This window comes from Furipterus horrens, unplaced genomic scaffold (genome assembly GCF_987537825.1).
Source record: "Furipterus horrens unplaced genomic scaffold, mFurHor1.1.pri manual_scaffold_4, whole genome shotgun sequence".
NCBI classification, from domain to species: Eukaryota; Metazoa; Chordata; class Mammalia; order Chiroptera; family Furipteridae; genus Furipterus; species Furipterus horrens.
Window position 1 is genome coordinate 79,110,417 of NW_028327174.1, and position 144,179 is coordinate 79,254,595.

Here is a 144,179-nt window from a genome sequence, read left to right on the forward strand (position 1 = left end):
CACTGGACACAGTCCCCACAGGCAGGACTGAGCAAGACTCATGAGATTTATCATGCTACTCGGGACAGCATGCACTTTAAAATGTAGTGTTTGTTTTGGGAACTTTCCATTTAAAATATTTTGGATTGTCGTTGACCACGGGTAACTCAAGTCATGGAAAAGCAAAACTGCAGTTAAGGGGGGACTACTGTATACGAAGACTCCCTGTGAACGACTTATACAGTACAGCAGTAGTAAGAGGGCAAGCAATAAATTATCTACGTACTGTGTGAGGACGGAACTCAAGGAAAAACCAAAATCTTTTGTTTAGATTAACTTTAGATTGAAATATGAAGGGATTCTGTAAACCCCTGATGTAACTATCTATATATGCTGCTCGTTTTCCCATAAATATGGCAAATATTACCTACCTTCATCTATCTGTCTATTAAGCAAAACTGCATATACATTGACCACTGTGAAACATTTACTTTTTCAGGGGATGAAGGACAGGACAAATTTGTGATCCAAACTACCAGAGATCTAGGAATCACAATTCTATTGCTCACCTTGAGATCTTGAACAAATAGGGGTATACTTCTCTGATAAGCTTCTTAACTGGCTAAGTAGAATATTACAGGGAATGAGATGTGATCATCTTTATTCTAATAAATACACGATGGTAAGTTTTAATCCTGAGATTTCTTCAAGTATGAATAGATATTGCTTGAGATAATCTCAGTGAAGGGAAGGGCATTATAGGGGTTCATCTGAATCTTAGTAGGTCAATTCCAAGCATTCTACTCATGTCAGTAAAATCTTTAGCTAAATGAGTAGAAGAAATCTGATCTCACAGTGCATCAGGACAGGACAGTACCCGCGAGGGAACTGCTATAATTTGGATTGCCCTGGTGGGGTGCCTTCTGGGAAACATTTGATTTCATAATGCTGTCCAGAGCAAGTTTCAAGTTAGCCGGAGCAAAGACACACAATCAAAATTGGTAAAAGCTGCACAACTAGTAAGAACATATGTGTTTTGGAGACAATCTACCTAATTATTTTATTAGTGCTCCAGGGAACAGCTGGAGATAAAGTGGTAAGATTAAAGGTGAAAAATGTAGCATCTGCACACACTAGAAATTGGAAGACATGCCCTACAAATAGATATAATTCTACTTCATAGGCTCCTTTCTCGGTTTTAGCAGGTAGCCATTTTTTAAGTGCCCAACCTCTTGCAGATGTTACATTTCCTAAAAAAACAAAATATATACCTACCATAGGATGGAATCATTCCATTCCTAAGTACTTACCCAGGAGAATTAAAAGCATATGCACATGCAAAGACCTATACACAAACGTGCATAGTAGCTTTATTTGTAGGAGCCCCAAACTGGAAATAACCTAAATGTCAATAACCAGGTGAATGGAAAACAAGTGATGGTATATCCACATAACAGAATATTTGCAATAAACAGGAGCAAACTACTTAAAAACACAACATAGATGAATCTCAAAATAATTACGCTGAAAGAAACAAGACAAAAAAGTGTACATGGTATATTATTCCAATTATATACAATAGGAACAGAAAGCAGATTGGTGGCTGCCTGAGACCAGCTAGGGGAAGCCGCTAGGAAGATTGATTACGAAGGGTCATGGGGAAACTTTTAGAGATGATGGTGATGGATTTGTGATTGTAATGATGGTCTCATCACTGAAAACAGGTGCTAAAACTCACCAAATTATACATTTTATATATGTTCAAGCTATTATACTTCAAAAAACCCATTTCCAAAACCCAGAGTTACTAGGCCCATGAGGTGTGCATCTTTGATATAGGGCTCTCTATTGGTGCCATGGGTGTTTCAATCAGGTATTCTCAATGGGAACTGTCCAAATGCAGAAAGCTCAATGTCCCAAATTTTAGCATAAATATTTCCCATCAAACTCCTAGGGGAAAAAATTAATTCTATGAGGTCTGTGTAGAAAGTATCCAGCCATGTAACATGAAAAATTTATTGAAGAAGATACAATATTCAAGAAACTTTGTACACAGGACAGTGACGACTTAAGTCTCCTTCAAAGCAGGCACCTTGGACCTCACACAGTTCTCCCAATTGCCATCAGCTGTCCCATTATATTTTCTTGAAATATGGTCTGAAATCTCTTCCCTTTCAAAGGTGATTTTAGTTTTGGGAAAAGCCACAAGTGCCAGGGCACCAAATCTGGGCTGTAGAGGGTCAGAATCACCTGGGTGATTTGATGTTTCACCAAAAAACTCTCCACAAGATGTGACGCATGAATGGGTACATTGTCCTGATGAAGCTGCCAATCACCAGTTGCCCATAGCTGTAGCCTTCTGAATCATCTGAATAGTTTCCACAGAAGAATGTTCAAGCTTAGCATAAAATTTGATGCAGATTCATTGCTCTACACATTTTGAATGTGACGGCCACACAGTACAAATTCTCATGAAGGGCATCTGCTGCCCTCACTGACTAGTACAGTGAAGCCATCATTTTTCATGCATGTGCATTCCAGTCCACTCTCCTTGGCTGCCAGTTTACATCGATGATGCACAAACCATTCTCGTTATATTAACAATGGTTGGACTTTTTTCTGGATAGACCTCGTATATGTTAAATAACTTTTCTAGTTAATATTAAAAGGCCAAAAAAATCGAAACCCAGAATCAAATTCTTTTACCCTTATAAGGTAAAAGTTCAATGAAATTAAAGTCCTTCCCAGTTTATTTTATTCACTGACAGACAGAAATGTTCCTAATGGCCTAGATGGATTTTTACAGCAGCTGCAGCCTGTTTCTTTCTTGGGAATAGATGTGACTCATTCAGCTCCTCAAAGTTAAATTAACTCCACATTAAGTATATGGTGTGTCTCAATTTTTAAAAAGTCCAAAGAATAGAGCATCCAAGATCACCTTAACACCTGCCTAACCTCCAGAAAATTTAGAAAGCACTTATCCTGGAAAAAATTATGTTCCCAGAACCCAGTAGTTGTTATTGACAGACAATACATAGCAGAAACTCATGAATTTGTAGGAAGGATAGCTGTAAATGACCTTCTCCTCAGCAGAATGCCAATCAGTATATGCCAATTGCTCAGGGTCCACGACTTGTACATTGAAACTTAGCTGGAAGAAATCCCTTATCTAGAAGTTCAATTTATCACCATGTGTTTAGTATGGCACATATGTTCTCAGAGTAGCATCTGAGACACCAATGCTATCTTGCGAAGTATAGATTTACAATGGTGCAGTCCCAACCACCATGTCCCTATTACATTCAAAATCTCTTTATAGTCAAAATGGGCTGTTTTAGATTGCATGGTAATGACTGCCATGAACAACTTAAACCTAAATTTTTCTAGAAGTGTGAATTGCATGTGGGTCTTCTGCCTTGAAGTTTTAAAGCAGCAAATACTGATAGTCATTAATGTTTATCATATCTACAGTGTATTTTTTTTCTAACATTAAATCCTTTCCTCAAATGAAGTTGCTTTCCAGTGTCTCTGCAACCTCTGAAGAGGTCCCTAAGGCTTATACATGAATTAAAATGTGGGTCAAAGTCAAGCCAGCACCCTGACACTGCTTGCACATGCCAATGCCTCTGTTAACACCAGCAAAGCCAGGGTAGCGCATGAGTCTCATCTTGGCTGGCACTGGCTGCAGCCATCCAGGAGGCCAGCATATGTGTGACCCCCAGTCACATTCTGTAACTTTTGAAGCCTATGTCTCTACTATTCCCACGCACCACCTGCTTCTTTGTTGAGGCCTGCACACTTCTGCTTAAGGCCCAATATTGTGGGCAACCAATTTGCTGTGGGCAAAGCTACCTTACACTTCATGTCAAAATTCCATGTGCCTTACGGCTCAAAGCCTCCTTCCAAAACCACAGCAATTAAAAGCCTTCTGCAGCTGTAAGTCAAATTAATGGCTCAGAATAAGCTTCTACAAACCGCCAATATCAATACTCCCTGTGTACACATTAAAGCCTGAAACTGGCCACCCAATGCTTCTCCACTCATATCTTGTGTTCGCTCAGATTTCACCGTTTTATTTCTGTGTACTGACTCATATAGCACAAACTGGGAATTTTAATGTTTCGTTCTACAAAACACAAGGTTTTTGCCCTGCTCTGCCTCCATCCTCACCCTTTCCTATCCATCAATATGACCTGTTCTTACAATTTTCAGTATAAGAATAGTAATAAAGAGTACATGCACTGTATAGGCAGGCCAGTTCCTCCTGCCAAACTTATCATTTAAATAAATCACTACCTTCCTGGGCAGAACAGGTAGACAGTGTGCCAGGCTGAGGGTGCACCCTCCACATGGAAACATCAGGAAAGGAGTGTGATTCCCCACAAGTAAAAACATATGTGTAGAAGTAATTTATAACTCTTTATACTTTTAAATACAACACAAGCTTTCTTCCCTTTGTGATTTCCTTCATGCTGTCTTCACCTCCTTTGTCATTCTTTGTTTTTGTCACATGCCATCTCATCCATGAAACTTTCCCTCATGTCTTCAAGCAGATGAAACCTCTCTTTTAAGGCCCTGCTGCAATGTCTTGCCAAGTGTGGTCTGAGGACCAACCAAAACAGAATGTTTTAATCGTTGTTCAAACATGTATTACTGAGCCCATCAACGCTATCCAAATCTTGGGGTAGGGCCCCTGAATGTGGAATGAGAAACTCTCTAGGTGATTCTCTAGTGCACTAAAGTCTGAACCTTTTATTTTGTACCTGGATCATCACTGATGACTCCGTGTCATATGGCTTTATTTGGCATTTATAAGATCCTTGGAGAAAGTAATTTTTTTTTAAAGAATAACTTTTTACCCTGTATCTTGCATATATAGCAACTGCTTGATAATAAAGTTGTTAAAATGAACTTAATTTTTACTCTCCCAAAAGGACATCTCTTATGTTTTGTCCTAACTTGATAAGGTGTCTAGAAGTAAAACACATTATAAAGCAATTGAAAAAATTTACTCTGCTTCATGATATTCTCTTCACCAATGTAGCCAAATGTAGGTTTCCTGAGTTGCTTATTTTAAATGCAGTATTATGTATTGCAAATTTCTAAGCATTGTTTTGCATGGCAATAAAGAATTATTCTTTAGTACGTTGCTTCCTCAGCATCCCCTCTTACACTTTTAAATAGAGTGATCAGCAGAATGCAAAACCTACATGCAATTTCAGGCTGTATCTCTTATTATTTTAAAAACTTTACTATGCAATGTTTTACAAATACCATTGTACATCGATTGTTTAAAATGACAATAGCCAAGCCTTTCTCACTTTGCAGACTGCAAGGAGGCAGGGGCACTAGTTAAGTCCTTTACCTTGCCTCACCATTGTACCAACAGAGAGACACCAATAATGTTCCAGTGACAATGTTCTGACAATGTGACACTGCCAGGTTCCCAATATCTTACACTAACAAACTATGTACATGCACTTTTGGAATGTTTATAAGTATCAGGCTGAGTTTTTACACTAAACTCTAATTCATGAAGACCCTACACTTCAATAGCGCGGGCAGAAGGTAGTTTCAGCATCCAGGTATTGGGCTCTCAGGTTTCAAAAAATCCACCCCCCTGTAATGTGTGCTTAATTTAAAATAAATAAATCAGCAAGTCCAAGGAGAGTCTTTGCCTCCACTATTAAAATGAATTTTAAAACTGTTATCAGTTGATAAGTAAATTGAAAATTTTCATCGAAATGCTTTATTGAATGCTCTGCTCCCTTATTTTCAAGCATTTTATTTCATCTGAATTTTATGTGGTACAAAAGTATTGAACGCTTGAACCTGTCACCAAATAGAAGGGGTTCTTTCAGTTATTCAGGCAACCCTTCCTTCATAGGCAAATAAATAACAAACACATCATAGTATATAGAGCACATATGGAAAATTTTCCTTTATATGAACGAAAATATTTGGAAATTTTATATCTAGCATAGCTTAGCAATCCAGTTTATGTTGACAAATTTAGTGAATTGTTAGAAAGTATACTACATATACAAAAGAACTCAACAGCAGATATTTTAACCCTTGATTGAACAAAATGTCCGATTTAATGGTTTTCTTGTATTTTTTTAAGAAGATACTCCATCTGTAAATTTAAGTTTGGTTGGCCCTTTTTAGTTTTTTTGCTCAGTATTTTAAACACTTCCATTTTCTTCTTTTTGTAGAGTCTTTGAGCTTCTTCTCTCTCTTGCTTTCTCCTCTCAAATTCCTGAAATTATTAAATTAGTAACAAACAAGATATAGTTCAGAAATTGCAGTGAAAAAGGTATTACCAAGAAAGTACTTTAGGTTTGTCTCTATTTTCAAAATATTGTTACCCATTACTAAAAGTAGAGTACTTTTTGCCTTTGCACTATAATACAATACATGCTATAACATCAAGTTATTAAACAATTTTAATTATCTTTATGCAAACAGCACAGAAGACATTTTTATGAAATGATTTTGTCATTTACCTAGACCCAATGAAGAATTAAAAGGGATTTTAGAGTTTCTCTAGTCCATATAAGACTAAAATATTTATTTCCAAAATATTTGGTATTCTTTCTAATTTGTCATATGATAGATTTCATTAAGGAAAAATTTTTGGCTACATACCATATATGTGCAAAACATTATGCTAGGCATAATAATTTTTAACCATTTAAGAATTATCATGCTCATTTCACTTGCTAAGAGATTCAAGTTTGTTTGAGTCTAAGAAAAAAAGTTTCAAGTTATATAGGGTATAGATCCGAGAAGTACTACTTGAAATGCAAGATAATATTTGTACTAAATCAAATATAATGTTAAATAGAAGTTTTTAAATAACATATTATGTGCCCGGTTTTTCAATTTCCTCTGTAACACATATAGCCCCAAAATGACAGCCTTAAATTTGCATGGTGACTTATGATTAACCAAGTACTTTCATATACATCATAGTACATTTCATTCTTTAAAACTTTTATGCTAGGTTTATATCTTCATCTTACAAATAGGTGATGTTCAATGATATGGAAAGTGAATTGCCCAGGATCCCAAATAACTGGTACAGCCACGTCTCATATCCAGATTTTGTGAATTCAAAGTCTGAGCAATTTTCTATCATGCTATGCCATTATACCTTAAGCTTATGTTCTCATATGGTATGCTACCTTATTTATTTTAATAAGCACATAAAAATCTGGAACTTATTTGTGAACTTAGGTATGGAGTGTAGTTTATCTCTATGGAATTTCACTAAACAAAGTTAAAAAAAAAGAAAAAGGATAATAGTCTTACCATCAATTATGGGTCCTTATTTAATTAATGTTCTTAGTTTTGATTTCTCATGTTGGCTATTAACATTTGAAATCTAGAGACTGTCAATTTTCCTAATTACAATGTCCTAGCATTTATCTATGTAAAGGAAATACTTCTCCTGGTATACTATTCCCAAAGGTGGCAGATATCAGATGGTTGGTTAGAAAAAAGCAGAAATAAGCTATGAAACAAAGGTCCACTATTTCAATGGAGAAATGTTTCTCCTTCATCTTAGCCGGCCACCAGTTTAAGAATAATCATAAAAATTTTAGATGTGAAACTTCCAGAAATTTCCAAATTTCTTAATTACACAAATCCTAAAGTTAAAACATTAAAAAAAAAAATTATATGTCAGTGCCATCTTTGAGGAATTTAAAGTGATAGATAATTGCAATTTTGTTAAAGCTGAACATAATTTTGTTCTCCTCATCTGAAAAATCTATTTTAATTTTGGGTTTCTTAATGATTATAGAGTAGTAACTTTTTCCTAAGTTAATTAGTAGGGTTTTTAATTGGCAAGACCAACTCTTTAAAGAAAAATACTTTATTCACCTTTCCTCTGGCTTTTATTTGCTTCAATATAAAATTATGAAAGCCATGTATATTCTCTTTCTGTCAGTGTTTCTCAAGTTTAATTATACATAAGAATTTCTTCAATTTACTGTTAGAAGTGCAAGTTCCTGGAATAAACTCTTAGTAAACATTATCCCAGGAGCTCATGTTATTAACATATGAGCGATATCTTTAAAGTCCTATTCTTGCCCACCTCTCTAGAATAATATAAATAATCAGGGAATCTGAACATGCTGAAATTCTTCAGTTCTGCCCATACCATAGATTTACTCAGCAAACATTCACAGGGGCACACTATGTGCCCCACACTAAGGAACACAGTTTATATACACATTTAGCATGAACAGGAAAAATGAACCTAAGTATTTTTAAAGATCTTACTTGTTTCTTAGCAGCACGCTTAGCCTGTATCTGTTCATATTCTTCTTGTGCTTTTTGATTTGAAGTTTTCTTTTTATTTTTCTTTGGAATGGTAACGAAGCTTTTATAAGACAAAGAAACAAGTCACAATGATTAAAAATAATATAACTAAAATTATGACAAGTTTGTCAACTAAATATTTGTATAGAAAAATCTAACTAACGCAAAAAAATAGAGAAAAGGGGAAAGAAAGACGACATTAATCTTATTAATACAATATACAATTAACATTATTAAAAACGTAGTTATAGCTTTCAGATAAATTACAAGGTGGTACGTGGAGACTCTTGGAGAACTATTTCAACCAGGGAAAATACAGAAAGATTTGAAAGATCCTAGAATGTTAAAAAAAAATTTTTAAACACAAACAGAAAAACAGAAAACCAGCATATGAATGGCAGGAATGGCAGCCTGAAGAAGGCATTAAATTGAAAAATATAATGGAAATTGCGGGTATACAAGAATCTTAATTCAAAAGTTCTTTGACCACTTCATCTCTACTCCACTTCATCTACTTTGTCACAAGTGACCACACCACCAATGAGAACTATTCTATCTTCAAGTACTTCTCATCTCTCTGAAGGCGTCCCACCCTGTCACTGCTAATTCAAACACTCCTTTTCCTCAGGCTATCAGATTCATTAATATAATAATCTTCCTTTTTCCTGCCTCTCTACTTTTAACTATACCAACTTCAAAAACACAGTATATTTCAGCAGCCGCCTTCTTAAAGTAAACAAATGCATAAATCACCCATCACCAAACTCTAGATCCTCTTATACCAATGTCACATTTTCCAGCCTTTCATAGTCAAGTATCTAGAAAGAACAATGAAGAGACTAACACAGTCACTTCACATTCATTTCTTTACTCTGCAATCTGACTTCTGCTCTCACGCTGCAATCAAATAACCCATGCCAAAACAGTAATGACCTTCTAGCCAAACATGATGATCAACTCAATGGGCACTTTCCAGTCTCCTTTAATTAACTACTTTTGAAAATTCCATTCCCCTAGTTTTGGTGACACTCTTTTCTCCTGATCCTAACTGCTTCTCAGCATGCCATTCTAGAGCCTCTTTCTCTTTTAACTCCCGGATTTTCCCCAACTGTTTCTTCCTCTGGTCTCCACATTCTTCGTAGATAGTCATATCCATGACCATGGCTTTGGATGTTACATGTAAGAGTAAAAACTTCATCAGGGTTATCTACTGAAAATCTCTCCAAGGTCACTAATGATTGCTTAGACCACAAATACAAAGACCTGTTCTCAGCCCTGTTTTTCTTGGACTTTATAAAGTATTTGAGAGTTGACTAATGCTCTACCTTGCACAATTTCCCTGTACTGACATAGCCGTCACTGTATTTACCTCTTTTTCTAATTAAGGCAGTTCTAATTTTAATGACAGCTTTTCCCCACTTTCACTTTGAAATAAATCTTTAAAACTATTATTTTTACCTAAGAAGATCAGAATCTGATGTCATGAATAAACTCTCCTCACTCAACACTGGAAATGATTCATTTCTACATTTCTACTGCTAATTTTTTGTCTGAGCTTTACATCCTTTCGTCAAGAATATGATGGACAAACATACTGAAAAACTGAAATTTCACTGTCTCCGTCTTCATCCCCAAATATGCTTTTTCCTGGGGTGCCAGTTTCTATTATGTTTAGCACAAATAGCTCACAATTTTAAAGGACAGCATTTCAGTAAAGTAAAAAGTTATGGTCTCACCCTGGCTTGCTAGCTCAGTTGATTAGTATCATCCTAATACGTGAAGGTTGCAGGTTTGATCTCTGGTCAGGACACACACAAGCAGCAACCAATGAATGCATAAATAAGTGGAACAATGAATCAATGTCCCTCCCTGTGCCTCACTTTCTGCCCCCCCTTCCTCTCTCTAAAATCAATAAAAATAAATAAAAAGAAAAGAAAAAAAGCTATGGTCCCAAGTAACACCTGGCTTTTCTGCAAGTTTAGATTTTAACATGGTTTTGTAACACAGGGTATATGCAGTGAAAGCTTTATAAGGTAGCACTTGTAAAATGAAAGTGTTATGGAGTTATGCCATTTCTTTTTAAATTGACACTAAGTCAACATCCTCTGGAGGAAATAATCTGGACTGATAACAGCAGTAGCAGCAGTGGTAGCTGGCACTCACATAGCACTTTCCACGTACCATATACTTTTTAAAGTACCTTCTAGTCTTCACAATGTCACGATAGGTCAGGGACACCATAGAGTCTGTGAATAATTCATGCTGCTGAGGTACAACATGGCAACTCTGAATTAAATACTTAGTATTATTATCATTTCCATTTTAGAGGAGAGGACAGTAGGCACCAACATGTTAAGTCCAGCTCCTGAGTCCATCCATGCTCTTAACCACCACACTATACATCTCAAAAATTAGTTTTTAAAAAATATATATATTAATAACAGGCATTAACCACAGTTTAAATAAGTTAAATGTACTTGAAAGGCTGAAATCTAAAATCCAGATATTTTAATTCCCATTCCATTGCTTCTTCAATTAAGATAACCTAGCCTAATTCGATCATTTAAGATAAAAACAAAGCCTCCATGGAAAAATTTTTACCTAATTACACTATGACTTCTAAAATGTCTCAAATAATTCTAATTTTTACATAAATTATCCTATAATTTCTTTCATAAAACACTACTTAAATTTACAACAAAGGATTTCAAAAGAAGACAAAACATACTTGACCCTTTCTTCTTTACATTGTTCTTCTGGTTGAGGCTGGTCAATGCCACAATGTTCTTCAGATAAAGCCTGATCAATGTTACATTGTTCTGCTGGGGAAGCCTGATTAAGTTCTTCTGACAAAGGCTGGTTAACTTTTCTCCGTTGCTTCCTGAGTCTTTCCTCTTCAGCTAAATAGAGATGTTTCAGATGATCAGGGTATTGATCTCTGAATTGGGAATCCCGAGACGCTTGAGCCTTCTTTTCCCTCCATAGCAATTTCTTGTAATTTTGCTGAATCTTCAATTTTCTTCGAAATGCAAAGCCTTGTCCTACATTGAAGAATATCAATCATTAATTACCTTTTCAGAAAAAAAAGTTGCATGAAAAATGTAGCTGTTAATTTTCAATGAAAATTTTTTCATCATCATTCAGATATAATTATTTTGCTTTGCTTTGAAAGGTTATTGCAAGAAAACAAGTTTAAACTAATGGAGTGAATAGTAAGTTGGTTCTCTGCAAAAAGACCAGGAAACAAACAGTCGTGCAGACACTTCAAGTAAGAATCTCAAGTAAGGCGATATAACTAGGGTGTTGCCCAACTCCAGTTTATCGAATACACAAATGCAAACAAGTTCATTAATTCACATACAAGACTTAATCTAGGTCTTTCATCAATACTTCAGAAAAAAACACACCTCACAACTATTATTCTACCTTAGAGAAACTAATATAGGACTTATTTTTAAAAGTAATTCAACACGAAAGAGAGAAGACGATGTATGACTTTCTAAGGAGCTAGCTGAATTTAATGTTTATATATTCCAACCGAGATCTTAGGGAACTTACAGACAACACAAAATGACAAACACAAACTAAGACGAAGGAAAGAATAATCGGTGAAAGACTGGAGTGCTCTGGGTTGTCATCAGCAAGGGTATGGGGCAGATTTCTGGTCCTACCCTTCTATCCTTTTCCGTAATACACGCACAAATGGACCCGTAGATGCTCTCTGCTGACGGTTTCGTGGCCAAACGTAGAGGGAGAGTTCTGATCAAGAGGGAATAAGGCGGGGAAGATTTTTAAAGGCACAGCGTTAACCTCTTGCTCCCATGTAGAGCTGAGAGGCACACGGACACAGCTGGCTTAGGAATGACTTCCTCTGCTCCGAGTAGCGACGGACCTAGTTCCTAAATCCTGCTTCCCTGCGTCGGAAGGTCGTGCGTTTTAACTTTACAGGCCTGAGGACTTGTAAAGGCTGCCTTCTTTCATACCCTCGCGAATGCTCCCCACGAAGGCCCGAAGATGGTTAGGTCGCCACGTCCTCTGTTTCATGTTCTTATTCTTGAATCCGACCGGAGAAAGTCCTTCGTCCTGCGTCCCAAAACTTCCCTTCCGCCACCTTGCTGCAGACCTCACTGGCGCCATGGCACACCAACCGCGTCGCGAGAAAACCACCACCGACGCTGTCAAAATACGTCATCAGGCCAAAGCAATCAATCGCTCAACTCCGGTGTGGATCAGAGCTCTACTTATCCGACCTGTGCTACTTGTCAGCAGAGCCCTCGCCTCACCACCACGTTTGCGCCACCTACTGCTCGGGAGGGTGAGCGTCATGGCGGCTTCTTGCTCGCTCCCGGTAACCCAGGACTTGTCCACGTTGCGTGCCAAGTTGCAGGGGCTGCTGCGGTTCCTGAAGGAAGCCCTGTCCATTTCCAATGCACATACAGTGGACTTCTACACGGAGTCCGTATGGGAGCAACTGGTCGACTTGCCTCCGGAAACGGTGCTGGAGGTGCTGAAGAGGTCGACAGCGGACGCCGAGGACTGGCGCCCCCTGGTGGAAGCCGAGAGAGGATCAGGTGAATGGCGGGTGGGAGGGGCGGACTGGGGGGATGGAGAGATAGGTGGTCCCTCGCCCGCCGAGCTTACCCTCTAGCGGAAAACGAGTGCAATCGGGTGAGCCTCGGGGCGTGGCCCGCGAGGCTATCTTTGGGGAAAGCCGAAATGGGGATCCGGTTAGAGGAGGGGTGGTGCGGGTCCACTGTCCCGGGATCTCACTTTCGTCGCCGGTGCGTGTGTGTTTCCACAATTTGAAGAGAATTAGAAACAAGCAGGGCCGTTCATTCATTTAGTAATTCAGCAATGATTTTTGACTGGGAGAAAACAACGGGAACAGTGTACTCACAATGCTATATTATAGAGTCGTGGAAACACGACAGAAGGTAAATCAACACGTAAGACATCAAGATAATTTCAAGTTATGATAATGGGCCAGGAAGAAAATAAAAACAGGCAAATATAGTAGCAGCTGTGCGAGGAGGCTGCTTTAACTTAGGTGGTCGGGAGCACGAGGAGGCGCACGCGTACCGTGAGCCACAGCAGAGGCCCTCGGGCTGGCAAGGGCGGGGCTGACCGTCTCTGGCGGAGGCTGGAACCAGGTGCGGAGCGGCTGCAGGTGCAGCGGCCCGGGAGGTCGGCAGGGACCGGGTGCGCAGGGTTTTCCAGCCTTGGGAGGATATTGGATCTTAAGTGTAAAGAGAACCTTTGCAGTCATTTAGTTAGTGTAAGTGACCTAACGTTTGAAAAGATAACTCTGATAGTTATTTGAAGAACTGACCAGTGGGGCAAAAGCTGAGAGGCCAGTTAGAAGAGCTTTTTAATCTATTGAATACAAGAAAGAGATGGTTATATCCGGGACTGAGATGGTAGCAGTGAGGATCTGGAATACTTACTAGTTCATTTGAAAAAGTATCTAGTATGTGCCTTAAATGTTTGTAGGCTGTGGATTTTCTTATCCTCAAAAAACTCAGATTCATCCTAGACTAGTATATTTTGGAAGTAGAATGTTGAGAGGACACTAACGGGCTCCTGGGTACCTAGTAAAAGAACTGGCATGCATTAACTAACTACTCAATGAATATTTGTTACATGAATTAATGAGTGATTCATAGTAGCTTTCCCACAAAAGAAATTACCTTTCTAAAAAAGTAGATAAAGCCCATGATTTTCATATGGGTTTAACTTTGTCTTTTTGCAACAGAAGGATTAGATTGTTTTACATATTCTAATAATAAGAAGAAAAATCTAAATAAGGTAAAAAATGAGTCATGGAGCTATCTGGAGGGAAAGGATTCCAGATAATGAGAACTGGGAGCGCAAAGGCTCTGAGGTGGAAGCAGGCGTGGTATGTTTAAGGAGCACCAAGGAGATTGGAACAGATTTCCATCATGGATTCTCAAGGAGTACAGTTTTGTATGAGGAGTTACAGGCACAATTCCCAGAGCTGCAGTGAGTTAGTGCACAGTGTATGGAAGTACACTAACAGATGTTTGGCACAATCATTTGGTGTTTTATGAGACCAGGTTGTTTCTGAAAATCCTCAGTGTAGCTATTTCAGTAGATTTCTCTTGCCAGGTGATCTTCTGGCCCATCAGGGTCCTGAAATTTCTTTCTCTCTTCAACTAAAAAGATCTAACTAAAAAAAGTCCTGATTCTCCAAAATAAAAGGGAAAGATGTTGAAAATAACTACATTTCAAGGGCATAAATTATGAGTGTTATGGATTGAATTGTATCTCTCCAAATTTCATATATTGAAACTCTAATCCCCAATGTGACTGTTTTCAGAGATGGGACCTTTAAGGAGGTAATTAATGTTTTAATGAGGTCAGTTGGGTGGAGCCCCTAATTCAATAGGAAGAGGAAGAGACCCCAGAAGGGCACACACCAGGAAAAACAATGTTAGGATATAGCGAGAAGGCAGCGACTATAAGCCCAGGAGAGAGGCTTCACCAGAAATCAACTCGGGCAGCAACGTGATCTTGGACTTTCAGGTTCCAGAACCGTGAGAAAGAAAATATATTTGTTGTTTAAGCCTCCTAGTCTGTGGTATTGTTGTTCTGACCGCCTGAGCAGATAGATGAGTACAATGGGCTTTGCAGACAGACTACCTGGATTCAAGTCCTGACTCCCCCACTTATTAGCTTTGTTAACTTGGGTTTTATCTCTTTGGGATAATTATAGTATATCTACTTGATGGAGTACTATGAAAGTTAAATGAGTTAATACATAGAAAGAGTTAAGAATATGCCTAACAAATAGCAGCACTTAATCCATTCATTATCTGACTAATGTTTATTGAGCCCCTTCTGCCTACCAGGCCTTGTTCTGGGCCCCACAATTACGGTCCTAAACACAACAAAGTCCCTGCCCACATGGAGCTGCTGTTTAGTGAGGGCAGATACATAGAAAATTATATATAATATTAGGTAGTGTAAATACAGTGAAGAAAAGCATGACATGCAAGGAGTAGCAGTAGAGAGAAACGCTGTTTTAGATAGTGAGCATGATCACGAAATCTTGCCTGTGGAGACAAAACTTGAACAGAATTAAAGAAAGTGAGCAAGCCAGTCATGCAACTGTCTGAGGGAAGAGTGTTCAGGCCCAGTGAAGAGTAGGTGCCCAAGATGGAGCATGCTGGGTGTGTTGGAAGCACAGCAAAGCTGTCCAAGTTAGACTCGTAATAGATAAGGTTTGAGAGGTAGCCTGAGGCAATGCGTGTAGGACTTGTAGCCACACTGAGGGTTTGGCTTTTACTTTTGGGTGAAATGACAAGCTCTTTAAGGATTTTGTATAGTGTTGTGATATGTGATCTATGTTTCAAAGGGATGACTAACTTCTGTGTGGAGAAGAGGCTATTGGAAGGTAAAAGAGGAAGCAGAAAGACAAGACAGAGGCTATTAAAATAGTTCACAGAGGCTTCAGGTAATGGCAGCTTGAAGAGGTCAGGCGATTTCTCTAGCAGATAACAGTGATAAACCCTGGCCAGGTTCCTTTGGGTGAACAGCCATATAATTAATTTACTATATTTTAACTGAATAGTACAGGAAATGTAGGCCCGTGATAGATTATTATTTTGTGGAGCTTTCTCTAAATTATTTTTGTTGCATTTAATAGGTTAAATTTCTTTCTGGCCATCCTATGTAGCTATTGTTGGTGGCAATGATTTCAGTAACTGGTGCATTGGAATTGCACTCACATGTAATTTGGAACACATGGAGCTAGAAAGTGTGTTGAAAATAGAAAGTGAGAACTGAGAAATAATTAGTGTCATCTGTTTTGCTCTATTTAACTCCTGTTTATTCACTTTTCTTATATATTTTATTCTGGGTTACTATTGTAATTATAAGTAAGGGTGAGCAAAAAATGCAAACAAATCTGTGGAAACCCAGGATAATTTGTCATCATGCTTTTTTTATTTGCTATATAGAAAGTGCTTTTATTTATTTTTTTTAGATGAGACCAGTTAGATTTTGAATTTATGTTCTAGTTTTTAACAGTATAAACCCATTTCTGTTCACCATTCCACCCCATCCCTATACCTTTCAAGTATTAAAAAGTTCAGTGAAACAAAGTTTATGGAGACTGTTCTCATCTATGGCATTTTTTCCCTCATTCTACTTTAATTATACTTTTGTTTAGCCAATAAGAACAAACTTGAATGTCTTCTATTTGTTTAGGTATTCATTTTATGCTGTTGTTTGTTTGTTTAAATTATGTCAAATCATTAACCTTGCAGTTATAGTAACCTGTCTTCATGGTTTATCATAATTTAGATTCCTTCCCTGATTTACACACACACACACACACTACCTTGCTTACATGGCTTCATGACTATTAGGGCTTATATTTCTCTTATTTTTTTCATCTCATAAACTCAGTGATATCCTCCATCAATGGTTTAAGATCCTTCCTTTTACTCAGTTCTCCTTCCTCCATTTCTACAGCAAGTAGTTTGACCCTCTCCTTTTTAAAACTTGAAACAGAATTTTAGCAATAACTCTGAGCTGTTATTCTTGCCTTCAGACTCTGTGTTTCATTCAAACTGATCTCTAGTTATCTGTCAAAATCATAGTTCTGGTCTTGTCATTCCTCTGCTCAAAAGCCATCACAGGTCACCATTTTCTGCAAAATAGAGCTCTTCACCTTTTGGCCTTATCTACTATCGCCTCTTCACCTGGAACCTCCACTATTAATGTCAGCAAACAGGAGGCAACACAGAAACAATACGGGTTTTATGGTTATCATGTACAGTTTTGAATCCTTGCTCTGATGCTTTAGCACCATGTGATCTTGTGTAAACTAGCTAAGCTTTTGAGCCTCAGTTTTGTTTTGTTTTTTTGTTTAAAAAATGTGAATCAATTCTGGATTGAATGGGTTGTATAATAGTAAATGAGATAGTTGTTAAAACCTACTCAAATAAGTGAGTAGGCATAATGAATATTAGTCATCTCCACTATATGCTGCTCCCCTCAGGTAGAGACAGACAAAGCTAATGTCAGAAGACCTACTTCTTTCCTTCTCTAACTCTGATTGGCTGTGTGTCTTGCAAAGGGCACTTAACCGTAGGCTTCAGTTTTCTCATCTAAGAAGTAACTGCCTAGAGTGTTCCAATAACTGAGGTGGAGAAATAGCCACCCCTTAGTCTCACATGATTTATAAACATGTCTTGCATGATCAATAAGTACGTTTTTTAGTATTTTCCACAAACATTTCAAAATTGACGCACACAAATGTGGAATTGGAGCTTCTCTTAAAAAATATCAGAAAATATGGCCACTTCATTGTATATTTCTGTGCGGTAAATACCTCCCTTTATGGATATGTATCCTCTTCCCCCACCTAGCTTCACAAACTGAAATAATCTTCCTGGCCCCCCAAAGTACTAGAGATTATGGTTCTTGGTTTGTGGGCTTCAGTCAGTTTCTTTGTAACCCGTGAAAATGAATTCAGGAGTTTGCTTCTATTCTCAAAAGAGACTGAGAACTGAAAATAGTTATGGCTCATCTGGCTAAAAGCTACCTAGGGTTGCTTCCAGTGCTCAGATCCTATGATTTAAAGATTTTACTCTCCATACCTTAAGAGTCCCTATTTTTAAAGCCATAATCATGTTGAGGGCTTAGATCAACCTGAATCTTGGGATGAAAAAGCCTATGACAAGTCATTATTAGGTCAGCAAAGTTAATAAATGATTGCACTTCCTACATGACCTGACTCCAGATCAACTTTAATCATGAAGGTGTCTGAAATAATTTGATGTCAGTTCTTAATTTTAAAGTATGTCTTCAACCTTAAAAAGTTGAAGGGAGAGAATATGAGGGAGTGGTGTCTCATTATCAATGCTGCTTTTGCCATTCTTTCTCTGCCCATGTACCTTATTCTTCAGCTGCCTTGTTTCCCGATGATGCCATGCATTTTTGCTTTCTCTGATTTTGTGCATGCATTCCCCTTGCATGGAACTCTCCCATCCCATCTATTTAGTAAACGTTTGTTTATTTCTCATCTTTCAAAGCCCAGGTCAAATTATATTAAATTAATAACCAAAATAGTCATCTGTATATTCTCTTATTCCTACCTTTATTAGAGCACTTAACACTTTATGTTATAATGATTTATTGCCTTTGACTCTCTGAGTTCTGGTATCTAGAATATAATAAGAGCCACATAGTAGAATCTCATTTATTAAATGTTTGTTGAATTTAATATGGCTAAGTAGAAAGTATATAGGCCTTCCAGGTTAGTAGAACAGTATAAGCAAAAGAGTGAAGATATTTGGGGACAGTAAGGAACACAGGGCAAGGCATTCATAAATTTATAAATAGCTAAAAGTAAGGTTATAACAATATTGTAGCCAATTTTGGGAGACTGGTCTATTAAATTGTTTGGAATCGTCCTTCCATGGGGACGTGGGTTAGAATCCCTTTGTGGTAGTCTAGAGATGAGTTAAGTTGCTGAGGCAAAATGGAAAGGAAATGATGGTGATTACCAGAAGGAAAGGAGGGTGGGGGAAGGTAGAAGAAGGTAAAAGGGATAAATGGCGACGGAAGTGGACTTGACTTGGGGTGGTGAACACACAATATAATATGCAGATGATGTATTATAGAATTTCACACCTAAAACCTATATAATTTGATTAACCAATGTCACCCCAATAAAGTCAATTAAAATAAATAAATAAATGGAAAGTGATTTTAAAAGAGATTGTACAAAGAAAATTGATAGTTTTTGGTTATACAGAGTTCAAAGAAGTGGAGTAATCAAAGATAATTCCAAGATTTTGAAATATGGAAATGTCTTGAAGAATAGGAATGGATAATACTATTAGCGAAATCAGCTGAGAAGTCGTTTGGGAAAATAATGCATTCTGTTTTAGATATATTTGCTCACAAATAGACACAAAACTTTACAGACAGCCTTAGGGGACTCATAGGCTTCTATGGCGTTTACACCTCAGGGTAAGAAGTTGAAAGCATTATTAGTATCACAACACCTGTGCTCATTCTTCATTTCCTTGTAACTGTTTGTTCCTTATTATGGTATATTTATGTACCTTCAAACATTTATTTAACTACTTTTAATCAAGTGTGAAATAATTCTCTTTGTGAGGGGAATCAAGCACCAACTATCAATTACTGAAGCTTAATTCTTCCCTTTTATTTGATTATGTAAATCAAAATGGCAAACTTAAAGTTTAGGCTGACATTTTGTATGTTTATTCTCTATACAGCAGCCACCTTGAATAATAGCCCCTAAAGAATAAAATAGATTTGATTTTTATGAATTATGTACATCATTACAAAAATTAAGCAAGTAAAGGACAAGATCTGCTGAAGGTACAGTAGAATTTAGAGGAAAAATGTATATTTAATGCAAATTCCTTTTGCATGTTTTTTTTTACTTGACAAATGATTATAACTGAATTTAGTTATGAGACAGTAGAATAGATACACATGTATTTTGTATTAATGTTGAAATGTAAGTAATGGAGTTTAGAATAATAAAAAGTTAAAACTCAAGTTAATGAAATGCACAATGAAAAAAGTACAGTTTTAAAGGGGTGTTGTGACTTAATTTTATCCTCTCAAAATCCCTTTTTAGTAATTTAATTATACTTACAATTACAGTCTAGCTGGGACAAAAAAGTCTTTTATGTGTCTTACCTTAATTATATATATATAAAACAAAACTGAAAAGTCTCTTTTATTCTTGAAAACCTGGAAGTCCAGGCCCATACCAATATATAGAAAAGAAATAGTGGTCTTCTCCGTAGGAGTTCAATGGCAGGGTTAGTTACTAAGATACTGACATTGCTGAGGCACCATGGGGAGTAGAGCCTTCAGTGGTGTTCAGAAACTACAGTGGAAGGAAGAAAGATACTGTGGTAGGAACAAGTGAAAACAAGAGATTGACTTCAGAGCATTTACTACACTGAAACCGATCATTTTTAAAGTATCCTTTACAGTTATAACATCATTTTTTTGAAGTTTTACAATCTAGAATTCATTTTTTACTGACAATTACATTGATTTATTAACTTTAAATTTATGTTTTGGAAAATAGTTAATTTATTTTTAAATACTTCTAATTTTAAATTAAATTTGAAGTTATTGAATTTCTAGCAAGCTACCATCTCTTGGTTTTGGCTGTTTTTAGAAAATAGACACTTTTTATTATGGGAAATTAAAATATTGTAGTAATGCAAACTTGAAACTCTTCATCAGGTCTTTAAGGCATAGTGAAGATTATGCCAAATTTCACATCAGATTAGTATCATTAGTACTAAAATTCTCTCCTATTCTTTAAAGTTGATTCTATTATGGTGCCCAGTGCTAACCACTGGGCTCCCAAACGCTGAGTAATTAATTCTCGCTTTCATTATGTTTAGAATATAGTACCTTGTGTTGGCTATTGGACATCTCTGTTTTCTCTCAAGTTGCAGTTGTTCCTTCATTCTAATGATGGAGGCCTTCCAAATCTTCTTTCTCCTGGCAGATCCTAGATTTGGAAACTGAGTATCTGTATTGATCTTGGTTTCAAGGTCTTCTCTAGTAGCCTGTATGATATTCTGGGCCTAAATATTTGAGCGTGTTCTGCCTCATAATCCAACGAAATCCTAACTGTTAGGTTACTCAGTGTTAGGACATCATGATTTGGGGGTTGCCTACTGTGCTCTGGACTCTGTGTTAGGATAGTGTGTTTGTGTATGTGTGCATGTGTGCATGCATGTAGTCACAATGTGTATGTAATTAAAGGTTTGTATAAGTATATAAACATATATGTATATATGTGTGCAATTATGTGTATATTCTTTAAAACAACATTATAAAATAGATATTTCCTCCCATGATAAAGTCTTAGAGCAAATAAATAAATTGCTCATGGCCACACAGGAATAAACAGTTTGATAACTAGAATTAAAACCTAGTTCTTGCTCATTCATTTACTCCTTCAGTCATTGAGTACTTACAGAGAATGCCAGGCATTATACTTGGTTCTGGAAATATGGCAATAAGTAAAAATCTGTATTCTTTTGGATTTTACTTGCTATTTCAGGTGGTGTAAATGCCATAAAATCTCTTAAAGGATCAGAGAGGAGTGAGAGTTGAGTGGGCTGCAGTTTGAAATAGGACTGTCAGAGAAGTTTTCACTGAAATGATGAGAGAGCGAGCCATAAAAATATCTGAGAGAAGATGGTCTCAGACAGTTCAAAACAAGTGCGAGGCCTGAGTAAGCGCATCCCATGTGGCATCTCAGTAGACATCTTACTGGGAATTGCTGATCTGCCTGGAACCACACTGAACTCTTTTTGTCCTCATGCTTCGTAAATGATAAGACACGATGTCCCATAGATAAATCACAAGTTGTAACAAATTAGCTTTATTCGGATTCAGTTTTTACCTTGCACATAGTGAGTGCCTCTGCATTGTTTCTTTTCAGTCAAGTTTGTATTTCATTTAGCAAATCAGTTTCTAAATTGCTGAGGTTTTGTATGATTTATTTTTCAAATTAAACTATGAAAAGGGTCTTCAGAGTTAAAAACACTATGTTTAGATTTTCCTATTTTTATATTTAATTTTATGTTTATAAATATCAGTTAAGTATGAAAACTGCTCTTGAAATGGTTACATGTACTTCATATGTTCAATCTGATGTTAATGTTGGCACAATAAGTACATGCATGTTAATTCTTTGTCAATTATATCTTCTTATTAATAAGAGCATAGTTTACATGTTGAAATAACATATTTTTTCATTTTGTATGCAACCATAAGTTACCCTAATGTATCTTTGACAAAAAGTTTCGTAGCACATAATTGGGTGATATAAATTGATTTATTTAATTATTTTTTAAAAAGCAATAGTGTATATTTCTATTTTCTTTCTCACATAAATGATAAGGTTATAGATTAAGCATTCATAAAATTTAACACACCCCACTTGTAAATTTTCATAGTTCAGCAAGTCAGACTCTCACTTTGCATTTAATCTGCTAAGCAAGTATAAAGAATAGAAGCCTAAAGTGAACAGAATCCAAAGCTTTAAACTGTGTTATTAAACTTTCATTGAATATAAGTAAATTGCCATTTTAGAAAACATTTCTAATTCAACTCAGCGAACACTTACTGAGCGTTGTGCTATAGGAGTGTTGTTTTAATTATATTTTATTGTTTACGCTATTACAGTTGTCCCTACTTTTTCCTCCTTTGCCTGCCTCTATCTACTGTCCCTCTCCCTCAGGCAATCCCCACACTGTTGTCCGTGTCCATGGGTCATAGGTATATGAGGTCTGTCTGGAAAAAGTCCAGCTGTTGTTAATATAATGAAAATAATTTGTACAACATTGATGTAACCTGGCAGCCAAGGATGACTCTGCTGTACTAGTCACTGGGGGCAGTAGGCACCATTGAGTGAGCATCTGTACTGTGTGGCCATCACATTCAAAATGACTGAACAAGTAGAGCAATGAATGTGCATCAAGTTCTGTGTTAAGCTTGAACATTCCTCCGAGGAAACTATTCTGATGATTCAGAAGGCCGCAGCTTTGGGCAACTGGTGGTTGGCAGCTTCATCACAACAACGGGCCCACTCATGCATCACGTCTTGTGCAGAGTTTTGGCAAAATATCAAATCACCCAAGTGACTCAGCCCCTCTACAACCTGAATTTGGCATCCTGTGACTTCTGGCTTTTCTCAAAACTAAAATCACCTTTGAAAGGGAAAAAATTTCAGACCATCAATGAGATTCACGGAAATACAACAGGGCAGATGATGGCATTTGGGATCTGAGGCATCATTGACCTATGTACAATATTTCTTGTATCTTGTATGCTCTTCAATAAATGTCCCTCTCTTTTTTTATTTTTTTAATTTATTCCTGTATATGGTATAAGTTGTTGGTCTAGTTTTATTTTATTTTTTTGCATGTACCAGTCCAGTTTTCCCAACACTGTTTATTAGAGAGATTTTCTTTATTCCATTGTATACTCTTGCCTCCTCTGTCAAATATTAATTGTGGGTTAATATCTAGACTCTCTGGTGTGTTCCATTGATCTATGTGCCTATTCTTATGCCAGTACCAGGCTGTTTTGATTACAGTGACGTTACAGTATATCAATAGTTTGATATAAGGTATTAGGATACCTCCAACTTGTTCTTTCTCAAGATTGCTGATGCTATGCTGGTTCTTTTTTGGTTCCATATACATTTTTGGAATACTTGTTCTTAATCTATGAACTATGCCATTGGTATTTTAATAGGAATTGTGTTGAATCTACAGATTGCTCTGGAGAGTTTGGATATTTTAATGTTAATTCTTCCAATCCATGAACACAGTATAATATGATTACACTTACTTGTATCTTCCTTAGTATCTTTCTTCAGTGTCCTATAGTTTTCTGAGTACGTGTCCTTTTATCTCCCTGGTCAAATTTATTCCTAGATACTTTATTATTGTTGTTGTTTTTGTTGTTGTTTTTGTTGTTGTTGTTGTTGAAGTAGCAAATGGACTTTTTTTCTTAGCTTTTCTTTCTGATAGTTTATTATTGGTGTATAAAAATGCCATTAATGTCTGAGTATTGATTTTGTATCCTGCTACTTTGCTGAATTCACCTATTAGGTCTAGTAGTTTTTTGGTGGAGTATTTAGGGTTTTCTATGTACAATATCATGTCATCTGTGAATAATGACAGCTTTACTTTCTCCTTTCCAATTTGGATGCTTTTTATTTCTTTTTCTTGTCTGATTGCTGTGGCTAGGCTTTCCAATAAAATGTTGAATAAGAATGGCGAAAGCGAACATCCCTATCTTTTTCCCAATCTTGAGGAAATGCTTTGTTTTGCCCCTTGAGAATATTGTTAGCTGTAGGGTTTTCATATATGGCCTTTGTAATGTTGAGGTATGATCCCAGCATTCCCACTTTGCTGAGAGGTTTTGTCATAAATGGGTCCTGGATTTTATTGAATGCTTTTTCTGCATCTGTTGATATGATTGTTTGTTTTAATCTTTCACTTTTTATGTGATGTGTCACATTTATTGATTTGTGAATATTGTACCAGTGTTACATCAGTGCCACTTGATTGCGGTGTATGATTTTTTATTTTATATTTTTTTATGTATTCTAGATCTGATTTGCTAATATTTTGTTGGTGATTTCAGCATGTATGTTCATCAGAGATATTGGCCTATAATTTTGATTCTTCATTGTGTCTTTATATGGTTTTTGAATTAGGATAATACTAGCCTCATAAAAAGAACTTAGAAGTTTTTCCCCCTCAAATTTTTTGGAATAGTGTGAGAAGGATAGGTGTTAGTTCTTTAAATGATTGGCAAAATCAACTATGTAGCCATCCAGTCCAGGGCTTTTGTTTGCCGGGAGTGTTTTGATTACTGCTTCAGTTTCATTAGCAGTTATCAATTAATTCAGGTTTTCTCATTCTTGTTGATTAAGTTTGTGAAGATTGTATGTTTCTAGAAATTGATCCATTTTGCCCACATTGTCCACTTTTTTGGCATATAGTTGTTCATAGTATTTTTTACAATCCTTTATATTTCTTTGATATCAGCTGTTACTTCTCTTTTATTTTAGATTTTATTTATTTGGGTCCTTTTTTTTTTCTTGATGACTTTGGTTAAAAGTTCATCAATCGTGTTTATCTTTGCAAGGAACTAGCTCCTGGTTTCATTGATCTTCTGAATTTTTCTTTTAGTCAACGTCATTTATTACTGCTCTGATCTTGATTATGTCCTTTATTCTACTTTCTCTGGGCTTTAGTGGTTGTTGTTTTTCTAGCTCTTTTAGGAGTAGAGTTAGATTGTATACTTGAGATTTTTCTTGCTTCTTGAGGTAGGCCTAAATTGCTATAAACTTCCCTCTCAGCACTGCTTTTGCTGTGTCCCATAGACTTCAGGTTGTTGTGTGTTCATTTTTATTTGTTTCTGGGTAATTTTTTATTTCTTTTTTGATCTCATTGATAACTCATTTATGTTTTAATAACATGCTATTTAGCCTCCATATATTTGAATGTTTTTGAGTTTTTTTAAATGAGGTTGATTTCTAGTTATATGTGCTTGTCATGCAAGAAAATGACTGATATGATTTCAATCTTGAATTTGTTAAGACTTAGTTTGTGTCCTAACATGTGATTTATGTTTGAGAATGTCCCATATACACTTGAGGAGAATGTATATTCTGCTGCTTTGCGATGAAACGTTCTGTAAATATCAATTAAATCCATACAATCTAGTATGTCATTTAAGGTCGCAGTTTCCTTGTTGATTTTTTGGGGGGATTCTGGAAAATCTAGCCATTGATGACACTGGAGTGTTAAAATCCCCTACTATGACTGTTGCTATAGATCTCTTCCTTAAAGTCCACCTAGATTTTCTTTACATATTTAGGTGCATATGTTTACAAGGGTTATATTCTCTTGTTGGATTGATCCCTTTAGTATTATGTAGTGACCTTCTTGTCTCTTTTTAAGGTCTTTGTTTTGAAGTCTATTTTGTCAGATATAAGTATTGCTGCCATAGGTTTTTATTTTTTTTCATTTTCATTTGCATGAAATATTTTTTTCCATCCATTCACTTTAAGCCTGTGTAAATCTTCTGTCCTGAGGTGGGTTTCTTGTGGATGACATGTATAAGGGTCATGTTTCCTTATCTGTTCTTCTACCATATGTCTTTGATTGGAGCATTTAATCCATTTACATTTAAGGTTATTATGGATAGATAGATGTTTGATTACTTTTCATGGTTTCTGTGTCCTTTTTCATTCTGTTGCGCATCCTTATAACCATTACTTTGAACTCTTAGCTGATAATTTTTTTTATCTCCATTTAATATGGCTTTTTTCTGGAGATGCCTCCTATTCTTTCATATGGGGCCTATTTCTTTGTTTCCCTATTTTGGCTGTCTCCATTAGTTTCTATATATTATATGGAATTGCTATGACTCCCAGACTTGATGGAGTGGCCTTGTGTAGTAGTTGTCCTGTGGAGCCCAGTGGTGCAATCTGCTCGATCTCCTGAGCTGGGTGCTCTAGGAATGACCCTTCTGTGAGTTATGTGGGCCCTTCTGTGGTAATTGGTTCTTGATTGTTGTTGTCCCATTCATGGGTTAGCTCGACCTTGGGCTGGTTGAATGTGAGGCTCAACACGGACCATGTCCTGCAAATTGTTGTACTGGTGCTGACCAAACAAAACAAGGCAAACAAAACAGCACCGAGCACAACTCAACCAAAAAAAGAAAAAAACAAACACTACCAACAAAAACAACAACAAAAAGCATCAGAAAAGGCACACCAAAAAATCACAAAACAAAAACAAAAAATAAAAAGTATAATGAAAAATAAGGATATGAAAGGAAAAAATGGAAAAGAAAGAAAAATAATTATAGTAAAAAATAATATAGAGAAAAATAAAAATGAACTAAATTAAAAAGTAGGAAAGGAGAAATGGGAATAAAAATAGAGTGATAGAGTGAGAATGGGAAAGAGAATAAAATGAAAGCAAAAATAGAGAAAAAAGAACAAAACGTGAAGTAGAAAAGCAAAAATAAAGATTAAAAAAGAAAAATGTATGCTTTCCCGCAGGAGTTTGTTGTGCCTGGTCTAGTGCTTCCCAAGATGTTCTCAGTTGCAAACCAGAGTCAGATGATATCCCTGCCAGGTTCTCGCAAATTTTTCAGATTGGAGTTCCCAAGTAGACCAGAGGCAGGCGCTTCCAGAGCCCAGAGTTTGGGTGTGCCTCCGGTCTTGCCCTTTAAACGTGCCTGCTCTGAGTTCCTGACCCACAGAAATGGACGCAGCGAGGGGTAACCGGGACCTAGCAGGGGCGATTCAAACAGACCTGGAGATGGTGCCATCACTCTGTAGGGGGTGGAGGTGGCCCATTCCTCTTCTTCCTTGCTGGGGAGCTTCGCTCCACTTCCCTGTATTGCAGCCACAGATGCCAGCCCCTGCTTCTCTGACTCCTGAATAGAATCCTGCCTGGGAGGCGCAGTTGGAAAAACCCAGTACGCACTGCCTGTGTCTCATTGGCACCCATGCCGCAGCCCTCCCAAGCGCGATGGAGGGGGGAAAAACACGAAGAAGAAAGAAAAGAAATTTCTCCACTCCGTAAATGACAGAACGGCAGAACCAAAACTCCCAGCTCCACCTGGTCTCAGAACAGGCCATATGCCCCACTCCCCAATGCCAGTCCAACTGAGCAGAAATTTCCAGCTCTGGGCCACCCACACTGCCGAATCCCTTTGCTTGGGGGCATACCTAGCATCTCCACAGATAGGGGATGCCCATGCACTGGGAGCGAGAGCCGTCCTCTTCCTCAAGCCCCACCAGCCAGACTCCAAAGGGCTCTCTGCCCAGAGTCCTTTCAGAGAACAGAGGGCCCTTCAAATTCACTGCTGGGTGTATGGAATAGGACCCTCCTCCAGCCCAGAACTCCCACCTTGCCCCTCCTGCAGTCGTAGATCTGGCAAACCTCCCAAGCTAGTGTTCCAACAATGGGCTTCCTCCTTCCCTGTGATGGTACACTCGGAGTCTCCCAGGTGGATCAAAGCCCCACTGCTTCCCATTGCCCGTTCTACCTAAGTTCCCCTTCCCATCTCTTGTTGCTCTGCGTCGTGGACCCCATGCTCCCAAAGGAGGAGCCCCACTGCCGCAGAATTGCCCCAGCTCCCCAGACACCACACCTGCCTGTAGAGCTCACCCTGTCCTTGTCTCTTTCGTCTTCTTCTCTGCTCCTGTTCATAAATTTCCAGATGAGCTACACTTCAACTGGGTTTTCAAGGCAAATACTCTGCAATTTAGCATCAAGTCTGGTCGGGGTCTGAGAGCAAGGCGGGAAGCTTCCAGATACTCTTTAGCCATCTTGGAACCCTGTGCTCCAGGAGTTTTATCCCAAGGGAAAAACACCTGAAGCCATTTCTGTGGCACTGGTGAGAGAATAGAGTTGGAACCACAGCAGTGATAGTGTCAAGGGTTCCCATATGAAAGACATTTTTACATTAGGATTGATGGGTGGCTGGATATGTGGATTGAAGGCACAAAAAAGCATTTACTCTAATGTAAATGCTTTTCACTTCAGCCCCTGGGGGGAGGGATGATGCTCTTAAACAAGATAGGAAATAGAAAGGAAAGGTTTGGTGAGCATGAGAACATTCAGTTTTGAACTTTTTGAATTGCAGATATCTGTAGGACATTTATGTAGAAATGAATACAGAACATTTTTATGTCCTTGTGAAGATTGTTATTAAGAGGGCACTATGATTTCTTCTTGAAATTCTGGGCATGGGACTGCACTAAGCTGTGTGTAACAGCAATAGTGACCTTCACCCTAACCCCTGTAACACAGTTAAACCTGAAAATGAATACATAATTGCATTTTATATTGCATCACATTCTAAAATAGTCTAAGTCACTCTTTTCTTCACCTTGCACTTATAATATACATTAGGGCTGAGATGAGGTTTTATGCTGCTCTAATAGGCTCAGCAGTGCTAGTGAAGTCCTTCTAGTGGCCTCAGTGATCACTGCCACCCCAGAGTCTTAGAATGTTTCTCCCTGTGTAGCTGGTAATGCTACAACAGTAATTGAACTGAGGAATTGTTTTTCATTCATCTGTTCATTTTCTACTACCTGAGTGCCTGCTATATGCAAGGTATTGTTGCTTTTCATCTGGGCATAAAACAGTACCATTGTTTTGTTTCTAGAAGTAGATAGCACAACAAAACCTTAACATAAAAACTTTTATTTTCTTTTCAGAGACATATCAGTTGTCTTAAATATTGAAATTACTTTTTAAAAATTTCTTGAAACCCTAAAATAGCTTCTGGTAGAGAGGGAGGTGTTGAGAGGAGTAAAGAAAGTGAAAGAATTAAGAAGATAAACAAAGTGAATATGAACTAGCTTAAGATATTGCATGTATTGATCTCTGCCAGAGGCAGTTCTTGCCAGGCCTGATTCTGACAGTCAGATCTGCCTAGCATTTTTAAGTTCTGTCTTGCCTGATTTCATTTTTTGTCCACTGAACTTACTGCTGTGGCATGTTAGTCGAATGTGGGAATTAAGAGCAAGGTCAAACTGCCTTGGTTCACACTTTGCCACTTACTGTGCAAACCTGTGTGAATTGCAGCCTAGGTCTCAATTTCTTCCTCTATAAATGTGTAACTAGCTTATAAGACTATCCCATTTAATGTAAGCTGTTTAGCATGGTGCCTGGCACATGATATATGTGCAATAAATGTTAGAAATAAAGCAATAATAGTGATGAGTTTTAGTGAATCCTAATAGTACTCCTGACTTCTTTAAAGTTCTAGGTAACATTCAAGTAAAATAATACACAATTAGTTTTGAAATTTAAACAAATATAATATTCATTCTATTTTATTTTTAGTTTTGAAACATTATCATTCATTTCTTTACCTTGATATTTTTTTAATCCTACATGTATATATAACCTTTATATCTTTCCTCGTACATTGATCTCTGCTGTTTAAAAAAATACTTACAGATTTCCTGATTTCATATTACAGAAAATAAATCCTCCCCTGGCTGTTTGCTTCCCACACTTCCTCATGCCCAATTAACCTATCTTACAAGAAACCTCTGTGGATTAGTGATACGGGGTGTACAACAACTAAACGTAAAGAAAGACAAAGCATGTGATAAAGCAGAACAGGTACTTCCAGTAGAGGGAGATGTTGGCAAAATAATCAAGCCACAAAATATGCAGGTGCAATGGGCAGCGAATTTAAAAGCAAAGCTTTCCCTGTGTAAAAACATCTAACTAATTAAAAATTAATTAATATAAGTTCATTAGCACCGTGGATTCTGTTTTGCTAGTTGCCAAACCCAAACTCATTATACAAGTACCCAGGGAAGCACTATGATGACTATTCCAGTGACCATTCCACATAGCTTTGCTCACATACTGTTTCAGAGATGGAAGTATAGATAAGGCTGGATTACTTAAAAACAAAGAAAATACAGAAGCTATATATACTTCCACAATAGAAAAATATTTTTTTTCACAAGTTCTAGATTTTCTGAATAAACTGGTGTAGCTCTAAGTGACATAAACCATTGTATTGAATAAGAACTATCCTTTTTATAAAAGGAAGCACTATTAAATAGATAATATCTTTGTAATTTAGAGCTCCAGAATTCTGAAATTACTGGGAGGTATATAATTAAAAGCAAATTAATAATGTTTAATTAAGCTTGAATTGGAAATTTTTCAATTATTTTGAGTAAGATAGTTAAATCAATTTCAACCTTTTCTTTCCCAACAGAAACATCACATTTCTTTCTGTTGGCAACATTGTCCAATAACTAACTACTATAACAGTCCCTCTGCACTTTGAGATTTAATACTCTTATTCTATCACACTCTAAGAATTGCTGCCCTGGAACTTGGGGATGTTGAGACTGCCCTTAAGCCTCAGAGTCTCACTTAATAGTTGACTGAGTTTCCCCTCTGTATCATGCCTAAATATTTTGATGTGGATTTTATTACTTTTGGCTACATTAGTAAATTTGGTTTGTAAAATTTCCAAAGAACTTTGTATCATATACAAAATATGTCTTAAATAAATCACTAGTAATTTCGCAGTTTAAATTTCCACTTAGTTGATTCAGAAATGGAAGTTATATACCTCTGCCAATTTTATTCTTATTAATTAAATTAGTAAATATTACCACCACAATTAGTAGATATAGATATTAGCTTTAAAAAGATACTATCTTAAATATGCGGTTTTTATTTAGAATTCTGCAAGCCTTCATCAGTTTCCTTGCTTTTAATTTTTGCTCAAAAGCATCGTTCTTTGTGTTTAAGTGGGTTTTTATAATTTTATAAGTAACTATGGAAGATCAGTTATAGAATACACTTCATAGCATGTAGTGTGATTTTCTTCTAGGACCAAAGTTGTTCCCTGGATTGCACATGCCTTTGTAAAGTAAAAATTTTAAATACTTCGTTTAACTCCTATATGTGTGGCTTTTTAAAATTATTTTAAAATAGTTTTCAGTAAATAGACTTCATTGGCCTACTGTATTCAGAGAGTATCTTTGAACCACTGTAGACAATTTCAATGCCTTTTTTCACCTTTGTTAAGAAATTAAAATGTATTAAAAATGGCCATAGGAAAATGAAATTGAATAAATAAAAAGTGAATTATCAGTGTGCTTATGTGTATTAATTATAATATGCAAGATTATGCTGCAGTAATAAACCTAAAATCTCAGTGACTAAAAACAATTAAGTTTAGATCCAGGAAGTGCAGATCATTCTAAGAAGCACCAACAAACAATGGGAGTCACAAAAATGGGGAGACAGAGAAACAACCCCCCATCGAAAGGAAAGGTAGAGTCCCCAGAAAGAGTGCTAACTGAAATAGAGGGGAGCAAACTATCAGATATGGAATTGGAAGCATGGATTATGGAGAAGCTCAATGAGCTCAGGGGAAACTACAAAGAACTCCAGAAAAACTACAGTGAACTCCAGAAGAACTATAAGGAACTTACTGAGAATTATACCAGCATCAAAAAGGACATGGAAGCTATCAATAAGAGCCAGGAGGAAATGAAGAATACGATCTCTGAATTGAAGAACACAGTAGAAGGAATTAAAAACAGGCTAGAGGAAGCAGAAGATCGGATCAGCGAGCTGGAGGACAATGTAGACAAAAACTCACAGACAGTGCAACGAAACGAAAAAAGACTGAACAAGACTGAAGAGGCTCTAAGACAGCTGCAGGACAACATGAAACGTAATAATATCCGTATCATAGGAATTCCAGAAGGAGAAGAAGAAGAGCAAGGAATAGAAAACCTCTTTGAAAAACTAATGACAGAAAACTTCCCTAACATGAAGAGAGAAAGAATCAAGCAAGTTCAGGAAGCACAGAGGGTCCCAATGAAGATGAACCCCAACAGGCCCACTTCAAGACACATCATAATTAAAATGGCAGCCTTCAAAGACAAAGAGAGAATCCTAAAAGCAGCAAGAGAGAAACAACTAATAACATACAAGGGAGCTCCAATAAGGCTATCATCAGATTTCTCAGCAGAAACACTACAAGCCAGAAGGGAATGGCAAAATATATTCCAAGTAATGAAAAACAAAGGCCTACAACCAAGAATACTCTACCCAGCAAGGCTCTCATTCAAAATGGAAGGTGAAATAAGGAGTTTCCAAGACAAAAGAAGGCTAAAAGAATACATCTCCACCAAACCAGTATTGCAAGAGATGCTAAAGGGTCTGCTTTAAGAAGATGAAGAAACAGAGAGAGACAGAGAGGAACACGAGTACAAAGGGGGAAAATGACAATGAATAAGTACTGAAAGAAAGAAGGAACTTCTACCATTTGCGACAACATGATTGGAACTAGAGAGAATTATGCTTAGCGAAATAAGCCAGGCAACAAAAGAAAATTACCTTATGCTATCACCTGTTAAAGGAAACTAATGAACAACACTAACAAATGAGCAAAATTGAACCAGAGGTATGTAAACAAGGAATATACTAACAGTAACAAAGGGGGAGATGGGAGGGAGAGAAGTGGTAAGAAGGGGAAGGGTCTAGTCAAAGAACATGTATAAATGACCCATGGACATGGACAACTGGGTGGAGACTGAATGTGGAAGAAGTGGGGGGCAGGGTGCAGGGAAGCAAGAGGGGGAAAAAAGTGAGACAACTGTAATGGAAAAACAAACAAGCAGAAAAATTTTTAGTGGGAAAAAATAAAAATATAAAGAATAGAAATGCAAGTTCAGTGAATATTAGAAGGACAAGGATTTTCCTTCACACTGTATATATTTTCTCCCTATCTGATCCCTCCGGAGTTTGGCATTCTAAAGAAGTAAGTAATGACCTAAGTTTCTTTGCATAAAACTAATAAGACCAGTTGTTAATAACGATTTTTTGACTAAGACTTTGACTGGAATGTCATGCCTAAAGGAGACGTGCTTGGGCTTTGGTTGTTACCAAAAAGCCCTGAGCAACTGGGACTGACTTTCAAAGGTAATAAAAGTCCACGAGATAAAAGGCCTGGTACCTTGGATGGATGAGCGGTCCATAGCAATCTTTCCAGGGAAGGAACGAAGGTTGTTTTCCTGAAAGATGGCTAGAAGTGACCTTAAGGCACAATGGAAAACCAGGAGGACCTGGAAAAGACAGGTGTTTACAGGCAAGGCTGAATGCCAGGTATGTGGCTCAACTTCTATGCCCTGAATGGCAGACTGAAGGTCACCCTAAATGTTCCTTGCGTAAGTTCCAGCAAAGCAGAACTAAAGATCATAAGTGATCATTTGCTGCTCTTGTTGTGTTTATGCAAATGAACAGGATAAATTAAAAATGAACTTAATGCAGTCCCTTTAATGACAAGGAGGGTAATCTTAGGGAGAAAAATCACGATTCAAGGAAGATCACAATGCCCAGTGGTAGACTATAAAGTAGTGCAGCTAACCGTCTTTAAAGTTTCTTTTCATTTAAATTTGTTTTCATTTGAAAGTTAAACTATGTCTGTGGCATTATCAAAGATGTTTAATTTACAGGTGAGAAGAATGTCAAATGCCTTGCAACTGGATGTCTTTCCGATAAGACAGTCCTACAGATTTAGAGACTTGTATGTGTGTTATGTTACATAAATTAACATGTGTTTTCTGTTTTCAAAGGGCATAAGCCTACGATCTCATTACCTGAGTGATTGTCTGTACGTATAGGCCTCACTTAATCCTGTCTGCATTGCTGCCTCCTGAGACTCAATGGTTTGGCTGAACTAAGTGGCTGGGTTGGTGAAGAACGGGGTGGTTTGTGGGCTTCACTTTAACTGGTTTCTCTTTTCTATCCTAATGGCTTGGACAGAAAGAGCCCAGAGGCCTGAGAGGGGGGAAACCTAAAATATATCCCTCGGTCCAAACTAAGTATAATGGGCAAAAGGGTTTTGGACAGGTGAGATGTACCTGGCATACCTTCCTCCAAAGAAGCCCTTCTTTTCCCTAATGTGGGACATTGAAAAATTAATACCTGTCTTTTGTCATCTAGTGGTTACGAATTGAAAGATGTCCTTTAACCCTGTTTCCCCCAGAATACAACAAGGATGCCAGCCTGTTAAACCAAGCATACCGTTGTCCAGAGACAGCCAACCAACCTGGAGTCTGCACGATCCTTCCCCTTGTGGGAAGGCCACCCTCCCCTCCACACCCCCACTCTTATTAGGGATTTCTGGACCCAAGGGTAGGTAGGACGACGACCATGTCCAGCTTGAAGCAGCTAGAGGAGCTCGAGACCTTCGTCCATTGTCCTTTATAAGACTATAAAGGGTCTTAAGTCTGAGAGGGAGGGGTTGTTATTTTTTATTGTTAAAATATTTAACTAATTAATTAATTTTTTTTTTTTTTAAAGAAGAATATATGAAAGGATGAGGCAGGAGAGCTTGTATGTACGACCCATGGGCATGGACTTGGGGAGGGTATTGTTGGGGAAGGGGGGTGCTGGGTGGAGGGGAGCAAAGGGGAAAAAATTGGAACTATTGTAACAATATAATCAATAAAATATACTTTAAAAAAAAACAATTAAGTTTACTTTTCATATACGCTGCATGTCCATTGTACTTTGATAGCAGCAATGTCTTTGTTGTAGTTACTCACGGACTTGGGCTGAAGTAGGTTCCAATTTGACACATGCTTCAACTATTACAGTCCTAGGAAAAGGACATGTAGTGAATCTTTGATACTCTTAAAACTTCTGTCTGAAAATGACATATCTCGTCCTGCTGTGATGTGGCCACACCTGAGTTCAACAGGCAGTATTATCATCACACAGAATAGGCACTGGATGTTGTAGACACTACAGCAGTTCATCAGACCCTTCTAAATGAGAGAGCATTTGGAAACTAGCAATAACCATATAGAATGTCTGGTTTAAAGCTGACCATGGGAAGAAAATGAAATGTTTTCACCTGATCATCATCAGGTTAGTTTTAGAGTTCATATTGGGTTCAGTGCACTGAAAACACACACACACACACACACACACACACAGTTCTACATGGTTCAAATAATATAGGAACTGTTTTACAGAAACACTTATACCACTGGGTATATTGGCATTGTTCCACATGCAGTGTGGACAGGGAATAATGGTGTTGCAGGGCCTGACCTGCTTTAAGTTCATATTTGTAGGTCAGCCAGAACCATTCATACATTTCATGACCACATTACAGTTTAGCAGGACTTTAAACTTCCTTTTTTTCTTTTTTTGTCTCGTGAGGAAAAGAAAGGCCAAATTTTAATTTGGAGTTGAAACATACTAATTGTTTAGTGTCTTAGGAAAAAATTGAGTGCTACAAATAGGTAACAGTTTAAATAACAAATATAACTGAACCATTAGAGATAGTGCCAAAATTCATACTAAAATGAAAATTTTGTAATTTGTTGTAAAGATCCAGTGTTTTTCATTTTCAATTTCACAAAGTTATTATTATTTAATTATTGCTAACATTTCCTGATTTTTTTTTTAGGTATTACCAATTTTCCCAAAATATTTTGTGAAACTTCCCAGAAGCTGGTTAGTGTGGAAGCCTTTGCTCTGGCTGCGAAATATTATTCTATACAAAACTTGGGAATATGTACTCCTTTTGAACAGTTGCTTATAGCCCTTCAAGGAAATAAAAAACAGAAAACTGGTAGGTGTGTTTGTGCATGTGTATGTTTTTTTAGGCATTTAGAAGCAGTATATTGTTCATATATGTATATCTTTCCAACGTGTTTTTAATTTAGTGTTAGACCTTATATCATGAGCCCAGATAGATTGGCCTGCGCCAAATGGGTTTTCTCATGCACCATATTAAACAGAGCAACTTCATGATGGCTCTCCACAGTATTTTTTTTTTTTTTTTTTTAACATTGTAGTTCAGTTAGCCGTCTTCTTCTTGGTAGTTAATTGTTTTATGTATCAGGGAACATTTTTAAAATGTACTATGAGTCTTATTTATTTTATTACTTCAAATTTGATTCATAGCAGCTAAACTAATAGAGATCTATTAAACAGACATCACAATAGAATATATTATTTTCATATGTGGTTACAGAAAACATGCATACCAACTGATGATTTTTATTAACTTTTGTTTCTTTAATAGCAGTATTTTAATTTTGTTTTATGTTTACTCAGGTGAAAATGTGAAGCCAGATGAGTTTATGAATTTGAAAAAATCTCATGAAGTTCAGGCAATGTCAGAGTTGATCTGCAGTATTGCTGATTACTATGGAATAAAGCAGGTAAGAATATTTTTCTTTATTTTCAGGTGTTAAAATTATTGTCATATTTTTGTATCTTTCAAATTCCCTTTTCTACTATCATTATTTAGCCTTTAAAATGTCATTAAATAATAGCTGACATGAGATATGTTAAGGCCTTTAAAAATGTACTCTCATTTCCCAAATAGACTTTAATTATAACAAATTATACTAAAAATAATATATCACTATTAATATTTTGCCACAAATTTCACTCTTTTCAGAATGGATAGAAGTTAGGAATAATTACCTTTGATATGTTGTAAGTCCAACTAGAGGCAGCATTTATGATGATGACATTCTGTAGAATTGCTTGGCATTAGGTGTTCTTAAGATCTGGCTCAAGCTGTAATATGGGGCACCTACCTCATTATAGTAACACAAAAAAACTGTTTTAGAAGTTGGATTTTTTATACTGTCAGAATTATAATGCATTCCTGTTGTGAAAAATAGCTCTGTGTAAGGTAGTGATGTCTGAAAACAGATGTTAAAATAAAATCAAAGATTGCCTGGGCCTATAAAAATAGTAAGTTATTTTTTTCCCCTGGCTTATAAAAATAGTAAGTTATTTTTCTTATCCCTATGAGAACATCTATGGGGGTAATGGGAGATTTTCCCTCCTTCAGTTTTTATTAGGTGTTAGAATCTTTTCTATGGGTTCTTCCAGACTTAAGGAGAGTTTGAGGATGATTAGAAAATTATCACAATGTGGGTTAGGTGTGCAGAGCCACTCATGACAATATAGATCTCGAGGGTAGGGGCTAGAGGCAAGAGCTAAGGCAATAGTTTTCAACCTTTTCTCTAGTGTATTATACCTAAGCAGTACCTTTTAGGATTAGTAACAGGCCCACCATGGCGGTGATCCTCAGCTGGACCACAATGTCAATATTAGAAACATAGAACTGAATTGGGAAAAAACAAGCAATTTTCAAAAGACTCTAAAGCAAGATAATAATATTTTCTCAATGCAAAAAAAGTTAAGGAAAAACTATTAAAGAAACAATGGAATCATAAACAATAATTTGAGAATAGTTATTACCTCTGGTAGGGGAAGCAGGGAAATGGATTGTGGACAGAATACATAATTAATGCAGTGAAAATACTAATGTTCTAGCTTTTACGAAGGCTGGTAGATTCATGGGTATAGCAGATGCTATTGGATACGTACCCACCTAATCCTGGGCCTTACCATTTCGTGGTGTGCCAACCTGCTTTCTACCTGGCAATATCTTCATTTCTTTCCCAGTGGGTTTTCTCTGGCTCCTGAAACAAGACACTGCCTGCATACAAATTCTGAGAATTAATTCCTCTCTGTGAGCAGCCTTGAGTCAGTGATTGATACAAGTTGATATACAAATATATCAACTCCATGACATTTCTGGTGGATGAGTCTGAAGTATGTCTTCTACACTTAGCTCTCAGAGTTTCCTAGCACAATTAAACCCAAGGTGCCCTAAAGTAGTATATCTTAATTAATAATGCACCTTTTATTGGGCTGCCTTCTTTTCTGTTTTTCTCTTCTCTACTTCCCTACTATTCTTTTACCTCCCAAATAAATGACTCATACTTAAGTCTCTGTTGTAGAATCTGCTCTGTTGTAATACAAAAACTAAGATGAGGGGTATTAATTGTGCTTCAAAACTTTACATTTTGACTATATTTATTCTCTTATTTATATGAAATAGCACATAATAATAAGTAACTTTAAATTAATAGAGCAGATTTATTTTATTTCTAAAGAAAAATTTTTGAAATGCTTAATGTATTGTGTTAGGCCTGCTTTAAGGGAGTGTTTTCAAAGCAAAGGAGGTTGTTCCTAGTGAATGAAATCCCCTAAAAGAAAAACCTATACATGGTCTTTCTCTTAAATCACTTAATAGAAATATTCGATTCTCACAATAGTTCAGTTGAAAATGTATTATTTATGTACTACTTTTACAAGTGCAGATTTAATAAATACAGATTATATGATGATAGATGGAAACCCAGAATCTGAAATACTTGACTTTACTAGTGACCCTAGAGTTATCATTATCTGTGATGGAGAAGATTTTGGAAGGGACAAGTTTTACAGAGAATACCAAGAACTTAGTTTGGAACATGTTAAATTTGAGATACTTATTAGACATTTAACTTGGAAAGGTTAGGTAGACTGGTGGATCTATGAGTGTAAAGTTCATGGGAGAATTCCATACTAGGGTTATAAATTTGGAAGTCATTAGCCTAGAATGGTAATTAGATCTCCTGGTCAGTCAACAAAATAAAACTCTTCTACCTGCAGTATAATGTCATACTATTAAGAAATGTAACCACTGTTATACCAGTGTTTCTATGAGAAAGTGTTCTAAACAAAATGAGGAGACTAGGAAGGTAAGTCACACCACCAGGCATTGTTCTAACCTATAAGATGATCCAGGATGGAAAAGACCATTGTGAGGAAAGGGTAGGAGGTCAGGATAGTAGAATTTTGCAATTCAGAACAGATAGTTTGAAAGCAAAAAGTTTTATGGCTAATATAACTTTTAATTGCATAGTTTTCCATTCTATTGCCAGCACTACATGTATCACTAAAAACCAAATTTGGAAAGTGATAAAAGTCAACTTGAGTCAATAAGATGTAAATATAAGTTGGCTGAAAAATTTTCTAGGAAATGCTGCTCATTACCGAAAAGGTTTTTAAATATTATATCATGAAGACATGATTCTGAAAGTTTCTCCAGCCATCTTGCAACCAGAGGAATTACAAATAAGATAGTTTATTTTGCTCTTTAACTTCCACATATAAGTGAAATAATATGGTGTTTGTCTTTCTCTGACTTACTTCTCTTAGTATAATACCCTCTAGCTCTGTCACAAATGGTAAGATTTCATTCTTTTTTATGGCCAAGTAATATTCCATTGTATATCTGGAATATCAACTATGTATATCAACATAGTGTTGGAAGTCCTAGCCACAGCAATCAGACAAGACAAAGAAATAAAAGGCATCCAAATTGAGAAAGAAGAAGTAAAACTATCACTATTTGCAGACGACATGATAGTATACCTAGAAAACCCTATAAACTCCACTAAAAGACTACTTGATATAATAAGTGAATTTGGCAAAATAGCAGGGTACAAAATAAATATACAGAAATCTAAGGCATTTCTGTACACCAACAATAAAATATCAGAGACAGAAGCAAAAAAGAAAATACCACTTACTATAGCAACAAGAAAAATAAAGTACCTAGGAATAAACTTAACCAAAGAGATAAAAGACCTGTACACTGAAAATTATGCAACATTGAAGAAAGAAATTAAGGAAGATACAAAGAAATGGAGGCAAATACCATGTTCTTGGATGGGAAGAATCAACATCATCAAAATGGCCATACTACCCAAAGCAATTTACAAATTCAATGCAATCCCTATTAAAATACCAATGACATATTTCACTGATCTAGAACAAATTCTCCAAAAATTCATATGGAACCAAAAAAGACCCCGAATAGCAAAAGCAATCTTGAAACAGAAGAACACAGCAGGAGGAATCATGATACCAGATGTCAAACAATACTACAAAGCCACTGTGATCAAAACAGTCTGGTACTGGCATAAGAACAGACATATAGATCAGTGGAACAGAACTGAAAGCCCAGAAATAAACCCAGGCCTCTATGGTCAACTAATCTTTGATAAAGGAGGAAGGAACATAAAATGGAGTGAGAAGAGCCTCTTTAACAAATGGTGCTGGGAGAACTGGACAGGGACGTGCAAAAAAATGAAACTAGACCACCAACTTACACCACACACGAGAATAAACTCAAGATGGATTAAAGACTTAAATGTAAGCTGTGATACCATAGAAGTCCTAGAGGAAAACATAGGCAGGAAAATTTCAGATATCACACGTAACAATATCTTCACGGATACATCTCCTAAGGCAAGAGAAATAAAGGAAAAAATAAACAAATGGGACTACATCAAACTAAAAAGTTTCTGCTCATCAAAAGAAAACATCAGCAAGATGAAAAGGAAACCAACCATATGGGAAAACATATTTGCCAATGATATCACAGACAGGGTACTGATCTCCAAAATATATAAAGAGCTTATACAACTCAACATCAAGAAAACAAACAACCCAATTAAAAAATGGGCAAAGGACCTGAACAAACACTTCTTGGAAGAGGACATACAGAAGGTCCATAGGCACATGAAAAAATGCTCAACATCACTAGCCATCAGAGAGATGCAAATAAAAACCACAATGAGATACCACTTTACACCAGTCAGAATGGCCATCATCAACAAATCAACAAACAACAAATGCTGGCGAGGATGTGGAGAAACGGGAACCCTACTGCACTGTTGGTGGGAATGCAGACTGGTGCAGCCACTATGGAGAACAGTATGGAATTACCTCAAAAAACTAAAAATGGAACTGCCATTTGAACCAGTGATTCCACTGCTAGGATTATACCCGAAAAATCCTAAAACGCTAATTCAAAAAAACCTATGCACCCCTATGTTCATAGCAGCCCTGTTTACAATAGCTAAGTGCTGGAAACAGCCTAAGTGCCCATCTGTAGATGAGTGTATCAAAAAACTGTGGTACATCTACACAATGGAGTTCTATGTAGCAGAAAGAAAGAAGTAACTCCTGCCATTTGCGACAACATGGATGGAACTAGAGAGAATTATGCTTAGTGAAATAAGCCAGGCAAAGAAAGCAAAATACCATATGATATCACCCAATCCCCGGCGCCGCTAATTACAGGTAAGGAAATTAGAATTCTAAAAGATTTTGACAAGCTAGAACACTGTCTGGAAATAAATAGGACAGGGATTTATCGGGAACAAATGAGTAGTTGGTTAGGTTTGTAAAATATTAATTATAGAATATTTGTTGCATGCTGAGTACCTGATGTACATTATATGCAGCATCTTTTGCAAGGTTAGTGGCGTTATTTCAGTTTACATCTGGGAAAAGTAAAACTTGGACAAATAAAGTAAGTATATTAAGGCTACAATATAGTAAATCGATCATACAAGTCCATGGGGGATCCCTAACTTGCAAAACTAAAAATTTAGATATGGGCTAAAGCAAATAAAAGCAAAGAGAAAAAACTTTGGACTTATTAAAGACTTAAGTAAGCTAGGTTTTAAAAAATGTAAAATCTGTTATACTGGCTTGAAATAACAGAGATATGTGCCATTTCGAATATTTTAATTGCACCTTAAGGAATTGATATGTTTTGTAGTGATTTCTTTAAGTACCACGGGATGTATTTCTTTACTATTCTGTTACCTGTTTTTGAATAAATATTTCTAAAAAAAAAAAAATACCCTCTAGGTCTGTCACAAATGGTAAGATTTCATTCTTTTTTATGGCCAAGTAATATTCTATTGTATATCTGTACCATATTGTTTTTATTCATTCATCTATTGATAGGCACTTGGGTTGCTTTCATAGCTTGGCTATTGCAAATAACGCTGCAGTGATTATAGGGGTGCATATTCTAAGGTGGTATGTTGTCAAAACTCTGAACGGTTCAACCATTCTACTGACAGACCTCCCAAGTGAAATGAATTTTCTTCATTGTTCAAAACTTGATGTTCTGTTACTTGTCACCAGAATTTTCCTGATTTACAAGTGGAATTGTCATAAACATATCTGGAAACAAAGTATTACCTCTTGATAAAAAAACATCTAAATTGGTGGAAATAAGCGTGCTGACGTTTACGTAAACCCAGAAGTTGCTAGCATTGTTTGTCATTGACATTAGTGAGTGTGTTTTGTAGAAGCAAAGGAAAGTTTTGCTTTCTTTGGAGATTTAGTTATGAGGGAATTGATTAATAAGATTTCTACTGTATAGCCCTTTTATTCATCAGGATTGATATGTAACTTCAATTAGATTGTACTTCCTTAAAATCAAGATATATTATGTTTCTGTGTTTCCCACAATACCTAGCCCAGATATTAACATAAAAAGGAAGTGTAGGGAATTATTTTTAAGCTAGTTATTTATTTAGGGGACATTATTTATTGGAGTCTTACCTATGAACTACTCAAATCACTAGACCCCTGAAAGTTTTGAGGATTTAATTAATGATATGCATTACTTCAAATATAGGAATGTTTCCTTGAGTGGCTCATACTCATGACAGTGTTTAATTGATTTTTAGAAATTAAAGATATATATAATAATATTAGATGATATCATCTTATGCTAGGATTTCTGTAATCATCTATTATGAAGAGGCATGCTAATAAAATAATAATTGTGGTAATTTTTTCTCTTAATCGTTTTTAGTTTTGTTGAGATATTCCCCTATTCTAGGTGTTCAGTTTGATAAATTTGGCAATTGTATGCCGTTGTGTAACCACCACCATAATAAAAAATATTTCTGCCATGATAAAAAGTTTCCTCATGCCCTTTTGCAAGTTATTTTCTTCTCCAGTCTCAAGAAACTGCTTATTTGCTTATAGTTTGACTGTTATAGAACATCGAATAGATGATTTGTGTTTGATTTCTTTCCTTGTGAGCGCCGTTAATGTTGTTGTATTTACTCTTTCTTCCTCTTTCTTGCTGGGTAGTATGCCGTAATATGATTATACCACAATTTGTTTTTCCACTTACCAGTTCATGGCCATTTGAGTCGTTACCATTATTTGGTTGCTATGACTATTCACTTACAAGACTTTCTGTGGACATGTTTTTATTTCTCTTGGATATTTAGCCCAGAGTGGGATTTGTAGATTGCATAGTAAGTGTATGTTTTAACTTTATGGTAAACTGCCAATGTTTTCCAAAGTTCCTGTACCATTTTACATTTGTACCTATCTCATTATGATTTTAGTTTGCATTTCCAGGGGCCTGGAGCCAGTGTGCCGGGGCTCCCCCTTGCCTGCTACTCCTACAGTCAGTGTCCCCCTCGGGGGCCTGGACTACTGCCCTGGGCTGTGTATTTATTTTCCTTCTACAGTGTGGTTCCTTCCTCAGCGGTAAAGGACTTTGGTCTGTCCTACCCCTGCTGCACCTTACCCTGCTTGTCCTGATCCTTATGGCCTCTCTGTCCCTGGATGTGCCTTGCGGGGAGCTGAGAAACTCTTGAGAATTTCCAGCCTCCTCTTGGGTGTTAGTTTCAGGGCACACAGGACAGCAGAAGATCCCCCCCTCTCAGTAGGGAAACCAAAGCAGAGCCAAGGGGACCAGAGAGGGCAGAGGCTGTCAGGATGATCACAGGGTCTGCAGTGGGAGGATGTGGCTTCTCTCCCTCCACTTCACTGTAGACATAATTAATAAATTGGATTGATAACGTTACCCCAAATCTGAAGAGTTGTAAGAGCTGGAAGGGGAGGAGGCTGGACAAAGAAGCCATGACCTTTGAGAACAAAAACTGGACTTTTTAAGAAAAACTATTAAAGAAAAAGCACCTGTTAGTTTAATTTAAAAAAAAAAATGTTGGGCGTCTTTTAATATTCTCCATTTATATGGCATTTTGTGAAGTGCGTGTTCAAATAATTTGCCCATTTTTAATTGGTGGCTTGCCTTATTAGTTTTTTATATATTCTGGACATAAACCATATGTCAGATAAATGATTTGCAAATACAATAGTTAGTAGTTCTTTTCCTTTTTAACTATATATTTTGAATAGCTAAAGTTTTAATTTTTAAATAAGTATTTTTTAAATTATTTCTTTTGTAGTTCATGCTTTACATCCTCCATAAAAAATCTTTGCCTCTCCCAATGTTACAAAGATTTTCTTATGTTTCCTTTCAGTAGTTAATAGCTTTTATTATTACACTTAGATCTATAGTTCTCTTTTAATTAATTTTGTATTTGGCATGTGACAAGCAAAGTTCATTTTTCCATACAGACATCCAGTTATACCCACATCATTTGTTGAAAAGATTGTCTTCTTTATTGAGTAACCTTAGCAGTTTTTTCAGAAATCAGTTGTCTATAAAAGTGTGGGTCTACCTCTGAACTCTTTTTTTCATTGATTCATATGTCTATTTTTATATACCACAACACTGTTTTGATCACTGTAGTTTTATACTGATTCCAAATTGTGTAAATCTTTCAAACTTATTCTTTTTCAAAAGTGTTTTGATTATTCTAGGAACTTTACCTTTCCATGTAAATTATAATACCTGCTTGTCAATTTCTTTTAAAAACCCTGCTGCAATTTGGATTAGGGCTGCATTGAATCTACATGTCAGTTTGGGAGAATTGCTATCTTAAAATTGACTTTGATGTTTTGTGAATATTGTATATCTTTATTTAGATCTTTTAAATTTTTCTATTCAATGTTTTATTGTTTTCAGTGTATAGGGGTCTTACACTATCTTTATTACGTATATTCCTAGATATTCTATTCTTATGCTATTTTAGTTCAGTTGGTTTTAAATTTTATTTTCTAATTGTTCTTTGCCACTGTATTATATATGTTCTGAAGGCTCATTATTAATTTCTAATGAACCTACATTCTGAGACATTGCTAAATTCACTCATATTAGCTTTTTTGGTATATTTCTCAGGATTTTCTGAGACACAATCATGTTATCTATGAAGAAAGAGAGTTTTATTTCCAGTATTTGTGATTTTCACATTTTTTTTCTTGACTTATTCACTGTCTGGAACCTCTTTTAAAAAGTTAAAAATTATTAGAGTTGTTCAATTTTTATAGACTCAAAAAATTAAAATAAAAAAACATAGTTGTATAAACTATACAACAATTTGTTTTTTAAAAAATATATCAAGAATGCTTTTTATTATTGACTAAAATCCTTTAATTTATTCTGTTGTTTTTTAGATAATTGACCTGGGTTCTGGAAAAGGCTACCTAAGCTCCTATTTATCCTTGAAGTATGGCTTAAAAGTTTACGGAATTGATTCTTCAAATACCAATACTCATGGAGCTCAGGAGAGAAACAGAAAGCTGAAGAAACATTGGAGAGTCTACCATACTCGGTCAAAATTAGCTGTCAATGAACTGGCATTAAAAATGGCAAAAGAAAAGAAAATACAAGATGAAATAAAAAATAAAGCTGATATTGAGGGAGTATGTAGTAACAGTTCTGCAAATCAAGAAATGATGTCTACATCAGATTTTCTGCCAGATTTTTCAAGCTCTGTAATTTCTAATATCAGAAAGCAAATGGAAAACCTACATGTTTATTCACATCAAGAAGAAAATTTGTGTTTTGAAAATGCCTTTTCTCTTATAGACCTTTTGCCTATTAATGCCATTGAGCCTACTTCTTCATCCCAAAAACCCAAGAGAAAAATGTCTGAAGCAAATAAAGAGAGAAGAAAAACAACATCAAAGTCAAATGAAACCTGTATATATTCACCTTTAACATCTTTTATCACTGCTGATTCAGAACTACATGATATTATTAAAGATCTGGAGGTGACTTCACTTTTGAATTCCTTGATTTGATTTGTTAAACTGCTCTAAGACATGGAATTAAATGTTACTAGTAGCTTACCTAACTTACGTATCTTATTTGGTTACATTAATCTAAAGGACTAAGAAAATAAAACTGTGTAAACTTATGATTCTCACTGCTATCAAAATCTGATAGGACTACAAAATCTGACAATTACAGTTTGCCAAAATAGCGTGCCTTCCACTCATTTCAAACTTCCTAAATCAAATAGAAGTACTAGCACAAAAGCTAGTAAGCTAAATTTTCATTATGCAATTTAGGGATTGTTAAAATTCCAATCCAAAAAAAGTAATACATTTTCATTTATATTTGAAGTGAAGAGATATCAAAGGCAATGTTATATTTAATGTTAGCCTTGGTAACCAGATATGCAATTTTTGGAGCAAGTGTATCTTCTGAATATTCTTAAAGAATTTCAACTTTGTTCTAAACTACAAGTATATCAAATCATGTAATTGAAAGGGAATATGTCGGAAACAAAGGCAGTGTTTTATGTTAAAACAATATTGTAGAAGAGCTCCTAGAAATCATTCGACCTAACTCATTGTCTTTAAAAAAAGGTAGCCTTTGAATTTGTTATTACAAATTCTACTCATTAAATGTTGTTTTATATTCCACATATAAGTAAAACCATATGGTTCTTGACTTTTTCTATCTTACTTATTTTGCTTGGCATGATACTCTCAAGATCCATCCATGTTGTCACTGCTGGCAGTATTTCATCTTTTCTTATGTCTGAGTAGTATTCCATTGTGTGTGTGTGTGTGTGTGTGTGTATCACATCTTCTTTATCCAATCATCTATTGAAGGACACCTTAGTTGTTTCCATGTCTTGGCCTCCATGAATAATGGTACAGTGAACACAGAGGTGCAGATATCTTTGCAAATAAATGTTTTCAAGTTTTTTGGGGTAGATGTCCAGAAGAGAAGCTACTGGGTCATATACTCTATTCTTAATTTTTGAGGAACCTTTTTACTGTTTTTCATAATGGCTGTCTTAGTTTTACATTCCCACCAGCAGTGAGTGAGGGTTCCTTTTTCTCCACAACCTCTCCAACACGTGTCATTACTTGTGTTGTTGATTATAGCCCTTCTAACAGGTGTGAGGTGGTGTCTCATGGTAGTTTTGATTTGCATTTACCTAATGACTAGTGAAGTAGAGCATCTTTTCATATATCTGTTGGCCATTTGTATGTCTTGGGAGAAGTATCTGTTCAGATACTTCTGAACTGTGTATGTGTGTGTGTGGACATGTTTTCATTTTTCTTGGATAATTCACCTGGACTGGGATTTGTAGGTCATGCAGTAAGTCTACATTTTAACTTCATGGTGAACTGTCAATGCAAAGTGCTTGTACCATTATTATCCTCATTTTACAGATGAGGAAATTAAGGCACTGAAGAATTAAAACAAAGTTGGTATATTGGTCAAGATTCCGCGAGGACGTGCAGCTGTACCCATTCAGTATGTGTATACATTAAAATTAGGCTTTGAAACAATTTGTAGGAAAATGTTTACATAAAATAGATGTTATAACATTTAGAACAAAATTTTTATATGAATTAAAAATTGCAATATTTGGTGCAAGAATGAACTAAGTAAACTTTTTTGGTCTTGAAGTAGAAATGTTAATTTGGCACCACTTATTTGTTTTTATAACAGTTTTTTTTAATAAGTTTTGATGGGAAATTTGTAAGGAAGTGAATTTTTAAAATTGACTAGTGAGGTATAAATGTGTCTCAAGACGTAAGTTTGTCATAGTAATGCATGCTACATTTGATTAGTCCAGGCTTTACTTTGGGTAGTTGATAAGCAAATATTAGTTGTAAAACAGAAAGAGAAAATTCAAATAGGTAAGTAACCAAAAACAGTAGAAAAATCAACTCAGAAGTATGTCGGTTGTGATAAATGATCACAGTCATTTTGTCCATCGAGGGAATACTTATTTGTTATGAAAATAAAAAATATTTTCTAGGTAGAATTGGGTTGTTTTTAAATGCTTCCCATATTCTAATGAACATTTAAAACCTTTACCTCAATTGTCTTTTTAGTCCTCCTTTTAATTGCCAATATTTTTATTTCTTCTCATTTTTAAAGGATTGCTTGATGGTAGGTCTACATACTTGTGGTGATCTTGCTCCAAATACTCTACGAATATTTACTTCCGATTCTGAAATCAAGGGAGTTTGCAGTGTGGGTTGTTGCTACCACCTCTTATCTGAAGAATTTGAAAACCCTCATAAAGGTACAAAGTTCTTTATATCTCATAATTCCATTTACTTCAGCTTAATGGCTGCTTTCTATCTCCATCTTTTGTTGCTGATATTACTGTCATTTTGAATTAACATTTAAAATATTTGATACTTACTATTTTAATATTATATTAGTTGAAATTTGATGTACTGTCACCTTATGCATTTTATTATAGTTTCTTTGGTCCGTAAATGATCTTAGTGAATGCTGAGAACTGCAAATATTTGAAAATTTTATGTGGTTTATCTTCTAGAGAACTTCTGTTTAATAATACTTGTATGATATACATTTACTAGAATAGTAAAACTTATTTTGTTATGAAGGTTTGCTCTCATTTTCAACATTTTTTCCATTTTGTAAGGAATATTAATATTTCTCAAAAGTTTCTACTGTATTTTGAGGAGTCAACATACTGTGATTTTGAAAAGCTGCAAAATATTGCAATCACATTAAAATAATGGTATTCAAACTGTGCTCCCTGGACTCAGGTGGTGCCTGAAGAACAAAGTATGTAGAGGATTTAAAGCACCCCATATACCTTCATCCAGAGCAGCTCTTTTTATATGTTATATCTCTTAATAAGATAAGGTTTCAGAACTGCTGGTTCAGATTAGATGGTTATTTAGTCTATTTAATATCAGCAGTTCTTCTTTCTATTCGTTTAATGAAGTCTTTATCAACATTCATTGTCCCTCGCTAAGGATGTTTAAGCCAGGAAATTGTGCATATGAATGGTATTGTTTGTTCTATTCTCATTTTTAAAATCTGGATGAATATGAAATTTATATTTTTATAATTAGTTGTGTATATAAGAGGTAAAAGTTATGGTTATATAATTCTACTGAAATTTGGGTGAAAATAGGTCATCATTAGGACTGGCAAAGGTTTTTATAAAAAATAGTTCATCGAATTTGATTTTTTTCATGTCAGAGCTGTAAAAGTATCTCTTAGGAAAGATATACAAAAGAAAAATTTTGAATATATAGAGATATACAGAGTGAGAGGAAGAGAGGAAATTGGCAAAAAGTTAACAGTAGTTTAATTTAGATGGGGAATGTATGTTTTTCATGCCATTATTATTTATAACTATTCAGAGTACAAAAATCTTCAAGATAAAAATTAGGAGAAAATAGTGAACCTAAAAATAGAAAAAAATTATATTATACTAAAGTATATACCCAAATAGTTACACTATATTACAATCTTTCTGTGCATCTTTTCTAAAAGAAAGAAAACCTTTAATATAATCACAGTTTTACGGCTTTTAAAGTATGAAGTGTGTAGTGTTTTTCTGGACCAACAATAACATAAGATTCTATGTAAGGGAAGTGTGATTCTTTAATAATTGTCTCTATTGGGAGTAGGTGTAGAGGGTTGGTGTGTCTCTCAATTCAGAAGTATAAGATATTCAACTTCAGCTGCCTGCCTCCTTCTTTCCTCTGTATCACCATGCTCCCAAAGATGCCTTCTCCTTCCAAAAGGCCTCCCTCTCTTCCTCAGGCAGCACCTTCTGAAGACTCATCTCTGGTCCTGCTGGGCTCTTGCAGCCACTGCACTGTCGTCAGGTCTCAGACTTAATGTCAGTATTTCCTGCCGTAGGGCAGATACTCTCTTTGAACAAGTGACTAGGAATTAAAAAAATAAAAATCACTGTTGCTGCATTGGCGGCTGCATTCCATACTGGTAGAAGATAATAAGGCACTGATCTTGGCACTTTGTGTACAATAAAGGGAGATGGGGGAGGAGCTCAGGGAAAGTCAATAATTTGGGGAAGAAGAAACTCAAACAGATGAAAAGCAAAATTCAGTTCAGTTCAACAAGCAGTCATTCAATCTCAACTATGTCCCACACTGCACTAAATAAGCAGGGTGATATAAAAATGTATGATATCTTTACCTTCAAGAAATGTAAAATAGCCCTTAATCCCAGGCATCAAATAATCCCTGTTAGTAATGTAACATTTATTATTTGTAAAAAATCATTTAGAATAGAAAATTCAAAAAATATAAAAAGATTTTTTTTAAGGAAAAGTAAAAATAAGTTCCCAGACCCATATTTTTGGTTTCTTGTGTATCTTTCCAGAGAAGAAAACACATACATACATACCCACTATACTCTTAAGTGATATATTGGGAGATCAGTAGAAGTTAATCAGACAAAGAAGTAGGAAGGGCATTACAGACAGAATGAACAAAGGTGTGGGGTGATAAGTGTTCAAAATCAAGCTTCCTTCTCTTTGCCCTCCATAGTCACTGTTTCTCTTTGAGTCTTCTGGGAAAAAATAGTTGAACAAAATAACTACAAATTTTTACACTCAAAATGGAAGTCTCTCCGTTGATAGATTCTCAAGTATCAGTCTTGGCTGGGTAAAGGCAGTTTCACCTTCTCTAGAGTGCAGGTTGCCGTTGTTCACTGAGTTGACAGGACATTTTTGGTCCCAGGATTCAGATAAGAAACATGTTGGAAAGGTGTGATACAACAGTGCCTGGCAGCTACAGACGCTCATTTTTCCTTCTTGTCAGTGGAGTCAGTTCATGCAAAGGCCTTCCTGTCAAAAAATATCATAACCAATGAGAATCATTAAGATTATCAGGTAAACAATACTAGGCCTAAATGGCCAGAGTTATTATCTTAGTGTTACTTGCTTTCCTTATTCATACCTAAGATGAGCAGAAAGTTGGGAGTTTTGCTTGTCAGGAAAACAAAGAATAAGCAGGAAGAAACAGGACTGATGGTATGATGAACTAGGTGGAGATATATGAAATACGAGTACCGTCAGATATTTTGGAGGTTGAGAAAAGAGTTTGAAAGCCAAAAGATAGGAGGAAAAAAATGTAGAAAAATAAGTCATAGAAATTACAAAAGCAATCTTCATTAATGCTACAGTTTTGCCTTGCTTTGGTCTCCCATATTTTTTCTTCTCAAAAAACAGATAGGGAAGGTAACTTACTTCTCTCTTACTCATACCCCTATCTCCATTTTCTTGCCTTACTTGGCTATACTAAAAGAGAAGAGATATGAACCATCCCTTGAAATTTTTGTAAACAGTGTTTCTCAACCCTAGTTGCTCAGTGGAATCAAATATATTACTTTCAGTATGTAGGATCTGCTTCTGACCTTCTAAGGTATACAATCTGTTGAATGTAAATATTTTTAGGAAGATCTATAGGTAATTCTTATGAAAAACATGGTTAAAAATAAGGCATTTATTATGGTTCCATAAGAACACATACAGAGTTCTAGAAGATGTTTTGTAGAAGTATATTTAAGATTATTTACAGTTATTTCAACCTCTCCCATACAGAGACTTATTACTCTACTTATGTACTAGTTTGCAGATCTAACCCAAAGTCTGAACCCAAAAGGGCCCAGGAGGGTATAATCCAAGTACAGAGCTAGAGTAAACAACCCCCCACAAATCCTTGAAGTACAGAGCTCAGAACGAAAACCTGGGGAAACCCAACATAGAGTGCGGGAAACCAGGTCATAAATGCCCAGGGAAGTTAAGAGTTAGAAATAAGACAAACCAAGGGGGAAGAAATCTCGAACAGCAAGGCATGTCCAAGATAATTACGAGTATCACTAGAATTTTGATAGCTTAATTATAGGTGAGCAGGGGTATATGTGTATGTGTATGAAAGGAGATAGTAGCAGAGTTTGTTCTTTACTATTTAGCCATGGCTATTTGGATAGATAGAATGTGGATGTAGTCTAGTTTTGTATGTACAACATTTAGGGGTGGACAAAAGTAAGTTTATAGTTGTTCATATGAAAAGTAACAGAATAATTAATAAATGATGGTAGAAGAATAAACTTTCACATACAACTGTAAACCTTCTTTTGCCCACCCCTATATACTGTACAGTAAAAGTATTCCTTACTAAAATAGAAGTCCACCACTATTCAGTTTTATCATTATATTTAACTAACTTAGAAGGCCAGATGTTTGCATGTCCAGGGTTAGCATATTTCCTGTCACATATTCAGCACCAGGTGCCCTGGAGTTCTATCTCTGAATGATCAAGTACGTCATGTGTCTCTCCCTTCACATCTTACACACCTGCCTCACACTCGCACTTTGTTTGCACAGCTGTTTTTGAGTTTGAATTGGGGCAGTGTTGCCCTTTGGGATGTAAATTTGAGTTATTAATAGTCCAACATAGTATACTAGAAGAGTCTGGTATGTACACTGCAGCTCTTTATGATGATATGTACTATGTAAACATTATGTGTTTTACATGAATATGTTTACTCAATTCACTGTGGTAGACCATAGAGGTGGTCTTTCATGAATGTCCATTTTCAAAAGGACCTCAAAGCTCTCTGAACCATTATAAATACCGAAGTTATATCATATGTTTTAAAAACTGCTTTTAAATATTTATACATGGTGACCAGTAGTTCCTAGGAGAACACAAAATACCAGAAACAGTTTCATTGCAGTGCTTTATAGAATATATAGGTATTTTTCCAAGCTTGACATGTTCCATTGTTTTGTCTTATATTATTATTATAATTAATTTTTCAATATTTATATGATCTCTTCCTCTAGAATTTGGAGAATTTTTTTGCTGGTTTTTCCCAGAATGGCAGAAACATGCTGTAGGAAACACTACTGGTTGCCTATCCAGATCTACACATTACTTCTACTAATGAACTGAACTATGATTTTGTTTAGGCGCCAGTTATTGGGAAGCTTGAATCCTTCTGTAACCTCAGAAATAGATGAATCAGAATCTAAATTAGTTTTGGTCATTTCATATATAGTAATGGATATGAGACAATTCTTAACAATGAAGCTGTTGTCTCCTAGGGGGTTTCCTAGAATTTTTGTTTTGTTTTATTGTTCTTAAAACTGAACAGAAGACAAGAATGTCACTTTTTTCTCTGTCTCTGGACTTGGTCGTCTGTATGTGTGTTCATCTTACTATATATTCTGTCAGAAGTTGGTGTTAGTGCTCTGAGACCTGCAGGTCCAGTCTGAGGGGTGAAAGGTAGTTTTACTTTTCTTGTAAGTTTATGTGATCTTTTCAGAGGCGTAGGAGTGCAAGAGGAGTAGGGGAAAAGCTGGGATCCTACGGAGTCACATCAGTCATAGAGCTTCTTCCCTGGCCTTAATAGGAGCCCCTTGTAGGAGCAACCCTTGTCATAAAATAGATTTGTGCTTGGTCTTCCCCTGCCTCTTCTCAGCCTAATGCCAGAGAGTCTTCTGATATTATTAGTGCCCTCCAAAATACTGCAGATTATCAGTCAGTATAAATTATGTACTCCTTGAAAGCCTTTAGCCTATCTTCATGGTCATTCCTAGACTTAATATGTCAATCTCCCAAAGATCCCTCCATTTACTTTTTCTTTTCTTTTTTTTTAACCAGAGAAGGGCTGCAAATCATCTTTTAATGACACTTTTCAGGCTGGTCCTGCCATTTTTATATCAGACAAATTTGTCAAGGGTATATGCTCTCTCTCCAACTGTAGATTGTATCTCAATTTATGTCACCAGTAGGAATTTTAAGGGCAGAAGTTGGATACTTCTATAGTCATCTATGTTGTCTTTGATGATTAACAGTGGTTTCATTGCTTTAAATTTATGGGTTTTTTTTATTTTTTAAATGGGTATCTTGTTCTGTTTATTTGATTTGGAAGCCCTAGCTTGCTTTATTTATTTATTTTATTTATTTATTTTATTTATTTATTTTGGTTTTTCAACTACAGTTGTCCCATTTTTCCCCCATTCCTCTTCCCCACCCAGCCCACCCCTTATCCCACAATCATTGCTTTAAATTTAGATGCACTTCACCTGGAAAGGTGTCTGGAGGTTGAAGAAAAATATGTTGAGCATACTATTTGAACATTTAGCATACTATTTAAAAGTAAGCTTACTTTGTATTTTGAAACCTTTCAGATATCCAGTACATAGTACTAAAAAGCCTTAAGACAACACTAGCTAGTTAATATTATCATTAAATCATGTATTGTATCATACAGAAAGACATGACTTATTTCTTAGTTAATAGGAGTGACTTAATCCCATCACTGCAACAGTGCAATTGCTGTCTTTTAGTAAAGACTTGACAGTATTTTCTATATAATGTAATGCATATTTCATTAAATCTGTCTGCTGTGGGATTTTAATGCTTTAAGTTTGGAGGATATAGAGGAATAAAGCATGATATCTCTTTTCAAAAAGCATGTGTTTGGCTTCCATCTTCAGTATTATGGGAGATGTAACTTTTTTTCTGAGGAACCTGCCTGCTGCAGTTCAGCTAGATCCTGTCTGAATTAGAACATGTATTTTTCTAAGCATTGCTGAGTCCACCAAAAAAAAAAAAGTAGGGGCTGAGGGACATTCTCTGTGGATCAAGAAAAATCAAAACCTAAAAACTAAAAGGAGAGAAGGGGAAGAGGGAGGACGAGGAGTTGGAGCCAGAGCAGGGAACTGTGAGCCATAGGTTGCAGACAGTGTCCTGAGGCAAATGCTTGTCACACTGGAAGTTAGGGACTAATATTGAGCTTTTGCATGGTGAGGTAGCTGAACCTGAGAAGTCTATACTAAGCCATGACCTTGAATAACATAAAGCAGTCTTCATTCAGTTCCATGTAGAAGCAAATTCAAATCCTGTGGGTGAAACTCCCAATTCTTAAGTTGGCAGAACATCCCTACCCATCTGGGTCCGGATAACATAATCTATACTGTCTGCCTTCCTCTGGACAAGAGGGAAATATACTTCTGTCTAATTTATGGACCTGTGTCCTGAGGTCCTTGGTGATATCCTGTCTAGTACAGGTGAATCTGAGGTCTTGTTCTGAATACTTCTCCTTTGTATAAAACTTTTACCTTAAGACTATAACAATTTATGTATAATGAATCTATTATACAAGCTTACAATAAAACAACGACAATCAATAACAATTATATATGACTTATAAATTACCCATGGATATTTATGATTTATAAACTATATATGACTGTATATGATTTATAAGTTATATATTACTATATTAGCCCTGGCTGGTTTGGCTCAGTGGATTGAGCGTCGGCCTGCGAGCTAAGTGTCGCTGGTTCGATCTTCCAGTCAGGGCACACCAGAGAAGGAAAACTCTGACTCCAGAAAACCTCCGCTGCCTTGCGGCATACCTCTTCAGGGGAAAGGCTAAGGGAGTAAACCCCGACAGAAAATCCGGAGCCGGAGTCCCTAAGGCGGTTTGACGTTGTAGTCAACACCGGCAACTCCTGCGGCGCACCTGAAGCCAAGCTGTATTGACTCCGTCTTTCCCTTGGGCCCTTCAGCTGCAAAGAGAAGGGGGTCTGCTGCATGGGCAACAGCAGACCCTCCATATCACCCTGCCCAGGCTCTGTAGCTTCAGCTTCACTGGAGAGGACACTCCAGTGTCATCGCAAGATGTCGATTCAACACGGGAGGAGACAGATACCGTGTCACTTCTGAGTTGGACTGCACAGCCATTCTCGGCGGTGCAGATAGACTCTTAAGAAGCTACACCATCGTCTCTCGAGACGGACGGCTGCCAAGAGATATTACTATATATGATTTCTAAGTGATTTATTAGAGATAAGGAAAAAAGAGAACATGGTAAGTGTTAAAAGAGCCATTCCAGCTAGAAGGTAAAGATTATTTCCTGTTAGGAGATAAAGAAAGGCTTTATGAAGGTAGTAACTTTCAAACTGAGCTTTGTAGGGTAGGATTTAGATAGACAAAAATGTGGAGAGGAGCATTCTAAGTATAAGCAACATGGTGATCACTGTCAGTCTGTTCCTTGTTCCCATGCCTCTGATTCTATTTTGCTTGTTTGTTTGTTTTGTTCATTAGTTTCCTGTATTAGGTGGGAGGGGACGGGGAAGGGGGGTGGGAAGGGTCTAGTCAAGGAACTAGTATAAATGACCCATGGACATAGACAACAGGGTGGGGATTGACTGTGGGAGACAGGGGAGGTGGGTGGAGCAGGGGAGTGCAAAGGGGGGAAAATGGGAAAACTATAATAGAAAAACAATAAAAAAAATACTGAAAAAAAAGAAAAGGAATATGGTGAGTTAAGTAGTGGCAGGTCTCTCATTAAAGATGGATGAATACACTAGTTTGGTAGTAACCTAATTCATTTGAGGTAGAGAAATGCGACATACGATGGAAAATGAGGGCAAGGGTCAATCTATAAAGCAAGGCGACGGCTGCAGGGATCTGCATCATGTCTTCCTGAGAAGTAGGAAGGCTTTACATGCTTCCTCTTCAATCATTCTCTTGCTAAGGGGAGAGAAAAAAAATGTGTCCAGCAATTTCTTAGCAGAATTGTTTCGGGTCTCATTGTCCAGCTATGGTTCACTATATAACTTCAAGCCACGGAGGAGTCTGGAAAAGTGACTATTTGACTTCTTTAGCCTCTGTGGTGAGGCAGGCAATGTAGACAGGTGTTAAGGATGACTGACTGTCAAATGGTGTACTAACAACATCCTTTTTCTTCTTTTCACTGGCCCCTCCTCTTCCTTTCTTTGTCTTCTCTCTTTAACGTCCTGAATATGGGAGTTGAGAAGAGTAACATAAGACCACTCTCAAAAATGGGAGAGACAATGATTTCATCATGTTTTTGTTCTGTTCTGTTCTGTTTTGTTTTTGCTTTGGCACCCACCACACTATTTAATTGGGACTTGTTTATTATTTATCTCCCACAATAGACTCTGAGCAACTTTAAGACAAAAAGATTATCTTTGACATTTTCTGGAATGCCCATTATTCATCAAATTATAAGTAGCAAGTGCTCAATAAAGGAATAGCACAAAATAAAATTATAAATTATGAAAAAACTGATTCAGCACTGGTTAAAACAAAAGAAAAAGCAAAGGTATTTGATAAGACATCTTGAGATGAACTAATTATGTTGACATATGTAGTTGGGGAATTCTCAGGGTACTGGGCTGGCTATGCTCTTCTTAGCAAAGATAAGAAACAGAAGGTTAGAGAAGAAGGTTTACATTCCATAGACTACTGGAGCAAACTGATGAAAGCACACTATTCTGGTGAGACAGAGGTCTTATTTAATTTTAAATCTATACAAACACAGATTCCTTTGTGATCATGAATTGTAATTCCTCTCTTTGGTATTCCCTGAGAAGAAACAAAAAGCTTCCAAATATTAACTATGAACTTTTTATTTCTCTCCCAAGCAGGTATGTTTTAACCACAAAAACATATAATTACCACCAGACTATAAAATATGTTTGTGGAAGAAGAGTATATTTGTTCTCTTGAATATAGTAGTAGTTTTACATTTTTTAAACACAGATGCACATTACAAAATACACTTTACATCACTATCTACTATGTATATAGATAAATAAAACTGGTACTGAAATTTTACAAAAGGTACTTACTCTTTTTTTGTTGTTAATATTTGTTTTTTGGAAGGTACTCGCTCTTACAATATACAATGCATGCCAATGTTTTTATTCTATTTCTATCTATTAAGTTTTATAAAGTACGGGTCACAATCCACTAAACTAACTTTGTAACCCATTAATGGGTTATAGCCAGTGGTGTGATGGGAAATGTTTAATGGTTGGCTCTGCCCCAGAGTAAAAGCCCTAATCAGTGTTTCCTGAGCTCCATTAGTGTAAATACACCCAGCTTGGCCAATATCAAGCTACCATCCTGATGTCACTGAATGCTGCGGGGGGAAAAGACGCAGTCCGCTTTCTCTGGAGCCACTGCAGGCCAGCTTCATCACACCACTGGCTGTAACCAACCCACAGTTTAAACTAAATTTGTTTGTTATAAGTAAGTGAATATGCTTATGTAAACTGTAAATCCCCTTATCTGTTAAACGTCGCAAACAGTGTCTGGTATGTAGCAGATGCTGAACACATTTTTGTTGAAAGAATGAGTTGCCTTATTTTGACAAATATAAAAGAATATTTATGTCTCTCTAAATTTTTTTTTTTTTTTCAGTCCAGTTTTGCACAGAAGAACTTCAGTTTCTCAACTGGTTATCACAGGGATTTTTCAGATTTGTAAACTTCAGTGTTAGAAGAGAAAGTATTTTTCTTCATTTATATGTATTATGATGCCTACTACATCACCTATTTATTACTTGAATTTTTTTTCTAAGAATTGTAACATACAGGCCCTGGCTGGTATGGCTCAATGGATTGAGCACCAGCCTGTGAACCGAAAGGTCACTGATTTGATTCCCAGTCAGGTCACAAGCCTGGGTTGCAGACCAGGTCCCTAGATGGGGTCATGTGAGAGCCATCAAATCCATGTCTTCTCACACATTGATGTTTCTTTCCTTCTTTTTCTCCCTCCCTTATCCTCTCTCTAAAGGTAAATAAATAAAATCTTTTAAAAGAAGAATTGTAGCATACAATCTGAGAAAATAAAAAATTAACAATAAATTATAACTAAGTATATTTCAAAATAATTCATTGAATAAAAGAAACCTTTAAAATAAAGTGCATTGTAAATGATTGATTATATTTGAAATTAATTATTTTCAATGAACTTCCTTTTAGTCTTTCTATAATCATTCATATTTGATCCAGAATCTGGATGTTGGGTCCTGGAAACTCCTTAGCAGCTCCTACTAGTTTAAAACCAACCTGAAATTAAAATGAAGACTCTAAAATTTTGACAACAGAATAACTGATTGAGTAACAACAGCTTTAGGCCTTGAGACTATTGACTAACGTTTATTCAACATGGAACCTGCTGAAATTTGGGAGACACTGAAGAAACTGTGTACCCATCAACTACCCATTTTGCTAGATACCAAGGATTTCTAGATAAAATGATTTAGAGAAATTTATAACCCAATGGGAAGAAAGATAACAAAAGCCAGTTGTAATACAGTGTGATAGGTGCTATGTTAAAGTCATGTATAAATTCCTTTGGAAGCATAGAGATAGTGATATCTAAATGCCCGAGAGAGTCTAAAAACAACACAAAAGAGGAGATACTTTAAAGCTTTACTTCTGTCCCTGCAGTGCTGTAGCCATGGATAAATCAGTTATTCTTTGTGGATCATCTGTAAATTAGAGAAAATAAGGAATGATCTTGGAGCTCTCTTATGACTAATAATATGATTCTATGCCTTGAATGTAGCTTCTGAAACATGCCTTTTATTTCAACTGAGCTTCACCTATGTTTATCATGACATTTAGGTTTAGTTTTAGTATCTTTTTTTTTTTTTAATATTAGGTTTGCATAAACAGATACTCTGCTTTCCTGCTGTGAATCTGCATTTGAATGATAAAGTTTTTGAAAGTCATTCTTTGAAATGTATGCCATTGTAATAATGGCCATAAATGTTTTTCCCAACGTTTTATAGGTTTAGTTTTTAAGAAGTAAAATTACCTAATAATAATTTATAGTAAATGCATATTTAAATTCTCATTTACTTAACTATCAGTATTAACACTTCATTAGTTTGTATAGTAACTCAATCAAAGACTATGGGAGCTATCTCAGCTTGACTAAGGTATTGTAATCTTAGAGCAGATAAGTAGACTCTCCTGTTAGCATTGTAGATTCAGCTGTCTTTAAGCCTTTGTTACAATATCACATTACTTCTTGCCATTCAACTGGGCTTATGTCTCAGAGCACTTCTTGCCAATTAATATGGGATGAATACAGAGATTTCTAGATGTACTTGGCAGTCTTTGCACAATTACCTCACACAGACAGCTGTATCTGTTCTTCAGTCAGTTGTATGTTCTCTAGAGTGTTGGCACTGATTTTACTTATATCATAGGGCATCTTCTTGCTGCCTAGAAGTAGTTAGAAATAGTTTTTAATACATTTTTCCCTTTCTTTCTCTAATTTGCACCTCATTATTTTTTGTGGCTAATATAAAGTGGTTTTTGAAGCTCATAAAATTGCATTTATTCAGTATTAAAAAGTTCTCCATGTGCTTATGATAAATAAAGGAAGTCAAGAATGTAGTTAAATCTAAAATAGAAAATTAATATATCTACTTAAAAGAAGTAGTAAAGAGAAATAGTTTATGCTCCAAATATAAATTAATATAAAATCAAAGCTGATGGAAATTCTTACCAGAAAGTTGACTATCAAATGAATATAAAACAGGCTTTTTAAAAATTAATTAAGTTCACTAGAGAAAGTGAATAATAGGCACCATTCTTGTCCCTAAGAAAAAGTGAAAAAACAAATAAAAATTTAGAAATTAATATACTTATTTTTTACTTAACTATAGTTGGTATGCAATATTATATTAGTTTCAGGTGTCTAATGCAGCATGAGGCAAAAGGAGGTTTACAGTTGTGAGTATACAAAACTCAGTTAATTCTTGTATTATTATTTGTTAGTTATTGTATTATTTTCCTTATGAACAACTGTAAACCTCCTTTTGCCCCACTGTAGAGTGATTTGATTTTTATATACCTTGAAATGTGATCAGCGCACTAAGTCTAGTAATCATCTGTCACCATGCAAACTTACAACAATATTATTGACTATTTTACCCTTCACCTTTTTACCGCATCCCTCCACCCACTCTTCTCCGCTCTGGCAGCTGTCATTTGATTTCTGTTTCTGTAAGTCTGGTTTTGTTTTCTCATTTGCCTTTTTTTTTTTTTAAGGTTCCACATATAAGTGAAACCATACAGTGTTTGTCTTTCTCTGATTTATTTCATTTAGTGTAATACCTTCTAGGTTTATCCATGTTGTCTCAAATGGCATGATTCCATTCTTTTTTCATTGCTAAGGGATATTTCATTGTATATGTATAATGTATCTTCCTCATCCATTCCTCTTATCAATGAACACCTAAGTTTCTTATCTTGGCAATTGTAAATAATGCTGCAATGAAAATAGGAGTGCATAAATCTTTTCAAATTAGTGTTGTCATTTACTTTGGATAACTACCCAACCATATGATATATCTATTTTAGTTTTTTGAGGAATTTTCTGTTTTCTACAGTGGCTGCACAAGTTTGTATTCCCACCAACAGTGCATAAGGATTCCCTTGCTCCACATCCTCGCCAACACGTGTTATTTGTTGACTTTTGATAATAGCCATTCTGACTGGTGTGAGGTTGTATCTCAATGTGGTTTTGATTTGCATTTCCCTGGTGCTTAGTGATGGTTAGCATCTTTTCATATGTCTGTTGGCCATCTGTATGTCTTCTTTGGAGAAATGTCTCTTCAAGTCCTCTGCCTATTTTTTGAAAACAGGATTAAAAAAACTAATTTATGTTTTACTAGTTTTATATACAAATTAGGATTTGTATACTTTGTAGCAAATGATCTTGAAAAATATTTTGCTGTAAATATGTGTTCTCACATTTTTTTCCCATGTTAAAACAAATTTTAAATTGTCTAAGATTTTTTCATCATCAGTCTGGCACAGTGAAAAAATTTTCATAGGAAACAGCATGATTTATATAATATTAATGTAAAGACTGTCTCATTGACTTAATATTTCAGATGTTCCATATCAAGACTAGAATCTTGATAAAAGACTGTAAGGAGTCTGTAAGAGCAAGCAGAGGAAACTTGTCACAGAGTGAGAAGCACCATTGGGAAGCTGCTATCACAGTGTTTGTAAAGCTAACACAGTGTTTTGTCTCGGTACCAGACTTGGCCATTCTTATAGCCATGCGTGAAAATACCAAGATAGTAGTATTTAGATTGACTGGGTTCAGAAACAGTGTTTTAATACAGACATGATTATTAAAGTAATGTATACATTTTTAATTGGGTGTTTAGTTTCTTTTATATATATGATACTTACATAGTCCCTTGATATTACATGGCTGTACTTTTAACGAAAGGATAAGTGAATTACTGTTGGTTATATAACAGAACTAGAAGTGTAAGATAAATGAGACACTTTCTACCCCATTAGGGAGCTTGTGACCTAGTGAGGAATTTAGAAGGAATTATATAGAACGTTCATGTATGTCTGGGAGATATATTCATGGCCCCATAGATCTTAATCATCTATGGACATGAATTTGAAAAAAATGAATGAGGTATGTCTAAGCCAAGTGCTGTTAAAACTAGAAAAGGGAGAAATTTTTCATGAATGAAAACTTTTTTAAAAAGGTGACATTTGGTCTTCATTTAGAAAGATGAATGAGATAGGGAATGGCCGTTTTAGAACTTCGTGGAGAAAAGGCATAGAGGCAGAAGCTATGCTGTATGTTCTGAGTAAGGCAAGTCCATATGGATATGTGGCAGAGAATAAAGTGATAGTGAGGGTGAGGATATGAAAATATGAAAAATAAATAAGAATAATAGATTTTCCTAAAAAATGAAATATAGCTAGAAAAAACTTAGAATCATATTGTGAGAACCATGAATGATATGCTGAGATCTTAGAATATTATTCAGTGGGAGACAAAATATACTTTGTTCGAGAAAAGTATTTTTGTGTTTGTTTAATGCGAAAGAGTCACATAAATTCATCTACCTTTTGAAAAGTAGTATTTTTGTATTATTATAGAAAATAAATGGAGCATGAAGCTAAATTAGAGATGGGGAGACTGGTTAAAAGCAGCTAATAAAGTCCAAAGCAAGGATACATTCGATAAGAATGGTAGGAGGAGACAATTTATCAGGCCTTTTCAAAGACAAACCAAATGACTTAGTGATTAGTGGTGGGGAAATGGATGGGCAGAGGGGCACTGAGGGCTAAAGACAATGGCAAGGTTTTAGCTTGGTTGGTTATATAAATATACTGTTATTGGGGAAAGATCAGATCTGGGGGCTCAGAAAATGAGTTTGGTTTTGCATATTTTTAATTTTAGAAGTATAAGCAAACAGTTTAAAATTCTTATCTAGAAATCCAGATTGAAGTTGATATTGGAGATACATAAGGATTAAGTTTACAGAAGTAGATTTTAATTGCCCAAAAAAGAGCTTGAAGAATAGAAACATAAAACTTCTCATAATGTAATATGGAGCACATTAACATTTGAAGAGTGGATGGAAGAAAGGGCATTTGAAAAAAACCTGTTATCAAAACTAAAAAAGAAGCAAGTTTTAACATAGAATTTCAATGGCCAAAAAAATGATAACCAAGATTGATGATTTTTGTTAACTTCAGGGATGACATTCTAAAGAGTGGGAGGCCAGAATCATTAAATAAACATTTTCTTATGTCCTCCTAACTACTGGGTAATGTAAAACATGTAGAGAAGTAATTGGGTAGTGCAGAAGTAGAAGTAAGTGTTAACCAATTTTTATAACATATTCAAGAGCATATTATGTACTTAGCACTGTTTTAAGCCCTTAACTGGATCCTTATTTAATACTCAAAACTGTTGCAGTGGTTTTCCTTTCTGCAGATAAGGAAACTGAGTATAATAAAGTAACTTTCCCAATATGACACAAAACTGATTAGTAGGGTTGCCAGTTAAAATAATAAACATACATTGATCAAAGCTTCTACCAAGAAGTGCTAATGAATAGACTAACAACATAGCATAGCAATGCTAATTAAGAAAAAACTTTGGTTCAATTCCCAGTCAGGGCACATGACTAGGTTCACGTCAGGTCCCCAGTTGGGGGCACGAGTGAGAGGCAAACACACAGTGATGTTTCTCTCCCTCTCTTTCTCCTTTCCCCTCTCTCTAAAAATAAATAAATAAGTAAACAAATAAATAATTTTTTTATTAAAAAAGAAAAAACTTTGGGGGAGCAGGTGAAGTTAAAAATTTAATGTGAGCTTGTCATGAGAAATATTGGATATAAGTTTTGTTAGTTTGCTATGGCAAGTAATTCTTGAGGTTAAGCTACTTGTTTTAGAAACATCTATACCCATTATCATCTATTTTAGCACATATCTTACTTTTTTCTGTATTATAGAGGTTCATTCATTCATTCAGCAAATATATTTTGAATTTGAGATAACATCAGTGAACAAAAGAAACAAAAACCCCTGTGTACAGGGAGCTTACATTCTATTCTAGTGGAAACCAGGGCAAGGGTGTGGGTGGGGGGTGGACAGACAGTAAACAATAAGACACTTAAGTAAATTCAATAGGGAGTCAGGAGTAGCCTCATTAAATGGTGAGGTTTCAGCAAAGACTTGAAAAGGTAATTGAGGTGCCAGTGGATAGCTAGGGGAAAATATCTCCACACAAGTGGACAATCTGGTATATTTGAGGAACAGCAGGAAGCCAGAGTGGAGATGAGTGAGCATTGTAGGAGAGGAGAGATCACAGAGGTAATAGCTTTGGGCAGAGGGTACTGATCATGTAGAGCTGTATAGAATATTACAAGTCTTTTACTTTAAGAGAAATAGGAATCGGGGAGTTAAACAGTAAGCAGGTGGTAGACATCAATTAAGATAATTTGAAGTTTATTTACGATTGGATTATTTACAAAGATACGGGTGAAGAGAAATCATGGGAAGTAGTGTAGAAACTGGAGGCTAACAATCCTCTCTTCAAAGGGATAAGGGGAGGAGGAAGGAACTGGAACCTTAAAAGAGAATGACTTAAGGATTGGCCGACTTTAGAGGCGACCTTTGGTCAGAAGGAGGCTGCCTCTCAGGGGGGCAGCAAGGAGTGTAAATACGATGACCTGTCTTTTCTCTTTCCAGTCTTCTGCCAGGACTCACCACTGGTCGAACAATCAACTGCTAGATGATGTAGGAACGAATTGATATAGTCCATATGGGTCAGCATCCAGAGGGACACCTCTGATCGAATGTCCTTTGTTGTAACTAGTCTTCCACCTTTCCTCAAATTCCAAAATCCTCCAGAATTCAGTTAGTCATTACCAAAATTGGCTATATTCTGCAATCTCTTCTCTGAAATTTCTTTTAATTCCTTTCTACTCAAAACTTAACTCTTTCCTAAGGAAGCAGAGTACTTTCCATACACCTCAAGCCTCCTCATTGCTACTTGTAGACATTGTATCATCTAATGTAATTTAAGAAGTCATCCCAAATTTAAATAGTTTAAAGCCAGAATAGTTTTTTATTATTTCTCAGTTTCTCTGGGTCAAGAATTTGGGAATAACTTGGGTGTGGATCTCTTAGATTAGATTTTTTTTTCCTGGAAATAATATACCTTTTTCAATGGACTGTATTTTCTAGAAATACTGTTGTACTTTTAATCTAATGTTAAATAATAACTTTTTTCAGTCAAAGTCTTCATTTGATTATTACTGAGCATAATATTCTCCAGTTCTTTCTTGAGAACTGGATCTTTCTACCTTTTTCAGGCAACTAGACATGTTTGGTTTTTTTTTTTTTTTCCTGGCAGCAGAAGGTGGATTGCAGAGCAGTGATGGTATACTAACTATACCTTTAATTACAAATCCTTTGTATATTTTTTAAGTGAGATTCTCTTCACATTTTTTGCAATAAGTTGACTTTCATCTCCTCTTTCCCAGTGTTATGAGTTTGCTTTTTAGGTGTTTGGTTGGAATATCACAAGTTGGGAATATGTTAGTTAAATGTCATTTCGAATTGTCAGATATTCTGGTATTTCATTTTTGGAGATTAACTATAGCCTGTTGAAAGCTTAGTTTGTTTCTTTTTTTTTTTTTTTTTCCTTTCTTTAAACCTTCCCCTAATCACATGGCTTGCTTCCTCATTTAAAGTCTCTGCTCAGATATCACATACCCAAAGAAGACCTCTGTATTAACTAGGACAGAACTATTTAACTAGTGTACCATGGCTGCTTTCTGGATGTTCCTGAGATACTGTTTCTGGCATCACCTGGGTTTTACCTCAACACAGTCATCATATTCTGTTTATTCCAGGTTGACATACAAATTTTGCCATACTCTAAAAAGTTTAGAAAGCATTAAATTAATATAAAGATTTAGATGTGAAATGGTTCAGACTCAACGTAACGGTGAGAGAGGGATAATTTCTCTTTCAATCTGGAGGTAGGTGATTAGAGCTGATACGGGAGCTCTGTACCAGAAAATCTTCCGGGAACCCAGAATCCTGTTTTGTTGGTGCGCCCTGTGCTACTGTTGTTTACATGGCCCTAGCTGGCTTGCCGTCATGACCAGGGGAAAGATGAAGGGGCATGGAAAGTGTGGTAGAAAGAGCGTGCCCCCCTCCATTTGAACATATGACTGAGAATTTGCACACATCATTACTGCCCACATTCAGTTTGCCAAAACTTAGTCTTGTAGCTATCCTAGTGGCTGGGTGGAGTTCTGAGAATTGCAATCTTTGATTTGAACAGGTGAATACCCAGCTAAAAATTCAGTGCTATGTTATTACAAGAAGCAAAGAGAGAATGGATGGAGAGGAAGAACTCTGTCTTATTGGTCAGCACTTTTCCTAAACACTCTGAATGAATAGCACAAAACATCTCTCTAACCCTTTACAGTAAGATCTAGGTGTTTCTCTTTAGTTGTAAGAAGAAAATTAAATTACTTATAGTAGCCCTTGCATTTAGAAGTAGTCATGTCTCAGTAAACCATAAAGCCTTAGATAAAACTCAAGCCACTGTTTGAAGTCATCTTGGAAATAGAAGTGATTCAGAGTCCCTAGGACCTGGCTAAGCTTTTAGGGCTCCATGACTCCTGGGCATCTGTAAGTGAAATTGTTTACATAGCTTGGTGGTTAAGAGCATGACCTCTGGAACTAGACTACCTGGATTGAAATTCAAGCTGTGCCATGTGCTAGGGTTGCAGCTCAGGCAAGCAATTTACTTAACCTCCCTGTGCTCAGTTTCCCTATCTGAAACATGAGAATAATGATATACTTACTTCATTGAATTGCTGTGGTTACTAGTTAATACATTTAAAGCACTTACAATAGTGTAACAATATTAAACACTGTGTAAATAGTGGGATTACTATTATTTCTATTCCTGGGAGACTATCGATATCTTCTATCTGATTATTAGCGCGATCAATTATAAATCTTAATTTAATACCTGAAAGAAACCATTTTCAAAAGCTTATGATCTCCATGAAATTTAAAGTTTCTCTGTTTTAATCTAAAGTCATCTGATCTTTCATAGCACAAAAGTTTACTTTGTGGAATTTACCTCAGTATTTTCTTTTAGAGATTTTTGTTTTCAAGGTTTTCGTTCTTTTTAACCAATAGAAAAACTGTATTTATCACAATTTTATTTTAATTGTCACAGTTTGATAAAATTTAAGCCCCTATTTCCCAGCTTTAATTTAAAATACAGATTGGTTTGTTTTCCTTTTCAAAAACTGTAATTAACAGTTTTGCACACAGGTTTTAAACATCAGCATATGTAACTCTCTCTGTCAGCTGGACAGCTGATATGCGTGATTGGGCACTGAATGCTGTATTTTGTTGTTGCTACTTGAACCATAAATGCAATTGAGCCAAACTGAATCACAGTTGAAAATATTACAGCCTCTTAATACAATGAAAAAAGAAAGGCCTATATAGCCATTTGTTTTTTTAATGTGAACAGTGGCTGAAAAAGAATTGATGCTTCTTTTGAATTGAATTGGTGTTTCAGGATTCTTTGGATGTAATCCCAGCAGTGGGATCACTGGATCAAAAGGCAGTTCCATTTTTAGCTTTTTGAGGAAATTCCATACTGTTTTCCACAGTGGCTGCACCTCAATGTTCATAGCAGTGTTGTTTACAATAGCCAAGTGCTGGAAACAGCCTAAGTGGATCAAAAACTCTGGTACATTTACACGATGGAATACTACACAGCAGAAAGAAAGAAGGAACTCCTACCCTTCATGACAGCATGGATGGAACTGGAGAATATTATGCTAAGTGAAAGAAGCCAGGCAGCACAAGACAAATACCATATGATCTCACCTAAAAGTGGAAGCTAATGAACAAAACAAATGAGCAAAATAGAACCAGAGACATGAAAATAAGGAACAAACTGACAGTGACTAGAGGGGAGGTGGGAGAGGGTAATAGGGGAAAGAAGGGGAAGGATCTAGTCAAGAACAAGTATAAAGAACCCATAGACATGGACAACAGGGTGGGGATAGACTGGAGGGGGGAGGCAGGGCAGGGGAGAGCAATGGGGGAAAAATTGAGACAACTGTAATTGAACAACAATAAAAAAAAATAAAAAGAATTAATGCTTCAGCATTGTTAGGAGTAATTAATATTGTTCTACACAAAACTGCCAAATGTCATTTTTGATAAATCATTTTTCTAGGAAGTCAGGTCAGCAATAAATGTCCAGTATCTCATTACTTATCTGCTATACACTGAACATGAAAAGTATTTCTATTTTAAATTACAGTTCCTAAATCTTAGAGAAATAATTTTGGTGAATTGGTTGGTTTCAAATTGTTGGAGCTTAAACACAAACAGCTGTTATTGAGTAAATACCATTCTTATAACATTAATATGCTTTCAATTAACAAACTGGAACAAACTGTTAAACATTACCACTTCCATGTTGAACTACTGTTTGACTCTCTCAATGACTGATTTGCTTTCTCAATAGATTATTTACTTTAACTGAAAGAAGAAGAATTTACTTAAATAGTCCATATTTTTCCCATCTGCAGAATGTACCCAAGAAAAGTGGGGATTTCCAATGTGCCACTATTTAAAGGAAGAGAAATGGTGTTGTGGTCGTAATGCCAGAATGTCAGCATGTTTGGTATGATTGTAGTTTTTTCTGGACAAGAACTTCATACAGATGTTGCAGAATGTGTTATTTTTGGCTAATACTGTGCATTAAGTGCCAAACTTTGCAGAGTGTCATCATTGACGTTTTTATGCATTGCAAATTATGAAAAACAGGACTTTCCCTTCCAATATTATCCACTCTCCATGCAGTGTGGTAACAATTTATAGTTATACTGTAATTCTCCATTATAGTACTTACATATAATTACTTCAATTGACGTATAAAATGTACAAACTACCAAGTCTTAAACAGAGAACTAGTTCAGTGCTTTATCCACAGCTCTGTGGTATGTTTGTCGCAGATCATTTGGTCTCCTGATTTTTATAGAATGGGAAAAATATTATTAAGCTACCTGGATTATGAAGTAATATTTAGTTAAATAAAACCTTTATTGTCCCTCATTGGTCTAGTGTCCTCAACGAACAGTTGATCCCATGATCTTCTCTGTTTTGAGAGCTATATTGGTTTACAAAAGAACAAATGCAAGTAAAACGGTGTATTTTTTTGTCATCAGAAATTTAAAATATGGTTAATTAAATAAATGTGTTTAATATTCAACACCAAAGTAAATATTATAGGGCCATTATGTCTATGCTAGTAACATGGAAATATAAAAAATAGTGTACCAGTGTTCTAGGTCATATATCCTAGAATTACCTTAGAAATCTATGTATGCTCAAATAATTTATTTTTTAAGTCCTCTTAAAATACTTTTCTGTGAATTTGTCTTGTTCATTCATTATATCTGTAAATGATACTTGTTCAAGGTCTTGTTAGAATGGCAGGTCATTCTTGGAATGACTCAGTTTCCAGAATGCTGGCAACCAGGCTTATTATACCTTATAATCTCAGCAAGAAATTGAACTAGTCTTTCAGTATAGGAAGTCTGACTCTCTTAAAGATATCACCATCAAGGATTTAACAATAAAACAGGACCTTTGGGGTGAGGCCCACAATTAATATTCCTCATTCATAAGCACAATGCTTCTAATCAGGTTTGTGATACCCCCATTTTAATTTTCAACAGACAGCTAAGAATCACTAGGTGTCTAAGAAGGTCTAACATGAAGGAATAAAGATCCAATAAACAAATAGAAAACAAAAAACTTGGAGGTAATGAGCACTATCCAAAAGAAATAACTATTAGTGTCCCAAAGAGAGATAAAAGAATATACTGTATGCGCACAAAAAAAGAATGTTTGCTATAAACATAAATATTCAAAAAACCAAAAAGAAGAGTTTTTGAAAAATAAATTCCAGAATATAGAATTGGTAGACCATGCTGCATCCCATGGAGTCCCTGTCCTTAGGTTCATTCCAGGTCCTGCCCACCTTGACTTCTTATTTTGATGTTAGAGCGATCTTGGAAAGTGTGAGAAACATTTCTTTTTGTGCATCTTGTTTTACTGCCTTTTGCTGTACAATTTATCTATCTCACTAATATTCAATGCTTAAGGTGTAAAAAAAAAAAAAAAAAGATTTCTTTGCAGGGTTGCTTTCAGATAAATTGTTAAGGGTACCAAACAGAAATAAAATTTTAATTAGATTAATGCAATCCTATCAGCATACTGCAAGCCTAACAAAACTGCAAAATATTTTAGGTTAGTATGCCCTGAATTCTTGATATATTTTCTTCATTATCTTTATTTATTGGTCAAGAAAAAATTAATGTTTATAAGAAACCTTTTAGCACTTATGTGATTATCTTTTATGTAATCAGAGTTCATCATTTGTATTTCTAAAGTAAACTCATCAACAACATATACCAAAAGTAGTCTTGTGTGCCATATTTTTATTGACATCAAATAGCTTATTATTAAAAACTCTCTTGTATCTTTATTCAACTCAGCCTTTCAGCAAAAGCTGTAGAAAAATCTAATGTGAAATTAGCACAGAAGTACTGTAAATGAAAACTCATTGTTTTCTTCAATACTAAACCTGTTCTGGGCCTATTTCTCTTTAATATAGAAATTATATAATAACTATCTCCTTTATTCATAAAACTTTGGCACTAGATGTTCAGTGAATATATTTTTCAAGTCAGTAGGAAAATTACATATTTTCTAAAATAGATTCTATGACGCAAGTTTTTTTACAATGAACTCATCTCCTGCAGAATCTACATGATATGAAGCATGAGAAGTAAATCAAAGAGCAAGTTTTATGTCCCTGCTCAACTGCCAACTGTGTTACTTTACTTCGTCAATGACCTGTGCATCTGCAAAAATTGCACTTAAAAAGATATTTTGTAAATTATCTTTCAGTTTTAAAAGTATATGATTCAGCTGCATCTAAAAAGTATTATTTATGAAAACAGAGACCTGAAGCAAATATGGGTATTTTAAATTTGAATAGAAAGTATATGTTTTGGGCACTTTTCTCTATATTTATAATTCAAAAGCAAAATATCAGCTAACATATTTTAATCTAATTTAGTCATAAAACTATGTGAGTGTGGAAAAGTATGTCTCTAAAAAATGCAAGTTTCAGAAGGCTCTGTGCCATATTTAAATCTTTCATATACATCTTTTATATATTTCAGATTAAGAAAATACAAATGTAAAATCAGCTACATGTAACTTTCTCTTCTGACACTTGATTATATATGAGTTTGAGTTGAATTTGCAGACCATGCAGATTAAACACATACATACTTTCTAAACTAAACTTTCACTTATAATCTGTGCCTTTTTATTTAGTGAAAGATATATGTGTATTAAAAATTAGAATAAAACAGGTTAAAATTAGTATATAAATGTCTGTGTATATGCATAATAATAGCTTTGGATTTATCTGATTGTTTTAGCTACCCTAAAAATGGGCCAAGATTATGTCATTTCATTTCTTTCTTGTTTTCTAATGCCTTCTAAAATACAAGGAGTGTATATAATTGGGGATGTATTTGTGTACATTACACATATACATTATAAGTTAGCCCTAAATTATATGTTTACCAGTTAGCATTTCTTAATGATGTTAACACTTTTAAGTGTATAAACATACATGTTATCACTTAATTAATCTTTTTAAATGTCACTTTTACAAGCCCTTATGCAGTATGTTTATAAGTCTTATATGATAAGACTAAATATATCAGCAGTCTTTGTCTTTTTTTTCCTCCTAAAGGCGCTGGAGCGGGTAGCAGTTGGCCAAGGGGTAAGTTAAGTACTTGTCTGATTCAGCTGATGAACATGATAATTTTCTCTCAAATACTCATATTTGACCTGCTGATGAACTTAAAAACTGATGGACTTTAATAAATATCCCCTCTTTTTGTCACCTCTTCAAATTAAGTTTATACTTTTACTACCAGTTTACTTTAAAACATAAGTAAACTTTCAGAAAGAGGAAATTGAACTTTTAGGAAAACTTCCATATTATATTCTTGTACTAATGTCTCATTTCTTCATATTGAACTAAACAGTCTATAAATAGTTCTACAGAATTCTGTTACTGGCTCTCAACCTTTTAATGGGCTTGGTTTAAGCAAGATAACCATGGTATAGTATTCAGTTTATTTTTAACTATAATCCAAAGCACATATTTAATTTGTTGTAACATTTTTTTTATTGACTTGATTAGTCATTAGTTGCAACAGCTAAATATGTTTATACATAGAAACATGAGTTAAATGTATCCCCAAAATATCCACCTTAAGATTCATGAAGCATACTAAGAACTTTTAAAGTTATTTTTAAGAGTTCTTTTTAAACTTTTCACAAGATTTTTCTTGTTGACTTAAATTTTAGAAACCTTTCTTTTGCTTTTCTTCAAGTGTCATTAATATGTCACTTGAATTTTTTTAAATAATAATTTTAAAATAATAGCAACAAGTACCATTTACTAAGTGCTTACTCTGGACCAAGCACAATACTAAGAACTTTGTTTCTAAATATCACTATCTGCAAATTGATAAAAACTGATTTTTTAAAAATACATTTTGTTTGGGCTTGGGCATTAGTCTCAAACTACTGGTTTTCATTTTGTCTTTATGAGTAAATCTTTTAGCAATCTTGGATAAGTGTCATAATTTCTCTGTGGCTTAGTTTTTTAACTGTAAAATAGGAATAACAATAATACCTCCCTCATAGAATTGTGAGAATTAAATGAATGAAGAGTGTAAAATGCTTAATACAACACCTAGCACATGGTAAATGCTCAACAAATGTCAACTGTTGTCAACTATTGTGATGATTATGAAGCTTATAGTTAAGTCTAACACAAAGGTTACCAAAATACTATTCAAAGTTTTCTTCATCAGTAGTACTATGATATAGATACTATCATTATTCTTGGATACAGACAAGGAAACTGTTAAGTGGCGAACACTGAGATTTGAATCTCAGACTCTGGAGCCCAAGCCTTTAGCTCCTACACTGCACGTCAACTTAGTGGTTCCCTAGGAGCCTGAAAGAGGAAAGTGCCTTTCATAATAGTGCCCCAATGCATTTGTGTGGTGTTTTTCAATTTCCCAAGTGCTTGCTCATGTTTACCATCAATCTTACGAGTTGGTTTTTATACCAAACGTACATAACATGATGCAAGGCAGAATTTTAATAATGCATTCCGGCTCTCTTAATTAATTGCGGTCTTGACTTCCAGTTTAGTGCCCTTTCCACAAGACCTGTAAAATGCATTTCTAACGTGTGTGCGTATCCATATATATGTATATATACAGTATTCCCTCAATAATCACAGGTATTATGTTCTAGACGCCCCTCCCCGCGAAGTAGGAAGCTTACATTTATTCTACACTCTTAAACCTATGTAACTTTAACAACATACGTATACAGTACCGCAAAATCCCGCGATACAGTGAAAAATCCGCGATAAATAATTAAATATAATATTCTAAAAAATCCCGCGATACAGTGAACCGCGAGATAGAGAGGGACTACTGTACATATGTATATATGTGTGTGTATACATATATATGTTAATGGTATATTCTTTCTGCTCCCTCCCATTTTTACATGCATTCAAATGTTATGTTGATTTATCACTTGCGAAGGAAAGAAAGTAAACTCTGAGCCACATCTCATTTATTCTTAGAATACTCAGGCACAGGTTACTCAAATGTTGACTCCCTTCCCACTTACCACCATCTGTATTTACCAGGATAGATAGTCCTAGTTGTTCCAGGAATGCACATTTAAAGGCGCTTCATTACTCTCTTCCCTTCCCCTTAGGAAACAGCTGTAAAGGTCTTATTTACTCATGGTAACTTGGGAATGATTATTTATCCTATCTGTTTATAATTTCCTATGTGTTACATTTCTCTGTGTTCCCTTAAAATGCATTTCTTGAGTTTTGGGGTGTGTGTGTGTGTGTGTGTGTGTGTGTGTGTGTGGTTTTTCTACAATTGGTTTTAATAACAATATAAATATACATTTATTTCTAAGTTATCTTGATACAACTTCATGTAATTTTCAAAAGCATGGGAAAGAGAACATGAACTATTTTAGGAGTTTTATATAAAGTCAAATAAATTAAAGTCCCCATCTCTTATAGCTAATCAAATAAAAATTTTAAAGCTTTGTAAGCCACTTACAATACTAATAATATACTAATATTTCACTTCCTGTAATAATATATTCCCCAAATGCCTTGAATTTTAATAGAACAATATAAGGGTAGGTGTTAATATATGAAAACGAGTTCAGCTTCTTTTCTGAAAGAACTGAAAGGATTTGGAGGGAAGTGAGGGACAGATGATAAAGTAGAGATTTGGGGTATTGCAGAAATGAATTACTCAAAATGAACAAAATGCCAAGTGGAAATATACCCAGAGATGGGAAATTTTGAATTAAATGTTTTGGAGCATGAATGTTTGGAATATGAAATGTTCCAAGAAAGGAAAGTTGAAAATTCAGAGACTGTTGTCTTAAGTCAATGAGTTGTATTTGGAAAAATATTTTATATAAGAAATGTGCCTTTTAAAGCTTATAAACTTTAGTGTGGGCATGCAAGTATGTGTGTATGTCTGCTTTCAGTGAGTTATTTTAGGAGTTGAGTTGGGGACTGTGGTATTCCTAACACCATTTTCTATGAGAATCACCCTCCTCCTTATTCCCACCATCCAGAAAAAATACATATGTCCATTCGAAATGCTCTGTCAGGATGCTCCAAAACAGACGTTCTTCAGTGACCTAAGAAGGTAGTGCCATCAGCTGGAGACCTAAGAAAGAACGGTTGACCCTCAACTCCCAATTTGTGTCCCACTGTGTAGAACCTTGATATTAGATGGGGAAGAGGGAAAATAGAGGGAGTTTTTTTGGTGTTTTTTCTTTTTTCTTTTTTTTTTGCCTGAGCACACAGATTTATTTTGTGTTAAACTCCATCTGAATCTAAACATTCTAGTTGAAAACAGATTAAAATAACAATTTTGGGCTTTGAAGGAGAATAAGAGTTACAAAAGGATAACTCAGTGAATATATACATTTCACTAAATTCTTATCTTTAAAACTTTACCAGTCATTCGACAGTTTTTAGAGTTTACCTTATTTGGCTTCTCAAAAGCATTTAATATTGTTGACCTCCTTCCATTCTTGTTCATTTTTCCTTTTTTTTCCAATAATAACTTTGCATGGAAGGAGGTCATTATTGCTGATATTTTGAGTTTGATTTCCTGTACTCAGTATTAACAGGTCTTTGGGAATGTGGATGGAGTTTGAGGAATTTCATAGTTCCTTAGTTTAAAAGTACCTCTTCCACTGCTACAGTAAAGTATTCTTTCTCTATGTTCAGTAGACCTTTGAACAACATAGGTTTGAATTGTAAGGATCCACTTATATGTGATTTTTTTAAAGAAATACCTCTTCTGTTTTCTAGCCATGGCTAGGAGTACATGAATGTGGAGGGATAACTGTGCATTGATTTATACCATTTTATATGGAGCACTTAAGCTTCCACAGATTTTGGTATCCACAGTGGGTCTTGGGATCAATCACCCTCAGATTACTGAGCGATAATTTAAGTTTATGCAGATTTTCAACTCTGCAGGGATCATTGCCCCTAACATCAGCATTGTTCAAGGGTCAACTGTATGATACTGTTTTTACCTTCTGTTTCTGTGAAACTATTATGCTTCATTGGGGCCCTTGTCTTCATCTATTGCTTCTTTCCTTTGGGGAAATCTTTGCAGCTTCATAGACACCTCCCACTTCTTTTTTCCCAACAAATGAAGTCATGCCAAGACTTCAGTCTCTGACCCTAGGTCAATTCCAAGACTTCTTTTCAACTCTACAGTAGCTAATGCTATGATCTGTTAGGCCTCAGACATATTTTTAGTGTGTCTTTGCTTAGGGTAGTGCCTTCTCTTTCTAGGAGTGAATCCTCGTTAATGTTATCTCTATTTCACCACCATTAGGACAAACCCACATTCTCTTCTCTTTTGCAAATATCTTACCCAACAGCTCTCTTATACAGAGCTCACTTGGCTGGTTTTGAGTTTATTTTTACATTTTTAACTGATAAGCACTTCATTTGGGATGTTAGCTCATTTTTCTTTAGTAACATTTTAACTTGGAATGGAAAAATTATCAAGTTATCTCTAAGGTTTCACAACAAAGTCAGGTTTCTAATATTCACTTTGGGTTCCTACTCTTGTAGATTTGATCTGTTATTTATTTGTTTCTCGTGTTTCTTATATATGTCTACATTTTTTTCAGCTGCCTACTGAATCACTCTTCTATCGTGCTGTCCTTCAGGATATTATTAAAGATTGTTATGGCATCACAAAATGGTATGAGAATTTTATTTTAATAAGAATAACTTTGCTGTAAAGTTCGCAAAGTGGCTTTTAGTCTTCAGGTGATGCAGTCACTGTGTCTTAGGTTATTCATTATTAAAGTGGAGGTTCTAATGATTCCTTTCTGTCATGAAAGGTAGTTGTAATGATAAAGTAATATATGTTAAATGTACTTTAGAATTTTAGAAGTTTTGAAATGTTATATATAAGTAAATCATTTGAGCAGGAGTTATACTTAAAATGTTTCACAACTAGTACTGCATAACCACTTAACTAATTAGAACATATTGATCATAAACATCTTTTCGTCATCAAGGTCTCTTCTGATTGAATAGTAGCCCTACACATGTTTTTGTTGTTGTTATTTATGTTTTCCCCAAGTAATGCCTTGCTTATACAGAGAAACAAGGGGCAGGAGAATTTTTCCATAATGTTGGCTCAATCACTGTTGTACACAGGAATACATTTGCAATCCTGGCAAGTTTTATGAAGGTCTTCTTTCTAATTACAGTTTTAGGATTTTTATAGCCCTCTGGTTGTAATAAAATTATTTTTCAAATTACAAAAATAGAAGCTACTTTGGATTAGCTATTATTTCTGTATATAAGAAAATCAATCTTTTACCGAATTTATGACACACAAATATCTTAAGCACATACTGTTGGTTTCTACTGTCATTCTATGTAGAAAACTCCCCAATCTGTATCCCAATCTCTGTTCTCTTTTCCACATACTCGCCAGTCTTTAAAATGTATGTAAGTTAATTTCTTATGTTTTCCTGAAAACTAGTTTCTTCTCCTGAGCTCACCCAAGATGCAAACAAACCTTGTTGGAAAAAAAAAGTCACAAACACTTGCAAATCATGTCCACTCAAATATGATTATCTGCCTTTTAAGACCTCAAATCTGTTCATAAATCTGTCTATTAATGACCACTTAAAATCATCTATATTCTTTTCTAAACCTTTATTCTCGCTTAAAAATTCAAATCTCTGGGGGAAGGGGTGGGTTGAGTTGGGAGAGAGTATAAGGGGGATAAATGGTAATGGAAAAAAATACAATAGAAAAACTGTTTTAAAAAACAAAAAACTTCAAATCTCTCCAACCTTCCACATCCCTGCCTTCCTTTACTACTCAGAAGATGGATAGCATTTGTTAAAAGACTTCTTTCATTCCAGAACTTCATTGACCTTTCACCCACATTTGGCCCTGTTAATAATTGCTTTTTACTACAAACTCTATTTCTCATTATCTTCCATTGAGCTGCATTCCTCTAAGTTCCTTTTCCTACTCTGAACACTTATCTGTTTTCTTTAAGGGCTTTTCTTTTTAATCATCCTCTAAGTGTACCTAGGCATTCTCCCTGGCTGGTTTGGCTCAGTGGATTGAGCATCGGCCTGCAAGCTAAGTGTCGCTGGTTCGATCTTCCAGTCAGGGCGCATCAGAGAAGGAAAACTCTGACTCCAAAAAACCTCCGCTGCCTTGCGGCATACCTCTTCAGGGGAAAGGCTAAGGGAGTAAACCCCGACAGAAAATCCGGAGCCGGAGTCCCTAAGGCGGTTTGACGTTGTAGTCAACACCGCAACTCCTGCGGCGCACCTGAAGCCAAGCTGTATTGACTCCGTCTTTCCCTTGGACCCTTCAGCTGCGAAGAGAGGGGGGGTCTGCTGCATGGGCAACAGCAGACCCTCCATATCACCCTGCCCAGGCTCTGTAGCTTCAGCTCCACTGGAGAGGACACTCCAGCGTCATCCCAAGATGTCAATTCAACACGGGAGGAGACAGATACCGTGTCACTCCCGAGTCGGACTGCACAGCCATTCTTGGCGGTGCAGATAGACTCTTAAGAAGCTACACCATCGTCTCTGGAGACGGACGGCTGCCGACGACGACGACCTAGGCATTCTCTAATGCTTTATACTCAACTCTCTTATCTCTTTATATTTCCTCTTTCCTTGGCAATTACCCTCACAACAAATAGCTTGAATCTTGTATTGGCCTCCACCTCTTTTGAAAAGTTCAGATCTACATTTCTCGTTTTCATCTGAACAACTGCTCTTAAGTACCTCACAAATACACCAGATTCAGCTGTGTCCAAAACCCAAAGTCAACATTCAATTCTATTTCTCTTTTTTCTGCTTTTCTGACTTCTTTTGTCATTTCTTGAAAGAGCATGACCGTTATCAACCTTTAGAAATCTTAAAACCATATTTGATTCTATTCTTTTCTCATCATCAAACCACACATTCTAATTACTTGTCAAGACTTACATGTTATTTTTTTTAAACCTAGTAGTTGTTTATTGTGTGACAGACAGACTATTAGGTTCTGGATGCATAGAATATAGTGTCCACACAGCAGTATTTCGTATTCTAGGTAGGGTGACATGTGCAAAACTAAAGAAAATGATAAAGACACCTACTTCCAATAACAGTAGGCAAGATAATTAGGACCAAACCTCCTTGTGAGAAAAAATAAAAACACTGGTGATGTGTGTGCATGCACGTATGCATATGGTGTGTGTGCACATGTGTGTATTTAAGTTTGCTTTTAATTGATTTGAGAACATCAGAGACTGATTGTAACAGAACCCCTGGGCTGCTCCGATTGAAACAGAACCCACGGGCTGTTTAGTTAGGGGCCCGATTGCCCGCCGCCAGAATTATAACTCTCAATACCAGAGTTTGGTGAAAAGAAAAAGAATTATTTATTTCCACATAGTTCTGCCTCCCCCTCCCAGACCTGGCCAGTCTTAGGAAAGTCAGAAACACCGTTTCCCTACCTCCTAGGCACAGTTCAGCTTTACCAGTAGCTGCTAATCACTCAGTTCTGATTGGGGAGGTCCTTTCTGTGCTGTGGTGCCCGCCAGCTCTCAATGCAGGACCACCTGGATTCTCAGCCTCCTTGTAAACTGCCTTCTTCCTGCAAACCGCGTGGATCTCCTCAAAACTGCATGGCGAGAGCTTCTTCCTAAAGCAGCCTAGAGACCCCTTCTCCTCCAAGCCACATGGAGGGAGCCCACGAGAGCCAGAGCCAGCCTCTTAAAGCAGCCTGGAGACCCCTGCTCCTCCAAGTCACATGGAGGGAGCCCACGAGAGCCAGGGCCAGAGCGCCAGAGAGAGCTAAAATGTCTGCAGCTGCTTATATATCCCTGACTGTGTCCTCTGATGCAGTGGGTGTTGCAAACAGTTCTGACCATTCACAGAACCTTACGCAGGCTCTGTAGGCTCCTTCTGTACCATCCCACAGTCCAATATCCCTCCCATCTTCCTGAGCCTTGGAAGTTTCAAAGTGGATCTTTGTGCAACAAAGTTTCCAGCCACTAGCCCCAGGCATGCAAGGCATCCTGAAAGCTGCTTCCTTTTCCCTATCTCCCAGCCCAAACTCTGGGGTTTGTTTTTGGACTCCCCTGTTTCTGTAACATGATCACAGAAGTTTAAAATTACTGGGCAGAAATCTAGGAGAAAATGGAAACCAAGAGAAATAAGCTCTGCTTTTAGGGCTGCATTTTCCCCAGAGGCCTCTCCCAATTCTTAAATAAGCAGCTGTTTGCCAGTCAGCAGAGTGGGCATAGAAGGTCATCACAGCTTTCAACAGAATAACAGTTCTAGTGAGACAAAAGGCGAGGGTTCATGGCCTGCCTGAAATGAGGACCTTGCAGGCCACGCAAACCATTCATATTTAAGTTAGGTCTCTGGTGATTCACACTGTACGAGTGAGTGAGGGTGAACTAGAAATAAAACAGTCCTAAAATGGAGTAATGCCCCACTTGGAATCATCTCAAACTGTGATTATTTTATTTTATTTTATTTCTCCTTTTTTATTTTTCAGTTACAGTTAACATTCAATATCATTTTATATTTATTTTAGGTATACAGCATAGTGGTTAGATATTTATATAATTTACAAAGCGATCCTCCGATAACTCAAGTACCCACCTGGCACCATACATAGTTATTATAGTATTACTGACCATATCCCCTATGCTGGGCTTTATATACCCATGACTGTTTTTTAACTATCAATTTGTTACTTTTAATTTCTTCACCATTTTCACCCAGCCCCCTAACTCCTCTCTGATCTGGAAGTCATCAGTTTGGTCTCTGTATCTATGTGTCTGTTTCTGTTTTGTTTGTTTTGTTATTTAGATTCCACATACTATATACTTAAATATATAGCATCTAATATTTATGTTAAAACTCAGTCATTTATAGAAAATTTTTTATTTTATAACTAGCTCTTATCTGGAAACTTTCTATGGCAAATAAAATGCCAAAGAAGGAATTCCTTGGGGTAAAAATCTCTTAAAACACCTGTAAAGAGGGCAGAGAAAATATGTGTACACTTTACTCACTTTATTATTCTCCTTCATAACGAGTACTATAAGAGCTACATAAGAAATATATTTTGATGCCCATAATTATAAGTTACTTAGGCAAATTTTTGTTTAGTTATAATCAAATAAGAAAGTGAAAAACCAGACAGTCAAAACTGGCTCACAAAATTAAAGCTAATTATTTAATCCATAATGTGTAGTCAAATTGGAAATAGCAAGTCTGCATCTTTTAAATTGAATAATATAGTAGTTTAAAGATTTTTAGAGCTTCCTTAAGTGATCACCATTTCCAGCAAAATTTTGATCTTTTAACTCTTAATATCTACTAACATATAAAAGACACAACATAAATAGTTTCATAAATATTTTATGATGGTGGAGAAACTGAATTTTAGTATTTTCTGTCCTGGATGTGCTTGTTTTTAGCAATTTAATATACATCTGCTTCACCATTTCCTAAAATTTCCTACACTAATGTTGCCTCTCTGGAAAGTGCTACAAGTAAACCATGTTCTTAGAATTGTATTTTTAGACAAGAATGTGGGTGGTGTAGGATTCACTGGAGTAGAATTTTAATCAGACCTCGTGTGTTCACTTTTATTAAAAGAAAGAATAGTAATTCCTTTTTAGCATGCTGGCCAGGCTTTATTCTGACAGAGGGCCCCTTTTAATCTGTTGTGCAAGTCCCATCATGTATCTTTTCTATTAATAGCTTCAAAATGTTTGCTATTTCCTTTTTCATATTCAAAAACTAAAATACTTTCATTATGCCATTCAAGGTCATTTCTAATCTGTCACTTCTGTCCTTCCCAGCCTAATTCATCATCCTACTGTTCCTGCTCTGCACCCCACGCCCCTACCCATGCACCCTGTCCTGGATTATTCATCATTCCCCATGCAATTAATTTTGCATCATCTGTGCTTCCTTGGAGCACCTTTATCTACCTGGAATGTTCTCCTCGTTTCTGCCACCCTTTCTTCCCATGACCTCTTGCAGGTCAAACCCTAAGTATTCTTTAAAACCCAGTTTAGGAGATATCGCTCATATATTTCTTTTCTCCTTCCCACCCTTTCTCTTCTCCCACAGTATTTAATCTGTTATTCACGGCTCTCATTGAACTTCATGGTACAATTCGTTGTTTGTATCTGTTCTTCTACCATCTAGTTAGCCTCTCCTGGCTAGTCTTATTAATGAAATCATAGGGGTTAGAAGCACAGATTCTGAAAATGGTTTTTGGACCCTATTTCCACTTTCAAACCTCCAATTGTTGGAGTGCTTTTTTTCTATCTATACCTACTACGTACATGATCACATCGTGTCTCATATCTTTAAACACCAACTATATGTTAATGAATCGTAAGTCTATAGTCCAGTAAATTACAATCTTATTTTTCCAGTTGCTCAGGCCAGAAGTCCTGGAGGTATCTTTGACTCCTCTCTCTCACACTGCTGGATCCAGTCCTTCAGCAAATTTGTAGTCTCTCCTTCAAAATATATCTAAAACTACCACTTCTTACCATCCTTAAAGCCACCAACATGGTTCAAGCCACCATCGAATCTCATCTAGATTATTGTTATAACTTTCTAATGGGTCTTCTTGCTTCTGCTTTGCCCCTACAGTCTGTTCTCTACACAATAGCCATAATGATTCCGTTAATATTTTTAAGTGAGATTTTGCTCACAATGTTCCCATGGTTTCTCATTCACTTGGAAGTAAAGCTAATATTTTTACTATGTTCTATAAAACCTTACATGGTATGGCTCCTTATTATACCTCTGGTTTTATTTCTACTATTTTTCCCTTTATTTATGTCTATACTGATTTTCTCACTATCCCTTAAAAATGCCAGCTACACTTCTACTTTGGGGCCTTTCCATGTGATGTGTCCTCTGCCTGGAATGTGCCTCGCCAGATGTCCACATAGCTAGCTCACTCTCTTGCTTCAGCTTTTTGCTTGGAATTATTATGTGTATGATACCCACCATCCCCATCACTCCTCATTTCATACCTGCCCTCTCTCCTCCATCGCCCCTTCCATTGACTCTTTACTGACACACTGTATATTTTACTTATTTGTTTCGCTGATCATGCCCCCGCTCAAATGTTGTTTTGTTTCATTCACTACAAGTGACAGGACCTATAATCTGGTTCCTGAGTATACACTTTTGAAAGAGGATAAATCAGATTTTGATTAATCTATAAGTGTTCTCCAGATTGTTATCCTGCAGAGAAGTAGTTCTGTAAAAATACTTTGAGAAAAGAATTTCTTAATCAAGTAAATGCTTTATGTAATATCACCCTCTTTAAGTTTCCCAGTGCCCATTCATATTTGAAAGACACCAAATAACTTGGTGAGAAATGGCAAAGCATAACAGTTAAGAGCATCTACAGTAGCTCTACAGCCTGGTTTTAAATCCCAGGCCTCACTGGGTAATAACGCTGATCTTGGTCACATTACCTAACATCTTTTTGCCTCAGTTTTCCCATCTTTAAATTGGGGTTAATAATAGTATCTACTTCAAAGGGATGTTGTGAAAAAATAAGTTCATATCTATAAGGTGCTTAAAACAATCCCTGGAACATAATAAGTGATTGCTATTATTATTATTTTTAAAAATCAATTTAACTTTGTTGAGGCAAACCAATATTTATTTATTCATACTACCTTTCTTTTCCAAAAATGCTGCACACATTTAATTAATATTTGTAGCACTAAGTGTTTTATGGGGTGTACTCTAAGAAACACAGAAGTATCTTGAAAGTAATTATTTTAACTTCTAAGTTCTCATTTGTGGTTTATGTGATTTTTTTCTGTCAACTTCAAATGAAATGACAATAACAAAATAAAGTCCTTGTGAATATTTTCTTTAATATTACATGTATTGTTGATAGTGAACTATAAAATACTATGGAAGATACCTCTGAAATATGAATATTTTCTAAAATTCAGTATTTCCTGTTAGGTATAGTTCCGTCATTCTTTAAATCCACAGTAAGAACATGGCACAACATCCTTTTTTGATAACTAGTTTTTGCTCTCCTTTTACTTTTTTATATCATGTCTAGTTGACTACAAAATTTCTTATACCAGAAAGTTTCTAAGTGTGTTTTTTAAATTATTCTAAATTGAATTATTACTATGTAAATACTTATACATGTAGACAACAAATTATGTTTTTATTTTAAATTCTTAAACATGAGGGCTAAAATTTGAACAGACTGCTTCTCCTATTGAGATGGATAGGGATGGCCTTTATAATGCCTTTAGAAAAGGAATTATTTTGTCTCTGATGCTTCAGGGGTTCTTCTGAGCCCTACCTCATAGCAATGCAAAATAGTAATATGGGTGAGAAATGTGCCTTTCCTTTGTCAGGCTAAAGCAAGAGAAGGGCTCTTTGTGAAAGGGATGTATAAAGCAGAATCTAAATCATAGGCACCTACCCAGACAGATGAGTTTTAGAAGTGAGGATATAAGAAAGTAGAGGATCTGAAAATTGATTTATTTAAAATCATTTCCAACTGTATACTCCTTTGAAAGTCTTTGTAGCTCCTCCAGCCATGTGAAGACCACTGTTCTAAATCACTGCAGTTAACCTGTTACATTCCATGATAAGTGGTCACTGCATATCTGTACAAGCAGTAAGTGAAACCAAAACTTTTTATATCCTCAGTTTATAGGACTTCTGTTCAGCTAGTCTTCAGATGGTTCTCCAGGTTGGTTGGTCTATAATTTAGTTGTAATTTTGACGTGTTCCTGGGAGGAGATGACACAGTGTTTACCTTCTCCATCATCTTGACTGGAACCCTTCACTATCAAAAACTGAAACTTTTAACAGCTCAAAATACTTATTTAAAAAATAGAATACCAGCACAGAGATATCACCAAAATAAATACTACTGTACCTAGCATGTGGCACTTTACAGTTTACTATTTTCCTCCACATGCATTATATCATTTACATCTTCCCGTTGCTCTATGAAGTAGAGGTTACCTCCATTCCACTTCAGTTTTCTCAGTGAGGAAATTGGGGCTTTGAGAAGTGATTTGTTTACAGAAAGAGGAATTTAGATCTTTTCACTCCGAATCCAAGTGTGCTTTTTTGTTTTTCCTGGTACAACACCATTTCAGGGAGTATTCTTGATTTTAAAAGTTATTGCCAATGAAGCAACTCTTTGGATTGTGGTCTGAATCTCTCCCTTGCGCTGCTGCCATTGTCATATTCACTGGGCAATCTACTTTGCATTAGACAGTACTCTGTGCCCTCAAGCACTGTTAGGCCTTGCAGATAATCTGCCAAACAATCTATGGACTCTGGCATCAAGGAGCTCACTCATATAGTATAGGGAAAAGTCATACATATTACAAACATAACTATTGGACATCACTGGAGAATCAGAATAGTACCATTACTGTTTCTCAGGAGAGCAGTAAGCAGCATTTGGAAATAATTGCAACAGTCTTATTGCCACAATAGCCACGCTTGCTTTGGCATGATGCCCATGTTTTCTGGGCCAAATAACCAAGGGACTCATTGTCCAATGAGTAAGAGAATTCATATAGAAAATTCATAATATGCAGTGGCAACATAGAAAGGAATCATGTATGGTAAAATATACCCTTGAAAATTTCTTACATGGTTTTTGATATAAAACCCAGTGCATTAACTGAAATATGTAAAATGCCCAAGTGCATATCGATTGCCTGCAAATAGTATAAAATACATATATACAATGCATATTTTACAGTATTTTTAATGACATACCAAGTGTATATTACTAAGTTTGTATACGATTCAACTCTCTATCCTTTAGTAATATGATATCCATCATATATGAGGGGGCACCCAAAAGATTGGATTATCTTCTGGAGGGTGGGCCCCTTGGAGTACAGGCTTCCCCCACTAGGTGATTGGTCTAGGAACCCATCTGTATCAGTGTACCAGCTGGCAGTGTTGTGAGAGGCTGCCTTTGGCTTCAGTGACTTGTTTTGAAGATTCTTTCATTGTGTTTGCCCATTTCATGACGGGTGGTTTACGAGTGCACCTGCCCAGACCTCACTGAGTGTTCAGCAGTTTTTGACCAAAAACAGTATGACCTCTGTACCCCATCCTCCCTATTCACCTGATCTTGCCCCAAGCAACTAGTTTTTGTTTTCCCGGATTAAAAAATGTCCTGAAAGGGAAATGTTTTGCCAGTATGGGAGAGATGAAACAAAAAACAGCAGAAGCACTGAAAGGCATCAAATTCAATGAATTCAAAAATCGTTTTGAGCAGTGGGAAAAATGTCTCAAATGTATTGCACCAAGGAGAGTACTTTGAAGATGACTGACATTTGAACATGTAAGAATAAATACACAATTTTTTATAAATAAATTCTGGGGGTGGGTTTTGGATCCCCCTCATATTGTAGATAGTTTTATGGTATGGGATAAGAGGGGGGGTTTGTTTTGGAGTATTTGCTTGCTTGCTTTTTTCAGACAGAGAGACTTGAGCATTTTTATATAAAAGTAAAGACTCAGTGAGTAAACGAAGTTGAAAATACATGAGGAGAAAGAAAGAGATAACATCCAGATTCCTGACCTTAGGTATTTTCTGACAGAAAACAGTTATATTAACTGTTAATTATTAGCTAATTAATGGATGGAATGACTTCTGTTTATCTTCACACACTTCAGCAAAAATTAAGACTACAACGAATCTGTTGTGTCGTAATATATTATTATTAAAGTCAGACTCTAAATCTGTAATATTATATAATAATAGAAATGGGATTGGCACTTACTAAAAATGAAAAGTGAGATTGCCCCATATTCCATTTGTTAATCATCCTATTCTGCCCTTTTACATTCCATATTGTAAGTTTTGGCCTGCTGTTTCTTAATGAATAGAATTGCAGTATTTATTCTTAAAACTGTAGACCCGTCTTTTCTTGCACCTCCAAAAGAGCAGGTTGCATTCGGCACCATAAACTGTCTTTGCAGATGTTATTTTTAAGAAGGTTGATTTAAAGATACCCAGACTTTAGAGATATTGGTGTTGAATCCTGCAAAATAAACTTTTTCCTCCAGAAGTTCTAAAAGTCTGATTAATTGTACTTAATCATATGTTGCTTTAGTAATATATAAATTGGCATTCTGTTTTCTGTAAAATGTATATATTTTTAAACCAAAATGGGATCACTGGTACTTCCCTCTTCTTCCATACCTATGATGTTAATTAAGCCAGTTTATTTTCACACTTTCTTAGCAATAGCACTCAATTTTCAAATACAGTCTGACAAAGAATCAAATAAATTCCACATATTTTTGAAAAGAACTTACTTCTTACACAGTTATACCTCATGCTGTATGGAAAATTGTAAACTTTAAAATACCTTTTTGAAGTTTTTAAAGAGCACAGTTTTAAAACAATTGTTGAAAAAATAAATTAAAAACAAATTGTTTTAATTTTATGTGTTGGCCTTATTTTAGTATGTTAATATTTATTCGTTTAATTTTGTAATATTGCTGTTCACAGTACTGTTGGAAACTGACACATCTTGAAATGCAGTTACTCTTCTAAGAAGTAGTTAAAGCGCTCCCTTCTCTGTGCTATCCTGTGCTCACCTTCATTACTTAGCTTATTGATCATAGCATTTGCTCACCTATCTTCCTTTATAAACTGTGAAGGACTTCTCATAAACTATGGATGATTTGGAAAGAAAGCACATACTTCTGATTGGCCCTCACTGCTGATAAGTTTAAGCAATAAGTTGGGCAATAAAAGACTTTGAAAAAAAATATGCTCCCATCTCATATCCATCCCTCATATTGTTTTTTAATCATTAGAGTTATTTAGCATCACATATTTTCACTAAAGTACTACAGTCCTTGTCCTTGAGTATAGCAAAAAACCTGCATAGCTTTTCCATAAGAATATATATGCATACACCTTCTTGTAGGATGTCATGGAGTCTCCCTAATTCTCTTTGCCTGTGATACACAGGTGACATTCTTCATCTGCAGTTTAACAATATTGAGTATGAATCCGATTGAAGTACTGTGCTGGAGGTCATATTGAATAGTAGTTGATATCCCAGATATGGAAGCCAGACTTCCTTGATTCAACCTTTTGCTTGTTTAGTTAACTTCTTTGTATGTTTTACCATCTTTAAAATGGGGATAATAATGTGACCTGCCATATGAGGTTGCTGTAAGGCTTAGGTGAGTTAATGCAGCAAAGGACCTAAAGAGATGCTGACATGTAGCAAACACGAAATAAATATTAGCTGTTATTTGTTTTATTTACATTTCACTTTTTCTTATATATTTGTTCAATGGTTCTCTATATGTTTTAAATTATCTTAGTTCATTTGTATAGTTCAGCTTGCCTGTACTTTTGTCTACTTAATTAAGAAATAGATATACTTAGGGTATTAATGCCTTTTCCTGTTACAGTTTAAATAGATGTTTTTGTTTCTTTAAAACATCCTAAAACCCTTTTTAATATGACAAGCAGGATGTTAATATTAAATAACATCTTCTTCTGGCCACACAGTTAATCAATTCAATATTCTGTGATATATAAGATATACATAGCTATTATATGATATCTGTTATACATTAAAAACCATATGTATGCATCTAAATAAGGAACAGACTGACAGTGACCAGAGGGGAGGCGGGAGGGGGAAAGGGGATAAAGAAGGGAAGGGTCTAGTCAAGAAATAAGTATAAGTGACCCATGGCCATGGACATGGACAACTAAATGTGGATGGACTGTGGAGGTGGACGGAGCAGGGGAGAGCAATGGGGGGAAAAACGGGACAACTGTAATAGAAAAACAAGAAAAAGAAAATGTAGTATATACATGCAATGGAATATTATTTAGCCATAAACAAGAAATTCTGCCATTTATCAAAATATGATGGGCCATGAGGACATTATGCTAAATAAAATAAGCCAGAGAAATACAAAAAACAAAACAAAATATACATATGTGTAGGATCTGAGAATTACATAAAAACATATATATAATATCTGCTTCCTGAAGACTATACTTATTTAAACGACTATTATTTCAAAGCAGTTTTTGAGCAGGTAAGTAGTAAATTAAAATTTTCCCTCTAAGAAAATTAGCATGGCAATATAGCCATGAATGAATGGGACAGACTTCATTCTTAATTGGGAAATAACTGTAACAATCAGGACATGAGACAGTAATAAGTGGAATTGAGGTGGCTGTCTAGAATTGGAGCTGAAATCATATATTTAAGGTATATTTCAATGGAAAACTTGATAGAGCTTCATGTTTAATTAATCATAGGGATTAACATTTAAACTACCAACTGTAGATAAGCTTTTATTCATTGTTTTTGATATTTGGTGAATTTTTTATTCCCTTGATTTTTACATTATACCTAAAATGCAACCAAAATTGTGAGATGTAATAATCTAGAATTGAATTTATTTAAACTCTAATGACAGTCTGCAGGGCATAAATGAGATCAAGTCAGACCCAACTCCGCATTAATGATGCTTCATCAATGGCTGGCTTTGAGAAAGATTTCTTTGCATGGCTGTTGAATTATCACCACTATTAGCAGATGTTGCAATGAAATGTGCACTGTAACGTTGAGCCTATAAAATTAAAATGTGTTTTGTAGCACAGTGGAAACTTTTGAAAGACCTATAGTTTCCTTTAAAATTGAGGCTTTTTAATACTATAAATTTACATATTTCTCATAGTATTGTTTTCATAACATTGGTTTTCACTGCTGTATGTTGAAAGAATTCTCAGAAGTGACTCTCAAATACTTTATAATATGTAAGTTTTAAATATTCACAAAAATATATTTTTGTCACATCTCGATGTTTCACCATAAACACAGAAAATATTTTAAAATACTTTGTGATTTAATTTTGTTTACAGTGATCGGCATGTTGGTAAAATTTATTCCAAATCCTCATCCTTTCTGGATTATGTCAGAAAGTCTCTAAAGAAGCTTGGATTAGATGAGTCCAAGGTCAGTATGTGATTAACCATTATTTTCATAAGAACAGGACAATTTCTTTGGGTTTATGAATTGAGATAATACAAAATTATATGCCTTCTACTTTTCTCTCATTTGTGAAAATATTATAAATGATATTGATGCCATACTTCCATTACCTTTACTTCAGTTGACCTTTCTTGTCAGTGTGGATAGTTTGCTATTTTACACCTTCTGAGAGTTCCTCTTTTAGGTTTTGCTAGGGAAAAACATGCCAATTCTCAAATCAAAATACAGTTAAAAAACAAAATAACAGAACAAAGGGGAATTGTAAGTAAAGCAAGAGACAGTGGTTCTAATTTTGAACTGCTTTTATTAAAGATTATGTAACTAATTAAAATTAAAATTTTTTAATTCAACAATCCTTTGAATGGTAGAACCCTTGAAAGTGGTAACATCATTAGTCCATGCTAATAATTGAGAACATATTGTTGGAGACAAAGAGATAAGACAATTGACTAGTAGTAATAAACATTCTAACACTGAGAGGGAAAAAAAGCTCTCAATTTGCTTTAAATGAATTATTATCTAAAATATTAAGATTAGCTTGGATCACTCTGGTATTTTGATTATAAATTGAAATAAAGAATAAAATATGATTAAAAGAATAAACTGTATCTCTTGAAAGAGGAAATTATCCAGATACGATTATTGCAAAGCTAAAAGGTATTACTAGTTATACCAATTATCCATTTACTCCCCAGTTGCTTTATTGCTTAAAGCAAATATACTGGTACTAATCAGTTTCCTCCCCCTATAAAATGACTATTTAGAAAAGCATTCCTAATTCATAGGATTTAAGAAAGATTAAGTGAGGTAATATAGGTAAAGACTGAATGAGCACAATGTTTATACATAGTAAATACTAAAGAGTATTAGTTTTTATTCTGATGTTTGTATATTTACTACATGTAATAGCACTATTGATATGACTCCTATAAGTATTTTTATTTTGTCACCAAAATGAAGATACCTCTAGTCTTGAATAAGTTAACAAGAATAGACACTTTTATTGTAGTTATTTTATTTCTAGATTTTGTAAAAAATATTTTTAATCAGACTGGTCTTCCTTCCAATTCATCTGACTTAGTGCTCATCTTTATTGCATGTCTCAATTTCATGTCTTGCATTTACTATCAAGAACACAAACCTATACGTATACATTATTTTCACAGATAAAGAGTTAAGTTTTTACTTTAACTAAAAATGTATTACTTTATGCCAAAAACCAAACAGTAAAAATCCAGAAAAAAATGTTATTTACCCTTTCTGATGGCTTTCTCTTCCCAGATTTGTCTTTAATAATAATCATAAGTGTTCCTTAAAATGCTTATTTTGTTACTGATAGGAATATTAATAATAGTTGATGTTTACTAAAATACTTACTATGTGATAGTTACTATGCTAAGGACATTGCAAGATTATCTCATTTAGTCTTCACAAAACACTTATGATTGATAATATTATATTTTCCAATGTAATGATGTAGAAAGAGAGGCTCAGAAATGGGCAGTTCATTTTCCCAGGGTCAAAGACTAACGACTGGTAGAGCTGAAACTTGAACAGATTCAACTAACATCGAAACCTCAGGTGTTAACTACCACTATACTGAGAAGTGAAATTAGAAGCCAAAGAAAAAAAGGCCAATGTAGATATGTACCACCATGTAAAATCAGTCTTAAGTGGCTACCTTTATTAGTTAATGAAGGCAATTACAGTGCCTGCACCCCCTGATTTTCTCATAATAGTATTAAAGTTCATTGAAAACAAATATGTTGAATAAAATTGGCTAGAAAAAGAAAAGGAAGGTACAGAACAACATGAGGTTTTAAAGGATGTGCTGGTGAGTGGAAGTAAATAGAGGAGTATATGTAATTTGGGGGAATTTTGTTTGTTTGTTTGTTTTTCTTTTCCTTTTTTTTTCTCCTGTTTGTTTTAATGTTAAGCAAGGGGAAAATTAAGAGAGTTGCGTTTATCAGGCCAAAGTGGTTGGAAATAGGGTAAGTTATTAAAACCAAACTTATATTTCCAATCCAATATAAAATCCTGTTATTTTCTCCCTTATCATGAAGTATCAGCACTAAAATAAAACTTTTGATCACAAGCATAACAATTTTATTTATTTATTTAAATTTTAGTATTTTATTTATTTATTTATTTATTTATTTATTTAGGGGGGGAGAAATATTGATTTGTTCTACTTATCCATGCATTGTTGGGGGAAAGCCCCAAAATCTAAATTCAGGGTCAATTCAGAAGAACTGACACATCTCTAAGAACTTTAATAGGAGAAACATATACACGGGCAAAGCAGCTGTTCCCAGTGGTAGCCAGCTGGAACAAAAATCCACACCCTTCCCAGGACAGGGTCTCTTTTTTTATAGGGGTTAATAGTAAAACCATATGGTGGGTAGTCATGTAGACCACCAGAAAGAACAATGCATTCCTAAGTTAACAGATAACATCAGGCAGTTATCACATTCTATACATTCATTAACCGCCTTCCAGGGGGTATGACGTTTATTTTTGGGCGGGCAAGGCATTCTGGTTTTCTGGGTACTCAGCCAAGCCTGAGGCTACAGAGAGTTGAATCCAACATTTCCCAGACACAGTTCCTGCTGGACCCATATTGCACCTCAGGGAGTTCCCCTGCAGCATTCATTGATTGTGTCTTGTATGTGCCCTGACCAGGGATCCAACCTGCAACCTTGACATATCAGGACAATACTCTAGCCAACTGAGCTACCTGGCCAGGGCTAGTTTTTCTTTTAAACTGTATTAATTTTCACCTGGGATTTTGACTACTAAAAAGTATCTAAATCACTTAACTTTAAAATACTAAATATACCAAAATATTTAAAGGATCCTTGACTAGATTTATAATCATTTGTTAACAAACATATATATAATTGAGAGTCTGGTGATTCATTGATAATGTTTCTGATCTTTTAAAGCACATCTCTCATATTTAAAACTATGTAAGCAAATGAAGTTCCTAAAAAATATCCTAACATGCTGTGGGTACATTTTTAGTCAAAGAAATCATGTTAAACACATGGAAGTAAACCATTCACAGAAAAATCTTCATTCCAGAGGAGACCAGAGCTACGTGTGCTAGACACATAAGTGGCTCATACACATCCTAGAGCATTAAGACCTATTGTCAGCTGTGAAAGACAGCATCGGACATTTTCTCTTGGAGCAGGATTTCCAAATCCCAGCCGTACTGACACTTGGATCACCCGTGTTGTGGGGCTCTCCAGTTCATGTAGGATGTTAGCAGTGTTTCTGGTCTCTACCCACTAAATGTCAGCCATAGTGACCTAGTGATAACAATCCAAAAACTTAAATTTAAAGACGTCTCCAGACAATTCCAAAAATCCCCTGAGGGGGAAAAATCACCATAGTTGAGGTTCGCTATGTTTTAGCCTTTCTTATCTGGGTAATTCAATTTGCAGTCATCTAACATTTCCATTATAAATTCCATGTTTTAAAAAATGCCATCTTACACCAAGAAGCCTAGAGAGGGGAAGGGGAAAAGACTCAATAATTCCTACATTTAAGACTTTTTATTCAAAACTATACTCTATTTGATCTTTAATTTTGCTTAGCTCTAACAACCTAAGCGTGACATTGTTTTAGCCCTGCATAAAATATAGGTCTGTTTAAGAAGAGAGTTTAGATTTGATAGTAAAATTAAGCCCAACTCTATATTACTGAAAACAATAAATTGTGACGGAACATCAACTACCTTATATCAGCAAAAATACCGTTTATATTAAGTGGACTTCTTAGAATGAAATATTACAGTAAAATTCTTGAGAAGTTCAATTATGTCTTTGTAAAATATTTTAATAGAACTTTAAAAAAGGTCTAAAATAACAAAATCCTAGTGATTAGATTTATCTAGACCTTAAAAAACGTTAGATATTCACAAACTTCATCTGTTCCATACTTCATCTCACCAAATTTCAGAAAACCTCCAAAATTGTTTTTACCTTCTTTTGTTTTACTTTTCTGTCTTTCCATCCCCTTATCCGTGCATATACTGCACACACACACAGATTTGTAGGTCATTTGCTAGACGAAGAATGAGCTGTAGCATTTGTCCATAAGAAAAGGACTAAAAGTAGCTTATGTTCTAGAGCTTGTCTGTGTATGTGTGTGTGTGTGTGTATGTGAGAGACAGAGGGAGAGGGAAAGAGAAATACACATATAACGAATGCTCAAAAGAAGAAGTAATTTCAAGTATTGACCTGCTGGAAGGGGAGTTATACTGTTACATGGACAGAATTGAAAACCACTGAGCTAGAACCTTAATGGGAGTAGATAGAGGATAATTCAGAAAAATATCCTCAAATATTCTCCAAAACAGGCCAGCAAAAACAAAACTTTTGATACCAGAATCATTTAGTTATTCATCAACAGACACTTATTTTAAAGACTCTCTCATATGCCAAGAACAGTGAAAACTGGAGCTACAAAGATAATTAAGACATAGCCTGTGAAAAAGGAAAATGAGTACTGTCTCATGAACTTGCAGTAAAGTACAGTGGAGGCACAGGGGAAAGGAGTGACTCGCTCTGCCTCCCTCCGAACATCTTACAAACCACATTGGTACCTTAGCTTGCTCTTGAAGGATGAATTGGAGTTGATTAAGCAAACAAGGTGGGAAGGTAGGGAGCAAGGAGCTCATTTCAGGTGTGTGGGGGAGGGGAATAGCTTGTGAAAATCCACAGAGGTAAGAAACGGGTTCTGAACTCAGCATTGCTGGAGCAAAAAGCAAGTAGGGGAGGCAGTGGTGAGAGATGCGGTAAAGGAGAGGGCACATGTGGAAAGGCCAACTGAACTGATCTTTGGATGTTAAATCGGAGATTGATCAGAACTAATCTGTACTTTAAACACCAGTATGAGGGCAGGAATCATTCCATAGAAAAGCTAACAGCAGAGTAACGAGCTCATAAACTTTTCCGTGGAGTATGTATTCATTAATTATCATAGATTCAATGACTCTAACCATAAAGAAACAGTGAATTCCTATTACAGATTAAATATATAGAAAACTTATCATCTTTGCTGATATGAAAAAAACGTGTGCATTATTCTTATAAATAAGTTTCTGCTGCCTTTTGCAACCACCAAAGTACTAATTGACTCACAGGGGAATCATTAATGGATGTTAAAAACACTGGGTGAAAGAGTAAGAGGAACAAGATATTTACAGTCTCAAAGTACCTCCCACAGATTATTTATTAATTACAAAAGTGGATAAACCTGGTCAACACCCTATATACCAAGTGATCAAAGTTAGCATCACCATTAATGGAACAAAATGGCATCATCTGCCTCTGTCTTTTGTAGCATGTTTTTAAAAACATCCAATCCCAGATGTGACCTTGCATGTCTCTAGTTGCATTTAATGTAGAACAGTTCCTCAAGTCTTTGTCTTTCCTGACATTGACATATTTTGAAAAGGCCAATTGTCTGACTGTTTCTTTATGAGTAGATTAAAGTTATATACATTTTTAGCTGGAATATTACATAAGGGATGTTGTGCCCTCTCGATGCATCTCTATATCAAATATTCAAGCCCCATCTCGGTATCAGATCGCAACATTGAAAAGTATATTCCTCTTTATAAGCCTCTGTACCCACAATAGTTCATTCCTGTCGGGATGCATTATCAGAACTATGATTAGATAGTTTGCTTTTATCAACATTTTAAGAAGAAAGAAGTGTGGCTATTGCAAGAAATGAAGATTTACTCAGTACTTTTCTAAAATAATTGATGGTAGGTATTCCAGGAATACATATATTTATAAGAAAAACTAGAACCTCTCATCTTTACAAGAACCCAGAAAGATATGTATAGCCTGGCCTCATCAGGATGTAGTTTGTTAATAAGAGCAGGATTGAAAACAGTGACTGAGTTATTGTTACTTTCTAAGCAGTAATTCATATTTTCTGATTCTTTGCCATTATAATGATTTGCTCCTGAACTACCAAATATTTCCCTCTTCATCCTAGATCATTTTTCTCTCCAGATTTTTGCTTAATGATAGGTTGTCTATTCATGGCTATTCTCACCTTCAACAAACTTTATACATTATTTTCAGTAACCTTACCCTTCCTCCAGGGGAAAAATAAAAAGAACTAGTTAATTAATTTGATCTCTTTCATACCTGTTTGGGTAGACTTTAGATTACACACCGTTTCATCAGCAAAGCCACCACATTAGATAATGCAGTTTTGCTCTGCACAAAGGCTTCTAGCTAAGGACACAAGGAGAGCTGAACTTCCAGCCTATGTTCCCTTTATGATGGGTGCCGTGGCCCCAACTGCATCCACCCAAAGGAAGATGAGGGAGTATTTTTTCTAATTCTCACAAAGATACCATATTGGCTATCAGCAGCAGCCCTGCCGTAAGTCGCAAACACCCTAAGTCCCATAGGTGAGAGAAGTAGAGAGAGGAAACGTCTCCCTGCGGGAAGACCTTTGCATAAGTTGCAGCCCATGACTCTTTCCCCAAGCAGTGATTGTGCAGAAACATATTTAAAAGGATGGGGCTTAGTGTTCAGAGGCATTCTGAGTATAAACTTATTTAGTATGAGGCTATTTTGGGATATTCAATAAGACAATATTAAGAAACTTTTTTATGTTATTTACATTCTGCTATACAATAGTCTATATAATTTTTTTAAATTTTTCGTGACAGGATGTCTCCAAAGAACATTCACTTCTTTTTTTGCCTTAGCTATTAGGAGGGTCAAAGTTCAATTTGTGTTAGACTTCAGTAACTGTCTTGAGCTAGGTTATTTTGGTATCGTGTTCTTCTCCCTTGAATTATATACCCTTGAGAGCTAATCATTATTTTTAATGGCCCTACTATTGATAAATCTTTGTACTTCATATTATAAACCACCTCAAATTCTCATTGAAATGAAGCATATTATTAATGATAAGGTTTCCTTTAATTTATGATTGTATAGCTTTGGAGCAAATAAATTTGGGGGAATAAAACAAGAATTAATAATTAAACTTCTTTGAAATTGTGATCAAAAACAGTATGTCGAAGTTATATGCAAAGGCCAAGTCTAATAACATTTTAATGCCAAACTTACAGAAGATAAAAGGGTATTTTCATTAAGCAATAGAACATTCTTATGTAATATAAGTCAGATTTCTACATAAGAATAGCCACATTGCCTATAAAAATTATCTTTATTCTCCCAGCTAACTGCAGAGAAGCATTAGGTATACAAATGTCTCCCTGGCAACCAATAACTCTGACGTGTAGTAGAAGATACAATTATTAAAAGAATAGGAAAATCCATTACACCTTTTTATTTATTTTTTATTTAATGAAGAAAAATAAGAGCTCCTTAATTATTTTATTACTCTTTTAATATACCTAGAGGTTATTATGCTAAGTGAAGTAAGCCAGTCAGTGAAAGACAAATACTATATGATCTCACTTATATGTAGAATCTAATGAACAAAATCAACTAACAAACAAAATAGAAACAGAGGCATAGATACTGGAACAGACTGATAGAGGGGAGGGGGAGAACTGCATAAAAGAAGGTGAGGGGAGCAGCCAAAGAACATAGATTCATGACCCATGGATATGGACAACAATGTGGAGATGACCTGGGGGTGGGCAGGGGCTGGGTGGAGGTGGGAAAAGGGGGAAAAAGTAGAGACAACTGTAATAGTGTAAACAATAAAAAATACTGTTAATATAGGAAAAAAACATTAATTTCAAAGTCACATTATTTTAGAGTATTAAAATTATTGGTGTACAAAGTGCAAATAACTTATTTAATTCAAATGAAAAATATGTAATTTTATGATTTATCAATAATCAATTTTAGAATGAATACTAATTGAACTTGATTTTTATGTAGATTGTGCTAATCAGAGGGTAGCAAGTTCAAATTTTATTTCCATTAGCTAGTAATTGAGTAAGAGTCACCTTTGCATTGTGTGCTCCAGAAAATTCTCATTGACACTAATCTTTTGAGTGATCACATGGATAACTTCCTCTGTCAACCAACCTAAGACTGTTAGGCCCACTTCAGCCTCATTTTCACTCCCTGGACAGGATCAGCTAATGGGCTTTATCTCTACATTCACCTACACTAGTTCTTGAGCTAGTCATGTCCTAGCCAAGGGTACATTAGCATCCTCAAACCCCACATCTAGGTCAATTGATAACTCACTTTCTGACCATGTAGGGTGTGGGAGGGTTCTCTGAACAACTGTGTATCTCTCATCTCTTCAGCCCATTCTCCATTAAGTTGAAGTATGGTCCAACTTTATCTGGACCCCCTTATCAGAGCTGTAAAAAGACAATTTTAATTAAACACACGGGGAAGAGCCAAGTTGCCCATAGAAAATAATTTCAAATAATTTATTTAGATATTCCACCCTCAAGGTGACGGAACATAACTCCCCACTCCTAAGTATGGGCTGCACATAGTGACTTTCTTCCAAAGCATACAGTATGGAAAGGGGAAAAAAAGGAACTTCACAGTGAAGCAGTGTGACAGACATCTCAGCCAGGTAATCAAGGTCAACATCAACAGTGATAGGTCATACTGATAGTACGTGCCTTTGATATGATGTGAGGAACATGGCACTTTTGTGTTCTTCCTCTCAAAAACCAATAGCCCTAGTTTAATTATGAGCAAAACATCTGACAAATCCCAGTGAAGGGACATTCTTGATCTGTACCTCTCAAAACTATCCAGGTGATGAAAATCAAGGCAAGTCTGAGGAACTGGCACAACCAGTAGGACTAAATGCAATGAGGTGTCCTGGAACAGAATAAGGACATTCACTAAACACTAAGGAAATCTGAATAAAATATAAACTTTAGCTAATAAAAATGTATCAATATGGGTTCATTATTATAACAATCATACTGTAATATGTTAATAATAAGGGGAAATGGATATATGGAAACTGTTATCTTCAGAATTTCTGTAAATCTAAAACTGTTTGACATTTAAGTTTATTGTTTTAAAAACAATATGAGAAAAGCTTGTTTCCTTAACCTTTGCTTTGTGTCAGACATTGTGCTAAAAAGCTTTGTTTATATTAGCTCACGGAATACTGAAGATGGCCTTACAAAAGAAGTAGCTGCCCTCATTTTATAGGTGAGGAAATTGAGACATAGGTTGAATGGATTTCTTAAGGCCAAAATCTGAGAAACTGGGGAGGAAGGATTCCAAGTTAGACTGTCTAGCTCTAGACCTCATGCTCCTTTTTGTCATTTTTATTTAACTTATTAACAGACATTGAGCACAAGAAGAATATTTAGCATTTTCCCAAAGCTAGCGTTCATCAGACAAATAAGCCTATGAGGAATCACAAAGAGAAAATTTGTGCTTACCAACAGACAACCTAAATGCACATCTAAACTAGGTTGAAAAATTTAGGTTTGAAGTAAAAGTAGAAGAATTTAAGGAATGTTGAATGTTATTGAAGCGTTAAAGAAGAGATGCATATATCCAGAACTTTGACTCTTGAAACTTATGCAAACAGGATAAAATTGGTCAAGCATTTTAAATGTGTTGAATAATAACACATGTACTTTTTAACAGGCTATACTGAAGTTAACATAACTGTCCAAAAACTATAAGAACTGTGGGGAGAAATCTAAAACAACTTAATATGGCTGCTCATTTACTGTATCATCCCAGTTCTTGAGGACTGGATATCTCCCCCAACCCAACCACAACACACTGAGCTAGATCCCTGTCACACAGCCTAACTCATGTTAAGCCTTTTTTCTGGAGTCTAGGGGACAGGCAGCAGGGAGCAATGGATTTCATGACCAATACTCTTAATACCATTCAGTGTGCACTTTAACTTGTAAGTTTCCATGTATATGTCTTTACCTAAGTATGATCTGCACCAGGCAGTACCTCAATTCTGATGCCTTCCTTTATCTTTGGGATGTTGGCCCTGCCTAGACTCTCACTGACCTTAACACTCAATAATGTCTTCCGTAAAATGAGACCATGAATATATGTATGTTACAGATTGATATTAGAATTAAATGAGAGCATCTTTAAATTTTCATATAATCTCTGTGATCTGATCAGCACTTGATTGAAAAAGTTGATTATAGCATGAAGTCATACCTTAAACATTGAATGTTTTCCTTAAAACCATATTAATATACTTTCAGTCACCAAAATTTTGGTGTAAGAACAAGACGATTTGTTTCGCTGCTTGAACACAGGTTTGCATATAGTTTCACTGTTTGAAGTTTTGCTTTACCTTTGATGTATTAAACATATCTTTAATGTATAATCTACAATGTCCAGCTTTGTTTCACTTAAAGTGAAGCAACAGACTTCATTTTTTTCAAGAGTTAAGGTGATGTTCTCGCCTTTTCAGAATCCACAAAAGCGACTAATAGAATGAGAAACAGAAACACAAACTTCTTTGACAAGATCAGAAAGCATGTTAAATCTCAAACCATGGGTATTGTAAAGTACAGTGAAAGTAAAGAGGAATACCGCGAGATGCCAAGAGAACATGCCTAGGGTTACAGATCAACAACAAAACGAACAGAATACAGTTCTCTGAAGTCGCATGTCCTGAGTAACAAAATCAATGAGAAACAGAATATTGGAGAACCCAAGAAATCATATTGAAAAACCATTTTATAGGAAGCAGTATGCTGTTGATTCAGGATCTAAAAAAGTTGTGTGTTTTGAGTGTTCATCTCAGATGTCCAGAGAGATTAAAAAAAACTAAAGACTAACTTAAACACATAAAATTTTGTGAGATGAGAATTTTTTCTGGCTTGAAGTGCAGGCCTGGATCAAGTCCAAATACTCTATTGCAGAAATTTGGTCCAGGGGGTACTCATTTGAATCAAAGATGAGCGACGTTTTAAAACTGATTGTGAAGGGGTGCCATAATCAGTCTGGGTTGTGTACCGAGGGGGAGATCTTCACTGGAAGGTAACACTAGGAACTGGGTGTGACAAAACCTTACTTTTCGCTGTTACACCTTTGTACTTTTTAAATTCAGAAGAAATTTAGTGCAATAAGAAAAAGAATAGAAGCGTTAAAAAAAATAGTAAATTTATACATTTGCAAAAAAAAAAAAATCTGAGTACAAATCCTTTCAGATGTTTTATTTTTTTCCAGCCTTTCATTAGTTCTGACCATATGTAATTGGACAACAGTTTCTTCTGGTGACTTGCCTTTATCAGGCCTTTCCCAGAGGCACTCAACATATAGAAACAAGTTTTCCTTTTGCATTTGTATTTTATTGATTATGTAATATTTGTATTATTTTATTAAAATATAACTAACATAAGCTTAGAAACAAATACAGTTGATTCAGTAATCATAAAGCTCAGTTGGTGGGAACAGAAAAATGTAGGTGATCTAGAAAGTGGCCTGCTAACCACAGGGGTTCACTATACTGTGGGTATCATATGTTTCAGAGAAAAAATATCAGAAAGTAATGCTTGTTGAACTTTGCCTGGAGAACAGAATGCAACCAGTGTAAGCCCCCGAAGCCTGAAGGCTTCCTCCCGCCACCCTTCCCACCCCCGGGCGGTGACCGTGGCAGAGGTGGCCCTGGTGGCATGCGGGAAGGAAGAGGTGGTCTCATGGACCGTGGTGGTCCTGGTGGCATGTTCAGAGGTGGCCGAGGTGGAGACAGAGGTGGCTTCCGTGGTGGCCGGGGCATGGACCGAGGTGGCTTTGGTGGAGGAAGACGAGGTGGCCCTGGGGGTCCTCCTGGACCTTTGATGGAACAGATGGGAGGAAGAAGAGGCGGGCGTGGCGGACCTGGAAAAATGGATAAGAATGAACACCGTCAGGAACGCAGAGACTGGCCCTACTAGATGCAGAGACCCCGCAGAGCTGCATAGCCTACCAGATTTATTTTTTAAACCAGAAAATGTTTTAAATTTATAATTCCATATTTATTATGTTCGTCACAACATTATGATTATTCCTTGTCTGTACTTTAGCATTTTTCACCATTTGTGAAGAAACATTAAAACAAGTTAAATGGTAGTGTGCTGATTTTTTTTTCTTTTCCTTTTAAAGACAGTTAACTACTAAGACTAAACAATGGGAACCCCATGTGAGCATGTTCAGTATCAATTGTGGAGAACCAGGAGGGCCTCTATAACTAACTGTAACAATGTTCATGGTTGTGATGCTTTTTTTTTTTTTTAAATAAAATCCCAAATGTTTATAAACAGTAAAAAAAAAAAAAAAGTAGTGCTTGTTGATGCATTTATTTAGTTGCTATTAGAGGAAATTACCCTAAATATGAGTATATGTCATTATTGTGTTCCTGTTTTCTTTGAATCATTTTGTCTAAGATATGTAGTTTTAGATATATTGTTTTAAATCTAAATTCTATTAAAAATTGTTTACTGAACACTTACTATGTGTCTTTAGCAAAGAAACAAGTGAAAGTACACATTTCATCACTACTAATTGAAATTAAACATTATTAATAGGGTGTTATTGATAGTTTCATTTGTGATATGCTGAATAACCTATATTGGTACAAAAGATGTTAGTAAAAGGAATTTAGATTTATATTTAATTGCTTCATGAACTTAGAGCTCTTCAGACACCTAGCTTGTTTTATATTTATAATGTTTACTTTAGGGTGTGATTGATTTTTAAAAATCTGTTAACTTTATTATTGTTGTTGTTGTTTTATCTTGAAGCTGCCAGAAAAAATTATAATGGACTACTATGAGAAGTATAAGCCTAGAATGAATGAGCTGGAAGCATTTAATATGGTAAATCTCAGAATTAAACATATTAAATTGGGTTTGTTGCTAGACTTAAACAGGATCCTATTAAATTTTAGTGTGGGGCCAACCAACCTATATTGTTTTTGTATTATTGTAGAAAAACCATTTAGGATCATTTCCTATTCCAGAACTATATTAGGTGTCAGTAATATAATAAAGAGAACACATGGTAGATTTCTCTTAAAGTACATTATAAATGTACAAAAAGAAGTTTCAGAGTTCTTTGAACACATATTGGTCTCAATTCTGTTATTTCACAAGCATTCCTTTTAATGAGTTTCATTTTTTGTACCCCTTTAAAAACTTTCTATCACATATGTATGATGACTTTTGGATTCTACCTCAAAGTCACTTAAAGGACATTCTTTTCCTATTATTATTAAAGAAAATCTTTTGATCTCTGCAGTCTTCATTTTTGAAGATATACAATGGGCATTGAAGATTTGATCATATATAAACTCCTATAGATATATTTTCTTAAATATAATTGTTAAGCTAGTCTTTTTTTTTTTTTTGTAACACCTTGCAATCTTATTCTTTTAGTTGAAAGTTGTTCTGGCTCCTTGTATAGAGACACTGATTCTTCTGGATCGACTTTGCTACCTGAAAGAGCAGGTAAATCATGTTATTTTTAAATATATAACAAATATCTTTCTTAAATCCAGTAATATGGATCCACTTATGTAGAATAAGTTTTTTTCACATACAACTTAAGATTAGGACATAAGATAATTTTCTCATTATATTTTCAAAGTTTAAATATTCATTTCATCTTTCTCAAAACATAAACATGTGCATAACAGATGTTTTCAGCAATACTGCTATAATAAGACTTACATTCTTTTAATTGTATAGTAATTACTACACAGTAGGCAGTGAACACAGATTATTATATATGCCGTATTGTGTAGCTAAAAGTAATAAAGACCAGACATAAAAGATAATGTATATATGTTACATTTTGTAAGAATTTTCCTTTTATTTCACTTTTGAATTTTTGGACATGTGCACTCTGCAGTTAGAAACTTCTTTCTAATCATGGAAGACGGTGTCTGTTTTTCTAGTTTCAATCTTATTTATCTATGTTGAATGACGAAAAATGTTGTCCTTTTAGTTCTCTTGAGGGAAAATGTTTTTTTTTCAGATTTTACTCAGCTTTGATCAAAATAAAATTGTGTGAACTATTTAAATTAAACCCATTTGTGGATTCAGGTTATGTTTCCATTGTATAAACCCTTTATTTTAACAATTTTGTTTTATCGTATGTGGAGCTTTGCTTTCTACTTCTCAACAGGCTGCTTAGAACAAATGGATTTTAATAAGTGTTTGTTTTTGTCCTAATTTGTGTATAGAGAAAGGCAATTTTTTAATATTTAGAAAATGAAGTTTTTGTAAGCTACTAACTCAAAGAGCACTGCAAAGCTTTGGTTCCAAAGACGGTGGGCAACAGAATCAGTCCTGTTTTAGTAGGTACTCATCGTTCCCCTTTCCAAAACCATTTTTCTTGACCTCAGTATTTTAGTTAGTAAAAATGCTATGCACAAAAATTAATAGGCTAGTAATGAGAGTATAGAAATCATATAAATATTAATTTGTTAATATTTTAAATATCTTATAAAATTAATATTTTTAGAATTTGAAATGAAGAATATACAAAAGAAAATTAGAAGTAACAATAATGCCATCTTTCACCACTATTAAATTTTTGGTTTGTTTTGTGGTGCTTCTCTAATAAATATATACATGATGTATATACATGCACATATTTTACACTTAAAACTGGAATCAAATTATAAATGCTGTTTGCCTCTAATTTGTTTTATTTATTTTATTTAGAATTTTCCCATCTCGTTAAATCTACTACAGGAGCTGAATAATGTTTTATCATGTAATAGTTTAAGTGATACCCAATTGTTATTGGCAGATTCCAATTTTTTACAATCACAGCAAAGAGTAAACTTGTAGTTCACTCTCTGTGTATCTCTTTAATTATTTTCTCAGCGTACATTCATGAAGGTGAAATTATAAATGTTAATTTTATTCAACAAAAAATATTTTTCTTTTATATAGTTTGTGTTTTACATACTTTTTAATATTACAATATGTAGTTTGACTTATACCTCATTTATATCTTCCATAAATGGTCTTATTGCCAAATCACTTATCAATTTGCAGGAAGATACCGCATGGTCTGCACTTGTGAAGTTGTTTGATCCTGTGAAATCTCCCAGATGTTATGCTGTTATTGCTCTGAAGCAGCAGCAATGATTTCAATTGAAGCAAGGTATCTGTTTGTGGAATCTATTGATTTTGTTTTTCTAAACATCTATGTCATGTTATGTAAATATTTTTAAAACATTACCATACATTTGAAATAAGCAATAAAAATAGCTAAAAACAAAGTGCTATCATCCATTTTCTCATTGTCAAAGCATGCATTTAATAAAATAACTCATGAAATATTATAAAAGGATTGACCTAAATTCCTGATTTAGTACATCAGGAGGACATTGTATTCTGAGCCTTGTTTCCTGTTCAATATTTGATTGCCTTTTATTGATTTTAAAAGAGAGGGATGGTATAGATGTAGTTATAGTAAAATTAGTTGTACTGAAGATGATTTGTATCTTTCTCCACATTTTGGAAAGATTTTCCATGTTTTCAGGAGCTAAAAAAAATCCACATTTAAAGGAAAGAAATACCCAGGAACCAGACCAGACATAAAAAGTGCCTAATATGAAGCATATTTTACGCTGCACTTTAATCTAAGTTATATGAGAAAGTATTCAGTGCCCTTAAAGGAATAAGCTTTTTTTTTTTTTTTTTTTGCTTTAGTCATTACCAGATATTTATTTAGATAAAAATAATGATACCTTCATGTTGCATAGATAATATAGACAGTTCCAGTGATCACTGGGCAGAAGACAGTCACTTGAACTGTTTAGTTCTGGTCTCTTGTTTGCTTTTTGTTGCTGGAATGTGACTGGTGCTGACAGGCTGGGTTAGCCAGGCCCTGGTCCTGCTGCCTCAGCGCTGGGAGCAGACTTAACTCTTAGCTGGTGACTCAGCTGCTTTCATTCCTGCAACAGGATGCACAGTCCTGCAGGCACCTATACAGGTAACTGAAGCTGTGGCAGCACCTACACTGGCCCTGCGCCCTGTCTGCCTCATCCTCCTTATCCTCTTCCTTGACATCTTCTCCAGGCTGTCTTGTGACCTGGCCCCTGCAGTCGTGACCACATGCTCGCGTGTCTGCAATCTTGCAGGTCCACAGAGGTTTTTTTGCAGCCCGTTGTCTCCCTGCAGAGGTGCTGGAAGACTGACCAATGCCCACAGGCTTTCCATGTGGTAAAATGGGGATTGCTTCGTGCAGTCCCTATAGTGCTGTTCATTCTGGCCTTCTGGAACTTTGTCCACACCTTCATTCTTTGCTCACCCTTGATATTCTGGTACCCGTTGCTTAGTGTGTGGTAGACATGACAGTGTGGATGACATAGGTCACAGTCTGTTGCATGTTTATTGCCTTCAACTGGAATTCCAGCAAGGGCTGGAGATCAGCTGCTTAGTATTTTATAGTGAGATATTTATTTTAAGGATTCATGAGGTGTCTTTTTTTCTTAAAATAAAGGGATGGGTTGGCACTTAATGAAATAACTTTGCGTTCTGTAAAAAGCCACTGAATAAAGCAAGAGAGAGTGAGAGAAGGCCAACACTGCCAGTGTGGACAGGTTCCTTTCATTAGCAGAAAACTGGAGGTTTCTAATACACTCAGAAGAGATGAACCACTGGGGAAAGTCTTCCCTGATGCTCAGCTAGAGACTGTATAAAATTCTGCTAAGTAGAAAAAGTGATTGCTTTCTTAAATTTTGGAGTCTATCTACAGATGAGAATAATAATTTTTTGCTTTGAGTTTTGACATTAATATATATATGATATGAATGATGGGGTACTTTGTACCCACTACAATACTGGTGAAATTAACCATTTTTTAAGCTTTTTATTCCAGGAAATTTCAAACATCTAGAAATGACCAGTAGAATATAACGAATCCCCATGTACTTACCACAAACTTTAACAAAATCAACATTCTAACGATCTTGTTTCATCTGTACACACGTAAGCATGCACACAAACACACTTACCAGCACAAATCCCCCACCCCAAAGAATTTTAAAGCAAATCTCAAAAGCAGTTTATTATTTCATATCAGTACTTTAGAATATGTTTCTAAGTTAAGGATATTTTTCCCATAATAACATCTATTGTCCTTATTCACATTTCTGTGATTGGCTCAGAAAGTATTTTATAACAATTTGTTCAATTCGGAATCAAAATGGGTTCATACATTTGCATTTGATTGATGTGTCTCTTTAGGTTATCTTATTTCTTCATATTGTTTACTATATTAGCAGTTGTCTCAGAATGAGCAAAAAAACTTTGCAGCCTACTTTCTTTGCTTTCATAATTTTACCTTGTATGTAAAATTTTAAATGTTTCCCTGATGCCCAGTGTTTATATAACATCCATTTCTCTCTATAATAAAGAATTTTATATGTGTAAAGCAGTTTAGAATGAGAATTACAACTGTTTCAATATCAAGGAAACTACATAGAACTTCCCTGTTTTAAAACTGTCAGAAATTGTATATTTCAATTAATGTTTTCAATTTTTATTAATCAGAAAAAAATTATGATTCAAGCATCTAATCAACATGAGATGGCCATATGACCACACTGAGATGGTAATATTACAGCAAAAAGCAAATATATTTTGGTGGGATTGCGATGTTTGTAGGCTTTCATAAAAATTGTTCTTTGAGAACTCATTTACAGTTGAGCTAAAAAATGTGGTGCTCTGGCAGGAGAATCAATACCGACAGTTACTTTCTGGGTGAGCTAAAACAAGACTGTTACTATCTCAGAAGCTTGTTTGTAAGGTGGAGTTTCATATACTATTTATTTTTTGAACTTTTATTGAATGCCTACCATGTATTGGAGATTACGGTAGGCACTGGCAGTATGGAGACAAACACGGTATGTCCTTGTCCTCAAAGATCTCATAGTGCAGTGAAGAAGACGGACAATAAAGTCAGTGACTATGTAGTTAGGGCCTCAGGGCTGATAAAAGTCAGAGCATAGCATTCTTCAGGGATTCTTCAAATTGATTGACTTGGGGGAAGAATGATTCAGTAATATTAGTACCATAGTTTATATTCATGTGAATGAAATTGTTTTGTGGCCTTGGATAAGTCACTTTATTCAGTCTGCCTCTGTTTTCTCATCTCTAAAAGGCACATAACAATAGAACCTAGATGAATAAGGGTGTTATGAGGATCAAGGGAGTAAAAAATATGTTATTAAACTCCCTTAAAATATTTTTAGACAGCCAGTTAATAAGCAAAACTATAGTTTATTAGAACTTTCTGCAATAATAGAGGACTCTGCCTTGAGAGTCTTTTTCTTTTTTTCTTTTTTTTAATATGTTTTATTGATTATGCTGTTACAGTTGTCCCAATTTCTCTTCCCTCTGCTCCCCTCCACCTGGTGGACCCCCTCCCTCCAGTTGCCCCCCCTTTTAGTCCATGTCCATTGGTTGTGCATATAGTTCTTCTCAGCATCTTCCTGTCTACTCCATTCCCTCTTCCTACGCTTCTTAATTCCTATACCTTCTCCCTCCCTCTCCCTCTTCCCCCTCCCTGCTGACCTCCCCCCAGTATGTTCCCCATACCTATAGTTCTTTTTCCACTCTCGTTGCCTGTTTAGTTTGCCTTTGTTTCAGTTCCCTAGCTTCTGTTGTTGGTTCTTGTGATGCAGTTTTCATTTTAATATTCATAGTTTTGATCCTCCTTCTTCTAAACCAGTCCCTTTAACGTCTCATATAATAGTGGTTTGGATCTAATTAACTCCTTCAGTTTTATTTTGTCCTGGAAGCACTTTCTCTGCCCTTCTATTCTGAATGACAATTTCGCTGGATAGAGTATTCATGGCTGTAGGTTTTGGATTTTCATTACTTTGAATATTTCTTGCCAGTCCCTTCTTGCCTGCAGGGTCTCCCTTGAGAAGTCAGCTGATAGTCTAATTGGGACCCCTTTGTACATGATTCTTTTTTTCTCTCTTGCTGCTTTTAAGATTCTTTTATCTTAAATTTTTGACAATTTGATTATAATGTGTCTTGGAGTGGTTCTCCCTGGGTCCAGTTTTTCTGGAACTCTCTGTGCTTCCTGGACCTGTAAGTCTATTTCCTTCCCCAAGTTTGGGAAGTTCTGCTTCATTATTTTTTCACATAATTTTTCAATATCTAGTTCTTCTTCTTCGCCCTCTGGCAATCCTATAATGCGAATGTTCGATCTCTTATAGCTGTCCCAGAGGTTTCTGATCCTCTCCTCACTTTCCTAACTTTTTGTTTCCACTTTCTTCACTGGTTGACTGTTTCTTCTCTATGTTCCGGTTTGTTGATTTGATCTCTGGATTTTATTTCCTCATCACTTGTCTCATATGTGTTTTCATTCATTTCAGTACGAGTGGCTTTCTTTCCTTCCCTCTCCTGTTTCAAATCTTTTGTTAATTCTGTAACCCACCTTATAACAATAGCTTTGAACTGAGCCTCTGACAGGTTTCTTATTTGTTCGTCTGTCAGGTTCTTCATCTGCTGCCTGATGAGCTGAGTCACCGGGATTTCAATCGTTGTCTGCTTCATTTTGACAGATTTGTGTTTTGCTTTGCTTCCTGGGCAGGCTGTGGGGGGCGGAGCCCCAGGTACTCGTCACAACCCAGTGACCAGCAGCGATCCCAACCTTTTTCGCTGTACTGTGGCGCTTTGTGTGGGGGCAGGGGTCCAAGATGGATTGCTGCCATTATTGTCCACTGGGAGACCGCGATTCATCCTCCCGCCCTCTGGGCCTCACCATCCGATGCAATGTGTGGGGCTGCCTTTCCCCGCATTGGGGTCGCAAGCTGCTGGGGCTCTACTGCAACTGGGATCGCTCCCCCTGCTGCTCTCCCCGCTGCTACCGCAAACAGCCCTGCCCAACCTTTCCGTCCCAGTTCCGATTTTGCCCCTCCTACCGGTCCAGGCGAACACCGCTGGTTTATAACTTCATATGTTAGGCTTCCATGTAGTTTTATTTTCTGGAATTTCTGGTTATCTTTTGTTTTGAGGTAGTTGTATTCCTTTCTAGTTGTAGAGGGAGACCGAGTGTGTCCTTGTAAGCCTCCATCTTGGCCGGAAGTCTCCTGCCTTAAGAGTCTTGACAGTCTCTGCAGGGACAAGTCAGGGGAGTATGTTGATAGAACTTGGGAGTCTGACCTCAAGTGGTTTGGGCAAAAAACAGACTGGGATTTGGAAAGGTTCATGACATAGTAGTTTTATTATTGGTATCTATAGCAAGGCAAGAGTCTCGAAGCAAGTCTTGATAACTAAACTGTTGCTTGGTAAGTGACCTCTTTGCCAAGATGAGCTGATTATTTTTCTGAGACAAATGAATATATGGGAATTTCCTGAAACAAACAGTGAAGTTATTTATTGGCTTACAGTTTTATCTTTTCTGGGCAGTTTTTCTGTAACAAATAAATAAATAAATAATGTTGACACATGTGATCTCAGTTCTTAGACCCCATTGCTTTCAAATATTGATGCATATGGTTGCAGTTCTCAATGTATAAGCACTTAATTTCAGACATATAGTGAATAATATAAAAGCAATAGTTGCATTTGTTAAATGCCCTAGAAGGATAGAGGTGGAAACTTAATCATATTTACAAGATTGACATTGTAGGAAAAAGTATATTCTAAGTTCTAATAAAATAATTTACAAATGGATTTTAGTATCCCCATTCAAAATCTGAGGAATTGTCCACATTCAAAAGTAGATCTGATTATTGGATGAAAAGCATTGCCTTATGTATAGTTAAGTTTCACAGTAATTTTACTTAGTGAAATAATCTATTAATATTAATGTTTATTTCTAGGTTTGTGTGTGTGTGTGTGTGTGTATGTATATATATATATATATATATATATATACATACATTCACTTTGTATTAATGTCAGAGACTTAAGAGGCTTTTCCACAATTCATGCATCTGAAAATTGTTCTTTGTGTTTTTAGCCATTGTGCATAATAATAATTATTATTTTACATATTATTACCCCCTTTCAACATGCATAATTATTCCAGAGCCTTTGTCATGAGGTATGAAGTTCTTTCCTAGATGGTTATGAGTTAAACTGATGGTTTTTGTTTTGTTTTGTTTTTCCCCTAGCTTTCTGCTGCTCTTCTACATTCCTCAAAGTTGTTTTTCAGAATACATCTAAACATTTTTTTTAATATCCTCAACTTTAGTTCATTGTTCTAAAGCCATTTAATAATACTATTGCCATTAATTCTTTATAAATGTACATAATCCAGACACATGCTATTAAAATAGATGCAGGTGGGCATCTTTACTATTGGTAATCCTGACTTAATTCATATTCAGGAGGACTAGAATTGATAGAAATTGTCGAGAAACACATACGAGTCTCCTGATACCTCTGTGTATTCCACAAAAGGACTCTGTAATCAAAGTGGATTGCAACTCATGACAATTATCAGGCATATTTCTATACCCAGTATCCAACACAGTGCCTGCAATATGACATATTCATGGTATTTCTTAATTAAGATAAAAATTATATCTTAAGTCACTTACCAAAATGTCCTATAGAGTAGTATCTGATGGATTTCTGTCTTCATGTATTATAAAACATTGATTTTTGCTTAGGCACTATCCTAAACATTTTACTAGTATTAACTCTTTAATCCTCAGAACAACTCATGAAGTAAATATATCGTTATCCCCATTTTATAGATTTGGAAACTTGAAGTAAATATTAATCTTCTGTGAAAACAGTAACATCATTCTTGGCCTCCTGTTATTTCTACGAACAATTTTGCAAATACAAAAAAATGACCTGACATATAGTGAAGTTAAAAAACAAGAGAAACTGTGGAATAGTAACAGACCTACAGTGCTTCCATATATTTCACTTATGAGAGTCTTTAAAACAATTATTCTTACTAAGTTGATTATTGATAGATACATATTTATTAGCATTTTATTTTTAAGCTATTTCCCAGTTTTTCTTTTTCTTCTTCTCCTTCTTCTCCTCCTTCTCCTTCTCCTTCTTCTTCTCTTTCTTCTTCTGCCTTTTAACATTTGTTGCATTACTAGTTTGGTATTAACAAACTCCTTTAGCTTTTTCTTGTCTAGGAAGTTCTTAATTTCTCCTTCAATTTTAAATGATAGCCTTGCTACGTAAAATAGCCCTGGTTGTAGATCCTTGCTTTTCATCACCTTGAATGTGTCATGCTACCCCCTTCTGGCCTGAAATGTTTCTGTTGAAAAATCAGATGACAGTCTAATTGGAGCTCCCTTGTAGGTAACTACCTGCTTTTCTCATGCAGTTTTTAGGATTCTCTCCTGTCTTTAAGCTCTAACATTTTAATTTTGATGTGTCTTTGGATTTTAATTTTGATGGACCTCTTTGGGTCCATCTTGTTTGGGACTCTGTGCTTCCTGGACTTGTGTGTCTTTTTCCTTCACCAGATTAGGAAAGTTTTCCATCATTACTTCTTCAAACAGGTTCTCAGTTGCTTGCTCACTGTCTTCTCCTACTGATATTCCCATGCTGGGAATGTTGTTGCACTTCATGTTGTCCCAAAGGTTTCTTAAACTTTCCTCATACCTTTTTAATTATTTTTTCTTTGTGCTGCTCTGCTTGGGTGTTTTATTCTACCTTGTCTTCCAGATCACTAATTTGATCCTCTTGCTTCTTCTAACCTACTATCTATTCCTTCCAGTGTATTATTTTATTTCAGATATTGTATTATTTATTTCTGAATGGTCATTTTTTTATGGTTTCTATGTCTTTTCATGCTGTTAAATATCCTTATAATCATTAATCTAAATTCTCTATCTGATAAATTGCTTACCTCCCTTTTATTTAGTTTTTCTTCTGGAGGATTCTCTTGTTCTTTCATGTGGGGATTGTTTCTTTGTCTTCCCATTTTGGCTCCCTCTTTGTGTTTGTTTCTATGTATTAGGTAGATCTGCAAGACTCTGGTACAGACCTATGTCAGATGTTGCCTGTCACTGGCCAGGGGCAACTTGCTAAGAGCTATCAGCAATCCACAGCTTGTGGCTCCCTCTGCTTGCCCTGTCCGTGTGCAGAAAGAACCAGGCCATGCAACGAGGCTGGCTTTTATGAGCACCAGCCCTGGGGAAGGGTCAGTTACAGTCTCAGAGCCCCCAGAGATCTTCACTCATTGATAAACTTAATCAGTAGTATATCCTCATGCTGTATTTAGCAGCCCAATTTAAGATCCACGGGGTAGGGCCGAGTAATTCTTGCAGGTGGGGCTATTGCTTCCCTTCAGGTTGATCCCATTCAGAGTGAAGTACTCTGCCTGAGAAAGAGGCTCCAGCAGTATGGTTAATGACTCAGTACAGGGATCCTAGCAGCTGTTTCTTCAGTTCTCTCCCCAAAGCCACCAACCCCAGATTCTCCTCTGGCATCTCTAGTCTACCCTGCCTTCCCTCTGTCAGAGCCCAGGGTAAGTGGCTACAAACAGTATGTTGTGTGTTAGCCCTTTAAGAGGCTCTCTGTGTCTCCAGCTGTCTCTCCTTGGTGGACAGAAATCCCACTGCTTTTCACAGCTGGATGTTATCTGTGTTCCTTTCCCAGCTCTGGTTGCTGCAGTCTGGGGAGTACAGCTTAGTGATTAGAACCCACACTTCTCAAGGGAACTGCCCCAGCTGCTGAAATATCCCTCCGGAACTTCAGTGGCTGCCCATGGGAGCCCAGCCAGCCCTCTCACACCTCCGCCACTCTGCCTGCCAGTCACGTTGTGGTGAAGTGGTTTCTTCTGTCTGTCCTTGGTTATAAGGCTTCTTTCCAGCTAGTATTCAGTTGGTTATTCAGGATGATTTCTCTGCAATGTAGTTGTAATTCCAGTTTGGTCCTGGGAGGAGGTTTGTGCAGCTTCACTTACTCCTCTGCCATCTTGGGTCCTCTGAAACTTTCTCACTAAGTTGAATGAGATAAAAGACTGCAATTTTCAGCACATAATTGAAAACTATGGACTTCCGGCCAAGATGGAGGCTTAGACGGACATGCTTGGCCTACCTCTACAACTAGAGAGGAATACAACTACTTCAAAACAAAAGATAACTAGAAATTCCAGAAAATAAAACTACACGGAAGCCCAATGTATGAAGTTATAAACCAGCGGCGCTCTTTGGGCAGGTAAGAGCGAAAGTGGGCGGTGCTGTTTGCGGTCGCACCAGGGACAGCGGCAGGGAGAGCAATCCCAGTGGCAGGGAGGACAATCCCGGCTGCAGTCAAGCCCCGGCGGCTCGTGACCCCAACGCTGGGAGAAGCAGCCACCACATCGCCTCAAACAGTGAGGCCCAGGGGGCGGGAGGACGGATCCCGGTCTCCTAGCGGAATAACTGTGTGAATCCATCTTGGACCCCCGCCCCCACACAAAGCGCCACAGGGCTGCGAAATAGGTTGCGGATCGCCACTGGTCGCTGGGCAGTGACGACAAAGCACCAGCAAGAAAGGTTGCAGATAGGCGCTGGTCACTTGGTTGTGACGAGTACACAGGCACTGCCCCCTATAGCTGGCCCAAGAAAACAAAACGCATCTGTCAAAATGAGGGAGACAACTATAGAAATCCCGGTGGCGCAGCTCACCAGGCAACAGATGAAGAATCTGACAGATGAACAAATAAGAAACCTGTCAGAGGCTCAGTTCAGAGCTATTGTTATCAGGTGGCTTACAGAATTAACAAAAGATCTGGAAAAAGATGAGAAAGAATTGAAAAACACTCATACTGAAAGGAATGAAACCACATACGAGACAGATGGTGAGGAAATAAAATCCAGAGTTCAAATCAACAAACCAGAACACAAAGAAGGAACAAACAGTCAACCAGTGCAGAGAGAAAAAACGGGAAGCAAGGAAAATGAGAGGATCAGAAACCTCTGGGGCAGCTATAAAAGGCCCAACATAAGAATCATTGGTTTGCCAGAGGGTGAAGAAGATGAACTAGAAATTGAAAAATTAAGTGAAAATATAATAAAGCAGAACTTCCCAAACTTGGGGAAGGAAATAGACTTACAGGTCCAGGAAGCACAGAGAATTCCAGAAAAATGACCCAGGGAGAACCACTCCAAGACACATTATAATCAAAATGTCAAAAGTTAAAGATAGAGAATCTTAAAAGCAGCAAGAGAGAAGAAAAGAATCATGTACAAAGGGGTCCCAATTAGACTATCAGCTGACTTCTCAAGGGAGACCCTGCAGGAAAGAAGGGACTGGCAAGAAATATTCAAAGTAATGAAAATCCAAAACCTACAACCACGAATACTCTATCCAGCGAAATTGTCATTCAGAATAGGACAGAGAAAGTGTTTCCAGGACAAAATAAAACTGAAGGAGTTCATTAGATCCAAACCACTATTATATGAGATGTTAAAGGGACTGGTTTAGAAGAAGGAGGATCAAAACTATGAACACTAAAATGAAAACTGCATCACAAGAAACAACAACAGAAGCTAGGGAATTGAAACAAAGGCAAACTAAACAGGCAACGAGAGTGGAAAAAGAACTATAGGTATGGGGAACATACTGGGGGGAGGTCAGCAGGGAGGGGGGAGGGGGAGAGGGAGGGAGATAATATAGGAATTAAGGAGCATGGTAGGAGGGAATGGAATAGACAGAGAGAGGTTGAGAAGAACTATATGCACAACTAATGGACATGGTTTAAAAGGGGGGGACAACTGGAGGGAGGGGGGCCACAGGGTGGAGGGGAGAAGAGGGAAGGGAAATTGGGACAAATGTAACATTATAATCAATAAAACACATTTAAAAAAAAAAGAAAATTATAAAGAAATATAAAATGGAAATTCTAGAAGTGATAAAAATAAATTAGCCAAAATTTACATTTTAGTAGATGGGTTTAATGGAGATTAGACACAACTGAACTATGAATTAGTGAACTGTAAAGAAATTCTGAAATATTCAGAATGAAGCACAAGAGACAGAATATATTGAAAAAGTCTGACATACATATAACTGAAGTTTCAGAAAACAAGAATAAAGAGAATGGGAAACTAATGGAGATAACCAGCTAAAAATAGTCTTAAACTTAAAAAAACCAAGTCACAAATTCAAGAAAGAAAGTTTTATTTTTTCAATTACAAATTACATTCAATAATAGTTTGTATTAGTTCTAATGGGAAAAGTCATAGCATTATAGGCCTACTCAAGAAACCAGAAAAGTCTAACCTTACACTTAAAAGAATGAGAAAAAGAACAAGTGAAGCCCAAGGTGAGTAAAGGAATGGAAATAATAAATATCAGGCTTATTTTTTTTTAAATGCAAAATCAGCAAATCCAAGAGCTGGTTTTTTGAAAAGATAAACAAGATTGATTAACCTTTAACCGGACTCATAAAGAAAAGGAAGAAAAGTTAAAAAAAAGAAAAACATATCTAGGCCTATGTGAAAACTGGAAAAAAAAAAAAAAAAGGAAGTCTTAAAATATCCAGAAGGAAAAACTCTCATTACCTACAAAGGCATACTATTGGAATGACAGTGGCCTTCTCAACAGAAGCAATAGATGCTGGAAGATAAATTGCATAATACCTCCAAAGTGCTGAAAATAAACAACTGCTAACATAGATTTCTATCCCCAATAAAAATATCCTTCAAGAATTAAGGTGAAATAAAGACAACTTCTGACAAACACAAAAGAATTTTTAACAGCAGATTTCCACTAAAGTTAATACTAAAGGATATTCTTTATGCAGGATGGAAATGAACTTAGATGAAGGGTTGGAAATAAAAGAAGAAAGGAAGCCCAACAGAAAGGTTATATAAGTAAATTCAGGCAAATATTGAATATAAAACAATAATAATATCTCATGGGAATTACACATACAACTGAAATAATCAAAACCAGTAGGATACAGGAGAAGGTAGTAAATAAAATTAAAATATTCTAACAGAGTTCCAGTGATGGTGGCATAAGGAAACACAGTACTCAGAACCTCCCACAACCACATCAAAATTACAACTAAATACAAAACAAACATCATTCAGAACTACCTGAAATCTAGCTGAATGGAAGTCCTATAACTAAGGCCATATTGAGACTGGTATGAGGGGAGGAGATGCAGAATGGTCTGGTCCCACACCCACATATGGCAGTTAAAAATTGGGGGTGGGGTATCTCTGCTGAGGAGGTCCCCCATAAAGAGCAATGGGTCCTGACCCAACATTAGAACCCCCAGCCCAGGGTTCCATTGCTGGGAAGAGAAGTCGCCATAACTTCTGGCTGTAAGAATCAGTGAAGATTGTGGCTGAGTGAGATGAAAGGCTCCTGGATTCCCAGGCATACCTCTTACAGGGCGCACATGTGGACTTACACTCACTTCCTCTGAGCTCCAGTGGTAAGGCAGCAGCCCAAGGCACCAGGGACATACAGTGATGAACTGAATTGTCTGGCTATTTGGTGAGAGCTGGAAGAGCAACTTTCTCCAGACAGAAGTGCTAACAGAGGCCATTGTTCCTTTTCTGAGCCTTCCCCCAACAGATCTGGCAGGTAGATGCCATATCTGAGTCTCCATCAACCTGGCTTACACTGTTGGCTCTGCCTTGGTCATTTCCTGAGACCCTGCCCCACCAACTTTTGGGCCCACCCAAGCCATTGTCAGTGGCTTTCCCATGTAAATGGCCTCTCTTGACTCATGCTGCAGACGATCCTATAATCTCTCAAACAAGCAACCTCTGGCCTTTGTGAACCCCCTACCTCGTGCTAAGTGTCCCTACAGCTGACACTAGTGACAGCCTGCCACAGTTTGCAGGTAGGCCTCTCCTGCACACCTACAAGTAGCACAGGTAGCAGCAGATCGCTCTGTAGCTCATGATGGGTAGACCTGGGCAGGTCATAGGCAGTAGCTGACCTTGCATCACCCAGGAGGCCTTACAACGAGGGCACCCAGTAGACAGTTTCAGATCACACTGGACTACAACCATACCATCTCCACAAGTAACACTCAGCAGACAGGCTCGGGGCACCAAAACCCCACTGAAGCAAATCGTAATCCTTGGGGTCAGCCTCTGCACCAGCAGTTCCTCTACTGTAGTCATAGCTGGTCCTTACAGCCAAAGGGACTAGGGATCAATTTTTCCCAGTGATGTGCCAACAGCAGTCAAGGCTCAACTACAACAGTACACTGCACACAGCCCATACAGGACCCAGCTCAGGGGACCAGGGAAGCTGCACCTCTGGGCCTTAGAAGACAACTACAATATAAGGCAACTCTACCAAGTCTGGGACACAGCAGCTTTTCCTAATATATGTAAACAAACACAGGGAAGGAGCCAAAATGAAAAGACAAAGAAACAGCTCCCAAATGAAAGAACAGGAGAAATCTCTAGAAAACAAACTAAATGAAATGGAGCAAGCAAACTACCAGATACAGAGTTCAGAACAATGGTTATAAGGATTTTCTAGGAAATTAGAACTTCAACAGCATAAAAGGACATGGAAACCATAAAAAAGAAACAAATTAAGGATACACTAAATGAAATGAAGAATAAATTATAGGGAATCAAAAGTAGAGTAAACGAAACAAAGAATCAAATTGGTGATTTGGAATATAAGGAAGCAGAAAACACCCAATCAGAACAGCAAAAAGAAAAAATCCAAAGACATAAGGATAGTGAAAGGAGCCTCTGGGACAACTTCAAGTGTGCCAACATTTGCATCATGGGGGTGCCAGATTAGAAGACAGAGAACAATGAATTGAAAACCTAGGTAAAAATATAATGATGGAAAAATTCCTTAACCTGGTGAAGAAAATAGATACACAATCCAGGATGCACAGATTCCTAAAGAAGATGAACCTGAAGAGGCTCATATCAAGACACATAATTGAAATGCTAAAGGTTAAAGACAAAGAGAGAATCTTAAAATCAACAAGAGAAAAGCAGATAGTTACCTACAAGGAGCTCCCATAAGACTGTCAGCTGATTTCTCAACAGAAACTTTGCAGGCCAGAAGCAATTGGCAGAAATATTCAAAGTGATGAAAACCAAGGACCTACAACCAAGATTCCTCTACCCAACAAAGCTATCCTTTAAAATTGAAGGACAGAGAAAGCTTTCTAGACAAGAAAAAGCTAAAGGATTTCATCACAACTAACCAATATAAAAGGAATGTTAAATGATCTTCTTTAAAAAGAATAAGTATATGAAATATGAGTAATAAAATGGCAATAAATACATATCCATCAGCAATTACTTTAAATGCAAATGGATTAACTGCTCCAATCAAAAGATATACGGTAACTGAATGGATAACAAAAGAAGACACTTATTACATAAGCTGTCTACCAGAGACTCACTTCAGATTAAAAGACACACACAGACTGAGAGTAAAGGCTATAACAAGAGACAATGAAGCACCCAGCAACTTCATTCTGGGTATTTATCCAAAGAAACCCAAAACACAAATTGAAAAGACATATATATCCATATGTTCATTTCAGCATTATTTACAATAGCCAAGATATAGAAGCAACCTAAGTGTCCATCAATAATTAGTAGATAAGTGAAATATGACCCAGCCATAAAAAAGAATGACACTTTAAAAACAAGAAAATGTTACCCTTTGCGACAGCATGATGGACCTGGGCCGAGTGAAATAAGACAGTCAGAGAAAGAAATACCACATGATCTCACTCATATATGGAATCTAATGAACAAAATAAACTGATAATAAAATAAAACCAGAATCATGGATGCATGGAACAGACTGATAAATCTCAGTGGGGAGGGAGGTGGAGGACTGGAAGAGATTAACCAAGGAACATGTATGTGTATATGCAAAGCCCATGGACGCAATGTGGTGAAGGCTAGAGGATGTTGGGGGCAGGATCCTAGTGGAGGGAGAAAAGGAGAGGGGAAATTAGGATGTGTAATAATGTCAACAATAAAAGAAATGAAAAAAAGAATGAAATCTGCCTTCTACGATAATGTAGATGGACCTAGAAGGTGCTAAGTGAAATAAACCAGACAGAGAAAGACAACTGCCAGGTGGTTTCACTTACATGTGGGATCTAAAATAAATAAGTGAACAAACAAACAAGCAGAACAGAAACATAGATACAGAGAACATTTGATGGTTGCCAGTTGGGAAAGGGGTTGGGAGGAAGATGTAAAAAGGTGAACAGATTTAGAAGTTACAAAATAGTCACAGGGATGTAAATTACAGCATAGGGAACATAGTTAATAATGTTATAATAACAATGGGTATTAGATTTATCAGATTGATCACTTTATAAATTATATAGTCTAATCATGGGGTTGTACACCTGAAACTAATATAATATTGTAGATCAACTGTAATTTAAAAATAAAAAGTAATGTCCTAACAAGGTCTTTTCATTGTTCAGGAAGAGAGTAATAGTAAAAATTATCAGACTTTGATAAGTTAAGATCGAGTATTGTAATATACCAAGGTAACCACTGGAAGAGTTACAAAGAACATAACTTCCAAGATAATAGAAGGAAAATAATGAAATGATATTCTAAATGGAGCCATCCCAAAATTGAGCAGAACCATGAGCAGGTTTTTTTTTTTTTTCCCCCAGGATGCCTATCCTTATATACAGTGTGAGTCACCCAAAATTCCCTGTCAGTACCATTCTGGCAGCCCAGTCTTGCATGGAAGAAATACACTGTTATCCAGCAGGCACAATCTGCTTACCTGGCTGCCCTCCTGTAACTTATGGGCTTCAAGCTCACATTATAGGAACAAGTCTTAGAATCTGGGGGTATGTCAGACTGAGCCCAGACATGAGGTAGAGGGTAGGAAGACTGACCCAAAGGGTTGAAATGGGAACTAGAACTCAAACTGTTCCCACTTTCAACTTGGGCTGTCCTACCCAGATGGCACCATCAACCCTGATGGTCCAAGGCACCAGGGGACCCCACAGAGACCCCTGAAGTGTGGGGTACAGAAAAGACCTTGCTTGCTTAGGTCTATGGGTAATACTGATTTTTCAATTCTCTCAAAAAAGTAATACTTTTTATAAAAGAGAGAAAAAGAAACACTGAATAGGCAGGCCATATAGAAAGCAAATAATAGAATAGTAGATTTAAATCCAGAAATGTCAGTAATTTCATTAAATGTAAATTAAATGCTTTAGTTTTAAAACTAATATTGATTCATTAGAAAAATAAATCCCAACAATATACTCAAAGACACATCTAAAACATAGGTACAAAATGTTCAAATTTAATAGGAAGGAAAAAGACATATTTGAAAATTATCATCAAAAGAAAGCTTTATTAACATCAAAGTAGATTTTAATAATGTCAAACAAAAAGTATTCTTAAAGGAAAAAGGAAAAACCCTTCATAAAGAAAAAAGCTGCAGTTTCCCAGGAAGTTATAATAATTATAAAATTGTATTTAATGACAGTCTCAAATATATACAAAGCAAAAATTAACAAAACTACAAGGAGAAATAGATAAATCTATAATCATGATAGGAGTATGTTTGTGCTCTGATCTATTTGATGAAAAAAGCAAACAAACACAATTGTAAATATACAAGATTTGCACAATGAAATAAGTAAAATTGACTGTTTCCAACCGCTACAAAGTACAATATAAGTTTTTCAAGCACACATGAAACTTTTAAAAAACTGACCATGTACTGAGCTTCAAAGCAAATTTCAAAAGATTGAAATTATGTATAGTCCCTGACCACAATGCAGTCAAGCTAAAAAAAAATTGTTTTATGGATGAGAAAATTTCCATTTGTCTTAAATTTGAGAATTATCCATCGAAATAACTTTTTAGTCAAAGAAGAAATCACAATGAGAATCTGAAAATTTTAATAGTAATGAAAATAATTGAATTATAATAAAAAGTTACATATCAAAACTTGTCAGATGAGCTAAACTATAAGATATACAAAAGCATTAACTTTCACATATATTTGAAAAGAAAGTGTCTAGATATTAAAATTTTAATAGTGAAAAAGCACACACAGAGAAAGGATTAACATTTCCAAAAACTCACAAAGGATTACATTAATAAAATTGACACAGCTCTGGCAAAACCAATCATCAAAAAATAACAAAACATTTAAAAAATATCAGGAATTTAAAATGGAACATTATTACAGATCCTACAAAAGTTACAAAGTTAATAAGAATATTATGAACAACTTTATGCCAATATATCTGAACATTTGTTTGAAAGGAAAACATTCTCAAAGAAATACAATTTGTCAAAACTGTCTCAAGAAGAAAAAACATTAATAGTCATATAACTGTTCAATTGAATCTGCTACTAATCCTTTATTAAATCTACATTTCAGTAAAACTACATTGTGGACGTGGCATATAATTCAATCCACCACTGACTGTTAGGTTACAACTATGTGACAAGACTATGCTAGATAGTAAAGATTAGGGGAAAACACTTAAAACTATGATAGTTTCTAAACCTCAGGAGTTTATAATCTACTCTTTGAAACACATATAAGAGGCATGTAGAAGAGTTAAAATTTAGATAATGACATCTGTGAGAAGAAAGTGTCTACATAAACACAATACTTTACCATGAACTCTGTACTAAACTGTAATGAACCAGACGTTCTGCCTCATTCTCCCCCTTAATTATAGTTTCCCTTTGGTTGTTTTTAAATGTGGTCATTAGAATGGCTTATTTTCATGGAGGAGGACTGTTTAAGAAACAATCTGCTCTGTAAAATATGTGCTCTTGTCTACCTGTGACCAAAAGAACTGAAAGTCTCCATACCTCCCCAGATGGTTTGTACCTGGCCAATGATTCTACTGGCAGTGTGTATTGGAATTTATTACTTGATGTATTTATCTCAATGGATTGCCTCATTAAGTTTGCAGATGTTCTGTCAATGGAAGGCCTTTCTTTAAAAAAAAAAAAAAAAATTGTACTGTTTTATTAGGATCTTCCAATACACAATTCAGAATGACAGTGTTAACACATTTTAGCACAGAACAAAGTAGAATGTATTTAAATCTCATGGGAGGAAAAGTTCTTTAACTTAGACTCAGATAGTTATGATTAAACATGTCAAATGTTTTAAAAATGGATAAAGTATGCAAATTCCAACTTAAAGTTCTCCATATTGCTATCCATTTGGTCAACATGAGATTTGGCGTGTATCTTCTAATCATTCTGATCTAAATGTACATACAGGTATTCTGAGTTAGCTGTCTTTTCAGGAAAAAAAAGTCTAGTATGCTGATATTGCTACAAATCTTAAGAAAAAGACTAGATGGTGGTTTTCCATCAAGCAAAGTATACTTAAATAATGTGTTTCAAAGAAAAGATAAAACAATTCTGGATATCATTTGATTATAACAACAGACATCTCTGGTGTTCTGATGACTTCGCAATATTTCTAATTTTAGTAGAGAATATAACTTAACTCTGCAGGTAAAGCTCTGTGAATAAAAACATAAGGGACAGATTTTAAATCTAAAAGAAAAAAATAGTAATGCTCTGTTTCCACCTAACTCAAAAGGACAGAACTAAAAATTGAAAGCAAAGGTGGATCACTTTTAATATATAGAATGTCGAACATTTTTTTCTGTATACCAACAACGCCTTTAAACAGTCCACATTTACGTTACCAGTTTATACTAAATTTAGGGAAGCCATCCCTTAACAGCAGGTTCTACTGTACTGAATAATCATATTTAAGTTATGAGTGTTGACATTTAGAGTATAAGAATTGAAAGCTTCTGTAAGGTAAATAATTGTCTTGGATAACTTTTATTAATAGCAAATACTGTTGTTTATCTTAAAAATAAACCGATTTTAAATTCTTTAACAATATGCTTCATATTATAGATCTCTAGCACAATTTTAATATCCACTTTTGTTAATGAAATTATTGCTAATGTGTTTTTACTAATAAATTGGTTGCAGATGGTTAGAGAAAAAAGGGATTCATTAAAATTGCTGTTGTTAATAGCATAGCTCCTACCTCTAAGAGTAATGAAACAATGGTAAATTCAGTCAAGATCTCTTTACCTTTCTATTATGAAAATTAAAGCCAAATCTCATGGAGCTTTATTTAGTTAAGTAATTAAAGCAATTTTACAGAGCTTCTGAATGTTATAGTATCCTAGTGGAGTTACATCGTACACATATTTAACTTCTCTTAATTTTTAGATTCTAACCTCTAAAAGATGCAAACGTGTAAGAAGGATAGTAAAACTATTTATTGGGGCCAAAACAAAAATGTTATCTTAGAAAGATAGGAAACAGAAGTCCAAATTTCTATAACTTTAAAGAACAGGGTATATGTTTCTTATCAAGTAAGTAATATATATATAATCCAAAAGTGTCATTAAACATTTTCAATGAAGTGGGTACTCTGCTGGTTGCTTTCACACTTAACCTCAGTTCTGAGAACAACTAACTTAATAACATGTATTAGGCTAGAGACTCTTAATACCAAAACAGTAATATAAACCCAAGGAGCAAGCAGTAATACTTTTAGAATAGTTCACCTATTCCCCATTCACTCTAGGTATTTATCTTAAAAGCATGATTTGATTGCCCAATATCTGCTTACAGACTTCCCTTTTGTTCTTTTGTCTAGCTTGGGTAGGCCAATGACTTAAGGTGTAACAGTATATTTAAAATAAAGCAAAAAAGAAAACATGTAAATATATTTTCTACAGAAATGTGCTTTCATAGGAAACACATGAGATCTTTCAGCTCACTGTTCACAGGCTTAAAAAATATTTAGAAAAGAATCCCATTATATTTTCAATAATGTATTTGTTTTTACTACTGTAGGTAATACAGTTTATGTTTGCTTTTACTGTCTCATAAGTATAGGATAACTTATAATCAGAACTTAGCAATTTAAAGTTAAAAGTTTCAGCCTGAGGCCACTTTTGAAAGAATTGAACACTAATAATAGTGGTTAACTTTAACTTAGAAAGATATATGAAAACCAAGAAGTTTCCTGCACAAAATTTTAACTTTGATTTTAAAAGAAATCTTAAGTTACTAAAAATAAACCTAAAGATAATTTGCTAATTATTAAAGACCAAATAATTTGGCATTTTACATATATATTCAAGGCCCACCAAAAGAATCAGAGAGGAGATTTCCTAAAGAGATTTATTTATAAATTAAACTTGAAAATTTCAAAACAGCCAACCAAACAGACATCCATGCAAACTGGTGGGCATTGTCAGAGCAGCCTTGGTCTGAGAAACCACCTGGAGACCGCTGCGGGAGCAGGCAACAGGTTTAATAACAGAAAAGGGGAAGGGGTGGATGGGAGAGGCAACTCCCGACCGACTGGAGGACCTGTAGGAGCAAGGGGAATGGGGAGCAAGGGAATAGGGACTCCCAGTCCTCCACACTGGCCCGTAGTAGTCCCACCTGCACTTCTGCAGATGTACTTTTTAAACTTGTCAACAGCACATTTCAGCGAGGGCGAGTTGCCATATTAGCATATTCAGTAGATCGTTTGCATCTCATTGCTTTTCCCCCCACCAGATTAGTTTGCATCCTGGCTACCTCTCTAGTCTGATACTGACCTTTCTGCACACAATAGTGATACATAAAAATTGGAAGAAATTATTTCAATAGGCAACACTTTTTTTTTTAAATTGGAGTCCACTCTAACATGCTTCCTCATTCAAAGATTAGTTTCTTCCAGTCATAGAAATAATATGGAAAGCAAAGATTACTCAGGAAGCTCCCAGCATGACTTCTTTTTCTCAACTAAGGTGAGCTTACAGTCTTATTACTCAAAAAAAGAAAGAAAGAAAAGAAAAAGAAAAATTGCAGTTCTTGGATCAACAACATGAGCATCACGTGGGAGCTTGTAAAAATTCAGAATCTCAGTGCCTACCCCAAATCTGCTCAATCAGAATAGGTGTTTTAAGGAGATTCCCAAATGATTAACATCTGAAAATAGGCTTAAAATGGCTCTTCTGAGAAGGTTTTGTGCCTAAGAACATAGACCTTGCCAGGCCCCATGTGTCCACTGCATTCCAAGGTCAGGGAGCATGCACATCCCAAGGGTATGCACTCACAGCCTTGCCCTAAATGGACCCACATCTTGGCTCATATTCAAGAGGTCTGTATCTGAGATTAGATCCCCCTCTCTTCAGTCACTGCCAAAGAAAAAATAACAATGAGGACCTGAATTTCACAATTCTCCTCTTCCTTAAGCTGACATTCTTTTAACAAGTATTACTCAAGAGGACTTGTTAATAAATTTGGGGTTTTAATTATGGCTTTGGTTTTGGGGGTAACTATTTCTTATAAATTACTGTGGCTATACCTTTTAATTATAATGTAAAAGACAATTTGAAAGTAAAACTTAAGAATTTGAAAATGTGTTGCATTATGTGTATGTGTGTGTGTGTGTCTACTATAAAACTGTAACTTCTAACTTCTGGCCAAGATGGAGTCGTAGACAGACACGCTATATCTCCCTCCACAACTAAGAAGGAATACAACTACCTCAAAACTAGAAACAACCGTAAGTTCCAGAAAATCAAACTTCATGGAAGTCCAGCAAACAAAGATATAAAGAAGAAATACTCATCCAGACAGGTAGGAGGGGTGGAGCCGGGGCAGAGAGGATGCAGCGTGGTGGCAGCAGCAGTGGCAGCGGCAGCGGCAGACCAGCAGACACCGCAGTCAGTCTCACGTTTTAAAAAATCAGGAGGGACACCTGGGGAGCGTTCCTAGCTCCTTACCAGACCTTGCAGTTCACGGTCCCAGAACCGGGGAAAATTAAAGCCTCGTTGCTTCTGACTGTGCAGACCATGGGTGTTGGGGTGGAAGCAGAAACTGCCGGCCTCAGCAGAGTCCACTTGTTTAAAGGGCCCCCACAGTCCTAGAACATCTGCAGACCCACCCACTCTGGGAATGACGGCCAGGGCAGCAGCTAGAGGGGCGCCAGTCTGGTGTGGAAGTGGGAGAGGTGCCTGGAAAAGGGGCAAGTGCTGGGCAGGCGGTGCTGTTCCCTCTCAGACCCCTCCCCCACATACAGCACTACAACATGGTGAAACAGGTCACCCTGCACTGACAGCCACACACTGACGCAGCCCCATACTGACGAATCCCTCAGGCTCCGTCCCTTACAACGTAACAGGAGTGACAGCTCTATCGGGGACACGGAGGCAAACAAACACAGGAGCCTGTCAGAATGAGGAGACAGAGAAGTATGGCCCAAATGGGGGAACGGATCAAGGTTCCAGTGGGAGAACTAAGCAACAAAGAGATAGCCAACCTAACAGATGAGGAGATTGACAACCTGACAGTTGCAGAATTCACAACACTGGTGATAAAGATGCTCACAGGCTTGATGGATATGCTTGAATAGAGCAAATGCATAAGACAAGAAGTGAATGCTATGCTAAGTGAAACAAAGGAAAATCCACACAAAACTAATGGTGAAGGGAAGGAAACCGGGTTTCAAATCAATGATTTGGAACATATGGAAGAAAAAAAAAACAATCAATCAGTGCAGAATGAGGAAGCAAGAATTGTAAAAAATGAGGAAAACTTCCCAGATTTTGAGAAGGAGATGGACATACAGGTCCGGGAAGCACGGAGGGTCTCGGGCGAGCTGGACCCAGAGGGGACCATGGAGGGTCCCAGGTGAGCTGGACCCAGATGGGACCACATCAGGACACATCATGATTGAGATGCCAAAGTTGAAAAATAAAGACAGAGTACTGGGGGCAGCAAGAGAGAGGCAGAGAGTTGCCTACGGGGGGGTGGGGGATGCCTATAGGACTATCAGCTGATTTCTTAGAGGACACTTTGCAGGCAAGAAGGGACTGACAAGAAGTATTCAATGTGATGAAAAGCAACCTACAACCAAGATTACTCTATCCAGCAAAGCTATCATTTAGAATAGAAGGGCAGATGAAGTGCTTCCCAGACAAGGTAAAGCTAAAGGAGTTCATCATCACCAAGCCATTATTATATGAAATGTCAAAGGGACTTACTTAAGAAAAAGAAGATCAAAACTATGAACACTAAAATGACAACAAACTCACAACTATCAACAACTGAATCTAAAAAATAAAAACAAAATCCACCTAAGCAAACCAGAATAGGAACAGAATCATAGGTAAGGGGATCATTTGGAGGATTATCAGCTGAGATGGGGAAGGGGGAGAAATGGGGAAATGGTGCAGGGACTAAGAAGCATAATCAGTTGGTACAAAATAGACAGGTGGAAATTAAGAATAATATAGGAAAGGGTGAAGCCAAAGAACTTATATGCACGACCCATGGACATGAACTAAGGGGCATGGGATTGCTGGAGGGAAGGGGGGTACTGGACTAAGGGAAGCAAAGGGGTAAATAATTGCAACTACTGTAACAACATAATCAATAAAATATACTTTAAAAAATGAACTTCTAAAAAACACTATATAGCAATTAGGAACAACTCTTCAAAAGATCATATGTTGTGCTTTTTCTGTTTATCTATGATGACAGTATCTTTCACCCATAGGATCTTTTCATATTAATAAAGTTAGAAAACCAGTTGGTGTTGAAATTTACATAGAATTTATTAAGAAAATCAGGTACAGTGACTGTATTGAGGCAAACAAGTCAGGTTCCTGGACTGAAGCTCAAATTGCCTTAACATACAAGCAGTCCTTTTCTACAAATCCATGAAAAATGTACAAGGAATTTGGCTCTTGAATAATGTGGTCATGCCATTTAAAACTCTTTACTTTTTCTCTTTTAAAAAACTGAAGAAAAGATATTTAAAGTACTCATATTTTCATTACCAAGTAGTCCTTTCCAGTTGATCCAAATGCATACATTGTTTATATTTTCCTTAGCAGTCAACAAATTTTTTCTGCCTCTTATATTTAACATGATACAAGAAATATTCTCTCATGATTCTACACTGGCTTTATGATTATCATTTTAATGAATTTATAAAAATCCATTCTAATGAGATATACCTAACACTGTTGTGAACGCCTTTGAGCATATGGCATTATTCTGTTCTTCCGTATTTACCCTCTAAGGATACCCCGAAGTAATATTGCTAGTCAAAGGCTTTTAATATTATTAAATACATTGTATACATTACTATTTAGGAGCTCTGTTTTATTGGGTTTTTCTCCCTCCTTTGAAACTACCAGGACTGAAGTTCCCATTTTAAAACAAATATTTGGAACCCTCGATTTAATTCTTCTCATAACATCTTTCAGCTTGAGAAATAATTGATGGTTAAATACAGGGTCCACAGACAGGTTCAAGATAATGAACTGCAAACTTTGAATCATGTCCTGCCTAGATATTTGTACATAAAATACTAGTAACCATAAGCAAACAATCTAATAATGACTTGACAGAAATCAATTCAGATAACTGGACTTCTACATAAATGTGCCAATAAACTTAATTCGAATATACCTTACAGAAATAAGTGACCAGTCACCAAATATAAGAATAAATACAGAGCTTTTCTCTGTGTTCTGTGTAATTATATCTTTTTTAAATTATAATTTAATCTTTGTTGCAAACACTTTTTATTCTGCTCTAAAGAAAACCACCTCTAATCTAATAAATGCTAAAAGCATATAGTTTAACTGAAATTATGAACAGACACAGGCCAATTTAAACAGATGCCATAATCAAAAACATTTTTGTCCCACTTACATGTATGAGTTAATAGATGTCAAAATGGCCGGCTTGGCGGGAAGAAAAGAACGAGGCCACTTCATTATAGATTTCATGGAATCCCCCCAGAAGTTCCTCTCATATTCAGTCCAGAGGTGTTGCATAAGCCCCTTTCTGGCAAGCAGAATACATCATCAATTTCTTTGACAGTTTTGAAAGGCTACTATTAAAATTGCTTTTTTGCCATTTCAGTCTCATAGAAGATTCCAATATGTTAACGTAATTCCAGACTCACTGTTTGCAAGTGTGCTGGCATCTGAGCAGCTCTCTCTGAAGGAGTCTTCTTGAGGGGCCAGATCTGTTTTAAAAATTGTAGAGATGACTCCAACCTCATATTTCTCTTATACACATACATACCATTCATACAGAGTGTCCTTGGCAGCTACTCAATTTTTAAAAGGTTTTTAAAACTCCAAATGACTCTATGGATTATAATAATAATGCCAACTAAATATGTTTTAAGTGCCTACTCTGTGCTACATGCTGTTCTGAGCAATTTATATTTATTGGCTTATTTAATCCTCACAACAATTCTTAGAGAAAGACTATTTCTGATGCTTTACTGAAGAAGAAATTAAAGACACAAAAAGGTCAAGCAACTAAGAGAGAGAGCTAGGGAATGGTAAAGTAAAGATCCAAATCCAGGCATTCTGGTGTGAGTGTCTAACTACTTAACCATTTTTTGTTTCCTCTTGGGAAAAGCAAGTATTTGTGGCTGTATAACCCTACAGACCTCAAGCATTTGGTAATCTCTTGGTTGCCCTGCCTCTAAATGTGTAGGTCTCATAATCTACCGAGCAGATCAAACTGCTTTTTGCAAATGGCTAAAATAATATTGGGGGTTTCTTTTTTTAGAAACCTAAAAACTATTTTATTATTAAAATGAGGGAATATATGTGTACAAGTAAAATCGTATATAAAGTGATTTTGAATTTTTGTCCAAAATAATAATAGATATGTGTTTTATTTATTGTATTGGAAAATTAATGCTCTAAATAAGTTCAAGTCACTATTCCAAAATTGCCTAGCTAAACCTTAGAGGTGCTAAAACTCCAAATAAATGACAATTATATACAATATACAGACAAGACCTTTCAATGATACATATGGAACAAGACAGACAAGGCCGCTCTCAACATCCTCTCTTCTGACGAATATGTAACTGCTACTTCTTTAGCAGTGACTACTCATGGACCACTTTAATCCTTCTGCCTCCTATAAAAAAGTTTTAAAATAAGACCAGCCATTGAATTTCCCTAGCTTCTTGACAATCTTCAGCTCAAAACTGAACCTCATCTTTTTAAAAATTATCCCTACAACCAAGCAGTACAAGTCCAAATCCTTTTAGAAGCTTCTTAAAATTCTCTTTTATTGAGACAACCCACAGTTTCTATGGAGCTTATTCTCCCTAGCTGAAGAAAGCAAAATAAATCTAATTTGGACTACAATTTTGTCCCTAGTGCTCTTTGGTCAATGGGCTATAACAGTTTCTACATTGTTTGACTGGATTAAAGGTGGTGTTAATGTATTCTGAAAAGCAATATTTGGGGGAAAATTGAAAATTTCATTTTGGATATGTTGAGTGTAGGATGCTTTTGAGAAATTCAGGTGATGTTAAATAAACATTGATCTGCAAGGGTCTGTAGAACAAAGGGGAAGCCTGGATAACAATTTAGAAATTATCAACGCACAGATGGATATGGATGAAATCACTCAGGGCAAAAGCATAAGGAGAGGAGAATGGGGAAAATTGGACTGGAACTTTAATAACTCCTATATGAAGGTTCTATAGAGAAAGATGACTAACAAAGGATGCTAAGAGACCACATCCAGAGATAAAACAGAAAGACCAAGACCAATGATTGAAAGCATTTAGGAGATCAAGGAAGAAGAGAACGGAAAAAATCCCTTTGGAGTTTATAACTGATATTTTTGTGAGAGATTTTCCAGAGTTTTGATGGAAATAGAAGCCAAAGTGGAAGAGGAGTAAATATGAGGCAAGTTTAAGTGAAGAAAGAAAGAAGGTCTTCCAGAAAAAGGAAATTGTGATAGAGTTATAAAGAATGGTTAAAGAAACTGATTCTAGAGGGAGACTGATAGTGCTCAAATCTCAGTTGTGTTCCTTCCTAGCAATATAACCTTGTTAGTTCACTTAACTTATTTGTGCCTCAGTTATTCCATTCTTCAGCTGGGGGGGAAACTGCCCACATGGGGTTGTGAGAAGGAATAGATAAATTAAGAGATTCTGGTTGTATAGTAACCTGTCCATAAGGATTAGCAACAATTACTGCAAAAACATGAGACAACATGACTCCAATGGGGAATTGAAAGAAGATCAAGATGAATGGTGAGTATGGAGATAAAACCAGAGAAGTTGACAGGATCCTAGACATGGAAGACCATGAATGCCATGCTGAAGAGGTACATTTCCCTTTCAAGGTATAAGAATTCATTGAGGGAGTTTAAGAAGAGGGTCATGTGACTATATCTCAACTTCAGAAAACTTCACTCTGACTGTAGGCCAGGGAATGGATGGGGGTAGAACTGAACTGAAGACTGAGACAGCAGTTAAGAGCCCATTTCAGAAATCTAAATGAAAAGTAATAATGCTTGGACTAAGGCAAAGGAAGTAGAACTGGAAAAGAAAAAAAGTAAGGCAAGGAGTTAAAATTATCATGACTTGGTCACCGATTGTATATCACAGCTGGGGGAGATACTGAAGTCTAGGATACTCACCGTTCACCACCTCCCAAGTTTCTAACCTGGGTGCCTAGCTAAGTAGTACAACTGTTTACTGAGTAAGAAAGTCTTGGAGGCACAAAGGGCCAAGGGGTGGTTTAGGATTTAGGAGGATTATTGCTTATATTCAGATGTGCTGTGTGTTGCTACATCCAAATGATGTAGGTATCTCACATGCAACCTGGAACCCATAAGAAAGTTTGACCTAAAGATCTCTAAGGCATGAGTTTTCAAGTGGTTATTTGAATATCTAGAGAGAAGAGTACTTGAAAAACTGTTATTCAAACAGCTGATCTAGGAAAATCACTTCAGTTGACATAGACAGATGTTAAATTTTAATGATAATTTAGTAGAAGACAAATGATGGCAACTGCTAAAACTTGCTGACTTCCTCAAGTGAGAGTCTTTTATTCAAGAGTGGAGAATTAATGATGAAGAATAATAGGACCAAGAAAAAAGCTAACCCCTCTCTCCTCCACTCAGCCTCCAAGCCTCTCTCCTCATGTCCATGCCATGTGAAAAAAGTAAGCATCCTGATTTGGAGAGAGTGGCAAGGGAATTGGTGCCTTAAGAGTAAGTCAAGCATCAGGGAAGGAGGTGTTTGGTGAAATAGGCAATGGTATAGGTAGTTGGTTTTTTCTAGAGGAGGACTTCTAGAAGGCCTCAGTGGAAAGAATGGCAGAAGTGGGAGGATACGTGAGAAGGAGGAGGAACACAGCAGTATAGACATAAGAGTATGAAGGGGTTCAATGATTGGAGGTGCATATGATTGTCCACTTGATTAGGATGACAAGGTGAAGGTGTGTAGTTCCACTTTTTTGGTGATTCAACAGAGGCCATGAGAGGCCTCTGGTGTTCTCTTTCTGTCCCTGTGTGTGATAATTACCCCATCCAGGTAGTAGCTGTTACACACAGCCCAAGTCAAACCCTTTTCCTTACTTTCTTGCCTGGTGCTCTCTGTTCACATTTCACAAGCCACTGTAAATGTCACTTTCTCTGGAAATCATCCCTAGACAACTTTGGCAGGCTTAAATTTTCCTTCTCCTACTTTCCATAGTATATTGGTGTACCTATGTTATTGTAGGTAAAATACTCCGACTATATAGTGGAATTCAAAGAGCTGTTCATGATTTTCCCTGGATGACTCAGATTTTCTGACATCACAATCAGTACTATTTCATTATTATCACTGCTCCTCTTCTCCTCGGAGAACAGGGAGAAACACCACAGCTACAGAATTTTAGCTATTACAATATTTTAGGGTTTCTTTTAATTAATTTTATTTATTTAAAAAAAATTTTCCCATCACCACTTATCTCTTACTTCTCCTACAAATTACCCACACCTCTTCTCCTTCCCTCCCTCCTACAGCATCATTTAACTACCCCCTTTTCTAAGGGTAGTTCTGTAATCTGTTCATTAGTTCAGAACCATTGATGTATTCCAGCACAAGGGCAAACACCTAAAATAATACAAAACAAAAAAAGCAAAACAAAACAAAAACAGACTCATAGAAACAGAGACCATAGGGATGGTTACCAAAAGGGAAGGGATGGGGATGTGTGAAAAGGGGGAAGGGGAATATAGTCAATAATACTGTGATAAGTTTACACACAATGAGATGAGTATTAGAATTAGTGGGGTGGTCACATTGTAAGGTATACGAATTTCAAATCACTATATTGTACACCTGAAACTAATATAATAGAGGATTGTATACCAACTATACCTGAATTTTAAAAAAGAAAGAATAAAATATATAGTCGAGAGGTGGGTAAAGGGCAACTACCACTCCACTCTGTGTCCTATATTAACAGCACCACCCTTCCTTTCTTTTATGTTATAAAGTTTGAAATAAAGATTCTGGTTGAGAGGAGACCACAACTCTGTATCTCTACTTCTCTCAATCACTGCCAGCTCACACAGCAGACGCCTCCCCACCATCCCAGCAACTGGAAAGTGCCTCAGCTGGCATCCAGATCAACAGGTCCAAAGGACTCTTTCTTGACCATACTATGGTATCTGCCATTTTTGCAGACTCCCTTCCATCAACTTTTTTCTTCCTTGACCATCTCTCCTGCCAAATGGGTGAACCTAGGACTCTCAGAACTGCAGATGATGGGAGTGGGGAAGCACACCTGGTTATGGCAGTATAGATGCCTGGTGCCTAGAAGAATGAGGCCTATCAGATTCTCTTCTTCTCAGGGATTTGAGCTAGAAAACACTATGGTGTGGGAGCTGAAAGTTCATGGCATATAAAGAAATTTTAAAGGCAATGTTTGACCATGGGAAGCCAAAGCTATGAGGATCAGAAACTATGAATGAACAGAAGAAGAGATTGTGAAAGAGAAGAGATAAAGCCAATACAGAGAGAGAAACCAAGAGGCCTGAGACTCAGAGAGACAGAGGGAACATCTGACCTCCAAGATTTGCTTTGTGAAAGGCAAAAGAGCCACTGCTCTTTTAGTTTGCTCCTTCACCTAACTGTCCCCTCCCTGCCTTCTTTACAAACTCTTCATTATTTTTTCCTTAAATATTAGTCGTTTCCATTGAGGGCTCTGTCCTTGAGCATTTTGCGGCGTACATACTTTCAAAGAGGCATGGTCATGGTTTTCAAAACTACATGTATCTGATGGTGCTTAATCTTAATTTCTAGGCTCTCTCTCTTCTGAAATTCTCTCCTGAGCTCTAGACCTGTCTACCCAATTGCCTGATGGATACTGCCACTCACTATGAGCATACCACTAGCATCTCAAAATCAGAATGGAAACTTTCATGTCAAAGCTACTCCTCCTCTAATATTATTTTGCAGTGAAGGAAACTTTTGACTGAAAGCCACTTTCCTCTGAGACTTCTCCCTCCTTCCAATCCATTTGAACGTTGGGTCAATTCATTCAACCTCTTGCATTTCTGTTCATTGCCTCCTCTCCCCAGTCCCACTGCTGCTGTCTGAGTTCAGGACCTCATAACTGCTCTCTTGCTTTCTTTACCACCAACCTCTCACTTATAACTCTTTTATGGTCTTCACATTTTCTTACAAGGGAATCCAAACTCTTTAGCATGGAGTCCAAATCCTCCTGATGCTTCTCCATTTTCTTCAGAATCTTCTGCTGAACTTCATCTGACCTCAGTTTCAAAGCATCCAGACTTTCTGCAAGGCCCATAACATCTTTAGTGTTGCCTCCATCTGGACTTTGCTCCCACTGATCCTTCTTCCAAGAAAGCTAACGTTTCTTTCTTTTCATGTCAACAATTTTTTATGTTGTCCTTCAATATTTATGATACTGTCCCCAGATTTAAATCATTACATTTTTACTTAGTACAGATGATTGTACCAGCATCAATATCACTTTATCACATTTAATTTTTAAATGTTAGTATTCTTCCATTCAACCTGGGAATAAAATATATCATTTTTACTTGTGTTCTTTTTTGTTTGTTTGTTTGTTTTTTAATGCCTAGCAGTGGAAGTATTCAGAATATGCTGGGGAGAAAAGGAAGGAGATGAATACATGATCCTCCATGGGAAGAATAGCCTAGCCTATTCTCTGAAAGAGAAGAATAATGCTGGGTAAGTGAAGTCATGAAATTTTATAGCCATTATTTAAAATGTCCTTTAAAAAAAACCTCTCCCACAGAGAGCAAGAAAGGGCACCATCCCCTTTCTCTTAAAATGCAATGTCACCTCAGCAATTGGAAGCAGAAATGACTCAAGGACAGGTAACCTGTTTTCCATAAGGATAACCAGGCATGATGATACAATTCCCTAAACTAAATGGAAACATTCAAAAATATAAAGATTTTCCCTCTACATTCCTATATTAGTAGGAATATCAGTAAATGTGCAGCTGGGACTTCTTCCAGTTAGATCCAGATAATCAAAGTGAAAACGGAGCCCATCATAGGGGAATACTGCCAGGAACTGGCACGCACAGGCAGAAAACCTCTGCCACAGCCAACAAGAGTGCTAAAGAGTCAGTTAATCCCTGATAAACTGAGCAGCCCCTGCTGCTGCCCGGCTTGAGGACAGTTGAAGTGGGAATGTCTGTTTAGGGTGTAATAAATGACTCCTTTTATCCAGGGGCAGAGATGACCTCCATTGCTCTGGACTGGGTCCATAGGCTGAAGTGCTGAAGGAGAGACTAGAGCTGTGTGTCTACACTCAGTTATCCCTGCCATTTGTACCATTGTACCTAAGAGCTGATCATGCACCACCCCCAGTCCATCCTACCAAAGATGCACACTGACAGAGCCCATGGGTAGAGGGTGGGCTGAAGAAGGCACAAGATTTAGGAAGGGGACCTTGCCAGAAGGTTTCCATCAACCAAGCAAGGACTCTTCACCTCCCAACAGCCTCTGGAGATGATGCTTGCTCATGTTCCTTTTGTGTGAAACAGTCTCTTCCCATTCTAGTTAATGCTTTCTCATTCATTATGTTTTCTCATGGGTGTCAATTCCTGTGGGAAACATTTTCTGTTATTCTGCTCACATTTCTACCAATCCCCAAGCAAAGGGTAAGACCATCATCTAGGTCACTCACATGTGTGCTCATAGAGCACCTAAACAGTAGATTCTCATGACTGCGTCCTTATCTGCCTAATGCTGGACCTGAGTTCCTCAAAGGCAGAGACTGTGCAATATACCTTTGAAACTCCAGATTCTGATATGGAGCATCATCCAATCTCACATGTTTGATTTAATAAAGATTTATTGAACCTTTATTAATAAGAGGAAATAACATGATATTATATTTTATATTATAATTATGTTATACAGTGTAAGATGAAATAAGGCAAAGCTGATGATGATATTCTAAAATGAAGAATTTAATATACTCTTAATGGGTTTGTTTCCCAGGGTGGTAGGCAACCACTGCTTAGGTCTGGAAAAGCCTTTGGGCCCCTTCTCAAACAACTTTTTAAATACACAGTAAAAAGCATAATATGACAAAGGAAATCAATTGTATTGAGATAGTACCAAAAGTTTTTTAAATTATAATTTAGTTTTATATGTTTTTATTAACTCATTAAATAAGGTCAAGTAGCATTTCTAAAATCTATAATTCTGAGATGATAATAAGTATGAACAATATTTGAAGATATCAGCCACAATTGTAAAGTGCCATGAAAATATCTGTATCTTCTATTGTAAGGTCTCATGTCATGCCAATACTACTAAGATTTGTTGTCCACATTTATAACTGAAGGAAACATTGAATTTCAAATGGAGGTAAGTTTTCTCAAAGACCCGATACCTGAATTCTAACTGTGGATCACTTGGGTTCAGTAAACACCCTGTCTATGGAACACAGGAAAACAAGCCTTCTCGAGTAACAACTAAGAATAGCAATTCTCCTATCTTTGGAGGAATGCTATCGTCCCAAACCAGTGCAAGCCTATGTTATGTAGTAAACAACTATTTCAGGGGTATTAGGCTTTTGAAGGCTATCAGTATTCACTTTATTCATTTAAAATGTAGAAGTTTACAAGACTTACTAAAAACTACACTAATCAAGACAGTGTGGTATTTGTCTAGGGACAGCCATATAGATGAATGGAAGAAACTAGTGAGTTCAGAAATAGACCACATGCATTTAGTTTATTTTTGATAAGGGTGCCAAAGCAATTCAATGGGAGAAAGTACTCTTCTCAACATGTGGTGCTAACAACTGGATAGCAAAAAAAAAAAAAAAAAAAAAAAGGAAGAAAGGAAGAAGAAGAAGAATCTCAACTTTTACAACATATCACTTACAAAAAGTTACTTGATATGGATTATAGATCTAAATGTAAGTGTGAAAACTTAAAAAAATCTTCTAGAATAAAATATAGAAGAAAATATTTCTGACATTTGTTAAAGAAAAGATACCTTAGGACACAAAACCATGAACCATAAGTGAAAAATGACAAGTTGAACTTTATCCAACTTAAAATGTCTGCTCTTCAAAAGACACTATTAAGAAAACAAAAAGAGAGACCAAAAATTGGTTTAAAAAATATTTTAGCAGATCACATACTTTTTAAAGAGATTGTATGCTGAATACATGAAAAATAGAACTACTCAGTGAAAAGAGAGGCAAAATACTTGAACAAACATTTCACAAAGGAAGGTATACAAATAGCAATAAACATATGCAAAAACATCAACATCATCAATCATCATGGAAATAGTAATTAAAGCACAAGGAAATACCACTCTACATCCATTAGGGAAGGGCTAAAATTAAAAGGATTGATAATACTGACCATCAAACGCCATGTAAAACAACTAGAGCTCTAATACATTGCTGATGAAAATGCAAATGATGCAACTCTTTTGAAGAATGATTTGGAAGAGTTTTATGAAGTTAAACATATACTTAGCATATGACCCAACAATTACACTCATAAATATTTAATCAAGAGAAATGAAAACGTATTGCCCATACAAGTGTTAATAGTTGCTTCATTCATAGTAGCCAAAGGTCCATCAATAGCCAAATAAGTAAAAATGTTGTGATATTAATACATTCCCACAGTGGAATACTTCTCAGCAACAAAAAGCAATGAACTGATACATATAGTGATATGAATGAATTTCAAAAGCATTACACTAAGTGTCCAGGTAAAATAAGTCAAATACAATAGACTACATGCAGTTTGGTCACGTATATAGGATAAATCAAAACTAGAAACTGAAAATACATTGGTCACTGGTGGCCAGTAGGCCATGGGTGAAGGGAGGGATTGTCTACAGAAGCATGGGAGAACTTTTTGGGGTGATAAAAAGGTCCTATATTGGTAATAGATACACAACTTGCATGTTTGCCAAAATTTATCAAACTGGCCCTGGCCAGGTTGCTCAGCTGGTTGGAGCATCGTCCTGTACACCAAAAGGTTGCAAGTTTGATCCCCAGGCAGGGCACATAACTAAGTTGCGTGTTCCAGCCCAGGCTGGGGCACATATGGGAGGCAATCATTCCATATTTCTCTCTCACATCAATGTCTCTCTCTCTCTCTTTCTCCCCCTGCCCCATTCTCTCTCTCCCCCTCCCTTCCTCTCTTTCTCTAAAATCAATTTAGAAAACATATCCTCAAATGAGGATGAAAAAAATATTGATCTGTACACTTAAAAAGGAAGAATATTCTGCATGTAAATTGTATCTCAATAAAACCTGACTTTTAGGAAAACCTTAAAGGGTTGAATCACCAAAGGCCGATGATTTAATCCATCATGACTCAACTAAAGCCTCAACAAAACCCCAGAAGGAAAAAGGGAAAGCTGCTGGTGCTGATGCTCAGGTTTCCACAGCAGAATGCAGCCATCTCTTGTCACTGTGGAGGGACTTGGAAAAGGACAGGCCTAGATCAGTTCAAAATGGAGCAGGAAAATGGAGGAGCCAGATCCTAGGAACAGAAAAATTGTCAAATGCAGTCAGTCCCATCAAAGCCAAGACTGAGCTGATGTATCCACCTGTCAGGACAGCAGACGGAAGGACACCTTCCTGGCCACCATGAGTGTTGTGCAAGTCAGGACGCATTGCACATCTTCATCATGGTTCAGGGCTTGGGGTTTGATATTTCAGCTTTTTTTTTTTTTAATGAAATCATTCAGATTATTAAAATATAAGCCCTAAAAATATATAACTTTAAAGTTTTATTGGAGAGAAAATATAAATGATCCTTAATTACTAGAGCTAACTTGTCCTTTTAGAGAATTGACTCTCAGATTTTTCCTTCCAAATGAGAGGTATTGGTGCATACTTTAAATACAGAGAGGAACAGATGCATTGGCTCAGTGTCTTATTGAGTTTGTATGCTATTTGAAAATTGCATTGCTTTGACAAATTACTTGCTAGCCAGGAAAAGCATTAAGAGATTATTTGTCCACTGTGATTTCAAACTTCTCCCTAATGATAAAGTCATTTGAAACAAAAGAGAGCAGCCAAACTAGTTTTACTCAGGGAGACATTATTTCATACATAGACAAATCAGGAACAGTACAAACAACAAAAAAAGAAATTCTACTTCAACTCTTATTTTTTTAACTTACTTTAAGTGTTATAAATAATAGCAGCAATTTCAATCCTAAAGAGCACATAATTCAGAATTCCTTTTAAGTGTTTTTCAACTTAAAGACTTGAAATAATTTGTTAATGCAGGTGTTGTAAACTTCATGTTGCAGTTTGAATCTTTACTTCTCAGTCCTCTTTAATACCTACTTTAATGCTAACTATTCAAGGACATTAGTAAATTGTATCACTGTTTTTACTTGTTTATGTTTTCCTATTGCACTATAGAATACCTTGCTTTAATATAATTCTAAATCATTTTGATTTAATACAATAAGTGGTTTCTTTCAGTAAAGCAAAGTTTTACAATCTTTATAAAATCAATATTCTTTATTTATTTGTTAATAGGACACTAACATTATCTGCCTTATCCAAAATAATTCTTTTCTTATCTACAATTCATAGAATGAAGAACCACTGCTTATTTCAAATGAGCTTCTGTTTACCTTCAAATAAATAATTCTTACATTTAGTGTTTTCATAACATTAGTTGTTTTAATAAACTAAGGGTAAAATTTTAGTTTATTTTTTTAATTCTATTTTTTTGCCAGAAAAACCAACTGACTACAAAATTAGCATGTATTTTTTATTTTTTCCTTGGATATATTTGATCTCTAATTGCTTACTGTCTTTACACGGTATCTATTCTTTTTCATATCTACACCTGCTACTGTCTAATACACTAGCTGCTAGCCAGATTGGATTATTTAAGTTATTTAAAATGAAATAAAATAACAGATTCAGTTACCCTGTCACACCAGGCAAATATCATGTGCTCAATAGCTCTTTGTGTTTTGTGGCTATCCTATTGGACAACAAAGATACAGAACATTTCCATCATCACAACAATTCTGTTGGCCAGTGCAGGGCTAGATGAGGGTCAGAAAACTTGTATCTTTAAGGGCTGGAAAGTAAATATTTTAGAATTTATGGGCTAATGGGCAAAATTGAGGTTACTATTTAGGTACTTACATAATCATTTAGATGATGAATCATTTTAAAATGGAAAAACCATTTTTAACTTTAGTGCTGTACAAAGCTGGCAACAGGCTGGATTTGAGCTGCAGTTTACCCAAATCTTGTGCAGACCATTCAATCTTTTGTTTGTTAAGCACATCTTTACAAGCATGTCTGTGTTTTAATCCCTGGACTAAAAGTAAAGTATAGCACTGTGAACAAGAAAACATGGTCCCAGCCCCCGCGGAGTTCAGAACATAACAAGAAGGCCCCTATATCTAATTTACATAATTAATTACTCAACTATTCTTTAACAATAAAATGAAAGAGATAAACAGGATGTTACAAAAGAAAGTAATAGAGAAATTTAAACTGGTGTAAAAGATTGACTTGATTCTAAAAATTACCTGCAACTAATAGTTTTTTAAATAAATGGCCACTAATATTTATTGTAGACTTTCCAGCTAACCCATTGAAAAAGGCACCATAAAAGTTAATAAATCTAAATAATATTCTAAATGAATTTATGTTCAAATATATTACATTCTTGTATACAATCTGTTTTATAGATGTAAAATAATAGTACATCTAATGATAAAAATTACATCTGCTAAAATAACATTCATTTATATTTGGTGTTTTATTTTTCTCAACTAGAATATTTTTTTCTGGAAATGACCTGAGATTTAGTATTGCTAAAAAAGCCACTGGGGAGAACACGTTTGCAAGCACAGCCTTGGAACAAGGTGGGCCTGAGTTCGAAACCTACCTCAGCCTATTGGCCATTTCACTTTGGGCCAACTGCTTAAGCTTTAGAAACATTATTATTATTATTTTAAACTACAGTTGACATTCAATATTATTTTATATTAATTTTAGGTGTACAGTACAGTGGTTAGACATTGATGTAATTTACAAAGCAATCTGCCTGGTAAGTCTAGTACCCACGTGGCACTGTACCTAGTTGTTACAGCACTGTTGACTATATACCCTGTGCTGTACTTTAAATCCTTGTGACTATTTTGTAACTGCCAATCTGTACTTCTCAATCCTTTCACTTTTTCACCCCTCCATAGAACCTTTTATAATAAAATTGTATAATTTAAATGTTTCTTTGTAACCAGATAAGCTTGCCACAGATTGTCTTAAAATAGCCCCAATTTTCTATTGTTTATATTAAAATTCAAATTGAGGCCTTTATTAAACAAAACATTTGATGCACATAAAACTAGGGTACTTTGAGAGATTTCTTTTTAGAACATATAACCTCTTTTCATTTATAACAACTCAGTATACATAATCAGCAAAAATAAACAAAGTAAAAATACATGCTCTACTATCTTCCCATATATTGACAATGTTATTATGCAAGACTATATGTGATCTTCTGAGGCCATTTTTACTCTTTGCAGTTTATTTAAATATGGCATTTTTATTATGGTGTCAATAACTTTATATAAAGCTAAGTACTTAATCACTGAGCATGTGTAAGAAAGTTGAGTGAACAGAAGCAATTCTAAATTGAGCACATGCTTTGAATGACAAATAGACTAAACTGAAATTGTCTAGAGATAAATCATGTGCCATATACCTGCTTTGCTTCAATAAATAAATCCCAAACTGTAAAATATGCTGATTTTACACCAAGATGAGGAAAAAATAAAGAGAATGAAATATTTCCTAAGGTCATGACACTGAGTTTTAATTCTTCAATTTCATGAAAATTAACAGGCCCAGGAACCAATCTTCCTGCTGACTCAGGTTGACATTGTTCTTTTATGGTGACAAATGAAGAGCACCAAGAAACTAGAATTTGATGTTTCCTTCACAACGTCTTAGAAAAATGCATGTTGGAATAGTTGAGTTTAAAACCAAACTGTAAAAAAATTAGTGACCGAATCCATCAAGAAAAGAATCCACCTTTCAATCACTAGGTGTTGCACTGCTTTTCTTTCTATTCCCTCCGCACAATTAGCAGCACAGAGCTGCTAGTGTCATTCTTTAATGCAGCTTTATGTATAACTTATTCTGGCTCCCTCGTCAAGGCAAATGTCCTCAACTCATCTTTATTGAGAGAGAGAGAGAGAAAAAAAGGTTATACTGATATAATTCAGAGGGTTGAAGGCCTAGCACAGCCATCCAGTCTTTATGGCATCTGGGATGAAGTCATATTGACAGCAGCATACATTTGCCTTGTGGAACACGGGGCTTCTTCTAAACACCCAAGGGAAAATCTGCAGATGAGCTCATCCTGTCTTTCTGTTATGGAGCAAAAGGAGGGTCTTTCACGTGGCCCCTTGGTGTAAGACCCAACACTTAGTGTTGAGGAAAACAGGTCTTTATTCACAATATTCCAACCTGGGAAGGGCAGTGAGCACTTCAGCTCAGAGCCCTGTTTTCCCCTCAAGACCCAGCACTTCCCTTGCTCCCCAAAAGGCTAGAAGCCAGAAACATGCACAGAAGTTCCCCATTCCTTATCTGTCAGCTCTTCCCTCCAGGATCTGGGGTACAATATCATCAGCCTCCTTATAATAGTCCAGGAAAGCTTGCACCGTGTTGCACCGGATTATGTTGAAGTTCGGGTTTTTAACGGAGTCCTTTCTAACTGTCCTTAGTTTCAAAAGTCCAAGGGTTCAGGCTTTGGAGTCCACTGAAGTTGGCAGGATTAAAGCAATAGCATGCTGGCTTTCTTGCTGGCCCAGGCCGCATGGCTGGACCATTCCTAGAAACTGCATAGCTGCTC

The 144,179-nt window shown here is 36.0% G+C and overlaps 2 protein-coding genes across 4 annotated transcripts; one reads left to right on the top strand and one right to left on the bottom strand.

The window, feature by feature from the left end:
* Positions 1-5,710: 5,710 nt before the first annotated feature.
* Positions 5,711-12,769, bottom strand: CCDC59 (coiled-coil domain containing 59). Its single transcript, XM_090273676.1, has 4 exons — positions 12,291-12,769; positions 11,036-11,348; positions 8,269-8,368; positions 5,711-6,238 (listed from the first exon to the last, which is right to left on the bottom strand). Exons 1-4 carry the CDS (start codon positions 12,442-12,444, stop codon positions 6,077-6,079), a joined length of 729 nt encoding a protein of 242 aa, XP_090129802.1. The 5' UTR covers positions 12,445-12,769; the 3' UTR covers positions 5,711-6,076.
* Positions 12,559-105,183, top strand: METTL25 (methyltransferase like 25). Of its 3 annotated transcripts, XM_090273672.1 has the most exons (12): positions 12,559-12,878; positions 35,878-36,042; positions 36,531-36,637; positions 45,462-46,061; positions 48,199-48,346; positions 68,824-68,918; positions 72,075-72,104; positions 76,619-76,692; positions 89,946-90,039; positions 102,791-102,865; positions 103,424-103,495; positions 105,056-105,183. In XM_090273672.1, the coding sequence occupies exons 1-12, from the start codon at positions 12,632-12,634 to the stop codon at positions 105,146-105,148; spliced, it is 1,800 nt and encodes a 599-aa protein (XP_090129798.1). In that variant the 5' UTR covers positions 12,559-12,631; the 3' UTR covers positions 105,149-105,183. The 3 variants fall into 3 exon arrangements, with proteins under 3 accessions (XP_090129798.1, XP_090129799.1, XP_090129800.1); XM_090273673.1 differs by lacking the exon at positions 102,791-102,865; XM_090273674.1 differs by lacking the exon at positions 35,878-36,042.
* The last annotated feature ends 38,996 nt before the right edge of the window (positions 105,184-144,179 follow it).

Excerpts from the sequence above, each read along its gene's own strand:
- CCDC59 (XM_090273676.1), bottom strand. The coding sequence starts at position 12,444 with ATGGCGCCAGTGAGGTCTGCAGCAAGGTGGCGGAAGGGAAGTTTTGGG. Across the intron at positions 11,349-12,290 it reads CGTGGGGAGCATTCGCGAGG|GACAAGGCTTTGCATTTCGA; the intron begins GTATGAAAGAAG and ends TCTTCAATGTAG. Across the intron at positions 8,369-11,035 it reads TGTAAAGAAGAAAGGGTCAA|CTTCGTTACCATTCCAAAGA; the intron begins GTATGTTTTGTC and ends GTCTTATAAAAG.
- METTL25 (XM_090273672.1), top strand. The coding sequence starts at position 12,632 with ATGGCGGCTTCTTGCTCGCTCCCGGTAACCCAGGACTTGTCCACGTTG. Across the intron at positions 68,919-72,074 it reads CCAGAATGTCAGCATGTTTG|GCGCTGGAGCGGGTAGCAGT; the intron begins GTATGATTGTAG and ends TTCCTCCTAAAG. Across the intron at positions 76,693-89,945 it reads TGTTATGGCATCACAAAATG|TGATCGGCATGTTGGTAAAA; the intron begins GTATGAGAATTT and ends TTTTGTTTACAG.